The sequence below is a fragment of the Dermacentor andersoni genome, chromosome 6 (genome assembly GCF_023375885.2).
Source record: "Dermacentor andersoni chromosome 6, qqDerAnde1_hic_scaffold, whole genome shotgun sequence".
NCBI classification, from domain to species: domain Eukaryota; kingdom Metazoa; phylum Arthropoda; class Arachnida; order Ixodida; family Ixodidae; genus Dermacentor; species Dermacentor andersoni.
Genome location: NC_092819.1, coordinates 44,752,385 through 44,872,547, shown reverse-complemented (window position 1 = coordinate 44,872,547; position 120,163 = coordinate 44,752,385). Strand labels below are relative to the sequence as shown.

General features: G+C 46.4%; 1 protein-coding gene across 2 annotated transcripts; it reads right to left on the bottom strand.

Moving 5' to 3' along the window:
* Positions 1 to 12,682: 12,682 nt before the first annotated feature.
* LOC126522011 (uncharacterized) lies at positions 12,683 to 118,867 on the bottom strand. Of its 2 annotated transcripts, XM_055066213.2 has the most exons (6): positions 118,784 to 118,867; positions 102,120 to 102,168; positions 24,058 to 24,149; positions 19,829 to 20,207; positions 16,155 to 16,199; positions 14,775 to 14,865 (listed from the first exon to the last, which is right to left on the bottom strand). In XM_055066213.2, the coding sequence occupies exons 1-4, from the start codon at positions 118,842 to 118,844 to the stop codon at positions 19,834 to 19,836; spliced, it is 576 nt and encodes a 191-aa protein (XP_054922188.1). In that variant the 5' UTR covers positions 118,845 to 118,867; the 3' UTR covers positions 14,775 to 14,865; positions 16,155 to 16,199; positions 19,829 to 19,833. The 2 variants fall into 2 exon arrangements, with proteins under 2 accessions (XP_054922189.1, XP_054922188.1); XM_055066214.2 differs by lacking the exons at positions 16,155 to 16,199; positions 19,829 to 20,207 and having other exon boundaries at positions 12,683 to 14,865.
* Positions 118,868 to 120,163: the final 1,296 nt, after the last annotated feature.

The following is a 120,163-nucleotide window of genomic DNA, read 5'->3' as shown; positions in this document are numbered from 1 at the left end:
AGCGCCGAGAACGACGTGGCGCGCGACATGCGCCGCTTCAAGAAGGAGAGCTTCAAGCAGGAGAGCTACAAGGTGATCAGCCCGCGCCGATACATCACTCCGCCGTCGTCGGTCAGTTCGACCACCATTTCCTCGTACAGCCCACCGTCGACTCCCATGCCTCCCATGTATCCGATGCCGGTCATGCCGGTCATGCCGCCCATGCCGCCGCCGCCGCCGCCACCGCCAATGACGCCGCAGCAGCAGCAGATGATGATGCAGCCGGGAATGATGCAGCAGCAGCGGTTCGCAGGACCTGGCATGTTTCCGGGTCTGATGCGCATCAGCATCGAGTCTCCCGAGTGTACGTGCACGAGCTTCACCTCGTCGAGCACCGTTTCGTCCGACTCGTCGGACTCGTTGTCCAAGAAAAAGGAAGAGACCAAGGTGGTTGTGGAGGTGCCCAAGTCGCCGCCGCCGCCGCCGCCGCCGCCACCGCCTCCTCCGCCACCTCCTCCGCCGCCGCCCGTGGACCCGAACGCTTCTCCGTCGCCGGACGAAGGCGGAGGCAAGAAGAAAAAGAAAAAGAAGAAGAAGAAGAAGAAGAAGAAGAAGAAGAAGGGAGGCAGCCCCGACGATGGCTCGCCGTCGCCGGAGGGCGGCAAGAAGAAGAAGAAAAAGAAGAAAAAGAAGAAGAAGAAGAAGCAGTGAAAGATCGGGCAGCGACAAAACGCGGGACTGGGACACGAATCGGATTAAATTCAGGCCTCCACGGGCCGCGCTTCGACGTAAACTTTTTTTCTCTCTCTAACTTCTTTGGAGGGTATATATCCAAACACGTCATCGCGGTCACCGTAACGGAGTACAGGGCCGGTATAATGTAAGGATTCCTTTCACTCTATCTTATTCGTCATCATCTACCCTTCAAGGCCGGCCGATTGTGGTGATAACGTAGGCGGAGCGCTGCTCGAACCACTAACGAAGCGAGAAAGGGAACAGAATTGAAATAGCACCGTTATGTTAACCCAGCGCAGGGTAATCCGGATTTGCACAAGCCATCTCGTTAACATTACTTTCGTTAACGTTATGAAAAAGAAAAAGAAACAAAAGAACGTCCGATATGATTCTTAAAAGTTTGTATTGACAGGATTAACCTGGTGGATTTCATGCTAAATACCAGCTGTTAGGAAGGCCAAAATGCTGAGCGGTATTTGCCTTGAAACAGGTCTGCCTTGAACAGCAAGAACACTGGAAATCCTAGGATCATTTGAATTTGGGGCAGAGACTTGGCAGCGGTGTGTATAATATGTGGCCCATGTTTTAAAGGATCAGTGAATAATTAATATTTTCAATTAATATTAAATACCCTTGGCTAATAGAATCGCTTCCGATTCGAAGAGTTTATATTCACAGTGTACAAATATTCGCTGGGGCGAAAAAATAAAATAAAAAAGATATGGCATTTGTTTACTACGAGTGCTGGGGTACCTGTGCTAGTGAAAATATATGTATATAGCGAGTGTTTCGTGTTACTGGCGCCAAGATTAAGAATAAATAAAATCGTACCCCTTAGGCGATTGAGACCAACGGTGTATAATGCGATATCTTGACGTGTGATTAGCTAGCTATTTAACTATGTTCAATTGAATGTTAATTTTAGGGCATAAGTGTCATTGTAAAAGTTGTAGAGCGTGTTCAGAAACACCCAATGAAATTTATTCGACGACAGTGTCTTTTCCGCGTTTTCATCACGGACTCTGAAGAAAGTTCTGAAGAAAGTCCAAAGAACGACGCCCTCGTGCTTTAAATGTGGCCGATGGGGGTATTTGATCCGCTTCCTGGGCAGGCCTATCACTTATAATTTTGGACCGCGCCGACATGGCTGCCTTGATGCCGGGGCGTTCTTTTTTACAAAGGAACACGCGACCTTCGTTGCTTGGAAGCACGACGGGGGGCGGCGCAAACCAGACAAGCAAGCTCACAGTAATGCTTTTTTCCCATGTTTCTCAGGCTTTCTTCAGAGCCCGGAACGAAGACCCACGTAAATGATAACACAACGAAAGCAATTTCATTGGGTGCTATTGAGCACGTTCTACATCTTTTACGATCACGGTTATGCCCTAAAAGAAATATTTAAACATTTGCGTAATTGAACTTGGCAAATTAGCAAACTAATTGCTCCTGAAAAAAATATAAAGAAAGAAAGAAAACACTCAGCGCCCTTCTACTCTGTGAAGAAGGGAGACCAGCGAAGCTGTATACATAATAATAATAATAATAATAATAATAATAATAATAATAATAATAATAATAATAATAATAATAATAATAATAATAATAGTCATCATCATCAGCCTGCTTACGCCCACTGCAGGGCAAAGGCCTCTCCCATACTTCTCCAAGTACAACGGTCATGTACTAATTGTGGCCATGTCGTCCCTGCAAACTTCTTAATCTCATCCGCCCACCTAACTTTCTGCCGCCCCCTGTTACGCTTCCCTTTCCTTGGAATCCAGTCCGTAACCCTTAATGACCATCGGTTATCTTCCCCCCTCATTACATGTCCTGCCCATGCCCATTCCTTTTGCTTGATTTCAACTAAGATGTAATTAACTCGTGTTTGTTCCCTCACCGAATCTGCTCTTTTCTTATCCCTTAACGTTACACCCAGCATTCTTCTTTCCATAGCTCGTTGCGTCGTCCTCAATTTGAGTAGAACCCTTTTCATAAGCCTCCAGGTTTCGGCCTCGTAGGTGAGTACTGGTAAGACGCAGCTATTATACACTTTTCTCTTGAGGGTTAATGGTAACCTGCTGTTCATGATCTCAGAATGCCTGCCAAGCGCACCCCACCCCATTCTTATTCTTCTGATTATTTCCGTCTCATGATCTGGATCCGCGGTCACTACCTGCCCTAAGTAGATGTATTCCCTTACCCCTTCCAGTGCCTCGCTACCTATTGTAAATTTCTGTTTTATTCCGAGACTGTTAAACATGACTTTAGTTTTCTGCAGATTAATTTTTAGACCCACTCTTCTGCTTTGCCTCCCCAGGTCAGTGAGCATGCATTGCAATTGGTCCCCTGAGTTACTAACCAAGGCAATATCATCAGCGAATCGCAAGTTACTAAGGTATTCTCCATTAACTCTTATCCCCAATTCTTCCCAATCCAGGTCTCTGAATACCTCCTGTAAACACGCTGTGAATAGCGTTGGAGAGATCGTATCTCCCTGCTTGACGCCTTTCTTTATTGGGATTTCGTTGCTTTCTTTATGGAGGACTATGGTGGCTGTGGAGCCGCTATATATATCTTTCAGTATTCTTACACACGGCTCGTCTACACCCTGATTCCGTAATGCCTCCATGATGGCTGAGGTTTCGACAGAATCAAACGCTTTCTCGTAATCAATGAAAGCTATATATAAGGGTTGGTTATATTCCACACATTTCTCTATCACCTGGTTGATAGTGTGAATATGGTCTATTGTTGGCTAGCCTTTATGAAATCCTGCCTGGTCCTTTGCTTGACAGAAGTCTAAGGTGTTCCTGATTCTATTTGCGATTACCTTAGTAAATACTTTGTAGGCAACGGACAGTAAGCTGATCGGTCTATAATTTTTCAAGTCTTTGGCGTCCCCTTTCTTATGGATTAGAATTATGTTAGTGTTTTTCCAAGATTCCGGTACGCTCGAGGTCGCGAGGCATTGCGTATACAGGATGGCCAGTTTCTCTAGAACAATCTGCCCACCATCCTTCAACAAATCTGCTGTTACCTGATCCTCCCAAGCTGCCTTTCCCCTTTGCATAGCTCCCAAGGCTTTCTTCGAAGCTGTATACGTGGGCCTCTTAATGGCGAACTCCGCCACGGGTCGGCCCGGCATTGCACTATCTTCGGGATCGGCACCCGTATATGGAGTGCTTAACGCCTGCGCCATCTCCGCCGCGGGTCGGCCAGGCATTGCACTATATCTTCGGCATTTTTCGGTATTTTTTTTTTTCCTGCGTGCGGACACGATGGTGGGGAAAGTAACCTTAAACAGCTTCGCTGTAAAAGAAGAAAAGAACGTATTGCCCATCTCTCGTGTCTCTCGCCCGATTCTTGTCCTATCCCCCTTAATGGGTGCGAGCCATGACAGATGTTCATCATCATCATCATCATCATCATTGAAGGTCATGTTCTTGGGTGTAAATATCAATCCATCCAGTGTGGCCAATCCCCTTCTTGGGTCCGAGCCATGTTTTGAGGCAACAACAACAACAACCTAACCCTATACGCGATGACCGCGCATGTGCTGTCGACAGCGCCACAGCGCGACAGCTGCGCCGACGGGGCGAACGCACCTAGAATGTCCATATAACTGCTATCGCAATAAGAGAGAGAGATAAAACATTTATTTGGACCATCGAGGCCGTCGCTCTTGAAGTCGAGTGGGTGGTGTGCTCATTCCTGGACTCCACTGGCCATGGCTGCTCGACGTACTTGCTGGACGAGAGCTTCTTGTCCCGCCGGTCAGCTGTACCTCCCAGCGCTCAAATGACGTGCTAGGCGTCTTCAAGTGTTGAGGTTTGCCCCCGCGCCCCCACGAGATGTGAAAGAGTGTAGGGCGTGTGTCGCCGCACCAGGGGCAGATGCCGCGATATGTTTGTGGGTACACTTTGCTATCGCAATAAAACATATTCTGACTCAACGCGACTACGAACAATATGCTGTTGGCATAGATTGCCTAAAGGGTATCACTTTTTCATAATTTGCAGCAAGGTTCAAGTTGTGTGAAACACTTGTTATAGTGGTTCCTTAGATAACGTTTGTTAGAGTCAACACAGCGGGAAATTCTCACCTCTACCTCATCTATTACGACCGTTATGACTAAATTTAAAGGGGAGGGGGGGGGGGGGGGGGCGTTGTAGCGGTCGAGAGCTTCGACAACCGAACGAGCATGCGGAACAGCCAATAACTTGCAGTCATTGATCTAATTAGGGATCCTCGTTTCTTTAGGCAGCCTCCGAACTTTTCGTTTCGCTCGCGAAATTGTGTTTCTCTTCCTCTGCAGGTACCACCATGACTGCATGACTAAGTGATGAGCCTTCTTCCATCACTGCACCTATCTTCTCTGAAATTATATCGGCAATTAGTCGCATCTTGTCGCACATTGAGATTATTGTCATTGCCCTAATAATCACCATATGGTGTAACTTTCTCATTTACGCTAATTTAAGATCGCCCCATTTTTCCGAACTTTCAGCTGTGAATGGTTACACATGTGCTGAAGTGTGTAAGTAAGCTTTCTTTAGCCTACAGACAATTTTTTTAGGGGTGAAGAAATATTTTGTATTCGTAGGATAATTACATCAGATTAGTATTCAATTCGTAGATTCTCCTTGTCAACCAGCTTTCACCCCCCCCCCCCCCCTCTCGTATGTTTTAGCAATTGCCCAGACTGGGCTACTCGGCATCAGGAAGAAACTTCCAACTCAGGCCTTCAAACTTGTGGTATATGAAGGAAAAAGGAGCAATTATTATGATTCCTTATTCTTTTAGAAATTGAGTAAGGTGTCGACTTCGGCGCATACAGGCTGCGCAAGTCCACGTAGGTCTTCCGAACGATGCACCAACTAGATACGATAGAGAGATAATTTAACTGAAAGAAGGCAGATAGGTCGACCTGAGCTAACGCGCTCTAGCCTGCTACTCTGCACAGGATGAGGGGGAACGGGGACATAAAGGTGTGATGATGGATGATGATGACATAGAAAGCGTTACCACGTAGCCTGCGTAAGAGTGCAAGCTGCACTCGAACATGATGTCCACGTGATAGCGGCCGGAATCCACCAAGTGTCAAGTGGAATCTACCTCGTTTAAGGACAGTCAAGCAGTAAGATAGCGCCACCTATAAGAGTGCCATTTGCGATAGGAAGGAAGGAAGCAGGAATAGATAGAAAGACAGGGAGGCTAGCCAATTCTCAGACTGGCTGGCTACCCTGCGGACACGAACTAAAGTATAGACAAGATTGAACGAGGAAAAAAAAGAACCTTTAAGGCAAACAGCAGGAGCGTTCTTGGTCGAGTGTTGCTAGACGGGATTTCGGATAGACCTTCCTGAGTGATACGTGCCGACCCATTTCCGAGAGCACGCTGAACAAATTGGTTGGGGAGTGTCTTTCCCATCTGCACGCCACCCACGGCGCGAGGACAAAACCAACGCGTAGACCTTTGCTTCGAGAGAGAAAATTCCTACAAAGTCTCCGCTGTGTGGAGAGTCACGTCGCCTTTTTACTGTATCGTCTTGTACTTTGACTCTTTCCTTTTTGTGTTTGCAATTCCTCTCATTCATTCTGGGTGCCTGTTCCGAAATCTCTGAATGGCGCACACCAAGGATACGCTGAGAGCAAGAGTGACCGCTGTGAGATTTCAATGCAAATGATATGGAAGGGACGGATGCGGGGAACTCGAAGCAAGAGCTGGAAGCCCTGAACTTCTCAGCCACGTTTTACCTATATATTTTACTTCCCTTTTTTTAAATAAGGAAGTATGTGGTCGTTCAAGAAACGGTTCGCTTTTCTATTGTGTTGCTTTCAGTTCACACCGTGCTGCATTTTGCAGCAGCTCCATGTTTTGCTACGCTTGGCGCCAAAAGAGTTCCCGGAGTTGCATAATGCTGCAGACATTAGCCCGAACTTTACATGCACAAAGAAGGAAGCACGTAAATACAGAGGTGGTGTACATACACACAGAGCAACCTCTGTGCGTTATACTTGTTTCCTTCGTTGTAGGGGGCAGCAACTAGTGTTAATGTTTAATAATAAGCATGGGTCACCAACTCGTCCACAGTGTCATTCTAGAGTTCTAGACAAACATTCGTCTCGCGAGTTAAAGTATAAAGAAATAACTGCGTTACTGCTATCTAATTTTACTGGCAACACAGCAGCGATGCGCGCGCGCGCACACACACACACATGCACACACACACACACACACACACACACACACACACACACACACACACACACACACACACACACACACACACACACACACACACACACACACACACACACACACACACACACACACACACACACACACACACACACACACACACACACACACACACACACACACACACACACACACACACACACACACACACACACACACACACACACACACACACACACACACACACACACACACACACACACACACACACACACACACACACACACACACACACACACACACACACACACACACACACACACACACACACACACACACACACACACACACACACACACACACACACACACACACACACACACACACACACACACACACACACACACACACACACACACACACACACACACACACACACACACACACACACACACACACACACACACACACACACACACACACACACACACACACACACACACACACACACACACACACACACACACACACACACACACACACACACACACACACACACACACACACACACACACACACACACACAAACGCACGCACGCACGCACGCGCGCACACACACACACACACACACACACACACACACACACACACACACACACGCACGCACGCACACGCACACACACAAACACACACACACGCACACGCGCACGCGCACACACACGCACACGCGCACACACACAAACACAAGGGCTTTTTCTTTATGTGGCCGCTAATGTAACAGAGCACGCTTTACAGGAGTCAAATTTGGTGAATGTCTTGCAGGGTGCGGGGGTGCCCATTGCAACGCACTTTGTTGCTCGAGCTCATTCAGCCTAATTGGTCCTCAGTGGGAATAGCAGGGCTAACGTGTTCTCAGATTAACTGTTTCGCGCCGCCACCTCGCTATAACGCACCCGCCACCGAACCAGCCTTTTGTAAAGGGTGCTCCGTTACATTAATACTCAAATAAGGAGGAAGCCCACTATCAGGCAAAAATGTGAATGTGTTTCCTGTTTCCAATTGTATTGCAAGAAAAAAAAAGCGTGCCGAAGAAACGAAGTTAGGTTTACGTACAAACGTTGCAAAATATGCTAAGTGGCCGCGACAATGCACGCGCCAAATTTACAAAGAAAGCATGTACTAGGCCCAACATTTGCCCATAACACCATTCATCGATTACCCATTCGGTGTCACTAACGACTCCCGATCAGCCGCCGCGGTTCCAAGACTACAGCATTCTGCTGGGTAAGAGATCGCGGGTGTGATTCCCTACCGCGGCGGCCGCGTTTCGAAGGGGGCGTCATGCAAAAATGTCCGTGTACTTACATTTAGGCCCCAGTTAGGTGCACGCGTTCAAACTTCTTCGGTAGCTCTCCACTACAGCTTCACTCGTAGCCCCAGTGTTGCCTCGAGACGTTACGTCGCCATGAATCAATGAATCAATCCAAGCAAAGACCAAACCGCCATCATTATGCATTCGACTGTACTTTCGACAGATATCCTGATCCTGTAAAACATCGCCAACGATCACCTGTTCGACACATTCCGCGTCCTGCCTGGTATACGTCTTCTTTTTACTTTCATCAAGAAAATGAGCCCATGTTTTCTTGACAGACAAATAAAAACGGCTCCGTCTCTCGCGTTTGGCTTTCTGTTTCCTTATTAGCCTCCAATTTACTATCTTTGTAGTATTGATTTAAATGGTACACATTTACATCAATGTCCTTGCGTCTAAGGAATTACGGCATTCTATTCGATCTTTTCTTTCTGATGTACTACACAGAGATCCATAATGTGTTCCAAGATGGAGCTGACCCACACAAACGTACACACGCACACGCACAAACGCACATGGACACGCACACACACGGGCACGTACTCTCTCTCACACACACACACACACACACACACACACACACACACACACACACACACACACACACACACACACACACACACACACACACACACACACACACACACACACACACACACACACACACACACACACACACACACACACACGCGCACACACACGCGCACGCACGCACGCACGCACGCACCCAAAAACAGAAATAAAATCAGCCTTCCTCCACTCCCTAAATTCTAACTTTATATCACTTTCCATTCTTTTTCTTTTTTGAATTAGGCTGACCTATTCGTTCAACAAGCCAATGAAGTCATACAAATATTTCTGAAGTCTTTCTGACGTTTGTATTCTTTCTTATTTTTTTCCCTTTCCCTTTCTCCCTGATGGCTGACATCCGGCCGCCTATTGTCAATTCCGCGTGTGTCTTTTCCACTTAGAGAGTCGGAAAAGAACGAGATTCGAGCCGTAGAAATCGGGTGACAGCCACGGTAGACACGGGACGGTTTTAAAGCGGCACGGAGCCCTTGAGGCGTCCGTTCTCACGGAACACTGGAGGCCTTTAAATTGAATGCCAGGAAGAGAGGAAAAATAGGCTCTCATCCAAGTAAATATTTCTCCTTCTCTGTCAATGGAAGACTTGTGGGATTAGGTTTCGTGGTTTTCGTGGTCAATCTTGTGAAGTATGCATTAAAAAAAAGAACGAGGTAAAAAAGAAAGAAAAATATTTGTCGATGCCAGTCGAGGGCGGAGGGCTCGTCTGAGCCGGAAATCAATTTGTGTCGAAGGGAATGTTTTATAAGTGGGTGCGATTTTTCAATTTCTGTTTTCGTGCTCAAAAAGAAAAAAAAAGAAGAGAAAGAATGTTGGCATCCTTATTGTATTTTGCGTGTAAGAACGCGTTTCCCAGCCCATTCTATGCATTAAAGGCAACTAGAAAGAAGAATAAATCAGTTTCTATTGCTAGATTATTCTTAAAACCGTCTGCATTCTTGTTGCCTGAAATAGAGAAACAATACGAGAAAAAGAAAAAAGTAAGGAATTTGGGAGGAGGGAGTTTAAATATTGAAATGTGCGCCTAACTGTGGCGCCGCTGACGTAAGATTGGAGTCGCTGACTTCACGACACTTTCACGCATTGAATTATTATTAGGCGAGTGCGAATGGCAATTCCTGAGACCGAATAGAATACTAATCGAAAAGTGCCAGAATTGAAGCGAATCGAATCAAATAGTTTTCGAATATCGAACAGCCGTTTTCACAATTGCCACAAAAGTATGTTCGCACCCTAGTATTTATAACGTTGGAAAGTAAAGCACACATGGAGCATCCGGAGCATTTTCTTAGCATGTACAGAACTCTTCGGAGAGGGCGAATGATCCATGTATAGCCCGTAAGGTATGGCTTGCTGAGTGACCTAGCCTGCTCCACTGCGCAAGTTCTCGTGTTTTATGCCTATACTATGCCAGCGGGGATGAAATGAATTGACGCTTCGAACTATTCGAAATCAATTCGATAAATATTCGTATTTACGAATACTGGCTATTCGATTGGAAGAACCAATCGAATGGGACAATATTCGATTTGTTATTCGAAGGCTTCGAATATTTCGCACCCCTATGGTTATTGTTGTGCCGAAAAAAGTGCGCTAAGGTAGCCGGGCGGTGATTTTTCTGTTTTACTTCGAAATGGAAGGTAACCTTCTTTTTTTGTGCTGAAGAACAGTTGCCATAATCTATGACGTCACACAAATATGGTCGTTGCCGGTTCCAGTTCAATAACTATTTTATACTTCCTTTCTGGATTACGAAGTCTCCCCTCACGACAAGAGCAGTTTATTTTCAATGTCCCGAGCACAGTCTATTAGATTACTTGTAGTTCATCTTGGTGTTCCTTGTCTACTGGCGCACTGTATTCTTTGTCGTTGCTTTTACTTACGTGTCATCTTATTATATCTTCCCTCATTACGTGCATTCTCTTTATCCTTCGACTTCTGCCTCTATGCTCTCCTTCCTAAAAAGTAGGCATGCGCTTTGCCTCTCTCGAGGGCAGTTGCCAGCCTGCGCCCTTCAATTTTTCAATGTCAATTTTTTTCTCTTTTCGTGTACTTTCCTTGACCTTCAAGGCTTCCACGAAACTGATTTTCCACGTTCCGTGTCCCAGTGCCTCGAGTTGTCGATTAATTTGCACACGCTCTACAATCTGCTAGCCTCCTGGTTAGCTCAGATGGTAGAGTCACCGCACCGGAAAGGCATTGGTCCCGGGCTGGAGTCCCGGACCAGGACAAATTTTTCTTCAACTGCGAGGCATTGTTCCTGAGAAATCCGCATGCTCCCTTTGTAGCTTCGTGCTGCAATACGGGTGGATGCCCCAATTTTTTTCTTTCATGTGTACTTTCCTCCACCTTGCGGACTTCTGCAGAACCGATTTGCTATACTCCGACTTGTAAGAAGAAAGAAAGAAAAGAAAGCCAAACAGAGTCTCGCAAGGCGAGTCATGTAAAAGAAATAGTTATGCTGCGGAAAGTTATAAGAAAACGTTCTCTCGTACGAATTAAAATTAAGTACAATACCTGTTTGTGTAACAAGCACTCTAACGCATTCGCGCCTGGTTTCATTTTAAATGACACAACGGCGTGATATGGAGAATTTCGGCTTTGATGCGAAAGCGTCAAATGGCTTATTGAGCGAAAAAAGCCGGCGTCATCTGTAGCAGAGAGACGGCACCTAAATTTTCATTGGCTGCAACACCACATCACGTGACGCTGGCTCGCGCTTGCAGGGTCGGAATTCGACGGAGCAGAGCGGTAGAAACTTGCGTGGGGCCACGTCACTAGCGCGACGCCACGTCACTGGCGCGCCTCGACGGAGCAGATACGGCGACGCGGCGATGCGGGGCGTCGCACTGATGCCTCGGTCTCCCGTCGCGCAGGACGCTGGCGGCATGCGGCGCCCTTAATTTCGCAGAAATGTCGTCCAAACGATTCTTGTATAAAGCCAACATGCTAACATAGACATTGTACGAGTACCAATTTAATCGAAAAACTCGATAACATAGGACGGAGCAAAACTCTAAAACATTACTTGCAGCGCAAAACTCGGACCGCTCGGAGCAGTTCAATTGGACGTTAATGCTTTCGCATTGACAACTCGTAAGAAGTATTTAAGTGTCCGCGGATTCTTTAAATGACTCAATAAAACCATTGAATGTATTGTACAAGAATAAAGAGAAGAAAAGAGAAAAAGACAATTGGTGGAGCTGCTGGGTACAACCGGAATCCTGGAACTTCGTAATCGGACACTGCAGCCCGTCTTCACTATGCCGGAAGGAGGACCACCACAACCCGCTGCCCCGGTGACTACCATGGTCTACCCCGGCACTTCCACCAATTGTAAGGGGGGTTTATTCGGCTCGTAGAGCAGCAGCGACAAACTCAGCACCAGTAGGTTGGGCGCAGCCAGAGAGCGAACTGGGTACGGGCCACGTGATGGGCAACGGGGCTTTTCAGCCTGCCGATCTTCTCCGTCACAAATGATACAGAGAGAGAGAGAAAAGTTTGAGGTCGCTGTTATAGCGCTAATTTTCAATCGCGTTAGAGACTCACAATCGCAAACGCAACCAATTAAGTTGGAAACAACTAAGAACAGTATCATTCTTTAAGCGACTGTGACCATATCCCATAAGTCTCTACATTCACCGTTAACCACTTCCATCCGGAGGCTAACAAGGAGCACAAGCATGGCGGCCAAAAGCTGATACTTCACCAAAGGCTTGGACTATCTTCTTTGGGGAAGCCGATGCTTCCAGTTACAGAAAAGGAAAGAAAAAGAAAGACAGTGAAATATAAGACAGACATCAGAAATCAGTGAACAACATCCTTTATTTCTTCTTTTCTAAGCCACGCGAGGAAAACGGAACGAGAAGAATTGGAAAGATAGACGTGTGTCGTGATGCCCGGCGCACAGTTTTCTTCGGCATCTTCAATGACAGCGTTCGCAAGAGCTGCAATACAGCCGGCTATTACAAAGGTTGATCGATGTTGCCGAGAGAGATAAATACACTGCAAACCCGCGAGTCACCTTTACTTGTATCTCAACAGAGAGAGAGAAAGGCAGGACTCGAACGACTCAAAAGGGGAGGTCACAAAAGCAAACGGGGAAGCACCGATTAGTTCCATGCATCGGACAAGATTACGTAGATCTTTTTCTCCCCAAAGATCGCTTTTCTGACACTTTATGGTTGATTGTTTGACCAAAATACCACGTATTCTGCACAGAGGCGGTTTTCTGACGCCGCAGACGCATGTGAAAAAAATAATAATAATGAAAGAAAGAGAGAAAAGGCCGTCATACCCTCTGATTTTGTTTGTTGTGTCATAGCTCGCGATCTGTCTTGGCGTTAACTTCTTGTCCGTGTTACTGATTGCATTTGGATTTTTTTTTAAATATCTCCCTCTCATTATTTTCAACGTCGCTCGGCGGTTTCCCTGAAAAGCATCGTCCAACACATCTCCGGCGTGTACACAGCAGAAACCTGCGACATAGCAGGTGGCGGTTAAATGTTTATCTCGTCGTTTACACTGGCGTATTTCTTGTGTGTTTTTTTCTCCGCTTGTTAACGTGTAACCCAGATCTCCTGCATTTTAAACAAAGAAACGCCTGGCGGGCTCCGGTCCGCTCAAAGAGGGTGCCTCTGACGTCACGCTCCGTTGAGTATTGCCAGTGAATGTGTTACGTCATTTGCGACGAGACGAAAGCTTTTCACGAGTGTTTCGAAGCAGCGGTGACAGTACCTCGATGTACAGCAGCGCTCAACCTTAGGACGAGAAAGTAATTGTTGTGCTATTGCTTTCAGCAAGGGGTTTATAAACGAAACCAGAGAATCCAACGTGCGTTACGCTTTGTTTACCTTTCAATTTCGATTAAATATATTTTTCTGCTGATTACAGGGCATTAACAATAACGCTGCCCTAAAGTAACTTCGCAGAAAAGAGAAACGAACATAGTCTGATTTCTTGAAAATGTATAACAGGACATATACGCAGTGCATGGAAGTATACATAGTTGCCGATATGTTGGAGGAACAAAAAAGAAGCAAGACATTTATTTCGTGTAACCCGCGACACACGACGATCCCGCAGGTAGATTGCTCTCGCCTGGCTCGAGACATCCCGCGATTTGGGTGCATGTGTGATATGCTGTAACAGATTAGCTGCCAAACGAGAAAGAGATAAGAGAACCAGACAGACTTTCTGTACTTGATATCCACGGCTTCAGATACGCTTGGTTTGTGTCTGCAGCCGCACAAATTGTACAGACTTTCACATGCAATAAATTAAAACAAAGCGAATAAAAGCTACCAGCGGCTGAACAGCCAGGCCTAAATGTTGCAATCGGAACAAACACACTTGAACCCAGCTTGTCTACACTTGCCAAATGCACGCCGAGACGAAGCTCGGAGGCTAGGTTTCTGACTCTATATAGAGCAGTTTTCACAACGTAATCAGGCTCGGTCGTTGCTCTGCGACATTTATTGTTTTTTTTTTTTTCGTCCATGGCGCATAGGGCGTTCATCCTGAGGGGACAACGAAATGTGCAACTATAATGACGGGAAATGAGAGGTCGCTCGGTCATGAATTCTTTTTGGCGCGAGGCGAGCGCGCGTCTGTGACGCGTCACTTCCGGAGGGAGCCGGCGGCGGAGCCGGACTCCTGCTGCTCCGCCGACGACGAGTGGAGCAGACTGCGTTCGGCCGCAGCCACCATGACGTCATCGGCAACGGATCGCTTTCCGGGACCGCCGAGGAACTCTGAGTAGCGTTTTCCCGGGCCTCCCAGAAACTCTGAGTAGCGCTTTCCCGGGCCGCCCAGGAACTCGGAGTATCGTTTTCCGGGACCGCCCAGGAACTCCGAGAGCCGCTTGCTGGGTCTCGCCCTCTGGTGGCCCAGGATCCAATCCAAGTCGTGGCCGTAGCCACGGCTCCTCGCGAACGGGCTGTCGCCGGCGTACAGCTGTTGCAGGCTTCTGCTAAGTGCTCCGTCCGGATCTGCCCGAGTCGGGAAAGGGTGAAAGGAACGTCAATTAGAGAGCAACGCGTTTAACGTTCTGACAGAGATAAAAAAACAAAAAAAAAACGGGGGAAAAAAGAACGCTGCAACAACTGGCGTTCGATTAAAGAAAAAAAAAAAAAAAGACGGCGGGCGCTAGTCGCCCCGTTATCGGTGTTTCATGGCTGGAGAGCGCTGAGTGCCCTTTGTCTCTGTAATCAGCATTGTATTCGGCTTTGACGAGCGTAAACTTGAAGCTGCGAAAACGCAAGTCTTTCAACATCGCTTTCCCAAAATGTGAATGTGGGAAAGACCGCCAAAAGGACGCACCGCCTTTTCTAAAGCTTCCTGCACCGCGATACTGAGTTTTGTAGATAAGAAAATGCTGCTATCGCAACGAGTTGCAACCAGCCGTTTACCAGTTGAACTTTATTCCTACTGAGAGCATCCATCCTTTGTTCGAGGTCATCCAACATTGCCCAAGATCCCGGTGTAAGCGCTATTATCAGTTCGTTCCCCTTTTGATTCAGGCTATTGCAGGTGTTACGAGTGGAGCCCAAGAGTATAGACCAACGAATGAATAATGCTCCCTGCTCGTCATATAGGCGGCGCACAAAGAGTCGAGGCTCTGTACGTGTAAAGTAGTGTTTGTTAGGTCAGGCACCGGAGAGGCGGTGCGCCGGAAAGATACGCCTGCGTGGAGCGTAGACCTAGCGTGCATGAATACATTTATGCCGCTGCTTCCCATCCGTCAGGAATCGAAACTGACGCCGAAGTTTACTTTCTCGTCGAAGGCATTCTGCTCTTGACGTACGTGCTAGCTTAACTTGCGTACACTAGCAGATGTGACCAGACATTTATCCGTCGTTTACGTTAATCTGTCCTTACCTGTTCTTATGTACCTCTTCCCTTGATTCCATGTGGTCTTTGTTTTGTTTCGTTACTTGTATTTCTTGCGCTCCGTATCAATTTTCGCATATCTGACGGGTGAACACCAACTAGGCTCGACTAATGCATTTTAAGTATTGTTTAGACAAGAGAGCGTCAGGATCACTTCACTAGCGCGCCAGCCATGAAAGCTAGTGGGTGTATAAATAAATAAGCAACATTTTGTGTGCAGTAGCTACGTTTCTCTTTTTTTCTGCACTTTTCATTTTCTGCAGAAATATGTATACATATGAAGCCACGAATATAGTTTGAACCACGCTGGTGATTTAACGATGGTGACGGTTTAGTCTTAAATATTTAGGCGACATGGTTAAGTGGAACATTTAGAACACAGACTCACGTGTTGGGTGGTGCTGACCGAGCCATACAAAATTGTCTTATGCCCCTTGAAGGAAGAAAAAGAACACGGATGCATTTAAACGTCGTGCATAGAAAGTTGGTGCAGAGAGCGATCACAGGCATTGTTTAGGCAAGGTTTAGATGTGGAAAACAAAACTTGTGGCAAGTTTAGACGTGACTTTTAGAGAGCTAAGCAGAAGGAAAAAAGGATGTAGGCTTTTCGAGGTGAGTCGGGAGACTACATGTGCAAGCATAAAACAGGGGGGAATGTCAGTTTAATGAGCACGTGTTTAGAAGAGACTTCAGCGCAAGCGTCAGCGTTTTAGTCACAATGGTCGAGATGAACCCTTAGCACCGCCTAAATCACCGATTGTTCGTCCACAAAAAAATACAAAACAATTAGACAAGGGCACAGTGAGAGCCTCGCGCAACCGGAATTCGGCAACGATCGAATATGGATTCAGCCCGTCTGCGGCAAAACATAAAAACGGTCTCACTTCTTCGATTGATTGGGCTCGACATTACAGCTAACGCATTTGCTTTATTCCTTGCGGATGGTTTTCAGAGGAATGGGTCAATGGCTTTGTCGTTGGTAGTTCATGCGAAGAGATCATTAATTTATGGCTGTCATTCGGCGAAAGTCAAGCGCATTAAATTGTAGAGGGCGGTAATAAGAAAGATAGGAAGTTTAATCTGGCAAGCCGCTACTTCGAAGTAAGCTTAAGCGGACAAGCTTTTATCGGTCAAAAACGTTATTACTCACTTCTTACTTGAGTTGCTTACACAACAACAATAATAAAAAGAGCAATATGTAGGAAGTTCGATGTCTCCATGCATTTGCATATAAACAGTAGCGCTAAGGATAGGCTAGGTCTAGGACGATGAAAAAAAAAATCTTCATGACCTGTATATGTATACAAGACATTCGCCAACGTTCGTTATTTGTGCAGACATAAACTAACGCGGATCGATCACGGAGGCCGTGTAATCAAAGGCGTTGGTTGGCTGATCTTGATAACGCTACCGCAATACAGCAGCGCAGCGTGCACGTGTTCTTTTGATTTTGTTGCATGCCTCATTGTTTGAGCTGGAGGTAACGCAGCGTAAACATGCGTTCCGCAAATCGCATGCCGCTTGTGCCTCCGCGCCTGCTAGGTGCTGAACACAGCACGTGTGCATCGAAATGGGTTGCCCTTATCAACTAAGGCCTCGTCGCAGGCGAGCTCAAGTAAGGTACGTTTAGAGTATCGGTGAGGGACAAAAAAAAAAAGCAGGGAAGAGGTCGACATAGACGGAGTCGTTATAGGCATAGGTAAATGTAAAATATAAAGAGAGGTTTTAATAAAGGGCGAGGGGGTTCTGAAGAAAGAACAAGGTGATATGGGCGAAACGCTACCCTGCTGTAGATGTATATAAAATCTGATTAGCTCGCGCAGGCTAGGTGGCCATTTGTCGTCACCCCGTTTCGAAGGGCACGCCCATACAGGTCGTCATCATCATCGCAATCAGCATCATCATCATCATCATCATCATCATCATCATGTTCTACTAGCGCCTGCAGCTTAGCTTTACGCAGGGCGCTTCTCTTGCACATAGTTGATACGGTCATTGCTCCGACGCTGTAGTTACTTGCCTTCAGACACGAGGACGTCAAAAACAAAAACGACCGGTCACGGAAGTGGAACTCAGCAATGGTATGGTTAGAAAAACATATGCTTTTAACCATCGTCCAGAAGCAAAAGCATTGCCTCCCGACTCGTTTTAGTCGTCGCACAGTTTAGAGAAGGAGTTTCATGCAAGTATTACTGGAGGGAAAACGGAGGCTGCGGTCGCAGGGCCGCCGTACGATTCGTGAGAAGCAAGTAAATGTTATTCGACCCACTTTAAAGGCGTATGTGCGGCGTCTTCTACCATTATTTTTTGGTCTAGTTTTGTCGTGAGCTTTATGCCATTTCTTCGAACAACTTTACGTTTAACAGGAAGCTTTAGCCCGGGGGTTCCTATCTAAACACACATGAAAGAAAAGATTGTGTTTCTCGGCAACCACTGTACCAAATTTGATGATATTTGTTGAATTTAAAAGAATATGTTAAAATCTAGTGACTGTCGGTAGCCATGTCTCTTATTTAGGCCGTCAATATGTTTATAAATATAGTTAAAAATCACGAACTTTTAGAAAACGAAACTATAAAGCTTAGAACTCTGTAACTCAGCAATGAAAAACGATATCACAATTCTGTAAATTGCACCTAATAGTACAACTCAGCGGAAAAAATTGATGCATTAAGTATGGCTCTAAAATGGGCTACTAATATGTCAGTAGGACGTTTGCAAAACCCTTGCAAACAATGTAACAAATTCACGTAAGATGAAAAATTATAAAACACTTTTTTTTCGCTTTTGATGCTCTAACAGTTACAGTTTACAGAACTGCGACATCTGTTGTTAGTGCACAGCTACGATTTTGTAACCTTCGCGCTTCCATTTCCTTCAAACTTACCAATACTTGAATGCACCGTTTGAAAAATTTGGGCCGAAAATTAAAATTACGCTTCCAAAAGTCACTAGAATTTACTCTCTCAAATGCAACAAATTTCATTAAAATCGGCCCAGCGGTTATCTAAGAAAAGCGTCTTTGCGCTTTACATGATACTTGAATAGGCAGCATCGGAGTTGGGCCCGAGCTAAAGTATCCTTCTTAAGCTTGAGTAATTATTCAATTTGCGATCAAGTGTTTGAGACTAATTCTTATACTTAGTTATATTCTCTATATTTAGAGAGTATAACATTCACCTCAGAAAATTGCTTGCTGACATGCTAAACCAAGTGACTTTCTTAAGAGAACCAAAACGGTATGGTGTCAGGTTACATAGTTATTGCTGCATAAAGAAGTAGAAATGGGAAATAATTTTATGTTTACTCTGAAAAGGATACTGCAAAAAAACAAAAAAAGATGCAAAAGGAACAAGCAATGCAACGCCTCTCATAATTTGTATTCAGCTTGAACCATATCGCTGGCGATTCCCTGAGGCACCGGCGCCAGGTTTTCCCTCCAGGAAATTTCTCACGAAACTTTATGGTTTAGAAATGGCCTCCGAGAGTGACAAAAGGCAGGGTTTCGCACGCGGTCCCATACGTAGTCGCAATATGTCGCTCCTTCGAAACTGTTGAGATCGCGCTATCGAAGCATCAATAACTCCACCGCTCCTGCACGCAACATTGAAGGGAACAAATGTTCACAGTATCTATATCGCACACGTGGCAGAGTGCGTTCTCTGCAACGTGCAACACTGCGCCATTCTATCGCTTGTTACATCGTGCGCCGAAGCAGTTGAATAATTTAGTGCATGAAATTATTTGGAGATTAGGACACACCGGAAGGGTAAAATGAACGATGTTGGTGTTGCGTGCCACCGCTCCGCATCAAATAGGATGCTCACATCACCATCATCATCCACAACATCCATGCCGCAGCGAGTGCGATTAGGCTCGATTGGATTGGATGCTTGGATGGCATGTATGGTACCGCGATGTATGGGACCGGCTGCTCGACGTCGCACTCGGAGGCCTCGGTTTAGACATAGATTTAGCTGTGACCTCCGAGATAGCTGGCTCGCCCCACGTAACCGCGCCTCTCGCCGGCTGTCTCGGAGGCCACGGTTTAGACGGTTGTACCTCGTTTACGCGTCCGGCGAAGAGTGGAACGCGTCACGTTTCCTCCGTCCGAGGAACTCGGAGCCCATGCGCTTGGGAAGCAGATCGGAGGTCGAGGAACGCTTGCCCAAGAACTCGGAGCCGATTCGCTTCTGCTTGGCCGCGGCCGCGGCCGCCGCCATGGCCAGGTCGAGGTCGTCGTCATCGTCGTTGTCGTAAGCGCCGCCGCCGAAGCGGTTGACGCCCGCCGCGGCGCGCAGCAGCCTGGCCACTCGCAGAGCGGCGGCGGGCGACCTCGCGGCCAGCTCTTCCTCCCAGAAGCCCCCTGGCAGCACGTCGGCGACGTCCAGCCGGGAGGACGGCGACCGCTTGCCCAGAAACTCGGATCCCATGCGCTTCGCTGCGTCGAAGCGCGGGCAGAAGGCGCGGCCACGCTGCGTACAGCTCGCGTTGCCAAGCAACGGGATTTTACACGTATACTATATATGTGCGCGCTCCGAGGTCCTCACATTTCTGTCGGCAGGAATCACCTACGCGTGACCGTAGGCTTCCTACGCCTGGCTGCCCGGCTTGACGTTATGTGCAGCGCAAGAGAGGATGCGCGGGGGAAATACGCGAACGGAATCGTACAACAAGCGCTGGCTGTGCGTTCTCCTTAATGAGACCCTCGAGGAAAAATATTAAGTCGAGCTAGATTTGACGATTAGGCTTTTGTAGTAACGAATTAGTCATTCGTATCGAGAACAGAACTTTTGTGAGCTAGAAAAGGACGAGAATGAAAAATTGTAGCGGCGCCACCTGTTGTGAGCTATGATGCCTCTCGTGTTACGTCAGCGCTAGCTGATTCACAGAGAGTGGCTTAGAGGGAGGTCAGTAGGAGGTTAGGTCAACTCGTCCGTTCTGACGCGGGCGGATGAAATTGAGGAGCGGCACCGGGCCCTTCGACGGCAATTTTCTACGCAACAAAATGATGCACTGGCACAAGGAAAACGATGACGGACACTTATCTGCGCGTAAATGTGTTGGTCGGAGTGGATTACGAGAAAGAGATATGCATCACTGGGAGCCTAATAAGAGGCAGTAGATGGTGCAGTGCGCCTGTTTTTAATATTATCGGTTAAAAATAAGTGAAACGCAGAGGAAGCTTTACGTGAGACATCGGCAAAATTGAGAGGCCGAAATGAAAAAAAAAGAAAGCTGGGCTGACTATTGTATCATTGGTTACTTTGGCGGGACAGAGCGCGCTCGCAGGGCTAACAGTAAGTGCTCTAGGGTGCGAAAAGCTCTGCAAAATTGAACGCCTACGAGCTTACGAACGCTGTACCCCGCGATAATGAAATATTCTATGCAACCGAATAAACTACGCAATGCATGATGAGTTTCTGTTCTTGTTTCTTTCATCCGCACTGTTTTGCAAGCAGCTCCTTTTCGCTGCATGCCAGAAGGTCAAGGCAAGAAAGCTATGTGTATATTGTTGACATCTTTCCGGAAACGGTTCCCACATTTACGCCTGATGCTCCTGTTAACCCCACCTGCTTTCAAACCTTTTCTACGCAGTGTAATCAGCTTGACGTTATCGCTCATTCTGTCATCCATCATGCCGTACCTTGCTTTTATGCAACCCGGCGTTTAATACGTGCCGTGACTACAACCTGCGTCATAATTCCCACGGTCTTGGAACTAGTCCGCACAGGTTAGGCTGCGGTCAGGGCTCGAGTGTCCTTTGGTATTCTGCCACGCGCGTATACCCTATGGACGTTGTCGCTGGCTGGCTAGGGTACTTCAAGATTGCGCGGAAATATTGTCGTCACACAGCAAATGCCAACTGCACACAGTATTCCGCAGCGACGCGTATTTTTGACTCAGAAGGAGACAAAAACAGGACAGGATTTCAGATGGCATAGGCAAGAAACAAGCCTGCTAACACGTGTAGGTCCTTTTTTGTCACCCTTGCTTCTTGGATGAACGATAATCGGTATTCCTACCTGTTCAATCTCTATAACTAACCTACACACGCAACTTTTTTTAACACTTACGCTTCCCTCACCCTACTCAACGAACGACCTTGTTCTCCTCCTCATTCCCCATTTAGAGTGGGGGATATTGAGCTACACGTAAATAAAGACGCTGCTAAGGCAAGCAGTTACTGCCTGACGAAGACATGCTCCCCTGTAGAAGTGTATGATGTTCCTTGTTCAACCACTGTTGCAAGGAAACAGGGTTCATACGGCGTCGAAATTTGGTGAGATAGTGAGGACTCGCAGTTCAATGACATCGTGTGTGACTAGGACAACGAAAGAAAGCCCACTGCTGAAGTCCTCTGGAGCCCAGTATCATCCAGAAAAAAATCCTACAGCCAACAAATGCCTGCGTCGGGCCACCATAGGTGTGGAGAAAACGCGCAGATAGCGTTCCCGTGGGTAGTGAGTGACTTCTTGGTCATCAGAACCTAGCTGGTGCCATACTGCTTGGCACAACGTCGGAGTGCGCGATGGCGCGAGGCCAATATTAATGCGAATTTTCGTGCGAGGCGCGCTGATTGCTTCATTATTGCGCTGATGAGGAAAGATACGCCTCTGTGTTGGGGGAGCTCTCCGCATTGGAAGCAGCCGAGGCTGCCGCTCCATTAGCGTGCGTAGTTGAGTGAGGACATCCGCTACTACACGGAGGTCGGGTGAGAGTTATCGCAAATCCCATTGTGCGCGTTCCATGCGCTATTTCGTCCCCTCTCTGTCTATCTGCGCGTCGCGGACGAATTCCCGGCGACAGTGCGAAAGTGTGTGACATATATACCACTGGGGGTCCCCCATCGGCCATCGTACTTGACCTTCCCGTCCAAAACGCAATCACGGCTCTATACCGCGATGAGAGCGAACATTCCGACGACTGCCACGTGAGAGTTGCGGAGATTGGTCTCTTGTGCAATAGAGCGCCTTTAGAGTGTGCGTGCTTGAGCGTAAGCGAAAGGTCTTACATAGGCCCGTGTCTTGACTGCTGCCTACGGGCGCCTTGGCGTCTGTTTAATCAAGGTCGGCAAATTTCTCACTTGTCCTCGGCATAGCTGCTTTGCAACGATGTCTTAAAGTTTAGCGTTAGGAGTTTCGCTTCTAGATGCTGCGGCTCGTTCCAACATGTTCAGCGCACGCAAATGCCTCCTTTTTTTTCTAGGAAGGAAGGAAGGGAAACGGAGGCTTCTGTTGGAATATACTGCAAAAACTACAACCGAAGTGTACACGATCCGCATGTTATAATATATAGCACGTAGATTCTTGTGGAGATGTGTCCTGGCCAGCCAGCGTCAACTCCACGGAGACAGCATTACCCAGCACATTATGCAGTACTCACTTTACGACAGTAATTGTAATGTGCGATCGAGCTGTTCCTGCCAGGCAGCTACTATAGGTACTCTCGTTGCCAAGTAATCCTTTGCAACCCGCGGCAATACATAGCACTGAGGATAGATAAGTGCACTGCTGCCAGCTAACGCAAATTCAGAGCGACATACCGCTATACTTATGTGGAACTGAGATGAAATACTATCTATGGTTGCTTTTACTATACCAACATATATTAACTAACGATGGCTACAACTACCAAAAGGCGCATTCAGGTTTGACAGTAAAACTCCTCATCGGAATAACAAATGTTGTTGTTATCTGGTTGGCGAATAGTCGGGTCTTGCTCAACGCCCTTTTCCTTTTTTTTATTGCACAAATGCCAAAACTTCTTCAGAAGTTTAGCCCTAAAGTGGTTGTCTTTACGCAGGGTTTAGATATAGTTTATTTGAGCTTGAGCAGAGGGAGGAAAAGGTAGTTAGACACTGTTTTAGGGCACCGCTGGTCCCATTGCACCAACACAGCTCCATGCCTAAGTTTGATGTCATGGCAATGTTTATAAAATGTAAACGACAGTTGTCGTACTCTCTGAGCCAACAAAGTCATACAAGGCTCAAATTACTGACGCATGACGTCGTATGTGCAGCTGCTTACATAATCACAAGCGACGATGTAAGACGACACGCGTTTCCCAATGAGCAGTCTTCGTGCAAGTTGGGATTAGCGAGATTTCGTTTAGTGCGACTTTAGCAAACAAACAGCTGGAGAGAGTGGTTTAGGCTGGCAAACGGGATACCATTTTAGGCAAGAGTTCGACCGCATAGCGGCCGGTTTGCGCACAGCGAAATTTTCGCTTTGAATTGCGCTAAAGGTTGCAGCGAGGAGCGAGCGGATAAAGCGGAGCTCCCGTATTACCTTCCATGTTGGCGTGCACGGCACAAAATAATCCGCACGTCGCCAGGACCACAAGAGCGAAGAGGTGAAGGCAGCTCATGGTGACCAGGTGCCTGGGAGGAAAAGAAACACAGCGACAACTACGTGTCACTTCAAAAGAAATGGTTTTAAAGAAAGAGACTACCTTCATTTATAAGTGGAAAGGTTGACTTCATCACAAGAATTTGGTTGCTCCAGGAAAACTAACGGTACTTAGGCAATGATGCACATCTTACGAAACAAGAAGGATCAAAACAACAAAGGCCCTGGCAAAACACAAAGTGAAGACAAATCATCAATGTAGTACAGTTTTACAAAGCAAGTTTGCCTAAGTACACTGAGTATACTCCATAGTGCTACTGATTGACCAGTGAGAAACCGCCGGGTTGAAGCAGATTCATCTAAGACAAAGATGGCGCATAGTTCAATACAGCGATAATCCGCAACGGAAGTCCGCGCAGTCTTTGGGAGTCGTAAAAAAATTCGTCTTGGTCCGGGGATCGAATCCATGGTACCATTGGCTGATTGCGGCGGTTGCTCGTCAAATTGAGCTAACATAGAAGGTTAACGTGGCAGAACGGGCGCGAGTAATTCGACCACTAGAGTCGCAGGAACACTGACAAATCAAATAAGAGTTTCGTTTCTATATCCGTGCATAAATCAGACGAACGCCGACGACCCTTTTCACACGGTACCTATATGTGACATGTATCATGCGTAACGTCGTCCAGCAATTAGGCATTGGTTTGGCCATCCCGCTAGGGGCAGTCCAGCATGTCATGCCCTTGATTATTATTATTTCGTAGAGGCATGTTGTTTCGAGGCTTTTGCGCACGAAGCTTTTGAGTGCCACTGGTGCAGCAGCACTTTGCAGCACGAAGACGAGGTTGAGAATCAAACGCGGCACGCGCAGCTAATCGGCCATACCTTTTTGGCAGTCTTGTATATAAAAATTGTACATACACTCTTCTATCCTTTCGACGTGCGTGTGATCCTAGTCAGAATCCTAGTCAGAAAGCAGGATAGCAACTGTCTCCTGAAAAGGACACTACGCCCAGCCGCTTGGAACGGAGGAATGAAAGAACGGAAAGAGAAAGAGGAAGACCTTGCGGAAGACGTCACATTACACAAAGATATAGTACACGAGCACTACAACTAGTGATGTAAGCCCTCACAGAACTGCCGTGGTGGAGTAGCGGTTTTGGTGCTGCGCTGCTGAGCCCGAAGGCAAAGGACCGAATCCTGGCCGCGGCGGCAGCATTACGATGGCGGCGAAATGCAAACACATTCGTGGCACCGTTATTGGCTGCACGCTAAAGAATCCCAGGTGGTCAAAGCTAATCGGGAGTTCCCCACTACCACGTTCGTCATAATTGAATCATGATTTTGGCACGTAAAACCTCAAAATTTAATTTAATTTGCCGCCGTTTCAATACCGCCGGCTGTCAGCACACAAGTCGCCATGAGAAACATAATTTCATCTTTATACGCGCATATTTCAAGCTACGTTCACCGCAAAGCATATACTTGAACTCTATGATAGCGCTGCACAAACTGTACAAAAGCGATAGTTCTTGCCCCAAATTATGTTACGCAAGGCTGCAGTTTTTCTCTTGTGTTCAACTGATTTCACGTAGTCTCTCCTGTCTGCTACACAATCATTTGAAACTTGAAACCACGGGAAGAATCTTGTGTTCAATATGTTCCAAAAGCGGCTGGCTCAACCACAGCGGGATGGTAAGGTAAACTGTTAACCGTGCGACCTTCCACTTCTAATTCCCACTAACTCAATATGGAATTTTTTCAATGCCAGCTTAACACTAGAAAAATATAATGAGAGGTTACCCAAACTATTTCTCAGTATTCTGGCATTTTTCTTATCTTCGCTTCACCATCAGCTGGAATTCGTCTTCCGAATACATCGGCATCGATATTTAGATTGAGGGCATATAGAAGCAGAAGTGCGGGGTGTATGCATATTCAGATTAAATCATGTTGAGGGGGACATCGAACGAATGGGAGCCTAAAATATATATATATATATATACACAATAAGAAGTGCATTACTCTGAACGTTCGAGTGGTTCATTTTTCTTCGATCTTTGTCATTTCGGTGAAGCCCAGCTTCTATACGCATGCTTTCTCGCGTTGCTAATGGGTTGCTCTCTGCTGCCAGCGCGAATTTCGTAACGACCCACTGCGGGGGCCCCCCGACATTCACCTCAGCGCCCTATGCCACCGCCACCGATACTCCGGGAATTCCCTCACCGGCTTCATGGAACCGGCGGTCGCTGTTGCTGTCACGGCATTGTGTGCTCCAGATGCGGCTATACATACACAAAGAACACCTCCAGGAGTAATTTTCTCACCGTCTGCATCGAACTCCCGAATATCTTCTTATTTCTGTTTCCGTAAGCAAAACTATGGTTGGTATTATATGTGAGGGAGAAACCGAAGCCCCTTCAGCAAATCTGCATCCCTGAAAACTCGGTATCGCATGCTTTCTCACTTATTTGTATCTTTGAAAGGCTCCGGTTCATCTTTAAAAAGAAGCAGTAACCAGCTCTGTCGTTATCATCAGCAGGTGGGTTTTGAACTCTGGGTGTTTCTCTTCTTTCCAAGGGCGCGTCTGCAAGACGCGAAAGAGAATGGCGCACCGAAATATAGACCAGCCAGAAGCCATTCATCATCAACTGAGCGCAGATCGTGGGAAGGTGAAAGAAAGAGCAGCTTCGTTTTTGGCAAAGCCCCTTTGGTTCTCCCACGTGGAGCTGAGTGCGTCTGAGCGGAACTGTCATTAGGGCAAACAATGTCACCTCGGTTTTGCAACTCAACCCCCCCCCCCCCTCCCTTTCTCTTTATTTCTTTTGAAAGGTTATTTTTCAGTGTAGCATACAAGAAGCCTCTGTGGATAGGTGGAGAAGGCAGTGACTCGCAAAAATTATCATCCGAGGTTTTATCCGCGTGAGAGAGAGAGAGAGAGAGAGAAACAACTTTATTTGCCACTGCAGGGTTGGAAGTCTTATCTTATAATCTACGAGTTCGGAACGCGACCACAAAATAAAGTAAGAGTTAATAGATGAATGCGCTTTACTTGAGCTCGGTAACCTTACACTGCAGTACAAAAGCACTGAAGCAAGATCGTGTCAGAGGTAGCACACAATGAACATAACTCTTTCGATGCCCGAACGTTTTAAACTGAAGTTAAACCTAACGGCCAAAAGATGGATTTGATCAGATAGTGCGGACCACGCAAGAGGCTCTGATCGTCGATAGGGGGCTTCAATGCTTATGCTCCCCATGCTGGTAGCTACTTCTTTCCTCGCCCTTTGTAATTTTCCTTGTGTATTTTATCCAACTTCCCTGTCAAAGTGAGTCGGGCTTAGTCCTCATGCAAACATCATGGAAAGTATTTACATAGAAGTTCTTGCCTGGAACTGTTCGTAATAGTATAGATGTCAGCCAAAAGTGATATTGAGCATATTATTAACAGAACTAACAACACTTATATGAACTAAAACCTTAGTGAACTCCGTTCCTTGCTATCCCTGTGAAAAACCTCGTTACTGTAAATTAATTTCTTAAAACAGCTCGTTAAACCTTACCGAGGCCAAGTCGAGGGAGCGCAGACAATCAAAGGGAAGCATAAAGGGCAAGAATGCACAGCAATTGTCCGCGATGAACACAGGTCATGCACCGCATTGGCCGGCAAGCTTCAGCTGAAGCAACAGCAACATAGAGCAGCCAAGGCAAGAATGACACGGCATATCTCTACAAGGAGATTAAAGAGCCGGGGACGCCTCGGAGGAGACGTCGACGATGTCCGATGCTTCCGATTAGAACATTCGCCAGGCGTTACGCTGTCTAACTGAGCCGAGTATCTCCGGCTTGAGCGAGAAAATGAGCGGAAGCAGGCGCCACCAGGCTACTGTTCTCACCTCATAAGCTCGGCCGAGCATGGGTTTATCGCCACTCCTCGAAATGAGCGCGTCCTACGGCAGCACAGCAAAAGTAAACAGCGAAGAAGAAAGGCGGTAACGGATAAACGATGTGCCGCTCTGAACGGTGCGCGCAGATACACTATACAGACAGTGTTGTTCGGCACGTCGCTGGCCTCGAAGACACGCGACATAACGTCCGAAGCACCCTTGCGATCGCTTGCACTGCGCACAGAGGGAGGCAACCCAGCTGCCGCGCTCTCTCATATTTATTCGTTATTTTTTTCTTCTTCTGACTTTCTTCTTCCCCTTTCACTGCTTGATTGCAAGGCCTGTTACGTTGTCCAGAATGGTTGGGCGGCAGGCGGGCCCGCGAGAAGCGTTTGGGCGAGGAGACGCGAAACGAAGTTGCTCTTCATTTTCTCTGGTATTTTTCAATTCGATGCTGGCGTTGTCTTTCCCGGACTACCGGATTGCAGAGTCCTTGTTTCTATCAATGTGCGAACGGAAAGCCTGGTGGCCAAACAAAATACTACACGGTAGAATCTATTTCTTTCGAGTAGTGCTATGCACGTGCATCTCTGTTGGGGTTCAGGCTTTAGCACGTTTCTTTCTTTCTTTCTTTCTTTCTTTCTTTCTTTCTTTCTTTCTTTCTTTCTTTCTTTCTTTCTTTCTCTCTTTCTTTCTTTCTTTCTTTCTTTCTTTCTATCTTTCTTTCTTTCTTTCTTTCTTTCTTTTCGTTTCTTTCGCCAATTGCTACGCTAATCGTGTCTCCAGGCCAGTGCCATAGGTTGACAGCAGACCGTTTAGGCATGCACCCTTGTAGTACCACGCGAGATTACACGCGACACAACCTCGCTGTCCGGTGCAGAAGCGCCGGCCTGCACTGTTTGGCGGTGCCGCAAATTGAGTCACGGTGCGATGTCGATTGGATGCGACCACTCGTGACCTACTCGGCGAAGCGCATAAACAGAAGGTGACCGCCTGGAGGTCGGAATAAATTTTTTTCAGGCACTGGAAGCAGAACCGCACACAGCTGACACAACTTCTTCGCATTCAGCAAAGCTGTTTTGCATCTCATCAAAAAGCTCTCCTCTCTACCTTTACAACAGATAGAGTGGTGTGAAAACTCGTACATGAACTTTCGGGAGCCCTTAAATGCAACAGCGCGTTAAGCTCAGGTCTTCAGCCGCTTTAGCGTTAGACAGACTATATATGTGGAATACACAGGCTATGAAAGACGCAGAAGTGGAGGACTTACGACAAGTTCTTACCACCTGATGTCCTTTAACATGAACGCAAGGCGGGAACGCACAAGCGTTCTTATTTATTTTAGTCCGCTCCGTTGGGATTCGACCTCTTAGGCTCAGACACGAACCAGGAAAACTGATGCTAAGCAAGAAGTTGCTATTGCCGCATATGCCGCAAGAAGAGCCACCGCGTCATATGCTTAATTCGGCCAATAGCAAACTTATAGATGTAAATACGGAAATGAAAGCTGCAGTAGGCCCTCATTTCACTGGTTGCCCGAGAACCATGACCACGAAACGCTCAGCTGTTGTATAGCTGAAACTCTAGGCAGACTTAAGTTTGCGGACTGGCCCATGTCTTCTCTGAGAGTCTAGAATACAGCGATACGTAGCGCTCGAAAAAAAAGCGATAAATTATAGAGGTGGGTATACATACAAAATTGTCGGTGGGGAAATGAGCAAAAGCCACATGAGCGCGGAATGTCGCGTGAGTTTTGCTGATTGCTGGCAGTGTTCGACTGCAAATGCTTCCGCGCAGTTCCATCGAGCGCGTTGCTCTCCCGTAAATGCACAGCCGGGCTTTAAATTTGTCAATTTATTACTTTTTTTAAACAAACTGAAGCTGCCGAATTTTTCTCGCGACCGCTGTATAGAGCTGGAACTCTTGAGATAAGGACAACGCAGAAGCGTCCACCTCGCGGCTCAAAACGCCCTAAAAATACAATCTGTGTCGTTACTCGCAGTGGCCACGAGGGTGATTCACTGCCTAGTCACTAAAGTACATTGAAATGGCGTGTTCATGTACTGCGCAATCGATAAGTACTCATGCTTTCCCAACTTGACTGTCATGGGACCATTTTCGGAAGCAAAAATCCTCGGACCATGAACCTGCGTGTCGCTGGCGCAGAAAGCAACGGGAGCTATACTGCAGTTCTTCAAGTCTACAGGTCTCTGCGACCAATCTATAGAGTTGGTGCGCACATTGAAGTGTGCCAGCCCAACTAGTGCTCTTTATTTCCTCTCTCCCTCTGTTCACGTTCCAATATACCCGTTGCCCAGTCGTCATCATCATCATCATCATCATCTGCCCATTTTATGTCTACTGCAGGACGAAGGCCTCTCCCTGCGATCTGCAATTACCCCTGTCCTGCACCAACCGATACCAACTAGCGCCCGCGAATTTCCTAATTTCAACGCCCCACCTAGTCTTCTGCCGTCCTCGACTGCGCTTCCCTTCTCTTGGCACCCGTTCTTTAACACTAATCGCTTACCGGTTATCTAACCTGCGCATTACATGACCTGCCCAGCTCCATTTTTTTGCTCTTAATGTCAATTACAATATCGGCTATACCCGTTTGCTCTCTGATCCAAACCGCTCTCTTTCTGTCTCCTAACGTTATGCCTAGCATTCTTCGTTCCATCGCTCTTTGCGTGGTCCTTGTTCTCAAGTTATGCTTAAGAAGGGTCTTTAACTTGTTCTCAAGTTAAGGACCCTTTGCCCAGTATAGGGTAGCAAACCGGAGAGAGAGATAGAGAGAGAGAGTCTAACTTTATACAAAAGAGCACACGGGCGTAGGTAGCTCTCTTCTCTCTGCAGTGGGTGGTCCCCTCAGTCCAGGAGTCCAACGGCCTTATAGCTGCCCTTCTCGCTCGGTTGACCAGGTTGAGCTGGTCCGCCGAGCTAGCAAGCCGGACGTGCGTCTTGTTAACCTGCCTGCCTTTCCTCCTTCCTATTCATTCCTCTTTATGACTGTTATCGCTTTCCGCTTACCGGTGTCATTAAACTGCAAGCATGAAATTAAAAATGAGGGACAGTAGGTAAGCCTGCCAGGTAAGACCTCCGCGTACGCCTATCATTTAACAGTTCTTTTCATTATTCATTCCTTTGTCCTCTTCTCCTTCAGCAAAGAAAGCTTCAAAACAACACACAGCCCGTTCAAGAAATGCATGCTTCGCTACTTCAGTCGTCACCGCTAGTAAGCTTGTAAGATTGGGCGTACGGACGTGACATGCTGCATAAACGTAACTTCTTTATCGAATTATTGAAAAGCCGCAGGCAGCGCGAACAGTACCAATTTTTTTTCAGTAGCAAGTCTCTCTTGCGGTATGACCATTTATCGCTAGATTTGGTAACCAAAGTTAAAACATGGAATGAAAACAGAAAAAGAAAGCCGAGCTCGCAAATACATAAAGTAATAATGATAAATACATTAAAAATCACCTATAGTATTTCAATAAACGTTAGAGTTTCTTCATATTACCAGCACTCTTTCCTGGGCTATAGCTGTTTCATGTTGAATGCCGTCATAATTTCATCGCTTCTTTTAACTCGGACTGAGTACTGTCGTGTATTCCTTTCATATTATAATACTAACAGGTACTTCCAGCTGCTAGAGCGGTAGTGCGCTTTAGTGCTGTGACGTAGTTGCTGGTTCATTATGCTGTTCCAGCTGGTTGTTGAAACTAGTGACAGCCATACTCCTCTCTCTCTCTCTCTCTTTTTCTTGCTCTCTCGCCCTCTTTCTGTATACGCAGCAGCACCTTGCCCACCACCCATATGTCTCGGACTATACACGGTCTCGCGTTGTTTTACGCCCACCCCTTCGCGCGGCGAGCAGAGCCCACAAAGCCGTCTGGACCTCGACGCGGCCGTTAGTTCCTGCGACTTTCCTCCGGCAAGCCCGCCATCCGTTGGACACGCGGCGCTCAAGCCACTTCATTGGCAACGCTACACGTGTGAGATGTGCATATCGCGGCTTTTCCGACCCGTGGCATCCTCGACGGCAAACGATTCGCGTGAAGCCTAGAAGATTGCCCCCACTTGCACAGGGGCCGCCGACGACCGGCATTCAGATGTAATTAAGCGGATCTTCTCTCCGGCGAACGCTTTGCGGGTTTTCGCGGCGACCGCTCCGGGCGACCACAGAAACACACATACAGTCCAGGCGCGCGCGGTTTGGCGGGGGGCGGGGAGGGGGCAAGCCGAACGTAGGTCTGAAATCCTGAAGGCCATTTACAAGAGGGCGGCTGCTTCCGAGACCCCTGGATAATGAGGCCACGAGACATTTGGGTTAGAGGCGCGATGCTTGGCAGTACGCGAAACGGTGCGCATGTAGGGCCCTCTCACGAGGGTAACTAGGGAGGAGGGGAGGAAGCTGCCGGCTTATAATCCGCAAGACAGCGGCACTCTGCGTTGGTGGCACGGCGTTACATAGGCGCGCTGGGATATATGCGCACACGTGGCTCATCTGCCTGCGGTGGAGACACGTCACGACGTAGGGCGCGTGGCAAATAAATGCGCAGTTCTCCCCATTTCTTTCCCTCTTTTTTTCGTTCTCTATCTTATTCTCTCTTTCTTGCAACCAACGCTCGACGACTTAACGCAGCACTTTATGTACGTCTGCCCTCGTAATGTCAAAGCGAAGTGCGGTTTGAAGTCTCCAACGGCGTTGTTGGTTTAAGGCGACGTGAAGAGCCCGTTGTGACCTTTGTATACATGTGGTTAGTCCGTTGCGTAGCATAACTACAACCCGCGAGAAAATACCGAATGCTGTAGTGCTAGGGACATGCGGGTAGTAGTTTAGGACTTACTGATAAGAGATGTGAAGAACCCTCTTTCGAGTTTTGATGTATTTTGTTTTGTCGCTGTGTTGCCCAAATTTACTTGCATGAAAAAAAGCGAGCATTACAGGTACAACGTGGCCCGAACTTGCACAGCCCCTAATCGTCACACGATGACACTTCTGATGAATTCCAAGTATGGAGGACGTATTTCAACGCCTTGGGAAATAGAATGACCCAAATGATGTGGGCAGGATTATATGAAACTGCACGAATATAAGATGTTGAATTGCCTGTGCTTAGGAAAGAGGAGCAAATGCAGCCTATCCTTTAGGCTCGTCTTCATATGAACACGCGTAGACACACAACCATAGAGGCCCCTAACCCAGCGCTTCGTTATTGCAACACACACAATATATATTTTGTCATACCACGAACATATCCGCTACGAATGTACTGCCAACGAAAATATCTTTTCATGACACAAAAGAGAATAGACGGAGTTTCAGATGCGGGTGCCTCTTTTATTACACCAAGAATAGTAAACGAATCAGACGCTGCCTCTGGAGAGTGCGACTGTCCAAATTCGCGGTTGTGATCCCCTAATGAGCTCATTTCGTGGTCAGGTTTCAGCCGAATGCCACAGCCACTGGGCCGCCGCTGAGGCTCACGTATATGGGTTCCAATGTACTCGCAAAAATACATGCCTCCCCCCTGTGATTGTGTGAGATTATAGGATATGAAAGTTAAAGATTCTACTAGTTTTCTTTTTACCAACAACATGGCAAGTGCATATAACTATAATTATTGCAAATATGCTCTGCCAATTTAACTCCACAGTTTCCGTGAATCTAAGGCTAAACTAGGCACTCGGTTCGACACTGCTTCCCTGGGTTTTCGCAGGAACAAACGGTCATAGCACGAAAAGGACAAAGAATAAAGAGGGGGGGGGGAACAAGAAGAAAAAAGGAACACATAATTGAATGAATCGCCGCGTTCTGGCCGCGCTGGAGGTCAAGGAACTGACGCTGCGGATGAAAACGGACGCCACGCGCCGGGTGCTTTTCGTCCTGTTTTGCAAGGAAGAAGCCGGGCAGAAATTGAAGTTTCGCCCGCAGTCGCTGTATTCGTCTCGCCTCCTCAGGCCGGCGCTGAATCGCCGCAACGCCTGGCGCACGCCGCCCTCCCACATCTTTCATGCGTCTTGCGTTTGGGTGCCTGTATTTGTATGACGCCCTTCGAGGCGTGACAGATCGCGCGGCGGCGTTGGCGCATATCAATCGGATGCCTCCCGGCTCGCCGCACCACGCGAGGCCGCAGGAAGTGGTGCATCAGCGATAACCAGACAGGAGGGAAAAGAACGAAAAAGAAAGGAAGAAACAAAGAAAGGAAACAATGAAATTGAAGAAAACAAAAGGAAATAACGGACATTGACAGAAGAAGAAAGCTGTTCGCGCTTATTCTGGCGGAGTGGTAACAACGGTCAGACAGTTCCTACAGAAGATTCGCTTCCGTAAAGATGATAAAAAGGAAGAAAGAAAAAAAAAACGACTCGGAGTAACGAAACGGAAGCCAATTCACCGGGACTGCGGACTAGCAAGCGAAATGTGCAAACAAGGGTGTAGCACAAGGAGGACACGTTTTTAATAATTGGGCTCGAAAGGCAACACAAAGAAGAGGGATCGTGTAAACCATCTGCCCTCTTCGAAGAAGCCGTTAAGAAACGAATGTGAACGAAAAGATAAAAAGAAAAGCGTCTCTCCACGCTCGTGGTGCTGCGGCTTGTACTCACTCCATCTCAGTTTCTCCTCTCCTACAAGCTGCCACTAGTTTTCATTCGGCGAGATCGTTTCTATGCTCTTCGTCGACCGTAAGAACGTGCCCGCGCAACGAGACAGCTCTAATACGACACCCCTCCAACCCGTCTCCCCATACACATGAGCGCCCCCCCCCCCCCCTCCCACCCCCGCGCACATGCACACACGTACTTTCATCCTTATACCTTCTTGCTCCTCTGTCGTTTTCGCCAGATAGTGCCTCCATGCAAACGCCCTGTAGTCTCGCACCAGACTATCAGACAATATAAGAGCGTAGCGCGTATGTGGCACTAGAAAGAAAAAAAAAAAAAAAAAAAAACCGGAAGAACGAAACTAATGCTGCAGCATTCACGATGGTGGAAGGAAAACGCGCTCGGTTACGACGTACTAAGATCAGGATCGGCGGGACAGGTGTTTCCCAGCACCGATCCAGAAGGCACCATAGACTAGCCAGCCATCACAGAAGCTTCAAGAGAGCTATGCGCACAAAGCGACAGTACACCGCGCTGTGCAAGTCGGTGTCTTCACCATCGCTTCCTCAAAGGAACTCGAAGCAAACGTTGTCGTTTTTTTGTAAAGGAAGGCGCGTGATGAAAGAAGGAAAAGAATGATACGGTCTTCTGGAATCGGTGCTTGGACTGTGCGCATCTTGTCAGGACGCTTGCGAAATATCAGCATCTTTTTCTTTCTTCTCTCGCTCCTTGAGGTCGCAGTGAGTCTAACGTCCTCGTTTGGACTCCAGCCGTTTCTCTCCGCCTGCGGTGTGCGGCATGTTTTGAGTGCCGCTAACGCGCTGCGGTTTTACGGCGCCTGGAAGAGCTCGACGCTCTACCAGCGCTGAGCTTTCTTTTATAAGAAAGGAAAAAAAAATATTTTTCGCATATGTACACGTGTTTTTGCTTATCGTGCACAACAAATAGCTAGACGGAAAGTCAGGCCAAAACAGCAGTTAACTAAACCTACAATCATACAACCCGTAAAGGGGCTGCCTCCATACGGCTGCTGCAACGTAGAGCTAAGGCAACCTTTCGTGGCCTTTTCAAGGGGCAACCTCAAAGAGAAGCAATACAAAGGCAGCTGGTTCACGGTATGGTAACTTCTATTCCCCCCTCCACTGCGTCGTGCTTATGCCCCGAACATCTGGCAACCCGAACGTAATTAGAACAGGTAAAATAATGACCCCGGGTTGACTCATCCAGTATAGGTTGTGCGACGCGAACTGATTGTGTGTACGGGTGGACTTGATACATCGACGTTTAACTGATACCATGCCCACGCATCGTACATCAGCTGCACTAGTTAAAGGACACACGTGTAGTAAATATAAGCCCTGAACATACAATACTGGGTGATTATTGGTTATTAGTTAAGTATGAAAGGCACGCTTCACTCGCCGACAGTATTGATATTACAGTACGCACTGTGTATGACGGTGACAAGATCCAACGACGCCTATGGAAGATTCCTTAGTGGGTAGTGGAAATTTGGGCTTGTTGTTTGGTGATCATCGGTTTGTGCGGTGCAGAGGGAACGACCACAAAAGGAAGACAAGGCGACACACAGAGCGCAAGTTTGTTGCGCTCTGCGTGTCATCTTGTGCTTCTTTTTGTGGCTGTTCCCTCCGCGCCATACAGCCCGACGATACTTAATGGGCCGCTCCCGCAAACAGCGCAATGGTCTTATCTCGACGGTAGCACCGCGGAACGGGTGCTTTATATTTCTTGAAATACACACCATGAGAGAGAGAGCAAATGATAAAGGAAAGGTAGGGAGGTTAACCAGGACTGAGCCCGGTTGGCTACCCTACACTGGGGAAAGGGAAAAGGGGACGGAAAGATTAAAAGAAGAAGAGAAAGTCTACTGGGTGTATCGTTCGGTCACTCAGTTCGGATCACAAACGCTGACTCAAACCAGTAGCCTTCAAATATCGCAGCAGAGCTTTTGTGGCCTTTTGTAGCTGCGATATGCGAGGCCATGGTCTCAAGATCTTCTTCAAGGTGAACGGTGTTCTATCTAGCTGATTGAGAGCTGTGCAGAGGTCATGTCTTTCGTTTTGAAAAGATGGGCAGTAGCACAGTAGATGTTCTATAGTTTCCTCGGCACCGCAGGCATTACAGTCGGCGCTATCAGTCATTCCAATCAAAACCGTATATGCATTGGTGAATGCGACGCCCAAGCGTAAGCGGCACAGCATTGTTTCTTCATTTCGCAGAAGCCCTGGTAACAGCCGCAGTTGCATAGAGGGGTCGAGGGAATGCAATCGTTCTTGGGTGAATTCAGGTGTGTGCCACTTCTCTAATGTCATACGGTGTGCTACCTTGCTTAGGTGTTGGGCTGCGTCGGTCCGCGATAAAGGTACAGAAACAAGGGTTGCTCCTTCGTGTGCTTTCCTAGCAGCTTCGTCAGCGAGGTCGTTGCCGGAGATACCGCAGTGGCCAGGCGGTTTGACACCATGAGGTTTGACAATCACCTATGCGCTGACGTGGAGACACCAACGAAGATGGAGCTCGAAATGAGCTGTAGAAAGGTATCTATCAAAAAAGTTTATAATTATGCTAAAGCATATAGCACAGCCTCGGCGGAAGGCACGTAAGCTGCTGAATAAGCTGCACGTAAACTGCGGGAACACTAGCGTCGAAGAGAGCCCTGTTTGCGTCGGTTCAGCGAGTTTGAGCAGCATCACCTCGATCCAGACGCAACGCGACAAACTTGGAATCCTTTTACACTGAAGCCACGTGTGCAGGCGCCTCTTTCGCCTCACTTTACTCCGCACCTATGCCACCTCTGACGGACGGCACATGCAAAACAACACCCTCAATACCTGCAGCTGAGGCCGAAAAAGACGCGCGTACGCTACAGAGTGCGTGTCAGTCCAATTCCTGAATAATTATTGCTGTTCTCTATTCTGCTCGGCATTGAGTGAGAAAGAGAGGCCATCGCCAGCTGTTCAGTCTCTTTCGCGCATCGTTCGTCCAGAGTTAGCGCATATGTCCGCGAAAGCAGGCGTTTAAGATTGCCGAGTAAAGCTAGTACCAAGCTGCTAGTCAAATCAGTGACGTCTTGTTGGCATCTATATTTTACGCGCAGTTTCCTTCTTTACCATCCGTTATCAACGGAAACAGGGCAAAAGAAAAAAAGGAAATATGTTGTACTGACGTCACTAAACGTAGCCTTCCATTTATTTCTTCTTTTTTTTGCACAAAACTTCCAAACGAGGTTTTCGCCAACAGAACCGCTTTAGCCCCAGGCGCTCCCATTTTGCTACTTTTTCGAGACTGTCTGTATGGGCTGCTGCACAGCAACAAGATAAAGGGGAAAAAAAAACTGGCACTGATGTTCCTTCGCCCACTTAGATGAACTGCATCAATTTACAACGGAGCATTTTGTCCTCTGACATACACCTCGAGGCGCCAATTCTCTGGTCTTGGAGAACCACCGTTCGATACTCCTGCGACGACGTCTCCATAGCTTCCTATTTGCTTCTTACAGTGGCCTACAGTGATGGTGGAACATGGCTAGACGAAGTTTTGTTGCGAGGTGGATGAAGAAAAATATACGTGTGGCAAAGGTCGCTTAAAAGAAAGACTTGTGTGCCGCCCAAAGCAATGGTAACCGGTCCGCTTACGACGAGAACGTCGGCGACGACAAAGCAGCGGTAAGTGGTCCCATGACAACCAGGACACCAACAACGACGATAACGGCGACGACAACTACAATAACGAAAGGGCGACGTCGACGACATAAGGACAATTCACGCGTCACAAAATGGGGAATTGAATGTTGGCTAAGACATGAACAGAGGGTTTCTTTCCTAGCGACTTTTCTTATACTAAGAAAGCAGGATGACGACAAACAGCACGTTGGCACTTACCATTGTGTGAACGTTAGTGCTTAACATATAAACTTTACGTGTTAGCTTACGCTGTGAAAATATTTTACGCATCCTTGGGGCTTATTTTGTTGAGGGGCAATAATCGTCATCTATCTCGAGTACACTTACTTTATTTAACAGTCTGCGGTAGCCAGTTTCCTTTCAGAAACGCCATGACCCACTGATGTTACCGCAACGCCACCACTAAAGCCCCGCTATGCCCCGTTGATGCGTGCATACCATAAGAAGCCAACAAACAATGACACCAAGGACAACATAGGGGAAATTACCTGTACTTACTGATTGAGTTAAAGAAATAATTGTTATCATCATCATCATTCTTTAAATTCAGTTAGTAAGTATAAGCGGTGTCCCCTATGTTGTCCATGGTGTCATTGTTTGTTGGATTCTTATGATTATTAAAATTCGGGCCCCTCGGTTAATCCCCTTGCTTCTTATGCCTGCATGCCATTGGTGATTTGAAAGCGCGGCCCCTGAGATCACACCGGCGGTGCGCCGATACTATCTCGGAAGCTACACTAAAAGCACTGGTAGCGAAGCATTAAGGAAAGAAAATGCACGCTAAAATAGACGACACATTGTTGGGCGACAATATATGCCTCAAGGGGTGAAATTTTTTACTCAGATTGTGCGAATATGCTAACATAAACAAATTCCACGTCCTAAATTATCATTTTGTAGTTTTGTTTTAAATTCTTGTTTTGCAAAAGAAGCATAATGTCAGATTTTATGTTAACGCTTAAGACACTGTTAACGTGTTGCTACTTGATTTGACAGACAAATAAACAACCGTGTATGTAAAAAAAATTAATAAAGACAAAGAGAGAGGGAAAACAAATGATAAATGAAAGGTAGGGAGGTCAACCAGGACTGAGCCCGGTTGGCTACCCTACACTGGGGAAAGAAAAAAAGGGGACGGAAAGATTACAAGAAGAAGAGAGTCCACTGGGTATATCATTCGGTCCCTCAGTCCGGATCACAGACGGTGACTCAATCCCGTAGCTTTCAAATACCGCGGCAGTGCTTTTGTGGCTTTTTGTAGCTGCGATGTGCGAGACCATGGTCCCAAGGTCTTGTTCAAGGTGAACGGTTTTCTATCTAACTGATTTAGAGCTGTGTAGAGGTCATGTCTCATTTTCAAAAGATGGGCAGTAGCACAGTAGACGTTCTATAGTTCACTCGACACCGCAGGCATCTTCTATAGTTCTATAGTTCCCTCCGTGCTGTCAGCCATTCTAATCAAAAACGTATATGCATTGCTGAATGCGACGCCCAAGCGTAAGCGGCACAGCATTGTTTCCTCATTTCGCCGAAGCACTCGTAAGAGCCGCAGTTGCATAATGGGTCGAAGGAATGCAATCGATCTCAGGTGAATTCAGGTCTGTGCCACTTCTCCAATGTCATACGGTGCGCTAGCTTGCTTAACTGTTGGGCTGCGTCAGTCCGCGATAAAGTTACAGAAACAAGGCAAAGCACTCATTATTTCGAGCACATGCTAGCGGACACTGGGTGCGAGCCTCCTTTATGTGGAGCTTCGTGACTCTTGTCTCCACATCACGTCCTTGGAACGCTCCGCAAAAATGGTTTCGCCAGCGAGATCAAACAGCCGCGCGTCTATTTCACTATTCATCGTGCACAAATACCGGTGAAAACTAAACCTTCCGTACGGCAGCTCCCTTTTAGGTGGATAAATGGAGCTCGAACGTCAGTGCACATGTGTCGGTGTCCTCTAGGATTCGACGCACCCGCAAGCGAGCTTGGAACTAAGGGCATAAATCACTTCAGAAAAAAAAAAAGAAAAAAGATCGTTTTCAACGGATCTGTGTGAACTTTGTTTGAAAAAAAAGAAAGAAAGAGAGAGAGAGAGAGAAACGGAGACATTCAAATATACCTTTTTTCGAGCGGTTCTTAACGCGGAACGGCTATACACAGCCACTGAACGTTTCATCACTTCTTTCCTTTTGCTATAGGAGGTCACGGGCTATTTAAACGTTCCAGCTCAAACAAAGGAAAAGACGCCGAAGCAACGGTTTCAAGAAGGCGAAAAAAATAAAAAAAACATTTGCTTTTCTCTAATGCCCAGCTTTTCACAAGAACACCAGTTACTTCTTAGGTGTAGGATATTCCGGACCAAGCGAAGGGGTTCACACTCCATTTGACGCGGAAAGTCTCGTCGTCGCCATAACAGCGAAGCTGTGAAGTTGGTCTCCGGGGGAAATGAATTGATGTACGATTCAAACTACGCGCCGCCTAACCAGTGCGTTCGATCATCGAGGGACGTCATAAGAAAAAAAAAAGGTATAAAGGAGAGAAAGAAAAAAAAAAGACAAACGACGACATGCTAAGCCATTCTGCAGTGACGGCTTTCGAAATTAATCCTTTGAGGAGAGCAGATACATGTTAGTAAGAAGAGATGAAAAGTAAAATAGAAAGGAACGAACAGAAAGGAATGACCCGTTGTGAATGTGATTCGTGCTGGATATCAACTTCTTTTGTGGCTCAAGAGGCCATATTTCTCAGAGTGACGCCGTTGCTAAGGCATAACAAAGCATACTTTGGTTGCTTAGTCCGCATGGTTAACGATACGTCTGGTCGTTATTGCTTTAATTCATTATAATTATTCTTATCTTATTAAATGCGTGAAAAGAGGCGTTTACGCCTGTCGTGAGCACCTGCTACCTATCCACCCTGAGGTGCGAAAAAGAAGATAATGCGATGATTGAAGCCAGGCGAGAACTGGTGTTCTTGTTTCAGCGAACAAAAGCACAAAAGCACGAAAGGTTGCAGGTGCCTTGCGAACAAAACGAAGATAACACGATGACTAAAGCCATAGCGAAAACGGATGCTCTTGCTTCGGCGAACAATAGCAGAATAGGTAGCAGGTGCATTCTAAATAATATACCGAGCAGATAGTGCTAGCATATTGCCCTGGTTTTTTTTTTCCTTTTTCTTTTTCGTGATGTTCGAAACGAGTTATCAAAGTGCACCAATTATCAAAATGTTCATCCTTATTCTGTTTCTATACGCTCGAACTTTCGTGATGCTGCTAGGCGCTCAGCTGTATAAACCGACGCACTCGATATCTAGAAATGCTCTTGTTACGGTCGAATAGTTGGCCGGTGACTACCAGATGCGTTAGAAACCGAATAACGGATGCATTTGGCAGAAAGCTATCAAAATGCCCTTTGTGCGGTCCAGTAATTGGTGAGAGATTGGTGACAGTTGCGTTAGAGACCAAATAACCTGACACACTCGAAATATAAAGATTGCTCATGGTATAATCGAGTGATTGGCAGGTGATTATCGGTTGCATTAGAAACAGAATAACCCGACACGCTCGACATATCGAAATGCTCTTGATTAGGTCGAATGATTGGCGGGTGACAATCAGCTGCGTTAGAAACCAATTAATACGACGCACTCGAGATAGCGAACTGCTCATGGCACTATCGAGTGATTGGCGGGCGACTATCGCTTGCGCTAAAGACCGAATAACATGACACACTCAAGATGTCAAAACGCCCATCGGTAACTTTCCAAGCAGGAAATTTACCACATAACAGAGAGCTTTAGTCTAAACTGCAGCGAAAGGGAGGAGGAAAGGGAAAAGTAGAAGGCAGGGAGGTTAACCAGAATAACGTCCGGTTGGCTACCCTACACAGAGGGAATGGGAAAGGGGAAAGCAAAGATCACAGGGAGAGAGAGGAGGGAAGGAAAGAAGGAAATTGCGGCAAGTTCGCTGACGCGTGTGGTTTTACAGAAGTTGCATTAATAGTCACAGGTGGTTGCACAAACCCGTCGTCCTTAAAGCAGCGAAAGGGAAATGTTCACAGAACTGTAGGGACTGAAGAACTGTTGAGAAAATAAGGGACACCGTTTTAGTGAAGCAATTATTCAACAGCTGCGTCACTATGGTTCGGTAACTGAAGTTGAGCTCCTGATTGTGAAGTCGCGAATTCAATGATTGCCTACAGAGGCCTCGTTCCGATACAGGTGGAATGGAGTAAAAAGGTTCGGGTACGTGCTAAAGAGCTCGGGATGGTCAATTATAGTACGAAGCCCTCTGCTTCCCACTGCGAGGTCCGCGAATTTAAACATCCATAATCGATCAGAGCAACTATATTCCGGCGAATGCAACGGCGGCAATTTGCCTTGAGTGTCCCTATAATTGCGATCGCAATGAAATGCCTCGGAGGCGTTCATGCCGCTACAAGCAAGAACCGGACCCGCCATAAAGGTGGGAACTCGTAGAACAGGACAAAATGAAGCGCCTGCGGTTTAAAGAGAAATCTGGAGCACTACGCACAAGATGACAGAAAATAACAACGGTACAAGGAGAACGTTAATGGTCGTTGCTTGGTTGTTAGTTATCCCGGGAACGTACAGGAGAATGATTCCAAATAACTACTTCCCCGCTGTTTCTTTCTAAAAACGCGCCAATATATCGTGAATTTTAATTGCTTCTCCGACGACATGAAAAACGTCGTTATACGGCAAGCATAACAATAACACAAAATAAAGGAAAAGCAGCAAGGAATGTTATGGCCGCAGCCAGCAAGCATATCCGCGTTCAGATTTCCCTGCGAATGGCTCGTAATTTTTCCTTTTTTTCTCAAATTACCAGGTACTTCGATATACTGCAAACTCGTTCGCTTATACAGTGCAATTGTCTTTTTTTTTTTGTCTTGGTGCTGAAGAAATGTTCTTTGTTCTCGCATGGGACAGGCGGCAGTATATCCTGCTCTGTAAGTCGTATACGCTCCTCATTTGCTATTTAATTCCGTTCTTACATTATCACTTTGTAGTGTAGCCCGGCCTAGTGTACTTACAAAGAAAACGTAGGTGACTCGAGTCTTTCGAGGCAACTTTTCCTTGCGCGCAAACAAAACAAAAAAAAGAGAAAGAAAAATCTGATTATGTACACTGAGAGCCGCGAGCAAGAGCTCGAAGTTCGCGTTCGCGGCATTCTGCTCCTTCCTATAGCTTCGCAAAAATATATACCCTTGCCATGCGTTAGAAATCAATTCTGTCCTCTGTTCTTGTTTATCGTTCTTCCGCAACGTTAAAGTTATGAAGAACATTCAGAGAGTTCAATTTGTCATGTTTTTAACGCGGTGGAACTTTTATTCTGTTTAAGTTTGTCAGTTAGTTCTCTGCACCACTGGAAACAAACTTGTTTTCGCTGCTCCTGTAGTTGACAGAGTCTTGAACTTGACTCTCTTAAAAGGGGCTCCACGCAAGCGCTATTAGTGCCTGGATAATCACACACACTCTCTCTCACACACACACTCACTCACACACAAAACGCACACACCAAATAAAAAGAAAACTGATTACGTCACGATATCTGCGCTCATTGTATCGATACAGACGGGTTCCCATCCTCTCTCATACGTTCAAGGAACAAAAACACTACAGAATAGCGGCTAATCAAAGCTGAACTAACTAAAGCTGCATCCAGAAGGCGCTGTCTCTGCTTGAGAGGATTGAAGCTCACCATCACGGACCAGATTAGAAATTGCAGAGTTTTATGTACAATCCCCACAATCTGATTATGCCGTATAGTGCAGGAGTGATTTTGACCAACTGGGGTTCTTTAGCGTGCACCTAAATTTAAGTTCTCAAACCACACAACGCTCGTGACAAGTTCTACAAGCAGGCTATGATTACATTCATAAAAAAACTCGCCAACAAGTTTTCGCCCTTCACCCGCCGTGGTGGCTTATCGGCTATAGCGATGCGCTGCTAAGCACGAGATCGCTGGATTGAATCCCGGCCGCGGCGGCCGCATTTCGATAGGGGCGAAATTCAAAAAGGCCCGTGTACCTTTTTGTGCACGTTCAAGAAACCCCAGGTGGTCAGAATTAATCCGGAGAGACCTTTTTTTTTAAATACAATGCTTAAACAGTGCTCAATATCTAATAATTAGCCAACGTCCAAGGCAATACCGATGTTTAAAGCGGGCGATAAACTTAATCCCGGCATATGTAGACCTATTTCCCTAATGAGCACTTGTAAGCTCTTGGGGCGTATTATCGCTGCTCGCATATCTAACCACCTGGAAGCAAATCTTTTTTTGTTGATTATCAGCGTAATTTTCGTGCGAAATTTTCACCACCACAATTGCTGTCCGTCATACACGACTTTGCCAGTGCTATAGACAATCGCCTGCAAATTGATGCAATATTTCTTGACCTATCAAATGAATTGGACCATGTACCGCATGCTACCTTAAGTGAAACGCTTAAAATGCTTCGACTACCGGAAAATCTAGTGCGTTTGATTATGGCCTACTTAGAAAATCATAAGCAGGTTGTGGAAAATTTGTAGTGTGAAGTCTGAAAATTTGCGTGTTTTCTATCGTGTGCCACAGGGGTCAGTGTTGGGACCCCTGTTGTTTCTCATTTGTGTTAATAATATTGGTAAATATACGGATCCAAATGTCAAGGTGAAATTGTTTGCAGATGATTTTATCATTTATTCTGTTATCAAGAGTTCTTCAAGCCGGGACACACTCAACAACACTCTTTGTAGACTCGCGGGCTGGTGCGTCAAAGGAGGAATGCAAATAAACTTTTCATAAACAATTTCAATGATAATAACAACAAAACAAAAAGCAACTTCTTTATACTTATCACATCGGAGATGGAAACCTTAAATCTGTTACCTGTGTCAAATACTTAGGCTTAACAATTGCCAAGAGCCTCAGATGAGGCACTTATATCGATAAAGTATGCGAGAAAGAATTAAGAAAAAACTTTGATTCTTACGAAGAAACATCAACTGTTTCTACGTAACAGCTGATCAACATCAAATAGTTAACTTCAACTGCAAGCTTATCGCTCCCTACTTAAATAAGGAAATTGCCAAAGTGCAGCGAATCCAGCCCCTAGCTGCACGGTTTATCTTCTGAGGTCACAGAACGTCATCATCTGTTTCTGGTACGTTAGGCAAACTTGGACTGGATCCGTTCCAGATGAGTCGTGAAATCGCCAGACTCAAATTTTCTCACTTGATCTTCCACAAACAGACATGTTTGTCTAATTCTCATGCTCCACACAGGTCATCGCGTATTTTTCATTCGACAGTAATAGAATTATACCTTGCCCGCCGCAAAAACTCTAGCAGGCATGATTATTTCCTCTTAAGAGCGAAGAGTGGAATCAATTGTTTACTTGAAAGTTTGTTGTGTTGGACTGTGTATTACATGGCGAAAAAACAACTGGGTGAACAACACAACACCGAGATAGAAGAACAGACAGCGCTCGTCCAGTCTGTTCCTCTTTCTCAGTGTTATGTCACTCACACTGTTCCTTTTTTTTGTTTTTTTTTCCAAGTACAACGTCATCACCGCTTCAACTTCACTCAAAGACGAATGCGAGATTTGCCACATTGGAGATTGGCCATGCTCTCGTTGGCTACGTGTGGACTTGACATTGAATGACGTGTTTTCTTTGACGCTTAAATGATATACAGGCGTGCGCTGACGGGCGCTATAGCGGGGCACTCCGGATTAATTTTGGCCACATGCGGTTTTGGCCTCATTGCAGCCCTGGAAACTCTGTGCAAGCACGCGTTGTCCGATCAACGCTGCCGCTTTCTTTCCCTCCTCGCCGTTGGGCCCAAAACTATATACACAGCAGATTGTGGTGCATATGCGGGTTGTCATACGACATATAAAGTTAGTTAACTGAATGAATATAGTTGGCTTTACATCCTCCTTTTATACACATCTAAAAAAATTAATTGTGGGGTCTTACGTGCCAAAATCAAGGTCCGCATCAGGCACGCCATAGTGGGAGACTTCGAATTAGTTTTGACCACTTGGGTTTTCGTTAACGTGCACCTTGCGAGGTTCTTCGAGCGTTCTTGCGCGTATCCCCCATCGGAATGCGGCCGCTGCGACCGGGGTCGAACACGCGACCTCGAGAGCACTAGCTCAACGCCATGGCCACTGGGCACCGCGGCGGGCGTTCTCATCCGTATATACAAATTAAGAACACTTCTGTACGAGAGTCATATGCGAAAATGCGAATATAGGCAATGCCACGAAACTGCCATTGTAAGTATGCTCCTCGACCATCAGCCCGGAGCGAACGTTTCGACAAGGCGACAATTACTTTTAAGGGCCCTGACGAAGTACAGTCCCTGCGAATAGAAACGTTCGAAACGTTCGCTCAAGGCTGAAGTTTCCTCTGCTCGGCTACTTTTGGTTTTTTCAAGTCTTCGTCTTCCCGCGACCTCTCTATCTTGCCAGGATAAGTACTGCGACTTGTGCTATAAAAGAATCAATTTAGTAATCGTAAGTGAGTCTTGTGCAAACAAGATTCAAGCTCATCTCTAACTTCGCCCCCCCCCCCCCTCCCCTTGCTCCCTCTCACCTGCCGCCTTAACCTTCTTCCATAGGCGGTGAACTGTAACTACCGCAAGACAGCGAACTTTGTGCAAGGCAGTCGCCGCTATGGACGTGCGATTACAGATTCAGCGATAATCACATTTTGATCAATCTCGTCGCGACTGGCGCCTCTGCCACGGCATCTATAGGCAGATTTTTACGAGTCGAAGTCTCGTAAATGTTGTACACGTTACGAGGTTAGCGCAAAAACAAAAAACAAAAAAACAATAAAAACGATCGCCCATGTATACCGAATGGACCGGAGTGCTTTTCGGAGGAGCATTATTAACGTCAATAGCAGAACGGCCTTCAGCCGCATCTGGCGCCCCCTCGCGGTAGCGTACGTATACGTCCTGCCGGGGGTGTTTCCTGGGCGGCATTTACTGGCATCTAACGCGAAGCCCTTGTTGCTGTCGCGTCGAAGCGGCTCGAACGCGATATTATTGCCGGTTTGCGGGAGCAGGTATATTACACGTACACTCGGCGGGTACGTAGCACGTAGAACAGAAAGCGATCTAGAACCTAGGAGCGCTGATACCGAATTCAGGGCAAAGTGCCGGTTCCTCTAAATAAGCAACGCGCCGCGGACCTTTTATAGCCGGCGCGCTGTGTGGGAGGGCGGATGTGCCCGAGGGTGACGTTCCTCTACGCGACAGGCGATAAACAAGAGCGACGAGATTCCGACGGCGATATGGAATAATAAATCTCGTGCCGCTAATAACGACGACTTGCACCGCGTACAGGAAAGTGCTTAGACCCCTCACATACGGGATGATAACAGCCGTGTTTAAGCTTTGATGTTCTTGGCTGAGAACGATGCCACGCACAGGCTGTACGTACGTGGGAAACAGCTCATTTAAAGAATCAGTTTGTTAGAAGCGTTACAAAGTGCAGACAACATGAAAAGGGATGCCAGGGCTAACAATGATTTCTTACGCACTAGGCGCGCTGCCAATTAGGCTTCTATAGCGCCCGCTCCTTCGCTATAGCAGAGCAGATCAAAATTCTCCTTAGCATTCCATGACGTCGGCGCAGGGAGGTCGTAATTAGGTACTACATCGCAGACATTGTATCTTTATTTTATTTTTATTTTGACATGCATGCTGCCTATATGCGATAAACATTCAGCGATCAATGATAGCTGCTTGTTTTTAAAAACTCATATTGTACATATCACGTGCCGACTGGGTACTATGTATGTGATAGCAATGGCGCCTGGGTGCATCATTTTGTGTGTTAACGCCGTGCAACAGTAAACATTCACTTGTGGCTCGTGGAAAGCAGAATGAGCTGAGACCATCTTTAGTCGTAGTTATTCGCGGTAGCCTTGTAGTAGCAGTTCTTCATGTGCAGTCTTCGACGCTCGAGCAATAAACTAAGAGACTCTCTAGAGTCGTTCGCTTGGACAAAACTGACATTTCCCTTCACAGCTTCTTTGACGTTCTCGGCGGCATATAAACGTCGTTTCAAATCTATTTTCTTCATTGAGAAGAGAAGGCGCTCGGTAAGAGCCAAGACCAAGAAGTATAGCAAATGGTCCATCCTAACACACCTTGAGCTTGAGGAGCAACTCGGTCGCTAACAGTGCTTTGGCGGACCCTATGTTTCTATCGGCACGGGACGGTCTACCAGAAAGATACTGTCATTTGACAACTTGGGCATTAACAATAGGAAGGAGAGGAGACAAAAGAGAGGAAAGACAGGGAGGTTAGCCAGTGTAGGTACCGGCTGGCTACCCTGTGCTGGGGAAAGGGGTAAAGGGAATAAAAGGAGAAAGAAGAAGAAGAGGAAAAAAAAAAGAAAATTGACACAGTAACGCGAAACTACGCGCTACAACGTTCAGAGGCGGTCGCACAATTCACATGTCCTTAAAAACTTCAACAAAGCCCTTAAGGCCTTGAGTGCCGAAGCCCGTCTGGACCAGTGTCCTAGAGCTTTTTCCTCAGTAAAGGGGCGATTGTCCAGTTTTGCGAGAGCGGTCACGAGCACTTTTCTTCGCACTGCGTAACGGGGACAGTCACAAAGGAGGTGTTCAATCGTCTCCTCGCAGCCGCAGGTGTCACAAGTAGGGCTGTCGGCCATTCCAATGCGGAATGAATAGGAGTTTGTGAATGCCACGCCGAGCCACAGGCGGCACAGAAGTGTTGCTTCCGCTCGTGGCAACCCTGGTGGTAGGCGGAGTTGCAGACGGGGATCCAATTTGTGGAGACGTGCGTTCGTGAATGCACTGGTGTTCCACAGATTCTGTGTAAGCTCGCGGGCGAGGGAGCGAAGACTTGTGGCTGCATCTGTTCTTGACAGCGGTATGGGTGTAATCTGGGCACCATCATGAGCCGACCGGGCAGCGTCATCCGCACTGTCATTTCCTGAAATTCCACAGTGACCCGGTATCCACTGGTAGATGATGTTGTGTCCCTTGTTGATTGCGTGATGGTGGAGTAGTCGGATGTCTGCGACTAGTTGCTCATTTGGTCCATGGTTGAAAGGGGACATCAGACACTGAAGAGCTGCCTTTGAGTCACATAAGATGGACCATGAATGTGATGATTTGTGAACAATAAACTCCAGAGCAGCACGGATAGCTGCGAGTTCTGCAGCCGTCGATGATGTAATGTGAGATGTCTTGAACTTGAGTGTGACGCACTCTGCGGGAATCACCACTGCTCCAGCTGAACTATTAGAGGATACAGAACCGTCTGTGTAAACGTGGATGCGTCCTCTGTGCTGTTCATGTAGCACTGAAAGCACGGTTTGTTTGAGGGCGAAAGTTGACATCTCCGTTTTCCTTTTGATACCGGGAATAACAAGAAGAGCCTGGAGTGGATGGAGGCACCACAGCGGTTGAGATGGTCGTGCTGCAGGCGTGAAGTTCGACGGTAAAGTTCTATGGTTGGCGGCAATAATCTTGCTAAACGCTGAATGAGGTCGAGCGGCAGGAAGGGAGGCGAGATGATGCGATGGAAATCGGGCGAAGTGCCTGATATGCATCCTTAAGGTGTCGACTTGAAGATACGTATTGATGGGGTGGTCATGCGCGATGGCTACTGTTGCTGCCGTGGACGCACATCTGGGAAGACCAAGGCAAATTCGCAGAGCTTGAGCTTGTACAGATTGGAGGGCACGGAGGTTGGTCTTGCCGGTCCCACCCAGTACAGGTAAGCTATAGCGCAGGAGACCAAGGAACAGTGCGTTATAGAGTTGGAGCATCGCACTCACAGACGCACCCCATGACTTTCCCGCAAGAAATCTGAGCACGTGGGTTATCATGACTAATTTCCTTTTTAGGTAGGAGATATGAGTACTCCAGGAAAGGTCTCGATCGATTATCACTCCTAGAAAGCGGTGCGTCTTCTCGTAGGCAATTGGCTGTCCATTAATTCTGATAACGTACGGTTTCATTGCTTTACGCGTGAAAGCGACTATAGAGCACTTCTCGCAGGACAGCTCCAGACCTCGTGCTCGAAGATAACCTGATGTTAGTGTGGCCGCTTTTTGAAGTCTGGCGCGCACCTGAGGACGCGTCACTCCTGATGACCAAATGCATATATCGTCTGCATAGATCGACACATGGACGGATTCCGGAAGGGTATGAACCAGGTCGATGAGCACCAGGTTAAATAGAGTGGGGCTCAAGACTCCGCCTTGTGGTACGCCTCGGTAGGTGTTGCGTTGTGATGACGCACCGTCCTCTGTTTGCACAAAGAATGACCTGTCCTTCAAGAAGCTGGATATCCACAATAGGAAGATGGCTATAATGGTTAATACGTTCCACAGGTCTCTCTCTCTCTCTCTCTCTCCCACTGGCTGTTATTCAACGGCGTCACGGCAGCACATCACGAACGTTGCTTTCGCAATGTTGTCCTCACATGTGAATTGCCGTGCTATTATGTCGGGCATACGCCTTCTTTTGCAACATAAATATTGTAGTTTGTAAATGCCCAGCTATGGGCTAAGAAACTTGCCACTGTAAGTAATTTCGAGAAACGCTCCGTCATCGTTCGTTGACGATTTATCCTACGAATCGCGAAACTTCGTATTCCCTCGTTTTCATAAACAGCACCAGAACGAGGGAAGCCCATTCCTAAATTAAGGTTTCGAAAAGGTCACTTGTCTTCATCAGGGCAAGTCCCTGTCAGGGCGGGTACCCTCGTCGAAACGTTAGCTTCAGCCAGTAGACTCACTGGATACTCCCCCCCCCCCCCCCCCTCTTCTTCCCTGTTGACCAATTTTTGTCTCTTGATGCGATCTCCATGTCTAGTTTTGCATATCCGGAGCCTTCTGCTCCGCACCGCACTGTATTCACCTGGATTCAAGATCATTCACGCTGACAAAAGTAGCTGGTCCGTGTTCACATGCTTCACAAAACCCGAAAGAGACGCGTGCGTTATTGCAGTTCCTCAAGTCGACAGACCTCAGTGTTTTCTCTCTCTCTCTCTCTTTCTTTCATTATCTGCATCACCGAACCACCTTCCCCATGCAAAGGGTAGCAAACCGGACGGCCATCTGGTTTTTCTGGTGGCATGGTGCGTCCCTCCACCTTTTTTTTTCATCTCTCCCCCTCTCTCTATTTTTACTCAATGTTTCATTTGATGTTTTATGGCACCAGTAAGGGCGTACCTCCGATTAAACGCGTACAATACAGGATAACCCCGATTGTTGCATGGCCATGGAATATAAGGAAAGAGGTTAAAAATGTCGCAGCAACGGTTTGCAGCACACAACCTAATTTTACAACTATTATCAACAGGCGAACAGCAGCAATCTGAAAACTCAGCTGCCAAGCTTAGTGATGCGGGCGGTCTAGTTAGTTGAAATTAATCCTCACTGCTAATAAGCGAAACAAGAGGCAGACAGGTTTTGTGATTGTCATTGTGTTCCCACATCTTTTGGCACAACATGTTTTAAGGAACTGTATTGACATGTACAGAAATTCACGATTTCCTAAACAAAGTCTGGCCTTCAGCGTTTGAGAAACATGACTGTCAGTTAATTTACGTGTCGAATCACAAATCAGAACAATATGGCAACTACAGGTTCCCAGCTATGACTAGCTCAAAGGTAAATCGTAACTTCACGGACTCAAATAAATTACGTATATAGCAGTAATTTTCCTTAACATAAACCAGGCATAGCTTATATGTCATTAACACGCATTGTATTCAAGAATTACGAATACACTGTGCCGAGAAATATTGTAGACAATCCGATGTTATAAGCTAACGACGCACTAATATTTAATTTCATTATTTAAGAATATTTTGCAAAACTGCCTTAGGAGACATGGTAACACCTCCAAAGACAACTGTCTTGGGAGACATGAATGCTGAATCCAAATTTTCATACAAAACGTGGGGATGGCGCTTTCTGCACTCCGTTTAACAATAGCCTGGCAATGGAACAGCAGCGACAGTGCAGCTTTGGAACTTGGAACTGCGTTCCAGATTAAATAAATGACCCCCTGATGAAGAATGAATAACTGTTGCAGAAGAAAAATTCATATTCTTAGTTGTCCAAGAAGAACTGAACAAGAGCATAATCTTAAGAGCCGTAAAAAACTAGACTTACGCTGTCTTCCCCGCTACACTCACAAAGACGTTGAATGAGTTCATAACTGCAATGAAAACAGTCCCGTATTAATAGAAAAAAATAATAAAGAGAAGTAAAAAACAACTGTGGTTGTTATCCTTACTGCTCGCTCATTTCTGCCAGACAGACAAATGTTACAATTGGGAAGTGTGTCTTTCGTAATACGTTGGCCCACCGTCACGTCTGAAGCAGCCATTCGTAGTGATTGCCCAGAGATGAACGAATTTCCCTTGTTACATGTCTCGGGTAATGTTGCTCCTTCGGCACGCTTACAACCTCGAACGCGGCAGACACGCACCTCATTCGCTCTATCTCCGCGCCGAACAGCATTGGACCAGTAATAACGGCCGATAATCGGCCACATTGAGGAGCAAAATGCCAACGAACTGGGCCCGATATTGTTGATGAAGTGCGCACGCGAAAGTCTGTTGGCGGGGATAGTTAATAAGAGAGCACGAAGTAATCGAGATGGTAACCTCACCCTACAGGAACAGAGTCATTGTCCCATCTAGCAACGAAGTAGTAACTAGTGCCAATAATTTCACGCGCCAAAAACTGCGTAGAAGATTCCACACAAATTCAACGTGCTGTCTGCTCCTAAAATTTTTGAAATTGGAGTCGTTATAGTATACGAAATTATAAGGTGCCTGCAACAATTATCTCTTAAACGAACGTTTTTTTTTCTTCATTTCTGCTTTATCTTCCACCAAACCGGTGCTGGCCGAACGCCTTGGTTCTTCCACTGCCCTCTGGATCCCCTAGTCGGGGAGACTATGGGGGCCACGGCGCCGCCTCCTTCTTCAGACATTATTACTACCCCTCTACCCCCTTCCATCTTATACCAACTTGTTCCATACGTCTGCAGCAAAGATGAATACCACCCCTTTACCCCTCCATCTTGCCTTCATGTTATCATGGATCCCCCCCCCCCCCCCCTGTCCTTTCACCACCCAATTCTGCGATAACGAATATCTCATATGCCTAGAAAAAAACAAATGGGAGATATAGACATTCTCATTTCCGATTCAGGTGCAGCGCAAGTGCGTAGATTACTTCACCATCACAACGACAATGTATCGATAGGACGTTGTCCATTTTGCGAATGCTACTTGGCACACACACATTACTAACAACTCCTTAACAGCCTCACAAACGCGATTCCACCGCCTTGCTGGTTTGGCAGTAAGCTGCTGTGGCCCTCGCTGAGCCGGTGCTTCTTCGCGCCGGCGAGCAAGGAAACTCCATTAGAGAGCCCAGTGTACGTGTGCAAGCGGTGATCGGATGATTAGGGGTCCGGGCAGAAGACCTCTTCCCTTTCGTGGTAGGCCGAAAGGCAGATGTGACAGGGCGGCAATCGCGGAGGATGTGCTCGGCGTTATTCGCGGCCCACGTGGTGAGCTGATTCTGGCAGCGCTAAGCAAGAAGAGAACGGATTACGCCTACACCGGCCCTCTAGATGTAACGCTTTGTAATGCTGTGTACTGTCCGATATATTTTTTCCCCGCGCCTCCGCGTTCTACTTTATGATGCGAAACACTTTACAGGGTTGTCCATCACGCGGTTCGTGGTGGTTACACAAGGCAACAGTGTCCAGACGCAAAAAAGAAAAAGCAGTGAACGGGCGCAGGACAGGCTGAACTTTGAGTTGATTGAACGACTGCTAAAGCACGCGCACGCACGTGTACAGGATGAGAGAGGACGTAGGATAAATGAAAGCCTAGGAGGTTAACCACGACTGAGCTTAGTTGGCTATTTGCACCGGGAGAAAGAAAAAGGGAAGGAAAAGTTTCAGAGAAGGAAAGCAAGAGCTTATGTGAACTGGAGTCGTCGATGGTAACGTACGTGTGCACACACACACACACGCACACGCACACGCACACACACACACACACACACACACGCACACACACACACACACACACACACACACACACACACACACACACACACACACACACACACACACACACACACACAGCGCGCCAGCGCAGCCCAGATACTGGTGCAAAGCGCCTCGACGCAACCTGGAGGTTTAGGATACACCAGCCGCGATAAGGTACACACAGTCGGAAAACTGGGCAACATAACCAGTGCACGGCCGTTGTTAATATTCAGTTTCCCTTAAACCCGTTCTTTCTCGATTCTCTTTCGGTATACCCTATCTGCAACACGTGTATACCGGCGGTTCTGTTGCCTCTCAAGGAAGCAGCACAAACATTCGCGAGCTTGGGAAGCTGTAGAAACAAACCCTCGTGGCAAGCATCGCTACCGCCGCGAAAGAAGTCGAACTTCAATTATTCATGGTACCGGGAAAAAACGAAAAATAAAGAAAAAGCCCGATTCCGAGTGAGCAGTCGTGCGCGAAGAGCAGGCACATAACGCGGTTTTGTTTTGCTCTGGACGATTACGCTCCGTCCGGGTGCTGCGACACGACGGGCCGTTGCCTACGAGCGCGGGCAGAGCCCGATGTGTGCGCTTGCGGGGCTGCTGGTTGGTCGTCAGCGAAAAGAATCTCACACTTCTGTCTTATTTAGTTCTCTTCTCAACCTTCACGACGCGTTGCCTATGTTATACGTATTGATTTGCTTTGCGCAGCCTCCAGGAAATCCTAACGTGCATGGTGCTGATGAGCGCGGTGTCGGATCAAATAATTTCTTTCTTTTTTTATTTTTTATCCATCTTCGTCATCCAGATCACGTCGGTATGGAAAACGCCTCCGGTATATGTGCAGGCACAGTTGACAGCTGTTGTTGTAAAAATAATAAAGCGAAAGAAGCCTTCCTTTTTCTCGCCTTTTCTTTTTTTGCGTGTTTGTATGTCTGGATCACTCGTCTAGCCCCAAGCAGACAGTAGTTCTCCCCGTGGCCGTACGTGAAATGGAGTTTTCTTTACTCTCGCTTTTCTTTTTCTTTGTTTGCTGCACGTTATTCTTCCTCGGTTTGTTTTCAAGCAATCAAGAAGAAGGAGTCCCCCGTCCACGTTACGACTCCAGCAGTTGAACGGGTATACAAGGCGGATGCTCCTGCATATGTAAGCTCATCGGTTGTACGGGCGGCGAGTGGTTCTTGTCGACTTCTTCCTGCTCGACGAGCACAACTCGCCATCGCTAAGGTCTGCGTGCCTCAACTGTGTGCGCTGGGCTTCACGACGAAGACGAGGCGTTGGGCACGTCTCCCGCTGCACCAAGTTCATTACGCCAGAAGTGCAACTCTGAGGCCAGCCTTTAAGTATAAGAAGACCTCTCAGGGACCGCCTCGCCTTTCCTTAGGTTTCTCGCGCGCAGCGGCGCATCTCGCCACTAGACAACCACCCCAGAAATAAAAGGCAAAGTTATAATGCTGCGTATTGCAGCGCGGAGTATCCCTTCTCACGATGGCCGCGCACGCTTGCATATCTTGTATGTGCACCGACGTGTAGGAAGTGAACGATCAAAGCAAGTAAGTATAACAGTGTATAGTTGTTTCGCCTCTGCAGAGTTATTAACGTGGCACAAAACATCATCTCCCGTTTCTCATTCTTTATATTTCGTTTGATTCATCGCTAAGGTAAACGTTGCTACTGCTATCTGAGTGAACAAAGTCGCACGCTGTTGTTTCGATTACTTCGTTCTGTAGCTCCCTCTCCGCTCTTGGACGGTGAGGGTTTTTAATAGATAACCCTAGTCAAGGACGTCACGTTCAACTGGCTTCATGGGACCGGTGCAAAAAAGGAAAAGAAAAGAAAAAGAAATACTTCAAGAGTACAATGTGCGGCGCAGCATTTCTCTTTCAAAGTAGGAACTCGTCGTTTTCTTCTTCGGCATGAGCGCGTCGGTTCGGCGAGGCGTTACCCGTCTCGTTTCAGCCGGCGAAAGCTTAGTAAACGGCGTCGGTGTCTCGCCATTCATTGCGCGATTACCTCATCTCTATCCCTGCTTCGCTTTAACCGCATGCTGTACGCGCTTGGGCAAACGTCCCACCAACGAACAGTCCACACACACGCCAACCAACAGGTCCATGCAACTCGCGTTGCTTACCCATTAAAAAAAAAGGGGGGGGGGGGGGAAGAAAAAGAAGGAAAAAGGGTGGGAGGGGAGGAGGAGTCAGCGTTGAAGTCCTTCTAGAGAGCGCATGGAACTGCTGGCAGCCGTTTTCGGCGGAACCGAGACGGAATTCAAATGGCGCCACTTTCCGCGAAAGAGCGCGTTTCTTTCGCAGGGTCACCTCCCGCACTTCGGCCATCGGCGCGCTCTTCGTCTCGATTGAAAGAGAGATGCCGACCGTATATCGCAAGACTCGATCTGTCCTATAGCCCGCCACTTTGGCGTCGCGCTGGAAGGGAAGTTATGGCCCTTCTAAAAGGCGCGCGCGCGATGGCGAAGAAAACAAAAAAGAGAGAGAGAAAGAAAGTGTGGGAGTACGTATCCCGCGCACAAGACTAGCATCTCGTCTCGACCGCAGTGATAAACCGCCAGACATACGGCGGTGTACACGGAGTCACGTAGGCCTGCCGGAGCGTTAAAAAAATGACGAAAAATAAGTACTTCGTACAGTGCCCGCTTTCCCGTCCTGCCTGCGTCTGCGTTTGCGTTTATGCGTTTTGCGTCCCGCAGCAGTGGCGGAGTTCGGCGTAACGGATTTAATAGGCGCGGCTTCAGGGGAGCACGTACGACACAAACCGTGAACGTCGCTCGCAGTGGCATTCGAAGCCCACAAGTCCGCCGCGCGCGCGGCATAGCGTGAAGTAAGGTTTCGAAGAGGAGCACGGGGAGAGCGATGTATACAGGCGCGGTTCGTTGGTCCTTTTATGCGACCACGTTCGAAGTAAACACGCGGTAGCACGCAGGCGCGCAAAACGCACACAGTGGACGCACAGGTCAGTTACCGAATTTTCTCGGCGACCGGAGCGAACCAGATTTGCTAATTTTTCGAGAGTTGTTTAAATAAACTCAGTTGGAGCAACGAACGTGACTTCTCTCACTTTGGATTTTATATTTCTTTTTCTTAAAATATAGTTTCCTTTTAATAGTCTCTCCCGAAAACGCATATAGGGTTAAACCACGGCGAATGCCCAACGAGTGTGTCTCAGGAGGTCTATAGTGACGCGGCTAAAAGTTGTACATGGGACTGTACTGTTCTTAAAGCTCAATATTGGCTACAACCGCGCCTCTGTGATCTCTCACAAGGACGCCCATTGTGGTCGCAGCCGGCTGATGATTTTTTTTTCTGAAACTGACAGCCTTTACCGGTGCGCTTCAGCTATGGCAACTTTCGTTAGGCCGCCAACCCGTACGCCCCATTCTCTTTCGTGATCGTATTCTATTATCGATCGACGATTTACAATGGCTAAAATACTCCTTGTCTTTTTACGGGGACATCTGCACGCGCAGTTGGTGCGTATCACTGGCGTAACGTGCGTGTGTTGCCTGTGGATGCGTGTGTTGCCTGTGGATACATCAACGTATCTATGGAGATAGATGGATGGATAGATAGATAGATGGAGAATATATCTATGGAGATAGATATATTCAAATAATGTTGCTAGGTGAGTAGGAAAGTCGAGTATCCATGTATACTGTGGGTTCCCTATATTTAAACGTGAGTAGTCAGACGAAGCAAAACGCCTGTATATACCAGTAACTCTTCCGCTACCGCCGGAGATAAATATGTATACAAGTGGCACCGTATACAAAGTTACTTCACCGATGTAGTAGGTGCACTACAGCTACAGTTTCCACCACCTCGATGTCATGTAGTCAATTATTCATCATCACAATCATCGTCATGATCTTCACCGTCATCGTCGTCCTATAGTCATCTTTGCTGCCGTCGTCTATCCCGTGAATCGCAGCTCGACGGACTCTCCCGGTAATCTCTAGTTACGCCTGTATTGCGTCAGCAGACTGAGCTGCTGAATGTTAAAAAAAAGATATTCTTTTTTGCATTCTAGAATGAACGCACACTTAACATAAGATCATTGAGCCTTTCCAGAACAGAGATAGAAAAACGTGCGATAACAGCAAAGCTCACGATGTCACCATAATATCAAGGAAATAGCAGTATATGGGCTTCTAATTATAAACAGCAACATTCGCTTCCGTTTTCACTGCTTATAAGCAATTCAGTATACGCATGCTGAAGCGGGGCTTATTGGAAGTGATACACTGTAAGCAGCGCGCCTGTGTTATTCCTCTTTATGACTTTACGCGCTGCTCAGAAATGAACTAGTCCTTTGACGTTCAAGAAAATGCAGATCGCATACTGGGCGAGTATAGTCTTGAATAAAAACTGAATTAGCGTTTGTTTTTAGCATCCCTCTAACAGAAATTAAAGCACCATTCGTGTCCCGCGTTAATTACATTCATGCCTGCCGCTTTTAGATGCTGCGAATTCCCCCACAGCTGAGGTTAGATATTGCCAGTCAGGCACGGATTGAAGCATTTAACTTAGACCGCAGCACCCCATGTGCTCGGGACGTTCGGGTTTGGAACTTCACCGAGACGAGTACGCGGGCTAGCTCGCGAAATTTGGATTCCCGCTTCATAGCGAAAAAAAAAAGAAGCTTTTATGTGTTTTTTTTTACGATACATCGACATCTCCAACGAACGCGGTAATGAGCCCGCGCGTAACCCCCTGTTTTAAACGCAGCCACGTCCCTTTTCTTTTATCTTTCTTTTCTTGTTTTTTTGCACTTCTGTCATTTTCTTTTTTGCACTTCTGTCATTGTAGTATGAGTTCGGCTGCACAGATCAGTACCGACATCGTGATGAATTCTACGGAGAGGAGCATTACGGGAAATGAATGACCCAGACGAGCCGTGGTGATGAGATGCACATCCGATCTATATCCGCCGCTCGTCAGCGCTCCAGAGCGAAGTTGTGGAGGCTAACTTTGCAGAAATGAATGCCGCGCGGACTATTTCTGCAAACTATTTGGTTCTTTCTTGCCCATAAAAAGGGTCGAATGTGTCGGCTGTTCTAATGAAAATCGAGACGGCGGCAGACAGCCGGGGCTTGTAACGGGAGCTACGCGACTGGTGCGATTGAAAATATAAGAAAGAAAAAGAAAATACTCGCGCGGATTCAGTGAACACGTTGGAAGTTATGTGGAGCAAAGCTTAAGTAAAGCGCTCAATTAAATGCCTTACAGTAACGGTGATGCATAAGATTTGGTAATGATAGCTGTGTGTACACAGAAGCACGACATGCTTCAAGCAACATTTAGGGACTCGGCACTTCTTGTGTCATACTGGGACGTACCCATTCTGGAGGATTGGCCAAGAACTGGCGAGACCCTGCAGTGGCACTCACTGAATGTGCGAAATCAAAGAAAGTAGAGTAAATAAAAGAATTCCTTAAATATAATTTACCATTGTAGTCACAGGTCGGTGTGCTTTAGGTATATGTGCGAGCCGACATTATACCTTCACGTTTTTATGCACGAATAATGCATGGTGGGACACGCCCATTCTGGAGGACTGGTCAAGAACCTACAATGGCACATGATGTGTGGCTAAATCAAAAGAAAATAAAGAAAATCAAAGCATCCGTCGAATGCAACTCACCATTCAATTAACAAACAGGCGTGCTTTAGAGCTGCTTGTAAGCAGGCACTGTATGTTCAGGTTTTTACCTAGGAAGTTAATTTTTTGTTTATGTATGTTACGCAGAACAGAGCTTAACATAGGTAGTCAGAGCACAATGTTTACATAAGCCACTTTATCGGCAACGCCATGTAACCTTTGTATATAACATCGACAAGTATATTAGGCGGGACAGCAGTTACGTTAAGGAAAGTTTGGGAGGGTGAGCAAAGAAAGCTCCACTTTAAAAATTGCTGTAACTCGAGGCACCTTCTCTTCCATGACGCGTGCACTTCTTTGACTTTCACATTTGCGGTATATATACTTTATCGTAGCTGAGCGAGTCACCTAACGATAAGCAGCACAATCCGTGCGGCGCGTCAGGTAACAAACCGCAGGTCTCGTACCCGGCCCAGTGACTACAGGTATGAAGGCAAGCTACCCTATCATCAAAATCAAAGCTATTATGGTCACGCAGTTGGGGAACGTAATCAAACAGAAAGCTTTCGGTCTGTTTCACGAGAGCGCAAAAGTGGACAACATCGAAAGAACGAGCACCGCTGTTTTTTGTTTTGGTTGTCCTTACTGTTGTCTTTACTTCAATTTCTGCTCTAGCTGACAATGCGCGTTACTGTCTATGTCTCTACCACGGCCAATTACATCCCTGCAACGCCTTTATTCTGCTTGTTTGGCAGGAAGAGTGGTATACTACCAGAGTAGCGCTCCCACAGATTGCTTTCACAGAGATGCTGCAGGCCTAAGTCAGACATGGGGAGTTTCATATTCGCGCAACGCTTTCGTTCGCCACCGTCTTTATCACGCAGGTAGTGTTAATCATGACAGTGATCAAGGCCAAAATTATCTGTTGCAAACGGCGCTAGATAACACGAAGAACAATGTCTCCGTGATTGTCCTTCGTGTTCTCTGGCGCCGCACGCAAGCCACGAAAAAAAAAAAGAAAGTTAACCAACCCAACAATGCGCTTTGACCAAAATTATACTTTTTAACGCGTGAAACTCGAAGAGACCCGCCGCAGTTGCTGGGCTGTCACGGTGTTCTGTTGCTGAACACGAGGTGGCAGGTTCGATTCCCACTCGCAGCAGCCGCATTCTGACAGAAGCGAAGTATCTTTTTTAAAAAAGAAACAGTCCATGTATTTAGACATAGGTGCACGTTAGCTAAATAACTTCCAGTGGTCGAAATTAATTCAGATCCCCCCATTACGCCATCTCTCGATCATAGCCCAAAAGTTGCTTCGAGACGTTTCCCCCTTTATTTTTTTTCTTTAGCTTTAAACGTGGAAAATAAGAACAAGTTACCCTGTAATTGCTACCTCCACAAACACTTCTGAAATGTCTGTAAGGCTACCGTGAGCGTATGTGTTGGGACGTAGTCCCGCAACGCCGCCCCCACTTGCTGACCAATAACACACTTCGAAATACAAAGCTCAAGTCTTTATTATAAGAGTTTTCTCTCAAACAGTTCTTTGAAGAACGTCAACGTCGCAGGGGAAGGGGGGGGGGGGGGGGGGGCTGGCACACGATTCTCGTGTGAACGGTGTGCACGAATCGGAGTGCGATCGGTGTATAGCCTAAATCAAATTTGCTTGCTTGTGGAGAGTGAAATCACGCTCTAGCCTGCAATCTTCGATCACGCCTAGTGACTCATTCTAAGCAGCAGTGAACATTGACGAGTAAGGACGAGGTCGACTGTTAATGCTCGTCCTACGTGTTCTCCTTTATACGGAGAGACACAGAGAAGTCATAGTGGAAAGACAGGAGGTTAATCAGGCTGAGCCCGGTAGGATACCCTGCACTGGAGAAGGGGGAAAGGGGATTGAAAAAGGAGAAGGAAGAAAGAAGTTCGCAGTTTGCACTGTTACGCACACAAGCGTGTACCACTGAATCAGTCACAGGCGGTCATACAGGATGGTGCATTTCAAGAAACGCACCGGTGCCTTTGTGGCCTTGCACATAGCAGACGCACGAGGACACGGGCCCAAGATTTTCTCCTCTGTGAAAAGACGGTCGTCTAAGTGCTTCAACGCTGTACGAAGGGCACTCCTCTCGTCTTCGTACGTAGGGCAGTCACACATGCGATGTTTGGTCGTTTCTTCGACACCACATCTTCTGCGATTGGGACTGTCCGCCATTCCAATTAGGAATGAGTAGGCGTTTGTGAAAGAAACTCCTACTCGCAAGCGGCACTGCAGCGTTTACAGTGTAACTGAGGTTAAGTCACCGTTGTCCGTTTGTGGGCTGCTTACAACAGATCGCTTCTAACTTGCCCGCTTCGCCATCCATCTACACGTATAACGACGTACCGTGCGGTGGCATCACACGTGAAGTGGCCTCTCCACTACGCTGCCAACAAACTGCCTGTTGGGAACTGGGCCATAATATTCTTCTCCTGATACGCATCATAATTGCGAGTTCTTGATCCTTCTTTAACGTTGCAACGACTCCAAGGCCTCGCTCGCACTTCCCCCATTGTGTCGCTTGTGCCTGGTTATGACGCTCAGAAGTGGCCATTCGTTCCTCATTGGGATGGGCGGTACACTTTTATGTGGCAGTTACGGGCGTGAGTACTATATCAAACGTCTCCTAAGCAGCTGTGCCCGACACGACGATCAGCGCCTTCCACTGTTGAGCACCTAGACTCAAGATTGCTGCTGGTGACGAAGGTCCTTGGACCATGACAATTTAAGACGCAAGCACAGAAAGCGCCACATGCTTTGATTAAGTTCTTGAAGTCGGCAGACATCTGTGACCAATGTGCACCTCCGAACGAACGTCTTTCTTTCTTTCTTTCTTTCTTTCTTTCTTTCTTTCTTTCTCTTTCTTTCTTTCTTCCTTTCTTTCTTTCTTTCTTTCTTCCTTTCCTTTCTTTCTTTCTTTCTTTCTTTCCATCACTTACCCTCTTTCGCCTTCGTATCCCTCAAATCTCCAACGCAGGTCCGTAGTCTCAACGACGCCCACAACTATTGAGAGCACAATGAAAAGATTAAATGAAAATGTTAGTGATGGCGTAACAGGTCATCAAGGGCTTCACGATGGTCGCAGTCGCAGTGAAATGGACCTTACAGCACGTGCGATTAACCTCACGCTGGCGCGTTATCGTCGGAGGCTGATGTCTCGCATTCGCTGACCGACGGCATGACGGTGATTGCATATACTGAGATAATGAGTCGGCTCTGCTTACACGCCACCATCTCCGAGCACTACGGCCTCATCCGGACCATGGCGATCCTGTGATTAATCCGTCCCGGTGCCTTCAACGCTCTTTTAAGCGCTCCGACAGGGGACTCCTCGGCTTGGTTTTTCAGAACACATTCGAAGTCGTTGCGGGCCGTGAGCACGCAGGAGTCCATTTGCACGAGCCGCCAACTCATTACCGAACTATAGCGCTAATGACGCCGTGAAGAGTACGGGCTCAAAAAACCCTGGAAGCTGCTTCCACCATGAACAAGTTGGTTATAGTTTGAGAAAATTTCCTCGGATCAATTTATTTTTACACTGCCGCTCATATATGCGCAGTGTTTGTAAAAAACAAAAAAGAACTATTGAAGGCACTCCGCGCGTGACTAGACCCGTCAGCGGGCCGCCTACTGGTGCATCTTCAAGAGCGCTTAGTCCACCAGCGACTCCCCCCCCCCCCTCCCCCTCCCCATTCCCAGCCTGTTCAGCTCCGAAGCATAAGGCCTACTCTTGACTTCTGAAGAAAGGCCCAAAGACCGCTCTGGTCAGTTGCAGAGTGGCTTCGAATCTTTTGTGGAAAAGATGCCTTTGTAGAGTACAAAAAGTCATTCATTTATGCTCTTCGCGCATTCCGCTGCTATAGTGGGATTAGTTATTCCGCTAGGACACTGACTTAGAAGTACGGAATGCTGGGCAAGTTGGTATTCTATATTGACGAACAATAGCGCGGTAAACGAGGGACGAGAAAGAAATAAACATCTGCGCTCGTATCCTGTTTCTTTCTTGTGTTTTGTTTTTCGCGCTATTCTTCGTCAAACACTGACGATAGCTGCGTCTAGTTGAGTTGTTGAGTTGAGTTGTTGTAGGCTACTGGTGGGATTAGCCTTGCAGTTGCTGCCGGCAATTGCTCTACCGTAGCGACACTTAAAATAAGTAAATCACATAATCAGACACAGTTCCTGCGCTTGTTCCTTGCATAGGCCACGTTGAACAGAAATTTTTCCATGAAAGAAAGTAACGAAAGGCTTTGGTTTCGCCGCCCAGATACGCAATTGGAAGCTAATTACATCGTGCCCCCTGGTTTGGGCCACGGGCAGCTGGTATAGACGACACGCGTTTCACGCGCATCGTTTTCCTCCGTTCTCAACCCGGACACACATTTGCGCCAGAACGTGCCCTTTGATAGGATACGGTTTTGATATAACGATAACTTATTTCGCAGTTGCCGGATTCTTCTCCGTTTGTTCACGCATACTGAAAGGGAAGGGAGCGAACGGCTTTACAACAGACGCTGAACTCCCCGACTGGCCGCCTAATGTCTCAGAGAGCCACGTAATGTAAGGCGACCCGTAGGACTCTCGCTGGCCGTGATGCAAAGATAGGGCACCGTAGCGCTTGAACACGTCGGCACAGTCAGCCCTACGTGTGGGCTTTGGGCTGGGGAAAGCACGGCTCGTAACACCCAGGCGAGTGATCAAGCGTCGGCGCGTCTCTTTGCGTTTAAAACGTTTCACGTTGTTCGTGACCCTAGCGGCCACTGTTGGCGGTACTGGTGTGATAAATACAAAATTCACCGAGCGCGCCTCTACACGTGTTTTCACTTCGCGATATACGCGTACTGGCTGGCACGGACAATCTGTCTCGTGCTGCACGTTTCAGACGGAATGAAGTGTCGCGCGACGGCCTCATTAATCTGGAGATCGCGAGAGCCAGCACGTGGGCGACGCGTGGGCCGCCGACAGACATCCCAGACGACGCGCGCTACTGTGACGCCATCTCGTAGTCATCGATCGTCACCGCACTACGCTTTTCCTTCTCACCCATTCGCCACACCCTCGTTCTCCGCTTTCCACCTTGCGTCTTTCATTCGCCGCTGCCGCTCCACGTTCGCTCTTCATCTTTCGATGTGCTCATTCGCTCGGTTACGCCGATGCTCGGCGGAAGAGCTGCGCTCTAAAATGTCATCGCGCTTTCTCGCCGATGCAGGGTATCTAGATTGCGCCCTATGGGACTAATCCATACACAGTGTTCCGTACCTACAGTTGTCATATACAGTTGCGTCTATCATATTACCCACGTCTCGTTTCATACACTAGAGAAATTTAGTTTAGGGGACGCACGCGGCTTGCGTGCGCAAGAACTAGAGACGACGGTACTGCGCATGCGCAGACTCAGACGGGGGTGTCTGCGCATGCGCAGTACCGTCGCCCCTGGTTCTTGCGTACGCAAGCCGTTTGCGTCTCCTAAACTAAAGCTCTCTATTATTTTCCGTTCTCAATGGGGCTCAGCGGGCGTCCTGTCTTCTTTCACTCCAGTTCAAGTGTTCCAATTTGCGATGGCAACCTTTAACATACGCAGATGCGCTGGAAAGAGATAAGTTGCAAGGAGGACTCGTGGTACGCTTCAAACGTTGTTTTCTTGTGTGCTTAACGGAAAATTGATTGATTTAAAAAGAAAGATGAGTAAATTGTTATAATTTACGCCCACGCTCCCTCAAGCAATGGAATGATCGATGATGAGCGCGTATCTAGCGAACTTCATTTGCAACCTCAATTGGTTTGTAAATGTTGTAACCTACAGCATACAATTAGCGCAGAGCATTCTTTCTACATACTTTACAGAGAACTAATCAGCACCTTGGTGTGCACAGTGTCAGTCTTGTTCTTTTTATAGTTATCATGCGCGCACATCATTAAGTTGTTCTTTCATCACCAGGACGATCAAACATTGCGCAAAGGACGGTTAAGAGAGAGTCCATTTGCAATATACTCAAGTTTACACAACAAGTCATCCTACACCAACTACAACCACCATTACCAGCAGAAATAAAATAAGAACAACTTCCAGAGCCAGAACGGCGCGTGCCCTGCTTTTTTACGAATGTGGTGCTACCGAAAAAATTTGTTCCCTGTGGACCGGGAATCGACAGTCGGTATTGCACTAAAGTTTTTCTGACGCCACGAGGTAGCGCTGACGTCGCACGCGTCCTCCCCCCCCCCTCCTTCTTTTTAATGCAGCAAGCGTCGCCTCTGTCACGCCACATGAATATTCAAGAACTGGGATTCTCTGCAATTTTCTCGGAAGCCGAATGCAAGAATGTAAACATGGCGCTAAATATAAGACTCACTAAACAGGCAACATCTTCAATTGAACCGAAAACGCCGTCACCGGCCCACTGTTGCGCGAGGTGTTATCCAGGAAAGCAAACTACACAATAAACAACAAAAAGCAAGAATATCCTTTTACTTGACGAGCAAGGCCTGTTCGGAACAGATCTGCTTTCACTGCCGCACGCGCCCTGCTTCTAACAGATGCTCGAATGTTGACGGTGTCCTTTTGAATGGATTCAACGGAGCACGTCGCTGTACAGCAGAAACCTCTGCGCAAGCCACTAGATCACTCTAGCCTGATTTCTATTTGATGCCGCGGCTATTAGAACATCCTTTTATATATATATATATATATATATATATATATATATATATATATATATATATATACATATCTTAATAATTTTCGTTACTAACCTTGTTCTTACTAAATGATACTAGTTCAGCCGAAGCACTTTCGATCCCACAGGATCTCGCAAAGGCTTAATTTATTATCATTTCTGTTTAACCAACCTCTATTTGTCCGGTTAATGTAAATGTTGTATTAAAAAAATTGCAGGTTTTTTTATAATGACAGCACGGGTGAATAAGGACGGTAAGTGGATTTGAAACAAAGACGTTAGAATTCACGCAAAAAAGAAATTGTTTGAGACGAGGAATACACCTGCGCAACGTTCTCCACTATCGCTGCACACTGTTCACTGGTTGGCGCAAACGATGAGCTACAAAAATAAGTTCAAAACTAGGGATCACTCTTTTTCGTCACTGATTTTAAACAAGGTGTTTCAAAGTGTTAGAAATAGAGAAAGCTCAATTTGCAACTCATTATTTACCCTTTTCCGAATCAAATAATTATCCCCGATATACGTGTATTCTGTACTTTTGTTAACGTATCGTTCCTGGAAAACATTTCGGGAACTTTTTTTTTTGACAAGAACGTCATGCATATCTCTACGGCTAAGGCATATCTCTACGGCTCTACGGCTAAAGTTTCTTGATCTGCTGAAAAGTAACAACTATCAATGACTTTCGATCCATATCTAAAGACCCTAACAACGCGACTAACAAAGCAACGTAAGGTACATTCACTTACCCCTTCCCGCGCTAAGAGCGAACGTATTTAAGTATTCCTTCTACCGCAGAATAGTAACCGACTGGAACCAGCTACCTCGAAACTTACTAACCGATACTGAGAGCTTTCATAATTTGCTATCATGATATTGTTATATTTGTGCTCTAAATATCTTTTCTTGGTTTAGTTCATTGTATTGTATTACTCCCTTCCTTTTTTTTTCTTTTTTCTTTTTGATAGATCTCTCATAACTTGTGGCGATTTTTGGGTTATTGTTGCGTGCTAAATATGTTTCTTGATTTCGTTCATTGTGTATTGCCCCTCTTGCCTGGGCCTGATGAAGGCCGGCAGTACTGTACAAATAAATTAAATAAATAAATTGCGTTTCTAAATGTCATCGTAAGTTGCTTCCCGAACAACTAAAGTTAAAGGTGAATCAAGATGTACGGATTTGTTTTTGTTTGTTCGTAGTTGAGCAACAGCCTGTCTTTTAGCAATATGCACTCATTCATGTTCCATTGAACATGTTCCTATGGGTGGGCAGCGCAACCCGGACGAAAGACGAGAGGAAATACACAATACGAGCGCAGACTAACAACTGTTTTTTTTTTCAAACAAGGGACTAAAATATACAGAAAATGTAACACGTGTAAAGTGACACTTACAAGGGTGAAAGGGTGTTAGCCTATCTTGCCATTCAAGAACTCACCCTTGTAAGCGTCACTTTCACTTGTTTACATTGTCTGTATATTTTAGTCACTTTCTTGAAAAAGTAAACCAGTTGTTAGTCTGCGCTCGTATTGTGTACTTCCTCTCGTCTTTCATCCGGGTTGCGCTGCGCACCCATAGGAACATGTTTAATCTCCAACTCGCCCAGCTTGCCGTGTTAATTCATGTTCCATTATTGCATAATTCTTTATCGTATTAAATGTAAAGTTCGTATCACGCCCTTTTTTTCTCTCTTCTTACTTTCCTGAATTTATTCGCGTTATACCGCCTCTAATAAGGCGGCGAGAACCGCTTGCTGTTCGCTAAACGTAATTTGTTACTGTAGAATCCTGAACACGACAACGCGGGAGTACGCTGCAACTAAAAAAAAAAAAAGGTTGTTTTCCTTCGAAAAAAAAAAGAAAGAAAGAAAGCTTCACCGTCACCGTGCAAAGAATGTTATTAGTACTGTTTATTATTGTTTCTTTTTCCGTTGCCGCATTGAAAGGCACGCGTTCTGACTCACATTCACAAAGGGGCTAAGCAGGCCTACGGTAGCCCAGTGGATTATGGCATTCTCGAGGTGGCAAGTTCGAATCCCGTCCGTGGCGGCCTGCTTGCCCAAACCGTCACTTAAATGCGATCGCATGTTTTCTATTATCCGAAAAGAAAGTTTCTTTGCGTCAGATACCATACTATACAGCTGAATCATAAAAATAAAAAGCTACGTGGAGATGAATGTTACGAACGCATCCATACTCTCTTTTACTGCTCAGGGCTAAAAGTCTTTTTTCGGGGCCTCCTAAACATAGGCGATAAAATGGTAACTCAATGAACCTCCGTGGTCCCACAATTTCTTCGAAAAAGAAGGGGAAAGAACGAAAGAACTCTGGTTACACTTCCAAGTAAACGATGACAAATTCCACTGTCTCTGCCGGAGAAGTAGGCAAAGCGCATGGGACGTACGGCTATGACGTAGCCTGCGACGACAAGAAGCTCGTATTTTGCGCCGATATCTCGTTGAAGAGATACACGTAAACTTAAAAAGAAGGAATAGGAAACCAGTGACGTATGGCCTGTTATATAATAATCAGGTTCTGTCGTTCGCACCTTTGTTCGCCTACTGTCAAGCCGGTTGATTAGATTTTTATTTTGATAGGTTGGTTTTGTTAGCCACGATTTTCGGACGGCAGGCTCTTCCGTAGCCAAATGTTCCATAATGCCGCAGCTAACGTCGACAACCGTGAAAAATAATACATTCCAACGGTATGGTTTTCCTTTATGCTGTTTCCTACTTAGTGGTGAAAGAAGCTTAACAGAGGCGTTATGAGCTTCTTCGTCAAGCCTCTGCAGCAGAGAGTTAACTGTGAATTTTACTCTTTGACACGAAGGAACATTTTGCTTCCTGTTTTGCAGAAGAGAACGTAAGTTTCTCTGGTCGATACGACGTAAGGTTTGCATATTTACATCGGAGACTGGGAACGATTCAATTTTAAGCTACCGGAGAAGAGTGAGATCTCGCGTGTAGTCAACAGTACGGCTGTGCCCACCTCTACTCCTAAGGACAATAACTTCCTTTAAGTAAACCAGTGGAGACTGCCAAATGCGATGCATGGTGTCTACTTTTGGTAGTTTGCTGGCGCGTGCGCGTGCGTGCGTGCGTGCGCCAATTGACGCTGAGTAATGCGCTGAAGTCAGGCAGATCTGCACAAGAACAAGAACTTTCGGTTTCCTCTCCGGAAGCGAAACGTAGATATGCAAAGCAAATGGAAAACGCGACTCTCATGCCGCGGACGAACTTCGGTGTTGCCGCGCACTGTGCCGATCGCTGGCTCTCGCACGAGTCGCTGCGCAAAATTTATATTCAGACGAAACAAGTGCTCCTTGAAAACGTTCACTCAGCAACTTTTACACTTATGCGCGGATACTTTCGAAGTTTCCGCCAGATGCTGGTGTGCCATGCATCCATTTCGCACGTGTTTCTTGCTCCCAAGTAACAGGCGCCTTATTGGAAGACGTTTTCCTCGCGTGCTGCCAGTGTTGACGTAGTAGTTTTTTTTTTTCATCAAATGACAATATCAGCGCGAAATGACAAGGGACCAAATTCACAAAGCTTTTCGTTCACGTGTATTCTCTTTATTTTTTTTGTTTCTTCGATTTCCAAAGCAGCTTACTGTGGCGTCACAGATTTCAGAAACCACTAACCGAGGCTTTTAATTGCCGTTCGTAAAAAATTAAGAAAAGCGGTCAGTTGTAGCTCAAAATGTGTGATAAATTCTTCTGGAAGCTCCCGTACCCATTATCTGCCATAAAAAAGGTCAAAGTAATAAAAGAAGATGACCAAATATGGGTCGAGACAGCGAAAGAGCTTTATCCCGAATCACTTTTACAGCTAAACTGTTCACTTGTAGCACCCGTATGCATCCCCTTCATGCATTCCCAGAGGAGGTACCCTGGACGGCTTGCGTCCGTGTACTGGAGAGGAATGCGCGCGCAGCCGACCATTTAGAACGGGGATGAAGCGTGGAGACGGCGCCTGTACACGTGGCCTGCGCTTCTGTGGTTATGACGTCACGCGCGTCGGAGGTGCCGGCGCGGCTGCAGCAGCGGTTGCGGCAGATGCGTGGGACGTGCGGTGACCACGGCGGCACTTGTGTCGGCGTAGCGTGGTGCCGTATGAAAAAACAAAATTTTTGATTTCATAATGTATGCGGCCCATGTATGCAGTCTAAACAGCTTCGCTGGTACCCCGTCCCCTTATGAATGTTGCGGCCCCGCGAATTTTTGTCTTTGTTCCTCTTTTTTTCAGCGCATAGTAGGCTGTCTGAACGGTGCTCCGTTGCCAGCGTTATGACCAAAACCGGGTTACCGTGATCCACGGACGATTAGAAATGAATAAAATCGGGCAAGAGGAATTGTTACGTTATGTACCGTCCCTGTGACATCACATAAATAGGTTTATCTGTGTCGCCGTTTGGTCTAGGGATATGTTTTGAAAGGCGACTTCAACCTGCAATCAGGATTTTCTTCCATGGTTGGTCATATTCTTCTGTTGAATGAACGCGCATAGAGAGAATCAAAGCAGTAACTTGTGATTCTATCTCGTTTTCTTTTATTTACTTAATGACCCTTAGTAACTTGTAAGGGCCACAACAATTTTAGCCATAGATATGTTTACATGAATCATAGTGTAATCTCATGAACGCCACAGCTGACGCGCATAAGAAGGATGAGAGAACACACAATAATAGATCAGGATAGTACTTCTCCCTAAAATAAACAAAAGGAGCAAGAGGAAGAACGAATAAAGGAGAGAGAAGGCGAAGAACGAAAACAAAAGTATAAGGAAGAAAACAACGAAGAGATGAAAAATTGACACAGAAATAAAAGGGAGAACGCGAAAAACGAGAAGAATAATACGCTACTCGCTCGGGGTAAACGTAGTGTAACAAGGCAGGCTGTTTGTTCTCAGCGTAAGAGACGGGACATCTGGAACAGCTCTGAAAGTGGAGTCAGGAGAAGTGCCTAGACGCGCCCACCTCCCCCTTCGAGACCTCCGGCCGGACACTATTACCTTACGGCGCGACATCGATAGGGGCGCCGGATATTTAGACGACGAGGAGGAGGGGCGAGCGGTGCATGCTGTGACTGCACCGCGGTCATGACCTTTGAGAGTGCGGTCGCGACGTTGCTCCGTGACGTCACGCGCGTACGCCGGTCGCTTGCCGATTTTGGCGTGCTCGTATCTTTTTGTCTTCCTTCCTTTTTTCTTCTTCCTTTTTTTTCAAGCTCTTCTTAGTTTGCGAGATAGTTTTGATTGCAAAGCCATTTTTCGACGGCAACAAACACGCACGCACAAATAGCGTAATCGGCTTGGATTGTATTGCTACGGTGTAATAGTATGCCGTGTCGTTGGTATTGTTGTTGTTGTTTATTAACTGCAACAATACGAGAAGTTTGGCAGGTAAAGAGCAAGCTATACCAAAATCGTAGCTAAACACACGTACACATTAAAAATAGTAAACGAGAGAACAGTATAAATCGGAAAAGATGCAAGTACTCACAAGCTTTCACAATCTATTAGAGTGAGAAAAAGTTATCTACATCCACTTTACAAATATAAAAGCAACTCGATATAAAGTTTAAGGCTATACAAGTGATGCGTCATTCGGGGTCAGCGTATGACCTGTGAAAAGCACGGATAGTCTCTACTCATGCCGAAGTAGATCAGTTCAAAGCAAAGCGCATAATATGTCACTAACGTGAAACAATATTATAATGGTTATAAAATGAGATGAAAAGGGAACAAGACACCAAACAACGCCAAAATATTATTGATACGAACAAAGCCGTCACAACGTTCTCGTGAGACAGAAAGTACGTCAATCAAATAACATAATTCGTAAGGCATTATTGGTCTCTGTCCACATCAAAATCACGCAATGCTTGAAAAGGCTGCGGTAGTTTTCTTACGTTTAGTATACATTTTCACCTGTGCGTGACTCAGCGATGAACGCTTGTGTTGTGTAACAGTGCAAATTGCGAACTTCTCTCTTACGTCTCCTCTTTCAATCCCGTTCTTCCCTCCCCCGTGCAGGGTAGCCTATCGGGCTCAGCCTGGTTAAGCTCCCCGCCTTTCCCTTATTACTTCTCTCTTTCTCTCTCTCTCACATTGTCACCTTTCCTGTACTCCAGCAAGCTGGTTTATCTATTTTTGGTCTTGGCAATTACTCATCATTTTTATGTTGTCTCTATATATGTCTCTTCTCATACTTCATGGCTTTGCATCATAAATAAAAGACCGCGCGCGGGTTGTTCGATTGCTCGTAGGCGCATTACAAGCTAATGAGTAACCACCTCTAATTAAACTCTAAGTATAATGAGCACGCACTGAACTTCCTTTCTTCGTTAATTTTCTTATTCTTCTTCCTAAATGTATCCCGCCGAGGCAAGTGTCTACCTTAACTAACCGAACTAGCAGTGGTCGCTATAACTTTTAAGGCTTCGTCGTAAATCTTATTTCGATACTTTTCAACAACGCAAATACAACAATAATAAAAATAAGATCTCGATTTTGACACCGAAATGATTGTTCGGTTCTCTCGCTAGCTGACACTTGCACAAGTTACTGTAAAATAATTCGACAAATTTCACAAGTTCAGCGTGTTTCATTGGTTAGTGCCAAAAAGCCACAGCCGCCCCGCCTCCGCTACAGCCACCCACCCATCTATACATCTCCCAAAAAGTTCAAAAAAAGAAGATCGCAGAAGAGATGAAAATGTCCATCACGCAGAAGAAAGCACACGAAGATGAGCGCTCACCTACAGATGCCTATTGTAAGAATGAAAAACCGTTCTAAATACAAACTGCTGCCAGTGAGCGATCGTCTCCAGCTTTCAGAGCTGATGTGCTTTCTTTCATTATTTTTTCCGTGTTCACTTTTCTGGAGTATAATGATCAAGCAACTCACCCAACATGCCAGTTTTCTTTGAAAAAGCGAAACGTCAAAGTGTCAGCAGCTATCTTCATCTTCTGTCAACAATGAGTCCGCATCCACGAATCAATACTTTGAGAGAAGAAAACTGTCAATTTTCGCGCCCACTCCCCGAAACTCTGGGACAAAAAGATGCGCCTTCACTGTGTACAGCTTTGATATCGAATTTTTCGAGTCCTATATGGGCGCGCAAAGCGAAAGGGCTCAGTCGGAGGTCGTTTAAAACTAGCATCTGACAAAATGTGATTGCTGTTCTGTGCTTAAACAAAGAGTTGACAATGGGAACTTCGTTATCAACAAAATACCAAAAAGGGAAAGCATGCCCTTTAAACGAAGAAGCCGTATTTGCACGTTCTATGGTTGTATACGAAACTACCGATCTTAAAAAACATTAAAAAAAATCGATTGACGCGGCATTTATTCACAAATGACGACCCGGTCAATACTACCGATGCATGATTAGCCGGCATTAGTAGCGGACGTATATTTAGGGGGAACGGGAGGAGAGACGACTCTGGGTTCTGCATAGATTTCCTTCATTGCTTCTCTAAGGAGGTCGCATACAGCAAGATAAATTAACATCATCCGGATAGGGAACATCCGCTTATTGCAGTCGATGACTTTTTTTTTCTATTTGAAAAGCATTAAGGAGACATGAGCGCTTTTCTTTCATAATATTTCTTATGCAGAGTGACGGTTCGAGGCGTCCAACAAACTGCACTTCACTTGGTGATATTGACGTAGCTTGCCAGACATGATTAAGATTGTGAATGCGAAACAAAAACGTGAAAAGGAAATACCAGCGCTAAAACTGCAAACAAATATTAGAAATCCCTTGAGGCTGATTTTGACGATGACGGCTAAAATAAAAGTAACGATGTACTGAGTGATTGCACGCGCACTTCTCAAATTATCCATCTTTTCACCCTACCGTAATATTTATCTATTACTCTGTAGCGATACGAGGGAGAAAGCAAAACAGGTAAAAAAATTCAGTGATTTCCACCCTGTGAACGTGGATCACTAGCGAAGCTGTGTATGTGGGCCCCTTAATAGCGAACTGTCCATTGCCTTGCGTCAAACGTCGCATGCACATAAATGTAAGGCGAATTGAATTGAATTGAATTGTGGGGTTTTACGTGCCAAAACCACTTTCTGATTATGAGGCACGCCGTAGTGCAGGACTCCGGAAATTTCGACCACCTGGGGTTCTTTAACGTGCACCTAAATCTAAGTACACGGGTGTTTTCGCATTTCGCCCCCATCTAAATGCGGCCGCCGTGGCCGGGATTCGATCCCACGACCTCGTGCTCAGCAGCCTAACACCATAGCCACTGAGCAACCAGGGCGGGTCAATGTAAGGCGAGGCGCGACTAGTCACTCCTCCACGATGCTGAGCCTCGGAAGATGATGAGGCACCGGGGGGGGGGGGGGGGGGGGGGGGGGGGGGGTATACAAACCTATGTATTGCTGCAAAACGCGGCACGACACCTTTTACTAACGAATTCCGGCATGTAAAACAGACACGCACCTCACCGCACACCTACACTGCTTCACCGTAGCCAAGGCGATCGTGCGTTGGTCGACGCCCCGCAGTGCAGTAATGGTTGTGAGGTCACTCGAAAGCCACAAGCGGCCACACACAACACAGGCCACACAAGATTGGTTCCCCGCAAGCTCCCTCTGGTACCTGGTCGTTGCTCCGGTGAAACGTTCCACGTTTGCGGTATCGGGGCCACATGGACGGTGCGCAATTCTTTCCGCCTCGCGGTACTGGCTGGTAGCACGCTTACGGGACCGCCATCGCGGGAGAACGGAAGGAAGATAAAGGAGACACGCAAGCACTTGGAACGCCGACAAAGAGAGGGTGGTGGGAACGTAGATATGGCCGACGCAGGTCAAAGTGTAGTATCTGTTCTTATCAGCTTAATATCTGATACGGGTTGTATTCGAAAGCAGCCATCCAGAGCTTGCGAGGTTTACGACGTGGCAATTATGAACAGCTGGTGTCTAAAATCCCCGAAACTTGCCATTGCGCTTCTGAACGAGGACATGATATCATCTTTCAGTGGCTTCCGGGACATTGAGGCATCGTTGGTAATCACCTCGCCGATGACGCTGCCCGACGTGCCCAGGCTGGCGCACCGACACTCCTTATACCTTTATCAAGAGTGGACGCTGCAAGAGAGCTCCGCAGTCTCGCTCGTACCATTACGTTAAGTTACTGGCATACACCACAGAACTCTAGGCGTCGTTTATACAGCCTCGACCCATCATTGAAACTTAAATTACCAGCAAGCCTTTCACGACGTCACGCTACACTGTTCTGTCGGCTGTGGGTAGAAGTAGCATTCACTAACTCCTACAGCTATCGTATCGGAATGGCGGACTCACCAATGTGCGCTAAGTGCAAGTGTGAAGAGACCATCAATCATCTTCTGTGTCACTGTTCTAGCTTTGATAACCAACCTCAGACTCGCCAGTGTGCCTTGAATAGACTGGACGACAGGCCATTTACAGAAGCAAAGGTCTTGGGAGCCTGGCCTAACAGTTCATTAGCCCAGAAAGCAGCTCGGGCGCTTCTTCACTACCTGAAGGCAACAGACTTGAGTGCCCGACTATAGACATCCTGCACCTAACTTAGTGCATGTGAAAGTGCGGTATAGACTCATGTTTTCCCTCTCCCTCGTTCACTCCCCATTCCCCTCCCCACGTGTAGGGTAGCAAACTGGACTCAGTCTGGTTAACCTCCCTGCCCTTCCTCCTTCCTCTCCCTCTCTCTATTTGGACTTAAGATATTAAACTTATTTTTGCGAGTTGGCGGAATGCTTAAAGCCTGCTTCGCTTCCGAACGTTGAAACTCGCACGTAAGCAAGCTTTCACGAGAAGAAAAGTTTTCCGGTGTCCTACATTATATCGCACACCCATTCGAATCAATTGGTAGTCCTGAACTGGCTATAATCGCAGTGAGGCCTTGCTTGCACAAGCAGTTCCTTTTCACAACTTTCGTTTCCTCTCTCCTAGCCGTTTTCTACCCATTCCATGTTCAGGGTGGCTACCTGGACATTGGTTCTAGCTAACGTCGAACTCCTCATTTGCTGGTTCCCCATTTCCTGATGATCTGCAGTTCTTGACCGCTTAGATCGAATGTGCAACGATGCGAGTGGCCAGAGAGCCCCGTGATCGAGTTCTTAAAAAGTTCTAATTAACGATGTTAAACTTACTGATGTCCTCATTAAAAGGCTTCGAGGTTGGGCTCTTTGATTCGTCGTTTTTACCTCGTAATGAATTCTCGTGGGTGTGCTTGTGTCCGTACTACAGTATCGTGCACTGTTCCCGCACCTTACTCTGAAACTCATTAAATCATATTAGATAACTTCTCTCTTTTTTTACCCACCGTTTCTCTTACTATATTGACTAAGAATTCACCGGATCTTCCCTCCATTAAACGCCAGTTGTTACACCATCCCCACTATACGGTTGAGCACGAAGCCGAGGGCTCGCATTCTCGCCACGGCGGTCTCAATCCGCTGAGATTGCAATGCCAACACTCTCAAGTGCGTTGATTTAAAGAAAATGCATATTAACGAACCTTACAGGTAGCCAAATCAATCCGGCAACCTATTCAGCGGAGTCTGTCCTTGTCACAGTGTTGATTTGAGACTTTGAACTTCGCCGACCAATCAATTAATTGCGAACCAGAAATCGTGCCATGTGGGTTCCGCGTATAACAATGCTGGCAGAACGGACGCGATGCGGCGATTTCGAGGGATGTGACCGATTGTGATTGTGTGTCTATGCTCCCTCCTTTCCTTATCTCTACTTTGTTACCACTTTACCTCCCCCTCCCCTCTCTCCCCAGCGTAGGGTAGCCAACCGGATCTTTTTCTCTGGTTAACCTCCCTGCCTTTCCCCTTTCCTCTCTCTCTCTCTCTCGAGGGATGTGCGTCTTAATTTCAAACGCGGAGGCGGCGGCAGTGTTTCCGCCTGCAACTATCCACGTATAGGCACTCGGGCCCGTGAATTATTATCGACAGTCGAGGCTGCATGCGCGCACTCGTACGCGTCAACATTAAAACCTCCTCGAACACGCATGCGGGTTGCCCCGCAAACGAAAGGAAACCGCATTTACTGAGCCGTGCTGCTCCTGTGTGTACTTGCAGTGCATCTGCAGGTCACAACAGCGGAATTTCTCGCGTCCGTTCTGCCGCCCTAGTCTCTAATTACTTTCCCGCTTACGACGGATGTTACGGGATGTGTTACAGATACACGCGGGTTCTATCGTGTACACACGTGAGCGGTGCGTTCAACAGTGAAAGGGCGCAAATAAGACGGGACAAGCAATCGCAGCGTCGCGGTTTAACGGTTTTCCTGAGAATAGCCCGCCCGCAGCATTGAGAACGCACGTCTTATGATGCTTACCTTTCGTTTTTATTTTATTTTTTTCTTTGGGTCGCCTAGTCTTTGTAATCGGGATGAGGCTGGGAGGAGGCACTGCGCACCGAAAAATAATTTGTAAAACTTAATTATGGGGTTTTACGCACTAAAACCACTTTCTGATTATGAGGCACGCCGTAGTGGAGGACTCCGGAAACTTCGACCACCTGGGGTTCTTTAACGTGCACCTAAATCTAAGTACACTGGTGCTTTCGCCTTTAGCCCCCATCGAAATGCGGCCGCCGTGGCCGGGATTCGATCCCGCGACCTCGTGCTCAGCAGCCCAACACCATAACCGCTGAGCAATCACGGCGGGTTGCGTTACTAATCGACTAGCTGCGTATTTGTTACTCTATAACCGATCTCCCTCAAGTGCATCGGCGTTCGATTTCAGCTATCTGAAGCATATTGTACGAAAGAAAAAAAAGAAAGCTGAAGAGACGCAGTGTACACTAAAGAAACAAAAATCAAGTTGTATGCAGTCGCACTGTGGTTATGTGCAGTACGTTGGGAGCGACTCTCACGTCCGCGAATAGGCAACGAAGTCCCGCGCACCTGTTCGTTTTCTTACATTGCACCGGCAGCCTCGTCGGACCGTGTTATACCTACTGTCGCAGATGGGTGAGTTTGCAAACCATACCATGCTAGCGAATGCACGCATCAGTGATTTAGCTCACGGTTTCTAAAATCCCTCATCCTTGCAGACCCCTTGCTTTTTCATACACCTCTCCAATACCAAAAAATTACTGCACTGGAAGCGAGAAATAAACATGCTGAGCAAGCAGCCAGCGGGCTGTTGATGAAGGCGAGACAATTTGACTGTCAATCGAGCTTGTTTCCTTTTAACAACACTTTTTGCTGAGCTACTTGGTTCATGGCTTAAGGACAAAGGGTACGGCGCTAAGCAGACGAGGAGGAAGTGAGACACAAACGGTGGCCGTATGTGTCGTTTGTGTCTCACTTCCTCCTCGCCTGTTTCCTTCTTCATTTTTCTCTATCTCCTTTCTTTCTTTTTTTTTCCCTTTACGTTTTACTTTTCTTTCCGAACTGTAGTTCGTATCTGAGGCTAGAAAGAGAGTATTGAGCAAAGAGAGAGGCCCAGCCAGTTGTCGCTTCTGATGTCACCTGTAGAGCCGATCTCCCTCAAGTGCATCGGGATGCGAGTGGATGACAGACCGCTCTTGATTCAGGAAATATTCGAGCGTGGACTTCGCTTCTCACCGACCCACAAGGCATTCAGTGCGCGTCTGTGTATTCTTGACACTGTTCTGTCCTTGCGAAAGCCTTCAATTGCCTGACGCTGTTCCGCTTGCTGCTTTATCAATCGATTCCTGAAGTCAATGCTGTCGCATCCTTTCTGAAGTAGAGTTAAGCTTTTGCGGAAGGCGCCGCGTAATGAACGTAACGAGGAAAAAAACAAGGAAATGCGAAAATCTGTATCGGTAACAATGGGGGAACGACTAACGTCATGCTGGCAAACAGAATCTCTCGCTCTTTTGGATAGTGAAGACGAGGTCTTCTTGGGCGAGCTCGTATCGATGTGGGGTTCAAGAAATCTGGTTGTCTGGCCACTTTCGTCTCGTCAAATTAAACCATTTGAGGCCTCCTGGTACACGTAGGACAACGAAATAGGCGTCAAAATGAAGTTCTGAACGAAACAGAGGCGTCAAGTTAGCGTAGAGCTATGTAAGGAGCAGTAATAACACGTAATTAGCGCAAAAAAAGGCCGAAATGAAACTCTGATGCGCTCGTTAAACTACACGCGCTGGAAACCAGAACCGGCAGTTTGGATTTACTAAACATTAAATATGGGCCGATCACAGACATTGTGCAGTCTATCTACAAGTGTGGACCGTTCCCGAAGGTAGTAAAGTCTAAAAAGAAAGAAAAAAGGATTAAGTTAAGAGGTTTTACGTGCCACAACCACGATCTCAATATGAGTCACCTCGTAGTCGGGGGGTAACGATCCGATATAATTTTGACCACCTGGAGTTGTTTAACGAGCACCTAAATGTAAGTACACGGGTGTTCTTGGCCCTGTCGAAATGGGGCCGCCGTTGCCGGGATTCGATTCCACGACCTTGTGCTTGCTTAGCAGTCCAACACCATAGCCACTAACCAACCACGGTGAGTTGAAAAGAAAATAAGTAAGGGATAAGTAAATGGTTCTATGTGAGAGTAGACCACGTAGTATACTTATGCGCCCTGGAATACCTTCTATTTCTTCGACGTCAACCACTGTTAAGTCGCCTGTTTAGCCTTCCAGACAAAGCGAAACATGTCAAAAAGAAAAAAAATGACCCTGGCATATTCACGCGATAGATGGATTTCTTGCCGTTTGCGATCGAACGCATACGTGCGCACAATTTTCTTGTCAACAGAGCTTCAAACGGTAAGCAACTACGGGAACCTTCTTAACCAACCTTATCTCAGACAAGGAACAGAGTCATCATCTAAAAAGCGCTTACGCGTTATTTCCCCCTTCGCGTTTAGTAGAAGACCAAACATTCCTGGGCTAGAAAAAAAATTTATGAAGAAAAAAAAAACCGGAGCCAGTTTTACCCGCAAGCTGTTTGCCCTGTTCGGTACTCGAATCCCTTGATCGAGCGTTCGCCAAAAGAAAAAGAAAAGAGAGTTTCTCAAAATTTACTGTTTCGACAACACTGTCAAAAGACAGGAGGACCAGAATAATACGGCAATCCTATTCGGTTTCAGCGCATCGAAAATGTTCTCTGTGCCATTTATCATTGAATAGAGAGGTGCGAAGCTTATGTTATCACTGGAAGCAGATAGCCTGCGGCGGCGGACGATGCGGCTGGTATGGAATCGATTGAAATGGGTACGCCAGTCGAGCACAACACCTGTCCCACACTACCTATATAGGCCTAGGAATCATACTATTATAGCAAGCGTGGCCTAATGTGTCGTCTCTCTGGGAGCCTTTAAGAAATGCGATACATAGAAGCCGGGCACCTTCGAGAGTCCGATAGAATCTTCGTCGAGTAGACCTATCAGGCTGAAATTATGTTGAAGAGAATCACGCAAACTAACTAATCGGATTGAGGGAGACATGCATGCCAAAGGCATAGAACTAAACATACAAGGAAATTGAGAAATGTTTATGCACTCTCTTTCAATCCGCATGGATCGAAGGAGCGACAGCTGCGTCCATGATTTTTATAAACGTACTTTACGTGCATCTTCAGCTACCATAGTTTTACGCTTAGCGCCTTCGATCGACGCAAGCGCTGACGATTGCCGCACTACAGTGCACAAAAAAAAAGTTTGCACGTGTTCCCGACCTAAGGCAACGGAGCTACAGTTTTGTTGGACTATAAGCATATATATCCCTACATGAGTCAGCAAAATACGTCTGGGTTCCATCAGCTTGAAAGCAAAGATTGTTGTGGAGGCAGTGAAGCACACATCCCGAGTTATGATAAGTGTTTCCGGCTACTGCAGAACAGCCTACTAGGTAAAAAAAGTACTGTAACGGATTCCAGTTCACAATACAGAAAACATTCGTTCACAGAACTACACGTCTAGACAGTAGAGCAGTGCGTTTGTTGAGTCTGTACTGCATGCGCACACTTAGGTCAAAACCTTCACTCTCCGAGCCTCGCCCTCCGTTCCCTCGGGTGTATACTCTGCATTACACGCATTGCAAGAACTGGTATGAGAGCCATCAATCTAAAATATAATTTTCCTAGAAAGAAAACGACAGTCTAGCTATCATAAAGTAGCAAGACAATCAGGTGCAAGCGAGACGAGTTCAGGTTTTTTTTTTTAGAGGGCCCGCGAGGTTCCGTCATCTCGATGGCCCCTTTTTCCGAAACCGGACTCATTGCAACACACACTCGCAACTGCACTGCCCTGCCGAACCGCAGACACCGAACGCTGCAGACGAAGAGGGTGATGTCGCCGCGCTCTAGTAGGCAGGATACGCGAAAGTTGCCACGGCTTTTTTTTTTTCTTTTCGAATCACATACGTCGATGCACGCCAACCTGTCTACAACGGGGAAAGGCCTAACGCGCAGTTTTCAGCGGCCCATCGCTGGTCGCGCAATCAGATCGCGAAGTGAGAGCGAGAGCGCAGCTCGCGCGCGCGCGGAGGTTAGAAATAAATCTGACAGGCCGGGCGCTGACGTACAAACACGGCTCTGTCAATACGCTTCCCGGCCTCGCGAGCCGGCGCCGAACCTGCCCGCAGGCTGGACTCTATACATAAAGGGGAAAATTTCGAGAGAGAACTGAACAGCACAACGCACAGTACTTGACTTCAAGCCGTAGACATCCGTCCGCAGCCTTGAGTCCCCATTTTCTACCTGCGATTCTTTATAGAATGTGCGCGTACATTTCGTTGACTATACTTTGAGGGCTCGTGAATTTTTCAATTGGGAAGCTGTCTTTTGCAGCACTTGACGTCGATGCTTACCCACTTGGCATCTGCAAATCGAGAACACTCTCCCGTCCGCCCGTCAGTCAATGCAAAGCTTCGCCGAATGTGGTACGAAAACGCCTTGCGGCGCCTTCACTACTCGCCGCACTAAGGAGGGCACATCAGGAAATTGGAAACCAGCAATTATTTGTAATAAGTTCAGCACTACAGGTAGAGCTTCTCGCTACGATGTCTACGAATCGCTTACGATACTGCATTGCCAAGGCCCCCCAGTTATCTTTTACCCACACAAGTCTAGTTCGGCGCCGTATCTGCAATTGTCTTGTCTTTAATAAGAGTGAGTCTCTAGAACATATCCCTTATTAACATGGCGCAGTTTCTTTAGTTCAAAGGAAACTGATTTTGTAGGATCTCTTACCAAGCTCAGCATGCACTGGACTTCTCCGGTGTTCCTTTTCGTCTGGGGCTACAGCTGTAGGTTTGCACCACAGAAAAATCTATGATGAAATTTTCGATTTTCTGAGCTAGGAAAGAAAGACCGCATGCTGGGTTTATGCTCTTTTTTTACGCTGTTTATTTGCAGAAATATTTGTTTATTTATATTACTGAATGTATATCTGTAGCTGGTAACTACTGTGCGTTTTTCTACCTTCGGCGAAGCTTCGAAAGGCCTGACTGGAGAGTGTTTTCGATCTATAAATAAAAGAAGGATAGCATCGACGCCTACTGTTCCAAAAAACAGCTTCTCAATTCGAAATTCACAAGGAGTCAAAGTAGTCCACCACTTTGGTGTTGGGCTGCTAAGCACGAGGTCGCGGGATCGAATCCCGGCCACGGCGGCCGCATTTCGATGGGGGCGTAATGCGAAAACACCCGTTTTCTGTAGATTTAAGTGCAGGTTAAAGAACCCCAGGTGGTCCAAATTTCCGGAGTCCCCCACTACGGCGTGCCTCATAATCAGATGTTAGTTATGGCACGTAAAACCCCATAATTTAAAGTAGTTCACCAAATGTATATGCACAGTCTATGAAGCACAAGAAATAGAAAATGGATACTCAAGACTTAATCATCCACCTCGCGGCTGATGATCCACAGTGGACTGCGCAGATCACCCCAAACATTTATTTTTGGTTACACATAATAAGACTTCCTAAGCAATATTTGCTTAAGAACGTGCAGTCGTAAGTATAGAGACTATATTCCAACAAAATTCACGCAATTGCAGCTATAAGTAGGTTTATATCCATAAGCAATGTGTGCTGAAATCTTTAGCAGGAGCTCTAAATACCGTACTGATAAATGCCTATAACACGTTATGTTTATATGTCGGAACAATAGGTTCCCTGATGTCGTCAAACACAAACCGGGCCGAGTTTTATTCTGCGTTTTATTAGTTCCGCAAAGCAGCATACCGACTGCTGTCGTAATTGTATATTTCCTGCGGCTTTAAGAAAGACGGAAGCAGAAAGGGGGAGCACGATTATTCCATACAGATGTTTGTTGTACGCTGTCCAGGATTTCCTCATGAATTATAACTTACTGAGCTCATAAATTTATGGACATCTGTCGTTTCTACTTTACAATAAACTGAGCCCCAACTGTTTTCCTTTCTTGTTGTTACAGTCGTTCGCATGTTAGCATGTACTTTGGCTCGTTTCGCACAGGCTACTTTTTGTCAGCGGCAGAATTTTATTTGCTGCTGTCATTTTGATTGGTAAATCCGATTCTTGGTCAATCCCCGTCCACATCGTGTGTATGAGCCATAGGTTTCCTGGGTACCAACAACTACGCTAGTCTTTGTAACAGACTGTACTTAAAAAAAAATTATATTTCATTATGTGACAGAATGCAAAAAAAAACAGTATGCCGTCCGAAAATATGTCTGTCAGGTGTACTGATCGCGAGCGCGCAGCACGTATTGTCGATGTCAAAAATATTCGACGTCTTTCGGGACAGAAAGGAAAAGCGGGGAGGTTAACGAGATTACAGTTTCCGGTTTGCTACCCTGCACCGTGGCGGCGGCAGAGGTGTTTGGAAAGAGTAAAAAGAAAGGGAGATTACTTGACAGTGCGTTAGACGGGGCGCCACACAGCTGTCAGCTTCCTTTTTTCTTTTTTCTCGAAATGCGAAAAGCTTCTTTCTAAAACGCGCGAGAAAATAGTCAATGGAGTCAGGTTCCCAACCAGCCTTATACTGTCTGGATTAACTGACGATACTGTCACCGGCCGCCTTTGTAAGGGGGGCGTCGCCCCGCTTCAATCACACGTGCACGGCAGGCTTCTGACCTATACCTGGACGTGTTTGTCATTTCGCGACGCCGTGCGGCCATTGTGGCTGCGCGCAGTTCATTTCCCCTTTGGCGAAAACGTAATTTCCGAGCAGCGTCGCACGCTGGCGCGCAATCGCTCGCGAATCTCGGGTCGGGATATTAATCGAACGTTCGCCCGGCTGACACGTGAATCCGACTTCGCCGCAAAAGCGCGTGATTATTTGTGACCTCCGCGCGCGCGTGTTCGAGGCACAGAATGCGTACAGTGATTCGACGGGCGTTGTTGACACAATGGCTTGAACAGGACTAAATAATTCGTTATTAACCCTTTGGGCTTAAGTGAAGATCGAGATAACCACGGAACAATTGCGGGGTCAAAGCCCAACGACGTCCTCTGGTTCTTCGAAGCTTCTGGAAAGAACCCGTGGTGCCAGTTTATCGCATAAGAACTCAAGCAAAAAGAAGAAAGAAAGAACGCAGGAGTTAACCCGAAGGCACACAGTGTATGGTGTTTAAATTAAATTTAACGATCGGCAGTCTGGTTACGAAAGGTCCTGCATTTCAGCTAAACCGTTGACAATCGCGAAAACCTAATGAAGGGGAATCAGTAGAGAGGTCGTCAGTGTCGGTGCAGATTTGGCTTCACGTATCTGCGCGAGTATAAAAAACTGCTTCGAAGGCCTAGCAATCAATCAATAATTATATATATATATATATATATATATATATATATATATATATATATATATATATATATATATCTTAAACTCAAAAGGCAATCTTTTTATCTCCCTCTAACGCTCAGGCGTCACTTCACTGTCTTAGCAACGTCAATTGAAGGTGAAAACGTATCAAGTTCATAGAGAGAAGTAAACAGCAGAGAGGTTAATCAGACACACGTCCGTTTCGCTGCCCTGCACTGTGGGTGAGGAGACATAGGGAAGAAATGAGATAAGGAAGGGAAGAGCGAGAGCTTTAGTCGCGCGCGCACTTAAATGCGCACGCCAGGTCAATAAACGGTCGCAGAGGCCTGTCGACTTGAAGTAGTGCAGCAGTCCTCGTTGCAATCTGCGCCATCGGCGACCACAGTCCAACTCGCAGCGTGACATATACGCAAGGCATCACAAGGTTCATTATAACACAGTCAAAGGAGATAACTTTGAGGCCATAAGATCAGCGCCCTGTGAGGTAGCATAATACTCAGGCGTTGAATTATTAAAAAAAAATGCCGTTTCTCATTGACTAGAGGGCTTTCACGATGATGTGGTAGCTTCCGCTATCGGCTGGCGGCCGCTCGTACGAACTGATTTTGCTAGCGTACGAAAATCTTCGCAAATGCGGGTACAAATTTTTCCTGCTATTGTCCTTCTTATTCCGTAAACAAAAGAACAAAATCCGGAAGTAGGGAACTCGCATAGCAGCGAGACATCGAGGTGAAGGTAATGCGACAGCCGACTCTTAAAAGTCACCATCAGAAGTGCAAAAAAGAAAAAGAAGATAATGGAAGATCGCTTTCTTTTTTTTTTAATTCGACGCTTGAAAGAAAAGGGGGCCGTCGGAACAAAAGGCTGAAACGTAATCCATTCATTCCCTTGTAAATGAGACGCTGCCAATGAGCGAAGCTTGGCGGCGGCGACCCATCCAAATGCACTGCAAATGGAATAAGCTCCAGTGTACAATAAGTCAGCTAAAGAAAGAAAGAACAGGGGGGGGGGGGGGGGGAGAGAGAAAGTTAGTTTCTAATTTGAACGGCGGATTATGCAGGCTTATCGGCGTATAGGGTCCTTACCGTTCCACGCGTAACATGGAATCGCGTGCTTGCGGGTAAAGTTTGCGCAGAAACGACACGGAGAGCAACATCAATCGGTGAAACGCTTTCTTCACGAATCGTTTCAGCGCAGAAACTGCAAGTCACTATTGAAGCGTCGACGGTGTATGGTGCAGGAGGGAGCGGCTACATTTTCACCTGCTCACAAAGAAAGTTTAACATTCCAAAACTAAGACGAGAGCAGAGAAGACCAGACACCAAGCGCAAAATTTTTCCAAAAACGTTTCTTGAAAACAATATAGGCAATATAGTATAATCATGATATTTCCCTGCCCCTATATTGTTTCCAATAAGCATACGTTGAAAGTTAAGCTTCGTGTATCTCGTTTTCTCTGTCCCCGTCCTGGTTTCGCACTGGTAATTACGAAAAGAAAAAGAAAAACAAGAATAAATAACGGAATAAAGACGTTTTCAAACAAACTACTTTTCGAGGTGTACCAACACACCAAGTCTGCTCACGTTAAGTTCACGTGCGCGTTCACCTTTACGCTAACTTCAAGAAACAACCCTGCCAAAACAGGCATTCCTAATTTTTAAGCATTCCGCCGGCACTTTTGCATTGCGTGCATAAGAAGGCGAATAGTTTCACTTGCTGCAACGTTATGCTTTAAATTCGCTCACTATATATTTTTTTTTTTTTGTATAATGTTGTGCGGTGTAATGTCCCGAAACTGTGCAGTGCGTTATGAGCGTCGCCGCGGTGGTTGACTTCGGTGTAATTTTCACCATCTCAGGTTCTTTAAGTTCTTTAACGTGCACCTAAATCTCGTTCTCGTGCACCTAAATATCTAAATCTCGTTCTCGCGAGTGTTTTTCTTTTTCTTTTCATTTTTTTTTGCGTTCTGCCTGCTTCGAGATGCAGCCGCCGCTGCCACTTGGGATCGAACTCGTGACAGGTGGTTCACTGAAAGTAAATGCGCAACTCGGAAGTCGCGAAGACAGACTCGATTCCGTCGCCACGTAGACGCGTTGTCTGGAATTTAAACCACAACTGTACGCAATGCATGCGAACACGTGCCCTATGTGGTCCTCGTACACGTGCCTTTGTTCTTAAGCTGCTACTACATCTGGCTTGCTTTCCTTACTCATTTCTCTTTTTCCTTTTTTCGGGACTACGTGATCTGAAAACATTGGTAACCGCGGCTCCGCACTTGCGTTCTTCTCGTCTTTTCAGAGCCTCCGTCACCACTGTCTGGAACGTGCGGTCGTTGCCAATTCGAGAAAGGAGCGTGGGTGGAGGGGAGAATGTTGAGAGAAGAGGCGCTCTTTTACTGTCATTTAAGAAGAGTGCAGTTATCAAGGCGTATCTTGCGTGTCTAATATGCGTCGTTCACTGTGGTGAATGAATAAAGGTGAAGACGTGCGGCGGTGGTGGTCCTGGTGCTTCCTCGGGCGGATTTAAAGAGGGAGGTACAACGTCTAACGTAGACATTAACATACAGGCTTGACACGCCCGTGCCTGCAATTAGTCAACTTCAGCGCCTGTTTTCCGAACGAAACACGCAGAGACACGCGAGAATGCGATAAAGAGGCCTTTCACGCTATTTCGTAACCTTTCATTATTTCATCCTTTCACATGTCATTATTTTCATAGCCTTTCACGCTATTCGTGACTCTTCTGTGCAAGTTTCTAAATAATCACCTTCATTAGTGACATATCTACAGTCGCGTTAAATATGAGGTGCAACACGGTGTCCGTCGTCAAAGACGCCGGCGTCGCACAGCACGCGAAAAATTGGGGAACTTAAAAACATCCCAACCAGTGCTATTTATCGAACCACTTTTTCGCATGTCAGCGCCTCTGTGCATTCTTGGGAGCTCCTTCGACCACGGGCACCGTGTGGCTGCTTATAGTGGACGCAACTGTAAACGAGGGAGCAAACATATGGTGTCAAGCATCACCCAGATCAGTAGATTGCGTATGTAGGGAGAAAACCCTAAAACCCATGACAACATGGCCACCTTTCCTCACATGGATCTAGGGTGCCTGTCCTATGATTTCGAGCAACGAACGTATAACCACATCCCCATCAGGGCAACTGAAGAGCAGTCTCACTCCGCTATCATCATCTGTCCATGCACGTATATGATGCAACCTGAAAGCGCGCTTTCCATCCCCTTATAGGTTGGAGGACGAAAAGTCTAGAGCGGAAGTGTTCATTAAGAAGCACAATGAAGATTTTTTTTAGAAAAAGAAAAGGACATTTCATGTGGAGCGAAGACAGAGCTTCGCTTGAAAATAAGTAAGAGTTAGATAACGAGAGGCTGCATTGTGCATTTAATAGCGGCCTGTTACACAACGACCCGTAATGCGGCGTGCGAAAATTCCAAGAAGACTTGGTTGTTAGCCTTGCAGTTGCAATGTCGGGCTATGGCCAAAGAAGAGTGTGAACTCTTAGCGGTCACTTACCGCTGCTGACTGCGAAATCGCCCAGCGTCCTTCTCTTATAAGGCTCAAGTGCCGGACAACCGCATTACATGCGTTAACTACGCGTCAGGCACTTGGCAGTGTTCGCATTAAGGACTGTCAAGGCAGTCAGTGCCGACACAGCAGCGTGCTGTTGTCAAGAGCTAATGCAACGTGACCACTCCGGTTACTTGCTCGACCTACAGCATTGGAACACTGGAATGGAGCGAAAATTTTCAACTGCCATGGACGCTCCCTAGAGCCTTCGTTGTGTCGTCCGGTGCCACATGGTCTGTCTCATTGCGAGGCAACTTTACAATGTCGCTTGTGGCTGAAGCGCGATATGCTCAAAAGATTAATGTTTTCTTATCAACAGGATAGAAAGTGCCTCGCGTAACTTTCGCCGCTGCGGCGAGACCAGGCAACACGTCCTCTGCCCCTTCCCATTTTTTTTTTTTTAAGGGAACGCTATACGGGATTCCCGACTCGAGCGCCATCGTGACAGAAAGCAAGTAGAAACACTGCTGCGCGTTCGAAAGATGGCTATACTGTACGAGCACGCTTGAATGCACAGTGAACGCTGCTGTGTGCGCGCCACCGCTTAGCTCTCTCATTTCTTTCTTTCCTTTCGCCTTACTTTTCCTCACTACAATGTAGCAGATCGTCGGAGTCAACACGGTTTCCTGTCTTTGGGTTCCTTTCTGTCTACCTAAGGACTTGATGTTCCTCTGAATCTTAGCGAGAGCGTTAGAAACGCAGCATTCACTCACCAATTCGTGATAGTATCGTATTTTGACGATGAAGGATAAAAGTGAGGCAATGTGTTGCGGTCACAATATATATATATATATATATATATATATATATATATATATATATATATATATATACGTATATACGTATATATTCTACAATGCGTGCTTGGTCTTTCTTGCCGCATTTGTCGATAGTATTCCGTTTCCGTACAGTAATTCTGCGTGAAGGTGCCATCGTTTGCGAATAAAGCCGAAACTCGAAACAAACTTGCGCGCGTGAAAGAGCCAAGACGAAGACACGGCAACTAGCTTACCGTCTAACGTCGTTCTCTCGCGTACACCTCCGCGCTTGGGATCAACGTACCGCTCACAGTTTAATTAAAGTTTAATAGGCACCAGGGCTACGCCGGAAGGCCCAGAGCTGCGAAGATATGCGGTTTCGCACGCGCAAGTGTTTATCCAAGGGGGTAATGGAGAAGCGAGAGCAGCCGGGCAAAGTGTATGGGGCCAAGCATTAGGTAAATACGAAGATGTCTCACTCAAGACCCGGGGCTGAGTCGGCGATCGAAGCGTGCTACGATTGCGAGTCTTCCCGGCGCCGGTAAAGGATGGCGAGGAAAAGTAAAAAGAGAGCGCTGGTACGATGACAACACAGCAGGCTAAAGTGAACGAGGGGGAACAGCGTAGAAGGAAGCATTTCTTTCCGGCACGCGAAGCACGTCTTTGCTAGGCGGTCGCGCGGGACCCATTCGTAACAATCGCGGCAGCGAGAGGACTGGGCCTACAACATCGGACGTCGAAGTAATGAGCGATACAAACGATATTTTTCATAGTTCTCGCGCAATAGCAAGAGGTGACGTTCTCGTTGCATTTCGTAAGAGCAGTATAATTGATGCATCCGTTTTCACGTTGCGAAGGGGCACCTATTTCGAAATGCAAATCGAGAGAGACATGTAGTAGGTGTTATTTTTATAGCGCTGCTGTTCGTATAACTGATTTTGAGAACGTATGCTCACCAAAGTTTTGTTTGAAGAGTTCATAAGATAAACACTAAGCGCTGCCGGTAGTAACGTTATTCTGTATCAACAACTTCATACTTTTAATGAGATTTTAGGAATCAGAACTTCATTTATGGTGGAAGTAGCTGAACAGTTATGTCAACATATACGTAATTAAAGAAGACAGGTTACGACAAATAAAGTTACTACACGATTGCAGTTCAAACAAGTGTACGAACAGTTCTGCGTCTTGCGAAAATGATACGTGTGCCAATGTTTAAACAAAAACAAAACGACGCGTACAATTGTTTCTTCTCTGCTCCTAAGGTGTTCTGTTCTTCGTAAAGGCAAATGTTAACTATTAGAGCTGTTTACACGTCCGAGACAATGTCCCAAACAAATATTCTAGAGATTTCTTGCACTTTCATGCGCGGGTAAAGTGACTGCACGAGTCATATGTAAATGACTAAGTGTTTACCAAAGTGAACGGCACATTGTGAAGCTGCACGCGTTCAGTAAAGAAGTAGCTGCCTCACCGTGCGTTTGTCACATGATCCTCGCGACTTGCATTCGATTGGTATGACAAGGAGGTGCGCGCATTGAAAGTGGAAGCGTGCGTCACTTCGCTGAGTGAGATAGAGAGAGAGAGAGAGAGAGAGAGAGAGAAATAGAAGACAGGAAAGGCAGGGATGTTAACCTGACGCACGTCTGATTTGCTACCCTGAACTGGGGGAAGGGGGCAAGGGAAGGGGGAAGGCAATGAGCATAAGTGTAGCCCATGCGAAATGAATCACGTTACGTTGTTCTTTCTGTACCGTGGTATTGAAGTACGCCTCGAGGGAATTACCAAGTTGGAGGCATACTTAACGTAAGAAAAAGTGGTCAATCACTTGCCACATCTTTTAACCATAGATGTTGGGTTAATGTCTATGACGACCAGCTGCTGAGCACCAAATCCTACGTCTAGCTCCAGGTAGCGGCTACCAGGTTCCGATGTAGAGAAATAAAAACAAATCAAAAAAGAAAAGAAAAATACGTCTACTTATACTTGGGCATGCATTAAATAATTCTGTTTGAGCAAACTAACGAGACGGAATCCTCCGCTACGGTGCCCCTCACACACTCAGTGCAGTTTAGGGGACACGAAATTCCATCTATTCGATCCTCGATTCTATCTTCGAGCTCCTTTAGCTGACGAATATTATGTTTTTGTGGTGCCAACTTCTAGTTTTCTGGTTAGTGAAGTTGATACTAGAGGGAGGCTGCCACACTAAGGCAGTGGTTCTGGGCTTGATTCCACGGAGAAGTAAGGACTTGTCTTGACAACCAACTTTTCAAACCGATAGTTTTCGAAGCAACTCGCATCTTCGCAAAGCAATCACATCTGGTTGCTTCGTATACCACAAGGCTATACTCAAGTATACAGATGATAATGTCCGTGACAGTAACGCTCATTGAATGGCACGAAACGCAATGATCTCGACATGCAATATTGTGATTCCAAGGATAACACTAGACGCGCATAATTCACAGCGAGGAATAATAATCAAACCGCTGTGAACTCATTTGTCAATAACGTTTAAGGAAAGAGCAGAAAAAAGTGGGGGAGGGGGCTTCCGTAGTTACATGTCTCAAATCAAGATTCTTTGTCGGCTGCTGTCAAGTTTTGCTTTGCATTCAAGTAAGTATGCCTGCTCAACCTAACCTACGACAACGTCTGAGTTTGCATTCGCTCAAGAGAGAGAGAGAGAGTGAGAGAGCAAATGATAAATGAAAGGTAGGGAGGTTAGCCAGGACTGAGCCCGGTTGGCTATCCTACACTGGGGAAAGGGAAAGGGGGACGGAAAGATCAACCGGTCACTCGGTCCGGATCACAGACGCTGACTCAATCCGATAGCTTTCAAATATCGCAGCAGCGCTTTTGTGATTCGCTCAAAATATTGCTACATCCTTCGTGCTAAGGCGATGGGAGCTTAACGCAGCAGTTAAACCAGCACTGACAGTAAATGTCGAGGCAGTTGGTCATATCTTGCGAAGGCACCAGGAAAATGTGAGAAATGTAGTCCACGTTATTGCAATTATAGTAGTCAGTACTTACTATTTATGCACGTATACTAGACTACTTGTACTTATACACTTACTTATATACATATACACTTAGACTACTTATACACGAGCTTGGTAGTCATTGTTCCGTATTGGCCAGAACTCGGATAAGTCGCCATCTTGCCAACGAGGCGCATTTTACCGAACTATAGAATACAGCCATTATTGCGAGCCGTTTTAGTTGCTGACAGTTCCGTTTTTGTGTAGCAAGGAAACATGGATTTCCAACTCATTCGAACGGCGATTACCAGCAGCGCAATTACTATATGCGAGGATAAAACTAAAAAGCAAGAGGCGTGGTTTCAGCAATGCTGTACCAGAGCGCAAGCAGCGCGCAGAGTGCTTTCCGTGAGAGTTTTTATGCGGACCTCGCACGGTGTTCTTGTTGGATTTGCGGCGGGAACAAATAACAGGAGCGTAGACATGTTTCAATCGTTTGCCCTACGTTTCTCCATATATTTATGCACCACTCCCATTCATAATTTGCAGATAACAAACAAGACATCATTTTTTTTTCTTTACCACCCTGATTCGTCTTTCGAATAAACTTCTACAGTAGTCTGAACGCGCGTCAATGCCTTTTTAATTATACTATTACAACGACTGAATTTTTTAGGTCGTTTAATATGAAGTCTATTGATTTACTCGTAGAGCAAAATAATTTATTTCAATCAGGGAAACTGAAATTCTCATTTGAGCATATCCATATTGAAAACCCCGGGAACATTTGAATTTGATTAAGCTAGTCGAAGCAGTTCACTCAAACTCGGCCGCGTCAAGAAGAATACGCTGGTCGGGTCAAAGCGGATAAGCAGGATTTGGTTCCGGCAGTGCTTGACATGGGGACTACATGAAAGGGTGGAGTGCCGGCGGCTCATATTCTGTTGAAGGTGCATCTTCGCAACCCGAAGGCGCCACCACCTCTTAGGTGCTTTGGGATGTCGTGAGAGAAATCGCCGCTATGAAAGGGGCCAGGATGCCCCTTTTTTACACTGTCTTGTGGCCAGAGGTTTTTGATGTGATGTGAGTTCGACAGGATCTTTTCTCAGGACTTGTCGCTCCTGGAGGAAACCGAGTGTGAGGCCGAGGGACACCTGCATCCAATTTTAACCAATAGATAGCCACCGGCAGCGAGGTTTTTGACCCACGACCTCTCACGGCCCGAAGCGGACGCTCAACCAGGGGGTCATCGCTGCAAGTTCCCTTGACCAGGACAGTTACGGTGTATGTGGCAATATATTTCCGCCTCATCGACACCCTAAACAACACCGTTAATGCGAAAGGAAGCAATGAATAAAAGCTGTTGATTTACTTCTACACCTCTACGCATTGCGATGAGCGAGTCGCGATTAAGCTTTACTCCGGCGTCGCGTCATCCTTTCTTTTACCATTTTTTAAGAGAAAGAACAGCTCACTCGGTTTCTCAAACATGCAATGTCAAAAGGGTCACTCGTCCGTAGCTCCAACTCACGTTGGGTCCACAAGGATGCTTTGACGGAGGCCTTGGGGCACGCTGTGTCGCGGGCTCTTCCTTGCGCGGCGGACTCCCGGGCCAATTGCGCGGTTCCCTCCTCTCTTCGGTCGAAGTCGCTGCTCAACACGCGGCAAACTTTCCCGCGTGGTGAGTATTTATAACGTGAGCGGGCGCCACAAGCGGGCGCGCAGCGCAGCTGCACCTCGTCCCGGGCGCAGATGGGAGGAAGAGGAAGAGGAGAAAGGAGGAGAGAGGTGGGCAGCGCACTCGGCCTCCTCTGCCACGGATCGACGCAAACCAATCGCTGCCGCTGACGTCGACTTGCCACGTGACTGCCGCGGACCAATGAGAGAGGTGCGGGGGCTTGAGGCCGAAACAAAAGAAAAGAAACGTCACGCGTAGGAAGAGGGGGGGGCGGGAGGGGGAGGTGAAAACAGAGCGCGGTTCATTGCTGTGTTCGGTACGCGAGCGTGTACATACATGCCTTGGAGGACAGGACGGACGTTTAAGTAAAAGTGACGCATACACGTGAGAAGAAAGAATGACAACCATCCCAGGTCGAGCCGAAATTGTTTCGGAAATGAAACTTGCCCTCAAAAGTGAGATATACCCTGAATGCCTTAAAAGCTTTCGTGAAAAAGAAATACACTATTGCACGGAAGTATGCCCGAAGGACGCACGAAGTATGCTCGAACTTCATGAGGAAGAATACAACTTCGTTAACATTCATTCTTACCTAATAGTTCATGAAATACCTATGGTAGAGAAATAATTAGAAAGGTGGCCGTGACAATGACTTTCTCTTCCTAATGCATTCCAAGCGTGCCGGAAAACCCGTGAGATCTGTTCACTGAGCGTTAAAATAGTTTATTCTGGCTTTGAAATTTTCTTTTCACATTCAGTCGCGTCGCATTCCGTTTCAGACTGCCTTGTTCATATTCTTGATCAGACTTGTCCGGATACTACTTTCCGCATTGCTCTGTCTCCGTATTCATTTGTATTTATACATTTATCTGCCTTTCCGTCCTTATCTTCTTGCTTTCTTTATCTCACCTCTCGAGAAATAAGGTGAGCGGGACCATAGCACAAGCTCGCTTCGTCTCTGGGGTCCATGTTCTTGGGAATGGGAGCCACTTTGATTGTGTTTAGTATTTTGTCCGGGATAGTCACGGTTCTTTGGGTTTCTTGCGAAGAACACAGGAAGGCGAGAGCCGAATACATCCAAAAGTCACTAGCTTCCCAGGCAACAACGGTATACGTGGACGCAGCCACATACACCAGAAGGGCGAGACAAACCAACCCCAACGCAGTAGCGGCGGTGATAAACTCGGATATGCGAGAAATCGTCAGCGCATCTCTACGGGACTGCACGGTAGTCGAGGCTGAAGAAGCGGCCGTCGCTCTAGCGGCAGCGGAGGGCTATCGGACTAGGCGGTGCTTAACAATACTAACCGACTCCCGAACAGCATGCCGAAACTACATGTTAGGCAGAATAGGTCACAGAGCGCTCCGCATACTCCGCTCTGAAGATCCCCACACACAAAACCCAGAAAAAGAACAACCAATTAGAGACACGATAATGTTGACGCCGGGTCATACGGGCGTGGAAGGCAACCGTGAGGTCGACAGGGTAGCTCGAGGATACACTGCATACCGAGCACCCTCCGCCAATGACCTCGAGGAAACTGAGCCAGTACCCAGAGAATACTCGGCTATCCTAAACCACTATAAGGGCAGAAGGAAGGGGTACCCCCCGCCGCATAGCTCTCTCACTAGAGAGGACTCCGTAGCTTGGAGGCTGCTACAGACGGGTGCATATCCGAACTTAAACACCCTCAGTAAAATACAACCCGCACAGTACACTGACAAATGCCCATGGTCCAGGAAACACCCACGCTCTACCATATCACGTTGGCCTGCCAGAAAACAAATGCGGCACCAATAATATCAAACCCGAGTGCGGAGCAATCGGAAGGAATGCTCTCCAGCGACCGTCAGGACGTCCAACTAGGGCTGATCCGACGGGCCCAGCTGGCAGCGGCATCCAGCGGAGCCCTGGACTAGGGGCAGACGGCCATTGCTAAGAAGATGGAAGACACCATCTGACTCCGCGAAATTCATTAAATTCTCTAGAGCTCAATAAACGTTTGTCCTCCTCCTCCTCCTTGCTTCGTCTCTTGCAAGTGAAATTTCTGTCTATAGTTACCTGCAGGTAAAGTCCTGTTTCGTAAGTACGTCTTCTTTCCTTTTTGTGTGTTTTTCAGTCATTATGGTTACATGGTCCTAAAATTTTGCGCGCTATAAACTGATCTACACGATGGCCTTTCTCTGCAGTGCTTACTTTTACCTCGGAACATTTCAATATATATATATATATATATATATATATATATAGAATACTGCACGGAGCCGTTCTAAGTGAACCAATCAATCAGCAAATAAAAAAAAAAGCTCGCCGTAAGGCGCATGTATTCGATAATCGTGGTCTTGCCCATTACCACTCCAGGAAAATTAGAAAAAAAGAAAGATCGACTAGAGGGACCACGTGATCTTCTGACGCACAAGTATCGCGGCCTGTCTTCGTGTTTTGTTTGTCTTCGTTCTTGCACAGCAAGCATTGCGGTCTGAATGAACCGCTCCCAAACTGAAAGGCGGATGCCCAGCTGGGGGGGGGGGGGGGGGGGGCGGAGTCTGACTGTACCCGTCTTTTAAACCAGCGGGTGTCCGGCGGTAGGGATCGGACCATGCACCTGCCGCAGCCGAGCCAGACGTTCTAGTCGCTTCTCGAAGAGGAAGCCCGTGTGTCGAGTGAGCTCCTGAACACTTTGCAATACGACGAACAGGGTTTGAATCATGTATGCGAACCTCAAAGAGGTGCCACGTAATGCCAAGGCATTTCTCTCGAATTTACCGCTAACTCACCACTGATATTTTTTTTCAACCTCAGATGGCATGCTGGCATATTTAGATGGAACGTTTGGTAAGTTGTTACGTATTCAGGTTGGCTAGAGATATTCGTATATCAAAATTTCAGAATCGAATAGAACACGAATAGCGGAGAAAAGTAACATTTGAACATAGAAACGAACGCCGAATCACTTGTAATTTCTAAACAAAATGACAGAAAAGGTTGCTGGGAGTCCGTGTACTAGAGATGCTTATTTACGCTATTAGAAACTTGTAATGCTCCTTCCTGTCCCCCAGAGTACGGTAGCAACAAGACGCATTTCTAGTTAACATCCCTGCCTTCCCTATTTCTTTCCTGCTGCTCCTGTAATGCCGTTCGCGTCTGGAGGTCCGGTCAACAGAGCAGCTTGTATTATACTGGCCGTTTTGAAACAAAAGAGGAGCTAATCACCAGATCTAAATGGAGTACTTGACCACATGACCTACTTCTTTGCTGTTTTTGTATAGTAACCCTATCAATATAATCATAAGAGGTCCACCTGGTAGTTTTTTCAAAACTCTGGGACTTCCTACTGTAATACTATTACCATGTAACTCCATCATGACTGTTGCAATAAACTTGACTTGAGTTTTGTCCTCGCTGAGGAAGCTAAGTGTAATACTGTGCCAACGCACATCGTTTGGATGGATGCAGACACGGTAAGATTGAGCCTATTTTAAAAATTGATTTGCCCAAATCCAGACCGCTTTCTAGGCAGCCTAAAGGCGAATGATCCTCGTTGAACAACTGTTAATTAATGAGTTAAAGTTAGCTGCTACATGTGTCTGCTCAGGAACTGGTGCCGAATTCACAAAGAAGCTCGCTCGTAAGTGCTCTTTGCCCATTGGCAGGTAGTCTTTGCTATTGGCAAGTCCAGCGTAATGATTCGCTGAAATTTTCTCTTACGAACAATTTCATCGTAAGGGCCTTATTTTGTGAATACGGGCCCTGGTCTCTCTGCGCAACAACTTCGCCTCTCCTACAGCAGAACCACGCGGAAGATTTAACACGTGTCTGGTCTTTCTCCCTGAAGACTCTAATTAAATTACGGGGTTCTACGCGCCAAAACCACTTTCTGATTATGAGGCACGCTGTAGTGGAGGACTCCGGAAATTTTGACCACCTGAGGTACTTTAACGTGCACCTAAATCTAAGTACACGGGTGTTTTCGCACTTCGCCCCCATCGAAATGCGGCCGCCGTGGGCGGGATTCGCTCCCACGACCTCGTGCTCAGCAGCCGAACACCATAGCCACTGAGCAACCAGGGCGGGTCCTGAAGACTCTAAAAGCGTTGTCTTTACACTGTAAGCAAATCCGTATATTTGAACACACATACGGCTCTTTCGACGAGGGAATTCGCGGACAGAATACAACACGAACAGTAAGGGCTATTTCATGCGTACCCGAATTTTCGAATAATCACGCACCACCTAATGTTGGCACAGTGCATTCGTGCAGAGTAGAAAGTGCTGTGACAGCGCTTGCCGTGCCTTTCTACGGTTATCTGCTTTTGTCTGTCGTTCTTTTTTTCGCGATAAAACTTGCTAATATAGGGACTGGCATAACCGTGTAATGCCCCATGTATCATCTATGCTACGCTGAGCATATTGCCTCAAATCACTGATTGAAGCATAGGAAACATAACAAAAAGACCATAGTTGCGTTTTTGAGGCAATATATTGAAGGTTCAGCTGTAGATATCTTAAGAAATCAATTACTAATTAAATAATTAGTAGAGTAATTAAGGTATAACTAAAAAAAACATTCTTTTTTTTTCTACAAGTGTGCTCTCCATGGCCAGAAAGAAATGCCAACGGTTAGTTTCAATTTTCCTTGATGTGTAACTGTGTTTGATCATTACAGGAACAAATTCATCTTACCCTTCTTTCCGCACTGAAAATACATTCTACGTGTGCGTGAGCGCACAAGGCAAGACAGTTAAGTGAAACGAGTGGTCATTCTATGCCTCTTCAAACAGTAGGCGCATAGCCGAATCCATAGCCGTCAACAGCCGTCTTTCGCCTAATTGATAAATGTATCTCCCTCCCTTCGGTCTTACTTCTCCGCAAGTACTAATCGAGCTTTCCATATATACGACAAAAAAAAAAAAAAAAAAAAACTGCGAAAATACACCGACGTCCATTACCCCAACAAAGAGATAAAGAAAGCGTAACAATCGTTATGGCCAGACCTGCCCCGCTGCGCACTTTCAGCGACTATAGCCACGAAAGACTGGCCGTGGTGCGCATATTAGGTATAAAACGCCAACGAACTCGTGGTAATTTGATCGTGATGCCATAATTCGAACTTTATTGCGCAGATTTTACTTTCTTCTTCCTTTCTTAACAATCTCTCGCTCATTTATTTAGTTTTGCGGCTGCAAAATAAGTGGGCGTACTGCCGTAGCTCGCTTAGAAAAGCCTCCCCGCAAGGAACCCCATTATAAAAGCGCAATAGAATTTCGATAATTTGATCGAAATGCGGTATAATTCGGACCGCTTCCTAATTCCGAGAACATTTCCGGGCTCCCCCGCCACTAACGTCGAGCCGCGGAGCACACAAACAGGCGTTGCGGCAAGGCGTGGAACGCAGTTAAAGAAATGCATACCGCATAGACCCTGGTATAGTACACGTGGTTTTACCGCCAAGATTATATTCATCCACATATATTTTTTTTCTCATTAGGATACCATACTCACGGAATGAAACACATCAAGTTAAGGCTACCTAATATGTGTACCTATGCTTCTGCCGTCTCCAGTGTAAATGACACCAGCATGGTTTTGGCTTTTACGCTTTGATCTGAGTTCCTGTTTTTTAGCCACAAGCGTGGCGACGTGACGCGGAACTAGAAGAATTAACGGTTGGGCTAGTGTGTCTTGCACTGCCTATGAGAAATATTAGCGGAACGAGGAGACAACTCCCACTTATGTGTTCTTTTTTTTTCCTCGCAAATTCTCCTCATCAGCGACGTCACACTGTGGAGTATTTGTGCTTATACGGTGTTAAGCTATAAAATTTCCCTGTCCAGTTTCATTCCAAGAGTATATAGTGCGATGTACAAAAGAGACCGAAGAAAAAGTTGTTGGATTATGGCTTCAGCATCCCTTCTCCCTTACTCGAACAAAAATATAAAGGGGATATATAGGCATACGATATTCATAAGTGCAGCTAAAGCTGAACGAGTGGCCCCCACGCTGCATACCACAGCCTGCGTAGCCACCGTAGCCTGTGTGCCACTACGGCTGCGGTTCGGCTAGGCTTGGTTCCGTTTGTTGCTGCCTTCGAAGAAAAATTGTTGTAAAGAAATATTTACAGCTATTAGAGGTTACATTAAAGACGGGCAAAACCTTTACTTCGTTTTTTTTTTCTAAGGACACTTCTTGCCTTTATTTTAGATATGTATAAATTTAGGGTGCGTCAAGTCCACTACTGTGGCTATTAAACACGTATATTTGGTATGAATTGCTTCACACGCCGAAAAGCCGGCAAGTTATAGCAGACGACACATAACTTTTCTTTTTCGGTGTCTTTTCTTCTGTTTTCCACGTAACACTTTCGCTTTATGTTCTGTCTGTGAAACGCTTTATTTTCCTTCCTGCTTTTCAGATTATGAAAAAAATAAAAAAGAAACAGGCGTTCTTGTGTAAGTAATGCCACATATTTATTCGCGAAACAAAGGAAAAAAACTGCTCTTTATTGTAAAGCAGCGTTTAGCTGTCGTACATTCACGGATATGCTACTCTGCAGAGAACGGGAAGGAGAGGAAAAAAGGCCATAGATAAACGTGGGCATTGGTATTGAAAAAAAAAAAAGAACGAGAGTTAAAAGTCGTGCTGTTTTCCACGCGATCTTTCATGTTCGTTTGAACGGCAGAGCACATCCTCTAAGTAATAAGTATGGGGACTCGCTGGGCGAATCGGTGCATAGTGAAGGTGCGACGGTTCTAGCAAGGTGACACGGGACGAATTCTTTCGTCCCGGGTTCATCCAGCGGTCATCGCATATCCTCCTCCTGATTGTGCTTGAGACTATTCACCTCGCTGGAAAAAAACATGCCTCCGCTGTTCCAGGGCACGAACGCAAGTTATCTTGGTAAATCGGGAATGAATCGGGAGCGGAAGTTGCGTTCCTGGCCTTGCCTATATCGAAACAGCCCTGAATTATTTTTTGTCGGTAATTACAACCTGCATTTTCCCGTGCTGTGCTACGCAGGCTGTTATATGTCGGACTATTGCGGGACGTACAGCAGATCGCTAAAGTTATCGGAGCACGGAAGTCGCAATAAAGAAAGAAAGAAAGAAAGAAAGAAAGGAAGAAAGAAAGAAAGCTCAATTTTTTCGGTATCTGCCACTCAGTCAAAAATGTAAGGTTACAGTGCTGTGTTCCCAAAAGAGAACCATAAACTGCAGATTTTTTTATTATTATTTTTAAGGTGCACGCACTGAAGCATAAATTTTTCGTTTCTTTTCTTTTTCCGGTTTCCAAGCTTCAAAATATTTTGCGGACAGCAGTACTTCCGCACCCGTCGGACAATCCGTCGTACATTCTACTGTTACTCCTTATGCCTAAAAAATACGTGTTCATATTTAAAAATTTTCATTGAATATACTTTGTTTTATTTTTAAGCAAGGACGTGTGGTCATCGCCGACAACAATGACGAGACCTCCTACAATTAGCAACTTGTTTTAGTAACTACATTTACTAAAGTTACTAAGTGTGACAGACTCAGCATCCCCGAGTATGTACCAGCGCTAAGCAACTTCATTGCAATGTACCCATTCACATGACCTAGCAACCACGATCACACAACAAAACGATTGCTTACACAAGCAATACTCACGATTGGTCCTCCCTTGATTGCCGCTGTGCACTGCTGTCACTTTGTGTTCCTGTAAGGGGCCAAATTCACCTTAACTTTTATTTTCATTTTATTTTACTTATTTCTGAAAGTGTCTAATAACAGCTATATGCCTTAGTCAGGCAAAGAACAGAAAAGAGAAAACAAAACAGAAAACCTGAAAGAACAGTGGTACAAGATGCAACGAAAAAATTGAATTAATTCAAAGACAGAAGTCTTCGTTTCCGAGGCTTTGAACATGACGTCACGCGGAGCCCCGATGCTGCAAGCACCTATGATGCTGCAAACTTACAGTGAACAACGGTGTTAGAAGGAGCCGTGATGTTACAAGTGGCCGTGATACTACAAAGACCCGCCGTGGTTGCTTAGTGGCTATGGTGTTAGTCTGCTAAGCACAAGGTCTTGGAATCGAATGCCTGCCACGGCGGCCGCATTTAGATGGTGGCGAAATTCAAAAGCACCCGTGTACTTTGAGTTTAGTGCACGTTAAAGAACCCCAGGTGGTCTAAATTATTCCGGAGTCCCCCTTCTACGGCATGCCTCATAATCAGCTCGTGGTTTTGCCACGTAAAACCTAATAATGTGATTTCGTGTTACAAGTAACCATGACGTAACAGGGATATCCCGATGCTTATAGGTCATAACAGCATGGCGCAATAAAACCGATAATGCACTACTTCGGTTTAATTTCAGCAGAAAGCGCTTTTGTTTCTTTTGATTCAGGAATCTCACTTTTCTTACGACGACGAAATCGAAACGCGCACAGTGCGAAGTCCGAACGTTTCATCCCGACGAACCATAATTGTGTATTTTTTTACTGCACGTTAGGCGAATTAAAGCCCACGAATTCCACAAAAGAAACCTAGTTTGCTTAAAAGAATCATAAGCGTTTTATCAACTTTTCCAATAACTTCGTAGTTAGCCGAGCGCAGCAATGCTGGCGCTCTTCGCAGTAAAGTTCGCGTTAGGCAATACCCCGTCGAAGTACCTACAGCTGATTCGACGATTACGTGATCGGGCGTGCCAGCTGTGTCTCTTTTCCGCAATTCCGACAGGCTCGCAGAAAGTTTATCAAATTCGCCGATAATTTCGTAGCTAGAACAGTGTCGTCTCTGACAGACAGAATTGGGAGAGCCATTCAATGTCTACGCAAGACTCAGCCATGGTAGCTACGAAGACCATGTAGGAATCATTCTCAGCCGCCCGTCCCCATCCACGATCTTGGGTTTATCAAGGAAAATTTTTTCTCCGTCTAATAAATACGCATATATCTCTTTCGGCTCGCGAAGGAACCATACGCCGCGACGCGATACATTAGTATATAAGTTCGCGTCGGGTAATACTTTGCTGCATTCCTATGGAAAATTGGACGAAGTTGGTGTGCGTGCGTGTGAGTCTTTGTCACGTGGGCGTTTTCACCCGCCTGCGAGGTTTGAAGATGAAGTCTCCACGGTGTTACGATCGGCCTGCGGGAGTACTGCTCTGCAAAGCTATCTCAGCCCGCTGCAGGTGCATCGATCGACCCGCGGTGGTGGCGCCCTTCAGAGAACCGGGGAAGACTACAGCCCTAACCGACCATGAACTTCCTTCGGAGAATTGGAGACCACGGCAGCGTTAATCCACCATACGCCTTCTTCGCAGAGTCGGAGACGGCAGCAGGGCTGGCCATGTTTGGCGGACCGTGTATTGTTGGTTGATTGGCCATGGCCTTCATGGTCTATTTGCAGCAAGAAGAGCTTCTCTAACAAAAGGGTGCTTTGCGGTACGTTTTTCCTCGGGCCCCAGGATTCTTCACAGTCTGCTGACTGTGACGAATCGACTGTGACTGTGACGGGTCGACTACGCCACAACGACTGTGGACTCGTCCGATTGGACGGAGGTTGGACAGCAGTTTTCCCTCCCCTAGGGATCTAGGGAGGACAGAGACTTTTTAAGCAGCAGTTTGTCGGCTGCTAGAGTGTGCTCGTGCTAGTGAGCAGTGTGCTGGGTGTGTTTGGAGCTTCGTGCTCGTCTGCTGTATGCTTCGTCTCGCGTGCTCCATTTGGGAGTCACGCTAGACTGTCGAAATGTATCTCTTGTTTTAATGTCCCGTACGCCTAGTTCCTCCCTACAACCTCCAACTCTTACAACGGGTGGAGCCGCACGGTCTGCAACTAGTACTCTACTCTGTATACTGGCGAACATTCTTATGCACGTACTGGGACCGCAGCGCCTAAGCGTCGCCAACGAGAAAGAATTACGAGGACAGCGAGTTTCTTACATTCTTTCATATACGCGTTCTCTTAAGCGTTGTGGTTCCAGAGCATGTATCAAATCAACTAACCCGAAAGCATGCACTTCCACACGATATTAACTGTCGCTCTTTCTGCGTTTCCGCCTTGCTCATTTCGCTCACCACGAATACGCACGCTCGGAGAGACACTATGGACCCGTATTAAGAAAGAGCTGTTATGCTAAAGCAGCTCGCAAGAGCAGTTACAAGCCAATCGCGATGTTGGACATGCTATAGGCGAAGGCGGCCGCCCAATAATAATGAGCACTTACGAATAAACTGCCTTGTAAACTTGGCCGCAGATCGAGACCTCTAAAAAGCAGAAAACTCACGAATGTTTTGGCTAAAGAATATATATAGGAACATAAAATCGCTCCACAACCACGTGACGGGACATGTGTTATTCTTCAAACGTATCAGGTCTACATCTGCATTTCCGACAAATGTTCAGCTATTTCTCAAAAATGCGACGCTGGAATTTTTTTCTTAGGTTTTACGCGCCAAAACCACGATTTAATTATGACGCACACCATAGTGGGGGACTCCAGATTCATTTTGACCACCATGGGATCTTTAACGCGCCCCCAATGCACGGGACACGGGCGTTTTTGCATTTCGCCCCCATTGGAGGAAAATTTCTTATACACAAAGAAAGCAGGACACTCGAAGCAAATGAATGCCGGGTTCACAAACTACACACAGGCACTTGCACGTTCCACTTCATGCATTATTTTGCTCACAAGTCATAATATTCTACTTAAAATTTGGAGATTTCAATGCAAAGCATGAAGTTACAATTTTGCATGCCTTGAGGCAAGAAGAAGATAGTTTCGGCCCACCAAACAACACCACTTGACGCGTGATGCGAGGTTAGGCGTGTCGAATCAATTACTACTTCGACTATTCATTCGAGTAATTTTCTTACTTGGACAGATGTTGGACCGCTCAGAAATCATCTGCACTATACCGTCTGTCTTTGAAGTACGCTAGGCCGACTGGATGGTCTATCCTTGTGCAGATTCAATGGTCTTGGGTATATGGCTTCATTGCTGACCAACCCAGAAAGCTACGCGCTACGATGTCTTTTCTGAAGTCAACGAACCTGTGAAGACGTTTTTAGGCGCCCTGTGTCTGCTACTGTGTAGGCGGACTCTCTCTCTCTCTTCTCTCTCTCTCTCTCTTTCTCTCATTTTGCTTTTGTCGTTTTCTTCTTTCTTTCAATATCTCATCGCTTTTCACCCGTGCAGGATAGACAACCGGACCTCCATGTGGTTTCTTCCTGCGGTTCTCTCCATCTCTCTTTCTCTCTCAATTTACACTACCGAGCCTGAGAAGTGCGACATCAGCAGGGGCCGTTCGTGTTACACTGCAATTTTATAAAGCTTCACTGACCAGCTAAGCAACTCCCTTCCTCACTTACTCCAAGCCGGTTATTTATTCTCCAACATAAGTGTACTATAGTGGATAAATAAAACGGGGAAAAGGTAGGGCTAGCTATACTCTAGCATTATTTTGTTTCGCCTTTAACGACTTCACTTGATGACAGCATAATCTCGGCTCGTATGCATACCTTGAAGCTTGGACCACGACTGCATCGACTAAACCCCTCCCTGCAACTCCGACCTCCACTCGGACTTTCTCGACGTGAAGCTACGCTTCTCTGTCGCCTTTGGTTAGGAGTTGCCTTCACAAAGGCATGCTCTACATTAACTGGAGTGACTGACAGTGCAGCATGCGAGGTCTGTGGCACCGAAGAAAACATCGACCACCTGCTGTGCCACTGGCCACGATACACCCCAGAGAGACAAGAACTTGCCAAAGCTTTCCAAAAACTGGACAATCGGCCGCTTTCTGTGCAGGTGCTGCTGGAACACCGCACCCATCGCCTGTCGGCCCATACAGCGGTGAAGGCGCTTTTGTGCTTCTTAATGACGACGGGCTTGTGCCTATCTGTGACTATTAATGCAATTTCTGTAAGACCACACACGTCAGCGAACTCATCGCAATTTACTTCTTTCCTTCTCTCCTCTCTCTCCCTGTTATCTTTGTTTTCCCCCTTTCCCATTCCCCCGGTGTAGTGTAGCCAACCGGACGTTATTCTGGTTAACCTCCCTGCCTTCTACTTATCTATTTCCCTTCTTTCCTGGACCACCACTGCACACAGAATCGTAGCGGTACAAAACGTAGCTCTCGCGTTATTGTTTGCAAGAGGTGATCTGCCTTACAATTTCCTGCACACGTTTAGTTTGCCCAGGATAGTTATATGGGGACGCTTGTATATCAGATGGACATTAAAGACATACTACACTTGTTTATGAGCGTCAAACATGGTACGTAACCGCTATGAACGACCTGCCAAAAACCAGGTGGTGGGAAAAATTAATAAATATGAACAAATACAATCAAATTAAGAAAAAAACTTAGGACAGGAAAATTTGCTAACAAGGAATATTGAGAAACTGAGTGATCAGACCGCATGAACACACAAATAAAAGAGGCTGAAAAAGAGCGCCATGCTCCAGTGAGCATTTTGGCGAACAAGTTTAGACGACATATAACTAAGATATGAGAAACTGAATATAGCATGGAAAATTTTGTAGCTTACAGTACACCGTCATACATAAACATTAAGCTATAACATAGAACCGATGGTCAGTGTGAGAGTACAAGCAAAACGCTTAGATCCAGTGCAGGATGACGAAGCAGACCTTTTGGGAACATTTCTCGTTGAAATATATATCCGCAACAAACTGAAATACGCTGGTCAATAGATTCAATTTCGTTTCAGAAATGACACGGATGAGAGATAACTAGATAATGGATAACCAGCGAAGAAATGATTGAAGAATAATTGCCCAACTATATTTTTCGTCAAGACGCGGTTCTCATTTAATTTTTTCGCCTTCTGCTGAGAATGGAATGCCTCTCTACAATAGTTTCCTCGTCAGGCGTTTCAATTCGAGGCCGAAAATCCGTTTCTAACGTCGACTACCAGCTAGCTCACGCAAATGAAATACTTGCGCCTTAGCGATGAGGGCACTGCTTATTAAGCTCCCGCACGCCTCACGTCATGCACTAAGCAGAGCCCCTCAAACTCGGACGATTGCTCAATGGTTATCCCGTACACCCTTGCAAAAGTATACTTCATTCAATGTAAGTTTGTAAAAGCACTCTATCTGTGCGAGTAAAAGGAGCGTACAGTGGTAATAAATGTAGCGATATTTTGTAAGCGTACGACGCGCAGTAGAGCTCTTTGTCAAAGACAATGGTTTTTCGAATCAATTTGCTGGGTAGAAAATTTCAAGAAATAGCTTCCTGCGTGGTGTGCTAGCTCACGTCATTACTGTCAAATCAGCGGTCTCCTTGTCGTATGCACGCATTAACTCATCTCATATGCGGTTAATGCTTCAAAGCGGCGTCTCAGCGCCTGTTACCAGCCTGCGGCCGTTGGAGGTGCTGTTCATTTATGTGCAATGTCTACGAAATTGAATTGATACTCCAGCATCACTGATGTTACCACCCACACGCTGAACTTAAATAATACTTTGGAGCCATAGCCAGAGTAGACTCGAGGGACGCAAGGTGGTATCATGCTTATACGTCATAATAATTGTGAGTAGCGTGGGTGGCAAATTTGCGGAAGAGCTGCGCTGGCCGGCTTCACTGCAGTTTTGACATTACAGTTGAACATGGTGCTTGATGAGCGACAGCTTGCCGATATTCCTCTTTGAGAAATGTCGTGCTCTCCCATTTATTGCGCAGTGAATTGACCGATCGGTAGATAATGCAAGAAATGTCAGTGAAATTTAGAGAAACGCTTTTTTGGCAGCATCTTAACGTTGCACCGTTCAACGAAAGCAACACACCAGAAAAAAGAAACGCACCATTGCATAAATTATTAACATGCTTGATTGCTAAATACAAAGTGGGCGATTACTTAATGCAGGAAGAGTAAACTTGAAAATCGAGAATAATGCCGAAGACGACGGGCTGACTCAATAGGCAAGTAGACAGTAAACTATCAGCTTGTCACAAACAGACCCCAATTACTTAGAGGGACACTTGAGAAATACTGGATCAGTTTAGATTGATAAAGCATTATTGAAGAACTTTGTTTTCATTGATCTCGCGTTAATAGGTTGATTACTATAAAAGGCAGTGATGGTCAAATTGTCATTTTTGAATTTTGCATCGAAACCCTCTCTTTAGTGCGTCAGTGTGACGTCACGAATTGCAAAGCATTTTTTTTTTTCTCGCATTTCGGCTGGGGTCTGGTTCCATAAAGCTTCAGTCTTTAGTTCTTTTCGAATTCGGTGGAGTTCATTTGTACCGATAAAAGTATAACTAGGCCCGAGCAGGCGGAGTCAAAATCCATGTCGTCAGGCGAAGTTGATGCGGGAACTTCAAGGCGTCACCGCCACCCGTCTTTCCATTTTGCGTCTTCTCTGTGGCGTACCGAGCGTCTTCTCGCGGTAAGAGCGCCATTTTTTTTTTGGTATTGTGGAAGTGTAATATACTAACAGAGCTCAAGTCATTTTTTCCCTTTTTAGTGCCTCTTCAGTGAACCCGATACTCCAAGCTGTTAGTGGCGAGAAGCTGGAGTACAAACGGAAACGTACGGGCGTACAAACGGAAACGCTGCAGGAGGAACCTGGACACCGCTCGAACTGTAGCAGACGACAGTCGCTAGTCCATGCCCTGACGTCACACGACCAGAGCTCGCAGCGCCCCTGTAGGTCGCTCTCAGGGCTAATAACCTCTGCAACTGTGATTAGATGGTAATAGATACAGTATCGACATCTTTTGACGTGAAAATTAAGGCTGGCGAAGCGGTTCTTCCGCGTTGATGAGCAATTTCCCGGTCCAGTCACCTTTTGTGCATCAAGGTAATGCTTATAAAGGCGACTCAGCGTCTGCCTGAAGTGCTTTTTTTTTCTTTTTTATGTGTGTGACTCGGCAAGTCTGCTCTTGTATGTGAGACGCGGCGCGGAGGTGCAGCACACGAGGAAGTATTCTGCGCCACTGAGATTTTGCGTTTATCTCTGTACTTGAGTTTTCAATGCGGGATACCGTGCTTTTGAACCGGGTCTTACGTCGGGGAGCTAATATTTGCGAGCTCATCAGGAGGAGCTTGTGAAACGTCGGCGGTGTGACAAGATGTCCACACTATTTATTTCTCTTATACTTCCAGCACTACCATTTCTCCTGTCACTGGCTGTTGACTTGAGTGCTTCTCTGTGATGGCAAGGCTATCAACGCGGCTAGTATATGATCCTTCACGACTTGTCCGTCGCATACCGCAAGGCACAAGAAACCGCCAATTCCTTCGTTTTACGTTGAACCTACTTCCTTGTGTTCTCATCGTGACATTTTGTAATTACCCTTCGTCTATGCTTCCCTTATTCTAGGACATAATATGATCAATTCGATCTACCATAACATAATAATTTGATCGGTCATGACAAAGCTAAAGCTCCCCGGCTTTTATTGAAACAAAAATAATGACAAACGACAAAAGCATTTGCCTTCTTTTCACAGTGGAAGACAAAGAGGTCTTAAAATACCACATATATATTACAGTTATTGCTTCCTATGCAACACATAAAAACCCCTAACAATTACATAAAAGAATAAAGCCTGGGAGAACTCCTGCTATTATTAGCCTTGTTACAGCATCAGTTGAATTTTTTACTTTTGTTGTCGTCTAACCAGTCACGCCGGCCGAATCGCATTTCTTATCAATGTTGCAAGTTTATTTCTTTAAAGCGTGCTTTGCCTCGTAAGCACTGTTATTGAGACAAAGCCACCTTTACGTTAGAGTCGAAGGGTTTGAAGGTTTGTAAGTAGGCAAGATGATATCGTTATTGTTTGTTAATGTTAATGTGTGTGTGCGTGTGTGTGTCCGTGTACGCGCACGTGCGTGCGTGTGGTGGAACCATCCTAGAGAGATCCGAAATGGCTAGAAAGCTGGCATTGGCACAATCCGAAAGAAATGCATGTCAGCACAACACCCTCGAAATAGGGGCAGGCTGAAATATAACGTTGCTTCTTTTTCTTATAAGTACGTCAATTGGCGGTAAGAAGCAATTCGCTGGCTCGGAAAAAAAGAAAAAGAAACAGAAAATCTCATTATATTTGGATTAAGCTTAAAAGGTTCGAAGTGTTGCTAGTAAGCAAAAGTACTTATTCTTACACTTCCTAATGAATGTACCATCAATCATCATTGTACCTCCTCATTGTCTTCATTGTGAGCTTCAGGTGTTTTCTTGTCTACGTTACGGAAGATACACACGATTGCTGACGCCCTCTTTCTGTTACGTCGCAATGCAATTAATTGGAAATGAGTTCCACGTATTTATTACAGCCAAAACGCTCAGGATCTATTTCTAATGCCCGAAGATTAAGATAGGTTGCGCCTGAATGAACCTTGGTCTCGCCAAGCCGTTTTAACACGTAATCGTTTAAAAATAATTACAGCCGTATTAAACTAAGAGATGATAAAAAAATTTTGTCGGCGTTAGAAAAACAGGAGAGAGGGCATAAAAAAAGGGGGGGGGAGGGCATGGAAGATATCCATGAAAGTATCCGACTGGCTACCCTACGCAGGGGAAAGGGGAATTGTAGCATAGAAATATAGAAGGGATAAAAGTAAGGTTACTTGGACCCGAGTGCGCTTGAGGAGAGCGTCACGTGTTCAAAAATGATCACACAGGCAGATTTATTTTAAGAGGCGTTGCTCGACAGATAACAACCAACGTCAGGCAGCTAAATTAACTGTTCAAAGCATCAACTTCATATAGCCTGACCAAGTACGTCGTTTTCTTTTGTTCTTCAAAATCTGGAACACCCCCCCTACCCCCCCCCCCCCCCCCAAACAAAAAATGAAGTATAGATACCTTCAGCGCTCGCAAACCTAGGCTACAAGTACGCCGAGTTGAGTTCCGAAGCTACGTCTGCTCAAGCCGCTGCTCACGGGGCACAAACCGACAGGAAGTTTACGAAGGGCAATTGATAGCAACGTTATTGTACTCCGCTTTCGTATACGGATTTCTGTTTCTTATACAACAACAGTACGTGCTGGAACGAAGTATATCGAAAGAGAGTTCGTTGTTGAGATGTCGCCTCGGAGGAGTGCTCCCGATAAACGCTCTTGATACAAGGAAGCCCTCTCGTGCCGGAGCAGAGAAACTCATGGGCACTAGGCGTGAGACAACAGAGTCGGAAACGCCGCCGGGGGCTTTCGACAGTTCCTCGGAGAGGGGAAAGACAAACACTCCGCGTCTGGTACTCGTTAAACGAGCCGCTTCAAATAGAGCCTAAAAAGAAAACTCTCCGCACTCCGGACTGAATGATCTTGGTGAAAAAAGAAAAGAAATATAAAGCTAAAGGAAATGAGAATCGCTTACTCGTGTACAAGCTCGTTAGAGAGCTCGCAAAACATTCCAACCCGGACTACAATGAAAGACACTTCCTGGGCGACCCACGCGCGACATTAAAAGAAGGTAACTAAATATACGCGCGTAGTGTAAACATTATCCTTCAGCGAGTGTAGTGAAAACGCCGAACGTCTTTCGTTCAAGCCATGGTGTGAGAATGGCTTCGAAAGAAATCGTTCTTATGTAGGCGAGCGTTACTGACGTATGTTGTGGGAAACTGAAGCACCTTGAGTGCCATTGGCTGAGCCATCGCCCTGCTCGATTTGTGTGACGTCCTAAAATTTGTCCTTCGAACGCTTGTGTCACAGTGATACAAGCATTGGAAGTGAGTTGTCGACCACGTGCATACGCGAGTAGCTCAGACACCGCACATATCTTTTATTCATTTCTTTTTATTTTGGTACTGTCAACCGCATTCTCTGGGTAAATACGGGGAGGGTACTGTTCCAATAACACTGGTACACAATACAGTGTGATAGCGCACATTCACTGTTACGCAATGAGCATTCAAAGAAAAATGCTCGTGACAGAGCTTTATCGTATTACTTTAGCGTAAGCTTTAGCGCCGACCACTCAAGACGACGGAGACTTCAGCAAAACATGAAGACCTCTGTTAGCCGCTGAAAGCTGTAAACAGAGCATTAAAGTCTTTCCTTCCTTCCTTCTTTCCTTCCTTCCTTCCTTCCTTGTCTCACATTATGCTGCAACATTTGTTAATACTTCTCTGCGGCAATGCATTAACAAGTTAAATTTGTCACAGATACGACCACAGGCGGAGATTTCATTCCCCCCACCTCCCCACCCCGGGAGGGGAAGAGGGAGTGGGGGTGCTTCATGCATAAAACAGCATTTTCTTATTAAAAGTAACTGGAACGCCAATGCATTTCACTGAACATTTTGAAGAGTAATATCTCATAACTGGTGCGGTCCTAAGAATCCGTTCTAAGTGGATGAGCGTTGCAAACTCACTAGCTACAATTCGTACACTTAGATATGCGCTGTAACGTAAATAATTAAAATGTGAATTGGCGTAATTATGATAATTATTCAATGAAGCAATCTTATTTCTAGGAGAAGTAATGACCGCCTCATCGAGTAATATAGAACAAGGGCTAAAATTGTGCAATCTCTTACAGGCATTTCTTTTAATTTGGTGAAGCTCAAAATAAAACATCCTATATATAACAAGCCTAGTCAATCAAAAATTTTAACTAGTGAAAAGTTGAAAAATTTTATGGCAACTTAAATATAACCTCAGGTGTGAGCGACAGAAGCCTTGCGATAGTGGATTAGGGAGAGAACAGGGAGGGGGAGGGACATTACGATGTGCCTCATAATGCGACCATGGCTTTGGACCCACATAACGTTTTTTTTTAATAAGTGCTGCTTATATCTTTGGTTTTTTTCAGCCCACTGAGCACTACATCTCCCATTGATTTCTGCCTTCCTTTCAAAGCTTAAATAACGTAGCAACGTGTCAAGCGTTGAGTACCATGTTATGAAGAAATTGTTAAATTGTATGGATGCACCATGGTACTCTGGCCACCCACGCCACAAAAAAAGAAAAGGCAAAAACTAGTTACCAGCTCTTAATCTTTAATTTTTTTATATCATAGCCAGCATTTATCGGTGATAGCTAGAAAACTAGTGTTTTTATAAGTGCTTTTCCACTTCTTTCTTTGCCTATGAACTCACGGAGGAAAGTAACTCACTGTTTTCAATACTTCGCTGAAAGCGTCGGCTTTGGCCAAACGCGTTGACGAGACGCAAGTTCACCGCGATATATATAAAGCACAAGGTGTTTATGAACGTTCCTTGACGAAATAGGAGCACAAGTCCAAGATGATATTCACTCCGCTTATACGCGCTGGAATATGTGACAAGAAAAACCAGTGTGAAGAAAACAAACAAAGAACGTGTAAAAGTCACGAGAGCGACTAAAAAGCCACAAGAAACACGAACAGAGAGCCAAATGACTGCAAGATGGGGGTTAATAAGTATAATTGGGCGCAAGAAGACGCCCACCCGGCAGCCGCAAGGCATCTATGCAAATGTGCAGACTAACCCGAGGCGACAATACGTTTATATAGACAAGGGGTACTTTGGGAAAGACTTGGGAAAATTAGGAAGACGACGCTTTATCTCGTTCGTCTTTCTTTATTGTCGAGGCTGACGGCCCAGAATTTTGACCGCGCCTCCTGAGTGAGGAGACCTGCGGTGTAAGGGATGGGGGGGAGGGCTAGGTAAGGTGCGAGATTAGAGCCTCATATTTTTTGTTCCCTGTTCTTTCTTTTTTCCTTCCTTTCCCTTTCCTTGTGTTTTCTGAACCTTTCTATCGCAGCGCGTTCCTTTTTTGTCTCTTGATTTCTTAGCCGTTCCTTACGCTTTTTTTTTCTTTCGTCAACGAACTTGACGCTTGAGCGTTCTCGTCACCTCGGTGGATTAAAGATCATTCAAAGCAAAACCCCGCCCCCCTCCAACATCCCCCCTCATCGCCCGCCGGCCTTCTCAAGCTTTTTTTTTTGTATTTTGCACAGCCCCCGTATTTAAACAGCTGTTCTCGTGTGCTTCCCGCATATCGCGCGCGTTATACAGTGAATACGTAGTTCAGGCGGAGGTCTAAGCAAATGAGGTTCGCGCCATCTTTGCCCTGTGTGGGTCTGCCTTTGTGTCCTCGGGCTCTTCTTCTTCTTCTTCGTTGTTTTTGTTAGATCACCGCCGCTTTCACTTCGCTCATGAAAATTAATGAGTGATGATAAAAGCTTACTTTTGACCCCGCAGTGGTTCATGGGGTCTCATTTCCCGCGGGCAACACTGCAAGAAGCACGCCTGAAATAAATGTGAGTAGGAGTGAGGCCCCTATTTTTTTTTCAGTGTTGCTAGGCCAGTGTGCGCGGGCGATCTCAACTTACTCCGGACAGTTTAATAGAGCTCCTACTTCGTAGAGAGTCCTTGCTGAAGTGATTCAGCACTTCTAGCACGCCGCCACTGAACACTGACTCGAAGGTTCGACACTCAGCTGTCGTGGTGGCGCCGATATGAAACTTCTTTTGGCGCGCGTTAAGGTACCTCGTGCGGCAAAAAATAATCTGAAGCAATCTCGCGCGACGTCTCTCAAAGCCCGAGTGTAGCTTCAAGCCTTCATTTAGGTTCAATATGGCGATGACCGGAGCTGGATGGTGTTGCACGCCATAATTCGTGCGTCCGTTTTTTTTTTCTGTCTGTCTTTTCGTACTACACACCGCAAGAAGTATGTTCTGTTAGGCCCATGGCCAAAATATTCCGCGTGCCAGGCCATTGTGGATATTGAGAGACAGTGAACTGGATATGCAACTGTACCAAATGGTTCCTGTTTTTTTTTTTCTTCGTGCGTCTTCTTTTCGCGTATACACCATCATAACATTCTTCCATTTTTACCCTTCTTCTTCGCCCTAACGTTGTGCAGCAAGCTAGAACACGGTAATTCAAGCCGACCTCTCAGCTTTTATTTTATGATAAATCTTCTACGGGCGTGTATTCCCCTGACTCGTCATTATCCTACCATACCGATTCCTATTATTTGCACAGCAGTCCTAGCAACCGAAATCAGTGCAAGGTGAGAACTCCCGCCTCCAAACTCTGCCGCTCAGGTTTGATGGAACGCCCCACAAGCTAAACCACGTGATAGAGTAGCAACTCTGCTTGATCACGTGTCTGGACAACATTACCTTTATTTTACTGCAACTGCATATCAAGAGAGTCATCCGCTGCTCCAGAACATGTCATTCTAAGAATAAAGTCACAAGCCTACAAAGCACACGCGTCACAGTCACAGTGTAAGCTCGAGCAGCGGCTCCAGAGGAGCTCCATTTTCGGCCGTAGAGGGTCTTCGCGGCGAAGTCTTTTCGTGGCGAAGTCTTTTCGCGGCGAAGTCTCTTCGCGTCGTTTTCACGAGAACGATCTGAACTGTACGCCCTGCGTCGACGGCGAGCTGCGGCTTCTCCTCCTCTCAGCGCAGCGTTCTGCTGAGTCCGACGTTGCCTGACTACAACCACGCGCGTTTCAGTGCACGATTCATCTCTTCAGCAGCAGTTCGTACCTTGTGACGAGACGCCATGATGTGCACAGAAGAGTAAACACAGTTATCCAGACTACGCGGCGGATATGCCACAGCTCTTGACCCGTGGCACGATACGATGCTGTTGTTGATGACGATGACGATGATGATTTATTGGCATCCCCATCAAAACGGGGTGGTGATAAACAGTCACCTAGCCTGCTTGAGTTGACCAGGCCCAGCTACGTACAGCGTGTAACTGCTACATACAGCTGCTACATGTCGGGGCACCCGGTGGAATACAACGCAACTACAATGCAAAGTTTGCACGTATTAACGTTACGCGACGCGCATATCACATCGCGTCACAAACGGCACGATACCATGCTAATGCTGATGATTTTTTTGGCATTGCTTCTGAAACGACAGGTGACAAGCGGTCCCCTAGCCTTCTTGATTTAATCAGGTATACAATACCCATATATATATATATATATATATATATATATATATATATATATATATTAATTCTAGTATTTCTGCATACATCTCCTTAACCTATTTTTTTCTTCCCGAAACATTCTATATCCACCTTGTACTGCTACCTATGCTGGATGGATGGATGGATGGATGGATGGATGGATGGATGGATGGATGGATGGATGGATATTATGAGCGTCCCCTTTGGAACGAGGCGGTGGGTTGCGCCACCAAGCTCTTGCTACTATACTGCCTAATATCCTACATAGGTTAAACAATGAAAAAAGCCAAAAAAACACTCCGAACTACCACGCCCAAATTTTCTGATCCCCTATTGCGAACTGTGCTTATTGCGAACTATGCAAACGTAGTGTTCCTGTATATGCTCCCGCAGGGAGCATATACAGGAACACTATGCGAACGCTACGTGGCGTGCCACCTCGTGTAATAATATGCAACTGCAATGCAACGTGTGCACGTATCGACGCGACGCGCATGTCACATCGCGTGTCTCTCCTCACGCGCTAGGCCGCGTTTATGTGACTTGTTTCCGCTGCAAGCTAGCAAGTGCTGGCGTGAAACTACCCATGATTCTATGCAATAAAAAAAGCTGGCTCAGTGGTAGAGTAGCTGAATCCGGAGCAGCAAGCCCGGGTTCGATACCGGCGACAACTGGTTTTTTTTTCCTCAGAGTTAATTCTTTAGCGCACAAAAAAGAACACAAGACTGAAAGCAACGACGCAAACACGGCGATAAATTCCAGCCTTTGATTTATTTTTCGTATCAGTACATGTATATATGCAAAACAGATAGCAGCACACGCAGGCGCATTTGCACTAGTTTGGTATTTTAAAAAGAGCAAAGATGCATGTGTGTCGAGAGTCAAAATAAAATGAAGAAGTGATATATTGGTCGCAAGATTAAGAGACCAGTTTGTTTTGCCATCACCGTCGAACCACTATCTGCGTGTCGTTTAGAAAATAAGACTTTTCTTTTTTTGAGCGCACGATTGAAGGTGCATTAACACACGTGTCCCCCTAACTAGCAGCTTTCGCCGCTTCAATTATTTCACGAGTTGTTTGCGTCGGACCTCTTCCTATCACGCTGCATTGCGTGAATATGGGACCACGCCCACAGTGCCTGAAGTGAAAGGCCAGATGGCCCGTGCCTGCAATTCGCACAAGGTTTACGAGCTCACGTAGCCTATCAGTCCCGTCTGGCCAATGTATTCTTTTTTTTTGCCACAGAAAAACGGCAACCCATACAAAATTTTACTCTTATATTTAACAAAGCTTTCATTGTGCTTTTTCTGGCAACCGGGCTTCTTGGAACCGCAGTAACTGGCCTTCCACAGCCTAGAAAGCTTGCTTGGAGCTGAAAAGACGACTCTTACATTCGCGTTATTTCCGACCTTCAACCTGTGTGAGACGTCGTGTACGTACAATATTACTATCGAGAAACATATTGGTAATGAGCAAACACTCCCGTAGGACCCTGCGGCCGAACTGCGGCCCCAGGCGGCTGGTCAGACCGCCAATGTTGTCTTCCGATAATTTGGACGCGTGGGTCAGCTCTGCTTTGGTTTCGGTTTCGATAACAGTGCTTTCGATTTTGGTTTACCTTTGGCCGCAAAATTGTCCAATACGTCGTCTCTAGGGGAGCGCAAGAGCTTTAATTTTTCATTTTGAAGCATACCGTACAAATGGACGTAATAAACTCTTGGATCGCAAACTTTTTACTGAGAAAGCCGCCGAGCTTCTCGAAGAACCAGCAAGGCTGAATCAGCTCATGCAGATTGGAAAAATAATGCGATCAGAGCTCTTTTTTTTTCTGCAATTCCTTTGCCGTTTCTTAGCCGCTTTTCTCAGTTGCACACAATAGGAAGGAGTGGCTTCATAGAAAAAAAAAACGTTTTTTTTTGCTGTTTACAATGTGAATTGGCGAAAATAAATGCTGGATCACACACTTGATAAAGCCACAAACTACAAGAATGTTTTAGCCATGACAAGCAACGCGTCAAGTGGCAGTGTGAACCGGGCCAGGCGCATGCAGCGTGCACTTGCAGTGAGGTAAACACCCTTCACAACACGATCCCAAATGCGCATTAGGCTGCTCGAGCCGCGCCAAATGAAACGTTTGTGTGATGGCACGGGTGAGCCACATATAAAAAGTTCTGTGCTTTAAACCGAAGGTCTTGCGAGTGACTTTTGGAAAATTACGCGTTGGAAGTAATGCAAATGCTCATCCGGAAAAGATGGGTCCAAAAACAAAAGGGTGGATGCACGGTAAACGAGTGCCACGGCTCAGATTCTATGCCACACGCCCAAAATACGCTAACCCTGCAAAGCAAACGTCTTGCTAACAATGTTCTTAACGCAAGAATCAGCAAAATTATCTGCGCAGAGAAAAGCAAACACCTTACCGCAGGAGCGAGGCGACGCGTGGAAAAGCGCGGTGAGGTGGGCGTATAGCCAGCGGCACATGACCGGCGCAGCATCAACGTCTCTATGGAAACAGGATGCGTGGACGTAACCCCGTAAACGTATGATAAGCTGTCTACCTTTGAGGTAATGTGGAAGTGCACATCGCTGCGCCGCCTGGCGGGTGGTCAGACCCTTATTTGCTCGGCCGCAAAACGGCCCGAGCGTCCGCTCTTTACGTAGGTATGTTTCTCTATGGTACTACTGCGCACTTCTGCTTCACTCGACCCGTTTCCGGCCTAGCATATTGGGCACCCTTTCGAGCGTAGTTTGCGGTATTAAGCAAACTTTCGGTCGCAGCTGTGACAACATCCTGGGGAACTTCGACGTTTTTTAAGCAACCTGCTTGTGCCAAGAAACTGTTGCAGCACTTGTGAAAACACGAACGGCGAAGCGCGTTCATTAAGGCTAACTTGCATGTGAAGCACCTCTTTATCAACTTCGAGTGGCCCGACTTAAATTGCAGTAGTGGCTTCTTGCCCTTACAACCAGCGTACAACCAGCACACATGGTCTTCTTCTAAAAATATATTTAGGTCAAGGAATCGCGAAGTCCTGTCATTTGGCAGTACACGTGTGACTGTGAGCGGTTGTAAGCACTTATATAGTGAAAATATCTAGCATGTTTGAAGCGTCATGACGAAGCCTGGCTGAAGTTGATTAAAAAAACACTAGGCACTCCTCAACATACCTGAATCCATTATTTACATTTATATTATCTTCTCTCGGCCTTAAGTTTCTTGTTTACACGAGCTAAATAAAGGTGGCCTAAAATTGGCGCGATGCAGGAAACAATGCATACTCCTTGTTTTTGGGAAAAAAAAAATATCATCCCACTTGGAAAATGTGGCACGCAGATAAAAAGAGAACAGTTCAAGAAACCCTCGTACAGATATGCTGACGAAATTTACAACTTAACTCCATCGTAGACATCAATAGCCCCTTGGAAGTCTCCCACATCATTTGAAGTTTCTTTTGAGGTGCCTCTACCTTTTCACTTAAAATATTATTGTGTCAATTGCTTGCTGCATCATTGTTGGCGCGGACATGCACGGCTTTTACTTCACATTTTCGCTTTATTTCTGCAAGTCGTGACAATAGGAGGACAAGCACATTAGAAGCCCCAGCGGCGGCTGCTTCATCCGTATTGCATTACTTCATCATCCTCAACATCATCATCAGCTTACTTTGATGTCAGCTGCGGGACGAAGGCCTCGCTCTGCGATCTCAAATCATCCTTTTCCTGCGTCAACTGATTCAAGCTTGCGCTTGCAAATTTCCTAATTTCGTTCCCCAACGTAGTGTTCTGCCGTCCTCGATTGC

Excerpts from the sequence above, each read along its gene's own strand:
- LOC126522011 (XM_055066213.2), bottom strand. The coding sequence starts at position 118,844 with ATGTGCCGCTGGCTATACGCCCACCTCACCGCGCTTTTCCACGCGTCG. Across the intron at positions 24,150-102,119 it reads CAATCAAGGGAGGACCAATC|GCACCTGGTCACCATGAGCT; the intron begins GTGAGTATTGCT and ends TTTTCCTCCCAG. Across the intron at positions 20,208-24,057 it reads CGTGCACGCCAACATGGAAG|CGAAGCGCATGGGATCCGAG; the intron begins GTAATACGGGAG and ends GCTTCGACGCAG.